General features: G+C 42.6%; 4 protein-coding genes, 1 long non-coding RNA gene and 2 pseudogenes across 8 annotated transcripts; all 7 read right to left on the bottom strand.

The window, feature by feature from the left end:
• Positions 1-3,332: 3,332 nt before the first annotated feature.
• DHH (desert hedgehog signaling molecule) lies at positions 3,333-7,927 on the bottom strand. Its single transcript, XM_061128742.1, has 3 exons — positions 7,259-7,927; positions 4,300-4,561; positions 3,333-4,035 (listed from the first exon to the last, which is right to left on the bottom strand). The coding sequence occupies exons 1-3, from the start codon at positions 7,559-7,561 to the stop codon at positions 3,410-3,412; spliced, it is 1,191 nt and encodes a 396-aa protein (XP_060984725.1). The 5' UTR covers positions 7,562-7,927; the 3' UTR covers positions 3,333-3,409.
• A 1,990-nt stretch (positions 7,928-9,917) lies between these two features.
• LMBR1L (limb development membrane protein 1 like) lies at positions 9,918-22,371 on the bottom strand. 4 transcript variants are annotated; one of them, XM_061128701.1, is made up of 17 exons: positions 21,986-22,370; positions 19,342-19,426; positions 18,295-18,328; positions 17,154-17,293; positions 16,863-16,966; positions 15,964-16,090; positions 15,394-15,462; positions 15,191-15,255; positions 14,772-14,844; positions 14,597-14,680; positions 14,423-14,499; positions 13,426-13,503; positions 13,206-13,279; positions 12,886-12,976; positions 12,691-12,757; positions 10,688-10,849; positions 9,918-10,524 (listed from the first exon to the last, which is right to left on the bottom strand). In XM_061128701.1, the coding sequence occupies exons 1-17, from the start codon at positions 22,055-22,057 to the stop codon at positions 10,457-10,459; spliced, it is 1,470 nt and encodes a 489-aa protein (XP_060984684.1). In that variant the 5' UTR covers positions 22,058-22,370; the 3' UTR covers positions 9,918-10,456. The 4 variants fall into 4 exon arrangements, with proteins under 4 accessions (XP_060984684.1, XP_060984705.1, XP_060984695.1 ...); XM_061128722.1 differs by lacking the exon at positions 21,986-22,370 and adding an exon at positions 17,440-17,650; XM_061128712.1 differs by lacking the exon at positions 15,394-15,462 and having other exon boundaries at positions 21,986-22,371.
• Positions 22,372-34,636: 12,265 nt separating this feature from the next.
• On the bottom strand, positions 34,637-38,191 carry LOC133045981 (tubulin alpha-1B chain). The gene is made up of 4 exons (XM_061128688.1): positions 38,033-38,191; positions 36,424-36,646; positions 36,132-36,280; positions 34,637-35,791 (listed from the first exon to the last, which is right to left on the bottom strand). Exons 1-4 carry the CDS (start codon positions 38,033-38,035, stop codon positions 34,811-34,813), a joined length of 1,356 nt encoding a protein of 451 aa, XP_060984671.1. The 5' UTR covers positions 38,036-38,191; the 3' UTR covers positions 34,637-34,810.
• A 7,530-nt stretch (positions 38,192-45,721) lies between these two features.
• Positions 45,722-46,101, bottom strand: LOC133042942 (10 kDa heat shock protein, mitochondrial-like; annotated as a pseudogene).
• A 17,172-nt stretch (positions 46,102-63,273) lies between these two features.
• LOC133042925 (midkine-like) lies at positions 63,274-63,710 on the bottom strand (annotated as a pseudogene).
• Positions 63,711-69,479: 5,769 nt separating this feature from the next.
• LOC133045945 (tubulin alpha-1A chain) lies at positions 69,480-73,698 on the bottom strand. Its single transcript, XM_061128617.1, has 4 exons — positions 73,563-73,698; positions 71,306-71,528; positions 71,014-71,162; positions 69,480-70,672 (listed from the first exon to the last, which is right to left on the bottom strand). Exons 1-4 carry the CDS (start codon positions 73,563-73,565, stop codon positions 69,692-69,694), a joined length of 1,356 nt encoding a protein of 451 aa, XP_060984600.1. The 5' UTR covers positions 73,566-73,698; the 3' UTR covers positions 69,480-69,691.
• A 35,112-nt stretch (positions 73,699-108,810) lies between these two features.
• On the bottom strand, positions 108,811-112,242 carry LOC133045974 (uncharacterized). Its single transcript, XR_009690383.1, has 3 exons — positions 112,215-112,242; positions 109,504-109,593; positions 108,811-108,993 (listed from the first exon to the last, which is right to left on the bottom strand). It is a non-coding gene; the product is annotated as an uncharacterized LOC133045974 (long non-coding RNA).
• Between the last annotated feature and the right edge of the window lie 30,975 nt (positions 112,243-143,217).

Genomic DNA, 143,217 nt, shown 5'->3' with positions numbered 1-143,217 from the left:
AGGATGATCAACAAAATGCTCTGTAAATTCTCAAAACAAGATTACTTTTAATTATACTTCAGTTCTAAAGCAAACCCACATCTGTCACACAGCACTTTCGGAAGAATGGAATGTTATGAAATCAAAGTAAAGGGGCAACACAACCCCCCAAAAGTCTGGGAACCACTGATAATGCTGATTCTGGTAGAGTGGTATGGAGAGAAGCAGACTGCCTATAGTCAGCAGAGCAGCAAAGGCAGTGAGAAATAGATGCAGAGCATAAAAAACTTGATAGTATCCATTTCACACTGGGCACATACACTGCTATTGTCAACGATCTTGTCAGGGAGGGATCACTAACTCCAGGTCTGCCTGACTTCCAAATCATGCCCTTTCCCTAATCCTCACTGCCTATTTTGTTAATGAGAAGGGGTGTTGCACTTAAAGATGTCCTGTGGCCCAGTTGAATATGCCTTCTAGCCATCTTCATAGAGATGGTGTTCTTTGCTGCTTGAGGTAAGGTAACGGATTTTATTTTAGGAAGCTGGGAGGGCCTCAAGAGGAAAAGAATAAAGAGGAATGAAAGTGGAGGTGCGAGTAGGGGAGGTGAGAGGTGAGCCTCTGACCTGGGAAGTAGTCTACAGGATGTAGTTTAAGGGAAACCAGTTAATTCTCCTTGTCCCCAAATATCTCCTCACCAACACATTAAGGTGCTAAGAATCAGCACCATTATGGCTTTATGGTTTAAAGTCTTATTTTCAGCAGGCCTTTAAAATACATGCACTATGTGAAAAGAGTAGTAAAAACAAGGAACCCATCAACAACATAGAAATTTATAAGTTTAGTCATCACCTGGAGTGACATGACAGGAGGGCATCAGAATCTGATAGAATGAGAAAAGGGCAGGTTTAGAAAGTAGGAAAGGTCCACAGCTTGGAGTGTGTTTCTGAAGTCTCTCTGAAAGGGGAAGGGTGGTGGTAATGGGCACCTGGTGAGGATAGAGGAAAAATGGCTGTGGAAGGATATAAAGGTAAAATTAGTTGTTTTTTTGCCGCTAACATGGGCTGTAGCCTGCCAGGCTCCACTGTCCATGGGATTTCCCAGGCAAGAATACTGGAGTGGGTTGCTATTTCCTTCTCCAGAGGATGTTCCCCACCCAGGGATTGAACTTGCATCTCCTGCTTGGCAGGTGGATTCTTTACTGCTGAGCAAAGGTAAATTTCTGTTTCCAAAAGTTGGTTTTATCAAGCACTACCTGGAACCCTAAGTATGCTTTCACCTCCAAACACTGAACTCAAAGGGGCCCAGGGTGAGGGAGATAAGTAGGCTACTTGGATGCACATGAAAGTCTGGATTATTACAGCCTACAATGTACCTCCAGCTTCCAGGAGCCATGGAGCTAAACCAAGAACGAAGGATGCAAAAGTGTCACTTTCCAAATGAGAGGCAGGTGGGCTCCTCACCAGCCCTTGACACCTGTGGCTCAGCTCTGGCAGCTTAACAGGCCCATCCACCCCCTCTTGCCTCTGGGGAGAAGGCTCTTTTGCACAAATCCATCCACCATCTGCACAGCGTATAGTTCCTCTTTCCTCGGGCCTAGAAGGGAACCGATCCTGAAGGCCACTAGAGGGCAGTGTATAGCAGGGACCCTGCCCTGGAAGAGCTCAGCTGCTACAGGGAAGGGTGGGCTCCTGGTGGTACCACCAACACTTAACCATCCTCCAGGCCCTGACACTCTCCTTCCAGTGCACTGCAGCTCCCTCGGAGCTTCCATTCCTAACTCAGAGGCACCTGCCTGCCTAGATTCCAGGGAAAGCAGAGCTAGCAATAATAGGAGAGGGGAGAGGGGAAAGGGGAAGGAAGCCAGTAGAAACAACAACCAGGACAGCTGATCAGAAAGGGGGCTCAGCTTTTAATTCCCACATTCCCTTGCTTGGAGAGCCTATGTCCCCTCTGCTGCCCTACGTTTGGGCTGAAGTTGCTCTCTGTGCTCAGCCCATCAGGAAGAACAGGTTCCAACCCTCTGTGCAGGTTCTTTCTCTTGATCAAGAATGTATGGAGACTACTAGTTATGAATTAGCTATGGTTTTTCAGGTAGTCATGTACGGATGTGAGAGTTGGACTATAAAGAAAGCTGAGCACCGAAGAATTGATGCTTTTGAACTGTGGAGTTGGAGAAGACTCTTGAGAGTCCCTTGGACAGCAAGGAAATCTAACCAGTCCATCCTAAAGGAAATCAGTCCTGAATATTCATTGGAAGGACTAATGCTGAAGCTGAAACTGTTATACTTTGGGCACCTGATGCGAAGAACTGACTCATTTGAAAAGACCCTGATGCTGGAAAAGATTGAAGGCGGGAGGAGAAGGGGACGACAGAGGCTGAGTTGGTTGGATGGCGTCACCAACTCAATGGACATGAGTTTGAGTAAACTCCGGGAGTTGGTGATGGAGAGGCTGGCGTGCTGCAGTCCATGGGGTTGTAAAGAGTCGGACACGACTGAGCGACTGAACTGAGCTGAGGGATTGCCATGAGTTGTCAGTTGGTCAGTGACCTCCCAGAAAAAAAAAAAAAAAATCAGTCCCATGTAGACACCCCCCCGCCAGCCCCTCACTGCACACACACACCAGAGTAGAATGCAGGTTATGGTGATTCTTGAGCTGGGGAGACTGCAGGCTAACAAATGGGAGCCAGAATTCTTTAAGTATCAGTACCTAAAATGGCTTGAACCTCTTTGGAGCCCCTATGAACAGAGAAAGAATGAGTTTGAGTTGTCGTGTTCTTTGGGTAACCCTGGTCTCTTGAAGAGTCGGGTATGCAGACACGTGGGCAGAATGCTAGTCCTCTCTGGTGGGAAAAAGAACTAGCAGCCTAGAAAAGGGCAGACTCTTCTGGTCTCTGTTGCTGGTCGACTGGGATGCCTCCAGAGAGGAGGAAGCAAGGCAGGACGACCTGCTGGGAAACAAGCGGGGATGGGAAGTAAGGTATGGTTCCCTTTCTCCATACCCCTCCCCCAATCTGGAGGCAAATCACCATCTGAATAGAGATATTTCCCAATTAGTTCCTGGAACCCTTCCTTTTATTAGCCCACTTGTAGGAAAATGTTATGACCGTGCCTCAGCCCCTCATCTTGCCAGGCTGGGCAAGCAGATCATTATATTACAATTTATAAATAGAAAATAAAATAAAATAATCGAGTGGGGCTGAGGCACTGGGGAATAAGAGGAGAAACAGTCCTCGTCAAGGAGTATCCATCATCAACCCCACCTACCTAGGACCCAACCTCACAATTAGAGGTTGCTCCTAAACCATCTCATCCTTTTTCTCCCTCCCCCTCCCCCCCATCAGCATCGTCTGCTGCGCATATCCCCGGATCCCAGCCCGCACGCTCGCGTTTAGGCGGGTGCCACGAGGTTTCTATGCCTGGAACCCTCAGTCCAGCAGCTCCTCAGCCAAGCGATAGAGGAACCGAGAGTACCAATGCATGCCAGTCGGCTGGACGGCCCCGCCCGGAAGCAGCGCCCCCAGCGCGTGCAACAGGCGCAAGGGAGCAAAGGCGCGGTGCGCCCACTGGTGACTCTCCAGAACCGCGTAGCATGAGGCCAGGACATCGTTGACCAGCAGCGTCCCGTGCGCTGTGAGCGGTGCGAAAACGCCCACGGCTTCCTCCCGCGCCACGCGGGCCACGCGCGCCGGCCGAAGGGCGTCCCCGCCCGGCGCCAGCACCGAGTCCCCCGCGCGCAACCGGCGCGCAAACACCGGTGCAAAGTCGCCTGGTGCGGGCGCTGGCCCCCGAGCCGCGAACACCAAGTGCCAGGGCGTGAGCAACAGCTTGCGCGGGGGCCGCTCGGTCTCCACCGCTACGAAAGAGGCCCGGCGCTGCAGGTCCCGGTCCAGGAAGAGCAACACGGGCGTGGGCACCACCCGGCCGGCCGCGTCTGCCGCCAGCACCCAGTCTCCGCGATGCAGTTCCCGCAGCCCCTTCCGCTCGCCGCTCCGCAGGCGCACGGTGGCATTTCCCGGAAAGCAGCCGCCTGCCCTGACCGCCAGGGAGTTATCTGCAAGGAACAATCAGAGAGAGAGGACTGAAGACCAGCGGTTCCAGAATGTTAGTAAAGATTCTGAAGGACGTGGGTCAAGCTCAGGACAGACTTCACCAGTTCAGGAAAAACAGGCGCGTTCCCCCGGATCGGGTCCCAACCGGGCAGAAATGGAAGGATGGTTTAACAATGCCAACCCCTCTTTGGTCTCTCCTAGGGTCGCAACCGGGTTGTGCACCCTCAGTTTCCCGAAGGGACCTCACCACCCACCCCTTACTGTACCGGCTTTGACCGACACGTGGACGTGGTTGCGGGACTCGTAGTAGACCCAGTCGAAGCCGGCTTCCACGGCCAGGCGCGCCAGCAACCCATACTTGTTGCGGTCGCGATCGGATGTGGTGATATCCAAGGCACGTCCTTCGTAATGAAGTGAGTCCTGCGCGTGGTGGCCGTCCTCGTCCCAGCCCTCGGTCACCCGTAGGCGCACTCCGGGCCACATGTTCATCACGGCAATGGCCAGCGCGTTCACCCGCTCCTTACAACGCTGGCGGGGAATAAAGTCAGTCTGCTCAGTACCACGACCACCACCACGGGGGCAAAAGCGACCTGGACGGGAGAGTTGATTCTTGTTTTCCCGACGCCCCCCACCCCACCCCTTCCACTCCCTCCTAGATTTTGAATGCCCCGGGGAAGTGAGAATCTGAATGGGTGTCGTCGTTAATCTACGCCCTTCAGGGCGCCTTTGGCGACCTGCGGAGTCACCCTGAGGTTGAAAGGGAGCGCCCAAACCTAGTTCTTCCCCCTACTTTTAATTTCTGCCCTTCATCCCTAGTTGTTCTGGAACCTCAGTTCAACCTGGCAGAGGGCAAGAGAGCGGGTGGGAGCTTGGTCAAGGAAGGGCTGAGCAGCCTGGCTCCGCGAGAGGAGCCCCTGTTTTAGCCTGGCCCCCGCCCCAAGCCCTGGCTGCCCTCCCTCCTCCTGATTCATCTTTTGTTTCGTTGCCTTCCCTGGCACCGGGCACCGCTTCCTTCCTTCCTTCCTCCTCCTCCTTTCAGCCCCTAGCATTAACCCTTTCGTGGTGCGAGTGCCCCCCACAGAGGTGCCCAAGCGGAGCCGTGCGGGATCTAGGCTGCTGGAAAAAGGGCTGGGGTGGCGGGGGCTGCGCGAAGTACAATGGCCATTCTCCGGGATGACTTAACCGAGCGAGAATCCCGGGCCGAGGCCGGGGACGCGCCGGGAGAAGCGGACTCAGCAGCTCCGTCCACAAAGGCGCTTTTCAGCCGCCCCGGCGCAGGGAGAGGAAAGGGCAGAAAGCCGCGCCCCCCATCCCAGCTCCGGCCCGCCGGGTCCCCTCCCCCAGCGCGGCCAGCCCTCCCAGTTCCAGCTCAGGCTCTGCCAGCCCCGAGAACCCCCCGTCGCTCAGTCTCTTGTTCCAGAGGCCGCGCGGAAAGGCGTGGGAGTAGCACCTGAGACGAACGCGAGCTGCCCTTGCGCGGATCTGGGGGGCCCCCTGCAGGGTGGGAGTGGAGAGGTGGAAAAGCTGCCGCGGCTGGAAGCCTGCTCCGGGGGAGGGAGACCACGGTTATCTCGGCTGCTCCAGCCTGGGAGCCGGAGACCTTGGCGCGCACCACAGCACGGACCTCACGGGAGGAGGCGCAGAGGACCGCTTCCTTTTCTTCTCCCCGCTTGGGTCTCTCCTCGGACTTGGTTTTTTTCCTAACTGGCCAGTGGGACATTCCCCCCTACCCTTCTTTCCCGAGTCTTCTACACCTCCGCAGGGTTGGAGAGGAGGGGAGGGGGAAGACAGGAAAAGTGGTAACTCCTTCCAACTTTTTGTCGTTTTGTCCCCTACGGAGGCCCTGAGGCCTTGACCTGCGGGGGCAGCAGCCCAGTGCAGAGCCAACTCAATGAAGGCCTTTTGCAGCCAGGGTGTAGGAGATAAGCAGGACGGAGGGGGTTCCCGGGCCTGTCAGAAATTCTCCTGGCCCTGTCCCTTGTTCTGCCCCCTCTGCTGCAGGTGGAAGCCAGAGGAAAGGGCTAGGATACTCCATGACCAAGGAGGGCAGGCATTTCCCCTTCCCAATCTCTGGGTAGGTAAGGCTTCAGGGAATTCTTTCTCCCCTGGACAGGTTTTCCTAACAAAGTAACCTGGAAAACTATGGCAGTTAATCAGAGGAAATCCGTCCCCCTCCCACTCCCCCCACCTTCCCACTCCATACACAATTAGGTGGTGTAATGGAAAGTGTATAGGACTTAGAATCGGGAGTCCTGAATTCTAGACTCAGCCATGCCACTAATTAGTTTTAAGACTTTGATTAAATCACTTTTCCTCCTGGGGCCCAGCTCGGAGATGTAAAAATGGGAGGTGGAGGATGGAAGAATGTGACCTCCAAGTTTCCTTCCAGCTCTGACAGTTGAGATCACATGCCAGAGGTGGTGCCTCTCCTCCCACCCTAGGTTGTTGGTTAGGTTCTGGTCTGCAGCAGATGCTCAGTACATACTCGTTGAATTAATTTTAACCCTTTAATTCTAAGGAAGGTCCTTGAGCTAAACTACGTTTGAGGGACACAGGAACCCTTTGGGTCTCAGGTGGGTCCATCTATTCTTCCCATTGGAGATTGCTCTTCGCTCCAGGACAGTCGCTTAGACTCTAGATAGATAGCTTTGCCCCTGTTCTGGGATGCCTCCCCCATACCAAAGACAATTCCTGCCCAGCCCCTCCTCAGGTAGATGGCCCTGATGATCTGACCCTTGGTCACCACTTTCCCAGCCCCTTCAGTCTCTTTGGCCCTTGAGCTTTAACATTACCAGGTCAGGAGCCAGGCTAAGGGTAGAGCTCTGTCTGCTGCCTAGCCAGCTCCTGGCCCCCAGCTCACCCCAGCCCTTCCTGCCTGGCTCGGTAGCTGACCCCCGGTCCACGCCTCAGCCATTTCCCGTCTCGCCTGCCGCCATCCTCCTTTCCCCGCCCTCCCAGTCTCTCCCAGCTTCACTCTCACTAGTCCCTCCTCCCCCTCCCAAGCCCAGCCTCTGCCTGGATCCCTCTTGATCACTAAATCCAGTCAGCAAAGGTGGTTTTGTGTTTTTTTTTTTTTTTGTGGGGGAGGGGTGAGAAGTGGAGGTAGGTCCTTGAGATCAAGGTCTCTATAGATGAAACTCGGCTCAACACCCCTCCCCCCCAGCTGCCAGAGGAGGGCAGAGAAATTGACGTGCCCTCGAGCAGGTGGGGAGAGGCCCTCCTTACCTCGGTCATCAGGCGGTCTGCACCACTGTTCTCCTCATCCTTGAAGATGATGTCGGGGTTGTAGTTAGGCACCAGGTCCCGGAAGCGCTCAGAACCTCTTGTCACCCTCCCCTCAGCCGGCCCACTGGCGCCCAGGGTCCGCTCGGGCACGCTGGGCACAAATTGCTTGTAGAGCAGGGGCACGAGCTGTTTGCGCACGTAGCGGCGCCGGCCGACCGGCCCCCGGCCCGGCCCGCAGCTCTGAGCCGGCAGCGCCAGAAGTGCCAAGCAGCACAGGGGCACCAGACTGGCCGGCAGCGCCATGGATGCAGCGGACTCGGGCCAAAAGGGAACGTTCTTGTCCTTACCAGCTCGCCCGTCACTTGGGCATCTCCCCAAGCACCAGAGACCGCAGCAGGCAGAGCTGCCCCCAGAGTGCCCTAGAGCTCTGTGGCTGTGCGCACCTGGCTGTTGCTAGCTCTGCCTACATACCCTTGGGGGCTCTGGAACCTGCTACTGACGGGCCATCATAGCAGGGAAGGGGGGGTCGTGGGTAAGTGCCAACCCTGCCGGGCTCTGCCGCCTGGCTCCGGCACTGCCAGAACGCCCCGGCTCCGCCTTAAGTGGCCCCTGGCCCCGCCCCCCGCCCTTCTCCCAGGGCCGTCCCGCCCCCTCCCACCAGGGCGGGGGCTCTAGCCGGCCACCACCGCTGGTCCAGTTCATTTCCATCCTGGAAGCCAGGCAGGCACCTGCCTCAGAAATTCTAGCAGCTTTAATCCTTGGCTGCCTGGATAACCATCCTTCTACCTCTAAGCTTATGTGTGACACCAAACCATCCTCCTTTGATACTTGAATTAGATCTTTGCTCTCCCCAAGCCTACCCTGAGAGCCTGTCCCCTGCTACCATCTAGGAGGTATGGGATCCAATTTCTGCCCAAGGCCAATAAAGCCCTTTGGGCACACAACTCCTTTCTCTATATTCTCCCCCACTTCCATCTCTCCTCCTTAGCAGTAACCAGGACTGGAAGGGATGGGTACCAGAGAACCCTTTTCCCTGGTAGCTTTGTAGTCTTCTGCTGGGAGCTTCCTCAGGATCAGGAACAGACCTTCATAGTGATAGTCTGGTTCAGGACTTCAAACTTTTGTCCCCTCTCATACTTGCCAGATACCCAGTTTGTGGATTGGAAACTGCTGGAGGACAGCAGGTACTTAAAGTCATAGTCTCTAACAGGCTGATGATCACTTCCCTCTACCTTCCATCAGGGAATCTTATTAGGGCTTCCCTGGTGGCTCAGATGGTAAAGAATCTGCCTGCAATGCAGGAGACCCAGGTTTGATTCCTGGGTTGGGAAGATCCCCTGAAGAAGGGAATGGCTACCCACTAGAGTATTCTTGCCTGGAGAGTTCCATTGATAGAGGAGTTGGGCAGGCTATATAGTCCATGGGGTGGCAAAGAGTCAGAAATGACTGAGTGACTAACATACACACACACAAGGCATCTCTTTATCTTTTTCCTTCTCCAAACCTTCTGGAGCTCTGCTTCTAGCCATTCAGGTCTTTCCCATGTCAAAGGCTTTGAAGTTGCAACACTTCACCCATTAATCTGCTGTCATTTAGAAGTCTTTCTCTAAGAAGCCTTCCCTAATGTCCTGACACTGGACCTCTGTTTCCTTGAGAATGAGAAATTAACCACCATTCATTGCAGTATGGTATTAAAATTATGTCACCCTTATTAGGGGGCTTCCCAGGTGGCACTAGTGGTAAAGAACCTGCCTGCCAATGCAGGAGACCTAAGAGACGTGGGTTCAACCCCTGGGTCAAGAAGATCCCCTGGAGAAGGGAATGGCACCCACTCCAGTATATTTGCCTGGAGAACCCCATGGACAGAGGAGCCAGGTGGGCTACAGTACATACAGTCACAAAGAGTGACTGAAGCAATTTAGCATGCACGTACATAAACACGCATCCTTACTAGACAAAGCAATTCTTAAATACAAACTTAGCTGAGTGCCTGGCCTATAGTAGGTGTTCAGCGAGTATTTGTGGCAACTACATTCTTTTTTTGTATCCCATACTCACTCAGCTCTATGGCTAGTATTCACAGTAACCTGTATGCCTTAGAAAAAAGCAGCCCTTCTTCAAGTCACTGGCTTGCCATTTGCAAAAAAATAGTTGTAGTAACCATTCACACAGTGACTAAGAGGTGAATGATGCCCCTGGAAGTTGTGCAATGTACAATCTGCATAACCATGAGCAGAACCATTGTCCCTACCCCCAACATAGCAGGAGGGCTTGCAGAATATTCAAGGCACTGATAGCCTCTGGAAAGACAGAGTTAGGTTCTTCTCAGAGGTAGGAATCACAAACCTTTGTCAGGCAGCCCCTTCTTTTACCTCTTCCTATGCTGATGCCCACTTACCCCCAATAACCAAGGCGCCCAAGAAATAAGGCTTAGGTATAAGGAAAAGTCAGGTGACCAGCCAGGTTTTAGCAAGGCCAAGGGAGGAGGAGCTTCCCACTGCCTGATTGTATGGCCTAACACCAGACCCAAGTCCCCAGAGGTCACTGAGAATGCAGATAGAGGAGAGGGAAAGGATGGTGGGAAGGACCCCTCTATTTCCCTCTGTAGACTCAGGACTGGTGAGAGCAAACCTGTTCAAACAGACACAGAGACCGGACCTTTAAAAAAACCAAAGAAAACCCTGGTATCAACTTTATTGCTGACGGTTGTGGCCTCTTCCTCCCTACGCCCGCGTCTCTCCGGCAGTCCACATCCCCTCCAGGGTAGCACAGTGCTTAGGCTCTGCTGGGCCAGAGGCAAGGGAAGACAATCTGCCTCCCAAGTTGGCCACTGGCTCTGACCCTCCCCTGCCCCCACCCCACTTTATTGCACATCAAATCATGTAAACATGGCTACGGGCATGGCCCTGAACAGCAGTGAGGCAGATTGACTGATGTGTAAACAGATTTGAGACCAGGAGCCAGACCCAGCCCCCAGCCCCACCCCATGCTGGGGCCCACAGTTAAATCTGGAGAAGCAAGGGGGCCTGGTCCCAAACTCTGGCTCAGATTATGCAGCAGTGCAGAAGGCTCAGCTTCCCTCTGCCACCCACCCTCTCAGATTCCAGGTCCTGAGGGCCACCCACCCCTGGGCGCCTCTCCAGGCCTGGGCAGCAGATGGCAGTGTCCAGTTTTCTCCCTCCCACCCCCAGCTGGAGGTCACTGGTGCTGGGTCTTCTTAGACACCCGGGGGAAACCAGAGACAGGCAACGGTAGTCTGTCCAGCCCTGGGGAAGAGGCAGGGGGTTAGTCAGAAGTAGGGTTTAGGTCAGTCCTCAGAAGCCACAGAATGGGTGTTGAGTATGCCATCTCCCCTGCTTGGGATGACCACTGTTCCAGACAGTTCCACCTTACAACCACCCCACCAGCCTCACCCTGACTCCCTCTCACCAAAGGCCCGGATCAGCTCTGCCCGCACAGCTGCCGTGAAGGTCTTCACCAGACACAGAGTGGTGAGGCCCGCAAAGGCCGCATTGTAGAGGAACACGATGTAGAAATTGCCCAGCCAGTTGAAGCGTCCAAAGTCACCCAGCAGGTCAAAGCGAGTGAGCCCTGAAGTACAAAGGCCAGGATGGGAGGTAGGCGCCCCAACCCTTCCCTGGCTCAGAGCCGAGCTTTCTGCTGCCTCCTGGTGGCCATATCTCAACACTGCAACTGATAGGTTGGCTTCTACACATTGGTTGTTCCTACCTCCCAACTTGTCTTGGGGACAGTTCAGGGCTGTTGAAGCAAGTGTCAGCTGCTAGGCTTGCTCCAACTTCCCTTCCAGAGTCTGGCATCCTCTCCTGCAGTGTGTATGTGTGTGTGTGTGTGTCTGTCTGTCTGTCTGTGTCTGTCTGTGTCTGTGTGCGTTGGGGTTGGGGGGATCCCCTCTGGCTCCAGGTGTCCCAAGGAGCTCCCTGGGCCTGCTCCTTGATCCTGGGCCAGAAACCTCAAGCTGGTCACCAAGTGTTCTTTTTTAGTAGACAGAGCAGTGTGGTGGCTAAGAAACTGGGCTCTTATTATGGCTGCTTTGGTTCATATCTGAACTCCACCCCATCTGTGATCTGAAGCAACTTACTTAAATGTCTGTGCCTCAGTTTCTTCGACTATAAAGTAGGGAATGAAAGAAAAACCAAGGAGACAAAATAATGGGACTGTGAGAATTAAATGAGACAACACACATGAGGAACCATATGTACCAGGCACTATTCCAACACTTACTGAGCCCCTAATAATAATAATATAATTATCATATATTAAAATTCTTGAGCCCCTCCCCCACTTAAAAAAATATTCCTACGAGCTTCCAACCTAAAAGGAACTAACTGCTGGACCCACAGGCCAAGTATCCTAAATCCCAAGGCATAAGTAGAAATGGTAGAGTAGAGAGAATATAAACTTAAAAACCAAATGGAATTGATTTAAATACTAAATAAGGCTTCCCTGGTGGCTCAGATGGTAAGGAATCTGCCTGCAGTGTAGGAGACCTGGATTCCTGGGTCAAGAAGATCCCCTGGAGAAGGAAATGGCTACACACTGCAGTATTCTTGCCTGGAGAATCCTATGGACAGAGGAGCCTGGCAGGATACAGTCCATAGGGTTGCAGAGAATCGGACATGACTGATAATGTACAACAGATGGATGATGATGGCGGGGGAGGTGGGGAACATATGCAACTCCCCTACTACCTTGGGGTGAACACTTTTACCAGGTAATGCTCAAAAGTGTAACTAGTTTACACCGTAGTAGCAGGGGAGTTGCATGGGCTCCCCATCTCCCCCACCATCATCTAGATCCTAGCTCTGAAGATGGGAGTAGAACTGAGCTTATCATTTGATGCCCAGTATACAGAAAAAGCACTGGACTGCGGCTCAGGACACAGAGGTTCTGGCCTGACTCAGCCTTGCCTCAGGCTAGCTGTGTAACTCTGGGTAAATCAAGTAGCTCTCCTGTTTCTCATCTCTAAAATGAGAATATTGGGACTTCCCTGGTGGTCCAGTGGTTAAGACTCGATACTTCCACTGCAGGGGGCATTAGCTCAATCCCTGGTTGGGGAACTAAGATCCCACATGCCCTATGGGTGCAGCCAAAAGAAAAAAAAAAAAGTTTATCAGATGGTCCCCCAGAGAAAGATTTGGGGGGAAAGTGGTGCTTCTTCACTGAAAAAATGGAAGTAAATAGGAGAGACTGTGGGATGTAGCAAATGGAAAAAATATAAGCTTTGAAGCAACACTACTCTGAAGCCCAGCACAGCACTTTGTAGAGCCTCTGTTACTCCATTTGTATAATGGGGGTAATACCTCCTCATAGGTTTGTTGTGGGAATCAGAGAGAGCAAGAATATAAGGGGTCTGCTTAGTACCAGTAGCTACTCAAAACAACCCAGTTCCCTTACCTCCTTTTGCTACTTACCCAGGGTTCGAGAGAAGACAGGAAGTGCTGAGCTTAGAACCAGGAGACAGACACAGTTCCCAATTATCTGGGTGGGAGTGAGGAAAGGCGAGGTCAGGGTCACAGAGCTGCCAGCACTGAGTGCCCAGGTTTGCCCCCAGGATGCTTCCTCCACGCCCGTCTGGCAGGTTCCCGGCTACCTGCATCATGGCCTACCTGCGTCATGGCCGTGTCATGCCATCTGGGCCGCAGTCCCCGGAAGAGTGGAGAGCTGTAGAAGCCCACGACCGAGGAGACCATCAGGTAACTGCCACTGGGTTAGGGAAGAACTGGCCTACTCCCAAGGATCAACGCCTTGTCTCAAAGGAGATGGCCCTCTCTTCCCCCAGCCCTCCTTTTGAATCAAGTGTTCTTTCTGAACCTTGGGCTGGCCAAGTCTTGCCCGCTTCCCCCTCACTCCCACTGTAGCTCTGCCCAGAGCCCCAGAGGAGATGGGTTTGAAGAAGAGAGGCAATGGCGGGTTTCCAGAAGGATACAAGATAAGGACGACCTGAATGACGGCACCAACGGAGCCCAGCTTGGAGAAGGAGACCTGGCCCAGGGAGGCACCCTGAGGGACAAAGAGGTGTCACCACGCAGCACTCCCCATCGTCATCAATACCACCAGCGCCCGGCCTCCCCTTCTGCCCCCTCACCCAGCCTTGCTCAGGCCCTCCCCAAATGATGTGGTGGGTGGGTGGGAGGGCAGCCCGGTACCTGCATGCCCCGGGGCATGGCAGCCTCGTCAATGAGCAGCTCCAGGATGTGGATGGCCACAATGAGCACAGACAGGCCCTGTGAGAGGCAAGGTCATGGACTCCCACCCCTGTCCCAGCTCACAGATGTATCCAGAGTTGAGAATATTAAGAGCGAACTCTCTGGTCCATCATTTTCGGTTAGCTGTGTGGGACCTCCCGAAGGTTAATGCTAGCAACAGAGTACCTTTGAGAGTATCTTATAGCAGACTTACAGGTACAGATGCAAAAAGCCCAAATAGTTTGTTTGTTTGGGGTGTTTTTGGACGTGTCACACAGCTCATGGGATATTAGTTCCCCCGACCAGGGGTCAAACCCATGCCCGCTTCAGTGGAAGTGCAGAGTCTTAACCACTGGATTGCCAGGGAGGTCCCGTGCATTCGTGCATGCTAAGTCACTTTAGTCATGTCTGACTCTTTGTGACCTTATGGACTGTAGCCCACCAGGCTCCTCTGTCCATGGGGATTCTCCAGGCAAAAATACTGGAGTGGATTGCCATGCCCTCCTCTGGAGATCTTACCAACTCAAGGATTGAACTTGCATCTCTTATGTCTCCTGCATTGGCAGGCGGGTTCTTTACTACTAGCATCACCTGGGAAGCTCCCAGGGAAGTCCCAAAAAGGCAAAATAGAAAAATATACATCTTTCTCCAAACCAATAAGACTTATTTCCAAGTCCACGATGTAGCAAGTTGAGGGGATGGACTGGATTTTAACCTTTATTTTCATCCCAGAGCAAAACTGCATAATGGCTTAGGCCCTGTGTGGCCTTGGGTAAATTCTTTAACTTCCGTTTCTTCATCTACAAAATGGGGACTGATGTGCTTCGCAAAAGTAGGTACTCATTGAGAGGCAGCTACTATTATTGAAGGAGGATTTTGTACCTCCCTCCTCCCTGTGAAGGGCTAAAGTACTCAAGGTGCTACCACTGCCCACCCCCACCAAGTCTGGTGTACCGACCGTCAGCACCAGCAAGCACAGCATGGCCAGGGGGTAGCCCAGGTTCCGCTGCCAGGCTGAAGCCTTCCGCCGCTTCTCTGTGCAGGAATGGGAAAGCAGTTTGCAAGGGCCTGGAATGAGGAGCTTCTCTCCTTGGGGAAAGCCAGGCATCCCATTGCCTACCAACCCACATACCCAGCAAAACCCTCTGTGTCTGCAGAGCCAGGACCTGTCTGTGCAGCAGTTCCATGTCCAGGGGCAGCCAGCAGGAGGTGGGATCTGGGGGCAGAGAAGATGGTGCTGTCCCCCAGTCCCGCCACCCCTGCCCAAACCATGCCCATCATGCCAGCTGGGAAGGACTGTGTCTCACTGCAAATCCTGCGGGTCAAAGCTGCTTCCTCAAAGGCTGAGCAGTGCAGCTGCTCCTCCAGGTCCTCCAGGAGCTATTGGCATAGGGAAAGAGAGGGATGGACTGTCAGAGGCTCCTTGACCACAAGAGCCCAAGAGAACCCTGCTCACCTCAAGGATCCATTGTCCTTTTCCTTCCCTTCCCCTCAGTCACCACCCTGTGACCGGCGACCTTATCCAGTCCCTCCCAACTGTCTTGTGTTCTACTCTGTATGTCTGATGACCAGCTCCAGATGCTAGGGGTCAAGGATACAGGAGCCAGCAAAGGCTGTGGCCCTCTGAAAGGTGTGCACAGAACAAATGGACAGTGGCTTCACTGATGGGCCCCAGCTCTTCAGAAAGCTCCCCCGGCAGGGTCCAAGGACAAGGAGCACTACATACCCGGGGCTTGACCAGAAGCTTCCCAGTGACCGAGAACATGCGGGCGAGACCCAGTGGAGTACACACTGTTGGGGACAGGAGGCAGTCACCCACCAGAGCCTTCTCTCTACCGCCTGCCCTTCCCGCCCCTTCATTCCATCCTCTACTGGGGGTGCTCTGGCCCCGGGACCTTCCCCATCCCCTCCCAGGCTCTGGACACTCACCCAGGAGCAGCAGGACCCCAAGGAAGGAGATGCAGGAGTAGAGGTAGGGGAGATAGTACTCCCAGAAGTCTAAAGATTTAAAAAAAAAAAAAAAGGACTGTCAGCCCATCTCTCTCCCCCTGCTTACTGGGGGCTGAGAGAGTCCAGGCAGGCGCACGAAACCAAAGTCTATAGGGGCGAGGTAAGTCATGAAGATGGGGAAAACTGGCTGGCAGGAGAGGGAGTGGCAGAGACTACAGCAAACTGCAGATCCTCAGCCCTCTCTAAAGGGCACAGCCATTGTTTGGCCCAAGTCACTGGGGCCTAGTGTGGCCAGATCCTCAACCTGCTTACGCACAACCAGAATATCAGTGTGAAATCTCCCAATTTCAACGGACTCATTTTTTTTTTAACTCATTGCATGGGCCCAGTGGAACACTTCCATAGGTTAGATGTGGCCTGAAGCCCATCAGTTTTGAAACTTCAGTCTAAGGGAGAAGGTCCCAACTTTCACTGCCTTAGAAGGATACATTTGTTCTAGACAGAGGAACATGAGCTGGCTGAGGGGTGGGAGGAAGCTGGTCTTCTCACCATAGAGGGACTCCCTGCTGGCCTTGTTGTTGTCCACAATGGCAGAGGCTACCCACACCATGCCCAGCACCAGCAGAGTGAGGAGCATCAGCATCACCACCGTCTCATAGACCCGGGCCAGGACACCCTATGGGAGGAGGCAGTAGGTTTCAGGGGTGGGGAGGGCAGTGTGGGGAAGGAAGGAGACAGGGGAGATGGCAGCCTGGCTTGGGAACCAGAGAGGACTGGATTCAGGAGGCAGTAGAGGTGGTTTCCTTCTTATTCTGTTTAGTTATTCTGTCCTCCTACCCCACAGTCTGGGGCCATTCCCTCTACTGGATATTCATTTGCAATCCCCCTTTCCAGACCCCTTCTCCATCCTTGTCTTGCCCTGGGAAGCTGACCCCTGAGGTCTGTATCACACAAGCTCCTTGCCCTCTTGGGACTTTCCTGGTAGTCCAGCGGTTACAACTCTGCACTTCCACTGCAAGGGGCATGGATTCAATTCCTGGACTGAGAACTAAGATCCCACAAGACACTTAAAAAAAATCAAGCTCTGGTTTTCTGTTCATCTTGCCCAATGGGGAAGGCTGGTAGAAGAGTAGAAGGTAGGAAGACAGAGAGACCAGGGTGTTTTTTCTGTTTCCTTCTACCTTTGGCAACTCTGACACTAGCTCCTCTCTTGGGTGGCCACACCTCTTCAGGTTCAACTATCAGTGGGTTTCAGAAATTATTTCTTCCTTCGGCTCCCTCAGGCCTAGGGATGGTAACGACTTCCTGTTGTCACTAGTGCCTCAAGCTCCTCAGTGCTGACTAAACCTCTGCAAATAGTCTCTTCATTAAAACCTCTTCAGTTGAACCATCTCAGTGGAATTCTGTTTCCGGTCTGCATTGATTGATTGATACATTCCCCAACTCACCTTTCTGGAGCCAGCAAAGCCCTCAGACTCAGTGAAGAAGTATGCAAAGGGCATGAGAAAGATGAGGGACAAGTTGGAGAAGAGAAAAACAAGGTTCCAGAGGCCTAGAGCAAAAAAGGAAAAGCAGAGATGGTCATTAAGGGGGAAGCCCTAACCCACTGAGGACTGACCAAGGGAAGGTGGAAGGGATGGGGTGATCTATGACTGACTAGCCCCACCCAGGCTGTCTGTGTCTGCCTGACCCGATCTGCTCCCTGTCCCCACCCTCAGCTGCAACCAGGATCAACACACCATGGATGAGGGAGCCGTTGAGCCACTGGATGTAGTAGTTCCGAGGCAGTGAGAGCAGCACCTCGTTGCTGATGATAGAGAAGGGCAGGAGCAGGACAGCACCCAGGGCGACTGCCAGGGTGAAGGTGCACAGCTCGAGCCTGGGCAAAGAAGGGTAGTGCCCCTGCTTAGCTCAGACATTCACTTCCCTGGGCCCAAGAAGCCCCATTCATCCCATGGGCACCTGTGACTCCTCCTAGAACCAGCTGGAGCAATGCCAGACCCAGGGAAAGAGTTGGCACTCTACCTGCTTCCTTGTAACCCAGCCTTCACCTCCAGGGAATCCTTGGCACATGAGATGGGCACATCTCAGGAATTCATGGTCACCAGCCATGTCACTTGCCCAGACTGTCCCCAGGAATGCGATCTTCCCGCAATGTCTGTAGGGTGTGCCAGGCATGATGCCAAGATAATGGGCCTGACTGCTCTGCTCACCTCAGGGATGTGGATTTCTGAGCCTGGAGAGAGTAGGGTCAACCCATATGCATAAAGGCACTAAGGCAAAGGGAGACAAGGGGAGTTGAAACCCAGCTTCACGGCCAAGACCTGTACCCGAGATTGCATCACCTCAAAAGAAGGGACACTTATCTAGCTGGTCCATGAGGGATGAGAGTGGGGGTTGCCTTTTAATTTGTTGTCTGTTGAACCAGAGGAGTTATCTCTATATTTTTCTCTATAGGTGCTAGTGGATAATAATAGCCTACAGTTAGGGCCATTCTCTCAGAACCAAGCAAGCCCCACCCTCGGGGGTTCCACCTTCCCCATCCCCTGGCATTTCCATCAGTCTTCATCCCCACCCCACCCCTTCTCCAATGGCTGCTGGGAGGTGGAGCCAAGTTGGAGCTGCTTCCGGGGTGACTCAGGACCCCAGCAGACAGTTCCTGGCCAAGAGGCTCCTTGAAGCTCCCAGCCAAACCAGGGAGACAGGAAGAGCGGCTTTTCCAAGCGTCCCCAGGATGGTGTAAAGCCGGAAGAAGGCAGAAATGGGGCAGAAGCAGAAATCATCTCTTCTGACATTTCACTCTCTCCCTGCTCCCAGGGCCTCACTAGATTCCAGCTTCCAAAGGCTACCGGTGCCAGGTGTTAAGGCAGCAGTACTTACGCAATCTTGTTGACTGTGGCATCTTCTTCATCTACTACAAAAGACAGAGGCATGGGGAAGAGGCAGGTCATCAGTGGGCAGCTCTGGGAACCATCTGTGTTGCATAGCGCCCTTCTGCTCCCTCCCTGTCCCTTGAAGAGGGGCTTGGGCCCACCGAGGCAGAGCTGGACAGGAGGCTCGGGAGAGCTCACACTATGAACCCTACCATCCACTCTGCCCGGGTGGCAGCTTAAAGATCAGTGGTCCCAGGGGGTGAGAGCATGAAATTCCCCCACTTCCCTCCTTCCCTAGATCTTCTCCACCATAGGTTCCTCTTTGTAAGCTGAAAATACAATCAATGACCAGTCTGTGAGCTTGATGACATCAGTGGCTAGGTACAGTGAAGGGAAATGGGGATGGGGGTTGGAAATCACAGAGAAAGTCCCCAGGGGAATCACACTGAGGAGTGGTTGCCTTCTTGGCTTGAGGGCACATGAAGCCATCTGGAGGGGAGGAAAGGTTCAGGCCAGGACTGGAAGATCTGGACAGACTGGAGTTAGGAACTGGGACAAGTGCATCCCCCTCAATCACAGAATGTTGACTGAAAGCCTTAATCTGAATTCTCTGCAAAGAGAAAGGTCACCATCACCAGGTCCTGGGACCCCAGTGGTCAGGGAGGTCCTGGGTGTAGAAGCACTAGAAGAGGACATGACAGAGCTTATGCCCATGATAACATTCACCCTGCAATTGCCCTGTTGAGGTTCACAAAGAGTTTTCACGTTAGCCATCATATTTGGTCCACACAATACCAATGGACTGGGTAGAAATTGTTAGGCTTTTATTTTGTAGAGAATGAAACTGCGGTGATAAAAGTTATATGACTGGTCCTCCTTCTAGACTCTCCACTATACCACCTTGTCCCTGCCTGTGGAGGAAGGGAGGCAGAAGCTCAAGAACAGACACCTCTACTTTCCCAGCAAGCAACACAGCCCTCTTCCCCTGAGGCTGGTGCCATGGCAACAGGAACACTGGCAGAGGGCAGGCAGGAGGGAGGGAAGTCACAGGTACCTGTGGTAAACTCAGCAGGCTTCTTGAAGCGGGTCAGGGCGATGTGGCAGAGGATGTAGAGAGTCGCAAACAGCAGTGTTGAGATCTGCGGCAGAAATGATCAAGATGAGAAGCTCTAATCCCCACACATTTCACAGCCCCAGTGGTCTTTCTGTTAATCATGGGGACACTTTCCCCAAACTAGGCTCCATACATCCAGGGGTTCCATCTTTCTCCCCAGTACTTTCTTCTAATCAAGGCCTCAGTGGCTGACCCATGCACGTGGGAACAGAGCACCATGTCTAACTCTATGAGGGTTTTTTCCCTGGGAGAAAATAGTTTCAGCTGAACCCTGGTTGGTGCATGAGCAGAGAAGACTCCTAGAGATGCACATATCCACACATCTGAAAAAGGCCACAGAACCAGAGGGGATTTCTTCCTAGCACATAAATGGAAAAGCAAGTTTGAGGGGAAGAAGGGGATGTCTTCACTGTGCTGGCACTCTCCACTCCCTCTCCCTCCACTCCCACCTTGATCCAAGCTCCAGGAGAGAATAAGTAGGAATTGTGTTCCTAGACCAACTCAGTGCTTCCACTCTGTTTATTCAGGGACCCTAAAAGATTAGGTCTGCTCTGGGCCAAACCAGAGTCTCTTTCATGCCCATAATAGTAGGCTTTAATTGGGGTTCCACATCTATAAAGCTTCTAGAGCTGGGATCAAAACCTTTAAAAGCTATCAATCCATGGTCCCTACCTAAAGTAATTTCCAGCTCCCAGGGTAGGTCTCTCAGGGTCTGTCCTATGCCCCTGATGACTAGTCCTCCAATGAACAGTTATGGCAGGACTTGACCAGGTTATCCCACACATGCATACATTCCCACCCTACCCTAAGTAAGCTGCTGTTGCCCAGGGGAGGAGGCACTCATCGCCTTCGCTCCACAATCAGGGTCAGAGAATCTTGAGATGTTATTGTGTTTAAACTCGGCCAAGAAGGCAGGATCAGTCTCAAAGGTGCTCCAGTCCCCAAGAGAAGCTGACCCTACAGGGAATCTGCATATAGCTATCTATGCAGAGAGAAGACAGACCCCAGGAGAAACATGGGTCTAGGACAAAATTGTAGTTTTTTTTTTTTTTTTTTTTTTAATTGTAGCTTTTAACAACAGGAAAGTAGAGGAGAATGAGCCACTTAGATTTCAACTCCAAGATTTTTACTGCCTAGTGCTCTGCCCTGGGCATGTGTAATAAGCAGGAATGCGCAAGGGCTCAAAAGGTCAGGCTGGAGTTCCATGCAGGTCCAGCAGAGGCTAGGTGATTCTCTAGAGCAGGGGACTAGAGCCAGGTGGGAGATGTACTAGAAGCCCTCAGGATGCCCTTGACCAGCACTGACATCCTCAGCTAATGGGAATAAAGGATGGGACGACATCCAGGAGGCTGCTTCTCTCTCCAAGATCTCTTCCCTCCCTGTTCTCTAGGAAAGTGGGTCTCTGGCTCTCCACTGCCTCAAGGCCTGGGTACGACTCCACGATATGCCCAACCCTGCCATGTGCAACTCTCCACTAAGAAACGCACAAGGGAAGCTTCCTGAAAGCAGATCTGGAGTTCCCACACATGGACTGATAAACTCCCTACTTTTCAGTCCTCACAGATAAAGGCAGACTTAGTTATGCCTTGGCTCACTTTAGCCCTCCTCCAATCTGAGGCTGCCCAGGACAGACTGGAGCCCAGTCTGAGAAAAATGAAGGACGACCCCTGCACTCACCAACTTCTATTCTTCTAAACCTTTCCCTTTCCCTTTTGTATTTGGGGGTGAGGGCAACCCTGGGGAGCTCGGAGGAAGGAGAGGAGAAGGGAAAGATATGAGAGTTTAGAGCAGATGCAAGAAAGATGCGATCCCCTAAGCTCCCCTGGGTGCCCCTGGCCCAGAAGTGAGGAGTCCCTCGCTGTGTGACAGTTTCAGCTGTTACTCTAGGTGGCAGTGAGCGAGAAAGGAAAGCAGCCAGGAGCCCTCGGTCGCACCGGGGGCAACCCTTCAGAGGAAATCCCTGAATGGCTGCGAAGCTAGGAAACTCGGCTTGCAGGGTCTCTAACAAAACACCAATAAGGGCGAGGAAAAGAAGGGGACACTTTAGTTGTTCTCCATTTCTACACGGTAGAATCCACCCCAGAAAGAGTCGTTTCCTCCAAAGTGAGAAACCCACCAAAGTTCCCTGTTCATGTCCCCTTCATCAAACATCATTTGGGTTTGAGAAGTAGTTGCAAACAAGCCTTTCCCAAGTTAAACCCGTCCCTCTCCGACCATCTGACTTACTTAGATCGGCAGGCTCACCAGATTCCCAGACACTGGAAGACCCGCACTCCGAACACGTGCGCGGGGGAGGGGGCGGACAGAAGGAAGGGCGGGGTGGGGGGAGGGGCGTGTAGAGGGGAGGAACGGAAACCGATCGGCTTTGTTTATCGCGCAGCTACTCAGCTGGAACCGATCTAGGGATTAGCCAGCCCGAGCACTAGTCGGACGAGGGATCTCGGTCGCTCGCCCCTAGACCAAGCAGGGTCTGTCGGCGCTGTGCCCAGGGGGTCTCACTCCGATCCGGACGTCTCCCTCTCCCGGGACACCCGTGCTTCTCCCCAACTTGGTCCTACCCTTCCAGCCCGGGTCCCGGACTCACAATGCACTCGCGGACCCGCTCGTGGAATAGCTGCTCTCGCACGGATAGCACTTCGTAGTCAGCTCCTTCCATACTCTGCTCAGCATGACTGGGGCTGGGGTGTTTCTGGGCCCGGGGAGGACCAGCGGCGATAAAACCGCCGCCGCCAAGCACCCGGACCCAGCGAAGGAGCCTTACCTTGCAGCTTGTGACGGAAACTCGGGGTAATCTGGGGCTCAGATTCTGTCGTCTGAGTGCCCCGCCCTTAAAGGGGCAGGCACCAGCTGGCCTCGTTTTAAAGGGCCCCGGTTCCCCTCTGCTCCCTCCCCTTTAAGGTCAGGCTTTCGGTATAGTTTCAACGCAAACACCCGCCAACAGGCAAGCGAAGGGGAAGCGTAGTCTCGGTTCTATTTTACTAGAGGCCGAGTGACGACACAACGGATGGGCGGGATAATTCCAGGGAGCGGAACTCATTGGCTTCTAGGGAGCTGCCGCTCTTCGCTAGAGGAACGCTGATAGGCTTGCCCCGTGGAAAGAGGCGGGATCTTTGGGGCCTACCGGTGCTCCTTCTAAAACTAAGCAACTGCCTTTTTCACCTCCCTTAGTTGATAAGCGACCAGTGTGACCTTGGCAAAAATGAGCCATTTGAATCAGGCCAGCCAGGTGGGATATGAGAGACCATACGGGTTCTGAAAGGTACCGCTGCTCAGTAACCCAAGATCCATAGTAGCATTTTCTGAAAGTGTTCTTTTTGGGGCGAGGAACCCTCTGCCGCCAAGAAATTTTCATTCGGTCACTTTTGTGGGAGTCCCTATGTGTGCTGGAACAAATACCAAAGAAAACGGAATAGAAAGCTACAGTTTAGAAGTATTCACCTGAAGCTTTGTGAGGAAATGCCCACAGGGGATCATGAGCTGAGTCAGGCATTAACTGACCACCGGCTATGTGCCACTCACTTTCTAGATTTTATCTCATTTTACCTTTACCAGAACAACCCTTCAGGGAAAGGCGTGATTAGCATTTTAGATTTTAGAAAATGGTGAGAGGTTGTCACAAAATTAAGAAATGCAAGTTCGCTTCCTGTGACCTTGATCATGGCTACTGTTTGGGAAGTCCCTAGAGCCTCTCTGGTGGCTCAGACGGTAAAGTGTCTGCCTGCAATGCGGGAGATCCGGGTTTGATCCCTGGGTCGGGAAGATCCGCTGGAGAAGGAAATGGCAACCCACTCCAGTACTCTTGCCTGGAGAATTCCATGGGCTGAGGAGCCTGGTATGGTAAGCTCAATGGGGTCACAAAGAGTCTGCCACAACTGGGTGACTTCACTTTCACTTTCACCTTCATGGACTCAAACCGTTCCTCTCAAATAGAGGGAGCATTACAGAGAAACTTAAAAGAAGGCCTGACTTTTGCAAAGCCCCCAGCTGAAGAATAAGAACACAATTCTAGTGGCCTAGATTGTGTCCCGTTACTATCTGAGCAAGAGTTGGTTCCAGAATGCACAACTGAGTTCTCTTGAAATTTCTGCAGGGCAAGTTACTTTTATCTTTTTTCTATTTCCCCAGTGATTTGCAGTAGAACCTTGGAAATATATACTTGTATATACACACATGGGCTTCCCTGGTGGCTCAGAGGTTAAAGCATCTGCCTACAATGCGGGAGACCGGGATTCGATCCCTGAGTCGGGAAGATTCCCTTGGAGAAGGAAATGGCAACCTACTCTCCAGTATTCTTGCCTGGAGAATCCCATGGACAGAGGAGCCTGGTGGGCTACATACAGTCCATGGGGTCGCAAAGAGTCAGACACAACTGAGCACATATACACAAAACACACATATGAGTGTTGTTACTAATATGTATGTGTGTGTATATATAATATCAATACATATGTGTGTGTGTGTATATACAGCAGCAAGATCATGAATGGCCCTGAAGAGCTGATTTCCCTTTTAGCAACCAAACTTGGAGTGAACAGAATCCAATGGGGAGAGTGGGCAGAGATAGTAAGCAAATACAGCTGGCTGGGTCCTTGGCTTTGTTGCATGGAAGGAGAAGAGAGCACAGAGAAGTGGGTTGGGTCTACTGAGTGACCCTGGCACTTAACTCATCTCAAGCAAAGTACTTTAACAATCTTGTTAAAACACAAATCTGCCCCTACTCAAAATCCCTCAAAAGCAATCAACTTGCGCTTAGAAATTCACCTGCCCTAAAGTAAGAACTGTGGAAAATTCTGAAAGAGATGGGCATACCAGACCATCTGATCTGCCTCTTGAGAAACCTATATGCAGGTCAGGAAGCAACAGTTAGAACTGGACATGGAACAACAGACTGGTTCCAATAGGAAAACGTCGAGGCTATATATTGTCACTCTGCTTATTTAACTTCCATGCAGAGTACATCATGAGAAACGCTGGGCTGGATGAAGCACAAGCTGGAATCAAGATTGCCAGGGGGAAAAAAAAAAAAAGATTGCCGGGAGAAATATCAATAACCTCAGATATGCAGATGATATCACCCTTAATGGCAGAAAGTGAAGAGAAACTAAAAAGCCTCTTGATGAAAGTGAAAGAGGAGAGTGAAAAAATTGGCTTAAAGCTCAACATTCAGAAAACTAAGATCATGGCATCTGGTCCCATCACTTCATGGCAAATAGATGGGGAAAGAGTGGAAACAGTGTCAGACTTTATTTTTTTGGGCTCCAAAATCACTGCAGTTGGTGATTGCAGCCATGAAATTAAAGACGCTTACTCCTTGGAAGGAAAGTTATGACCAACCTAGATAGCCTATTACAAAGCAGAGACATTACTCTGCCAATGAAAGTCCATCTAGTCAAGGCTATGGGTTTTCCAGTGGTCATGTATGGATGTGAGAGTTGGACTGTGAAGAAAGCTGAGCACCGAAAAATTGATGCTTTTGAACTGTGGTGTTGGAGAAGACTCTTGAGAGTCCCTTGGACTGCAAGGAGATCCAACCAGTCCATCCTAAAGGAGATCAGTCCTGGGTGTTCATTGGAAGGACTGATGCTGAAGCTGAAACTCCAATACTTTGGCCACCTCATGCAAAGAGTTGACTCATTGGAAAAGACCCTGATGCTGGGAGGGATTGGGGGCAGGAGGAGAAGGGGATGACAGAGGATGAGATGGTTGGATGGCATCACCGACTCGATGGGCATGAGTTTGAGTAAACTCCAGGAGGTTGTGATGGACAGGGAGGCCTGGCGTGCTGCGATTCATGGGGTCGCAAAGAGTTGGACACGACTGAGCGACTGAACTGAACTGAACTGAACTGAAGTAAGAATACAAAGCCCCGGGGAATTTCCTGGTGGTCCAGTAGTTAGGACATGGCACTTTCACTACCAAGGGCCTGGGTTAAATCCCTGGTCCAGGAACTAAGATTCCACAAGATGCAAGAGGCTGCCAAAAAACAAAACAAACAAACAAAAAAAAAAAAACAAAGCAAAGGAACAAACAGAAAAGCCCTCAGGGGTTACAAAATGGGGACCTCTGGGCTGCAGTAGGCATGCTGTGTTTTGTTTGGCTTATAGAATCTTCAACAAATTTGAACAAATGCGCCTTGTCAGCCCAGTTGTGCATTTGAGTTTGTGACCTGTGAGGAAGCACTTCTCTGCTTCTTCAACTTGGCCTCATCCTCACCCTGACCTTTCCTCAGTTCCTGGTGGACACTGCCAATCTCTTTCCTACCCAGGAAAGAGCTATACTTGCTGTTTCTTCTATCTGGAAGAGTTCTCCCTTCCCCTCCTTCTTCCCAGTCCACTTTTTGTTGGCTCTGGTCTCCAGATTTGAACTTAAATGTTACCCCAGTACCTTATCTAAAGCAATGTAATTCTGTCACTTTATTTATCACATGCATGCTAAGTCACTTCAGTTGTGTCTGTTTGGTTCCTACCCTATGGACTGTAGCCCACCAGGCTCCTCTGTCCGTGGGATTCTCCAGGCAAGAATACTGGAGTGGGTTGCCATGCCCTCCTCCAGGGGATCTTCTCTACCCAGGGATCAAACCTGAGTCTCTTAGGTCTCCTGCACTGGGAGGTGGGTTCTTTATCCACTAGCGCCACTGAGAAGCCCTTTATTTATCACAAGTTGCCATAATTTAATTTGTTTGCATTTGTTTGTTTCCCCCATATAGGCTCCTAAAGGGAAATAACCATATATGTCTTGAATACAGTTACTCTTAAACTCTTATCCCCACGTGTAATTCGTGTAGGCACTCAAATATTGGCAGATGTAGTGAGAAAGATGGCAGACATTGCTGATTATCAGAAGAGCTGAGTTCTGGTTCTAGCATTGTCATCCTGGGTTACACTTGATCTCACTTGCCAAACTAGAAGACCCTTAAGATTGCTTCCAAATTTATGAATCTAATGTTCACTGCCCTTTACAGTTTACACAGTACAGTGACATCACCCAAGTCACAAACTGTTACATGTGATTCTTTTAGCAACTGGCTAACATAAATCTTGCTTAGGGATTTATCATCATCCAGAATATACAACTGAAGTAAATTTTTTTTTTGAAGTAAATTTTTAAGAGGCACAATATCAATAAACAAACTGGAAAGTGCATAGTTTAAGACAAATGAGCTTAGAACTGAGAAAAATAACCTAGAAGACGTCCTTTGAGAAAGTGGTAATCGAATTTATTTGCATTCAGGTCCTTGAGCCCTTGTTTACAAATTTGTTAGAAGCATAATAACTTTCTTTCCATTGCCTATGTTTAGAATTAGCAAAAGCATCTCTGTTTACTGACTTATCACTCAGAACACTATGCAAAAAGACACTACACATTTGCTTCTTAAACTTACCAAATCTCCCTTTGTCCATATCCTATCTTCTTTCAAGGCTCAACCCAACTATCTTTTCTTCCATTTTTTCTTGAAGGGATTTCCACCCTCTCTAGGCTCCCAAAGCAGCACCCAGTTGTATAGTTCAGTGACCAATTAGACATATATGCCCTGTCTTGGAACATTCACTACCTTGAGCTGTTATTTAAATCTTTTGTATTGTTTAACTTTACCTCCATTTGTGTCTTTTCTCATTTCCTCTCTCCTTAGAGGGTTGGAAACCTGTATTTGGCTTCTAATTCACCCCTTTCATTTCAACCCCAGTTCTTAACCCAGTGTAGTTCTCACAATAAACACAATGTTTGTGGATCTGATCTGCCCAGGAGATTAGTTACCTATTCTTAGTAGGGGAGGGGCCAGCTGGACTGTGGAGAGTAAATTTCAGTGTCCTCAGGCAACACTGGGAAGGGAACTAATCCAGACTGAGCCTCCACTAAATGCTAAAGATTAACAGATACTTTACAAAGATTAGTTAATTGGGTGTCACAAGGACCTTACAAAATAGACTTTATTTATTTATTTATAGATGAGGAATCAATTCAAAGAGATTAAGTAACTTGTACAAGGACTTACAATAGTAAGTGGTGTAACTTGGCCTCTCTGGCTCCAAAACCTCCTTTTCCCCCGATATTCTGCAGTTGTCTTTTAGTAAATACATTCCCCCTACTTCTGTACTCCCTTCATTACTATATTGCTTAGATACCTAGGGTAATAGACTGCTAAAGTTTGAACTTCAGTATCCTCAAGAACCTTGGTACCTTCCAGCTTATTTAAAGGGCTCACTGGGGACTTCCCTGGTGATCCAGTGATTAGGAATCCACCTTCCAATGCCGGGATATGGGTTCAATCTCTGATCAGGGAACTAAGATTCCACATGCCACAGTGCAACTAAGTCCTCGAGTCACAACTAGAACCTGCCTGCTCTAGAGCCCAAACGCCACAACTAAGACCCAACACAGCCAAATAACTAAATAAATACAGAAATAAGTATTTAGATGGATAAATAAAATAAAGGGCTCACTGTTCTGCTCCTTCTTGTGGGGCTATCTTTGAGCTTCCAAATGATAAAGACTTATTGCTGAATAGCACTTTGAGAGGAACAGACGGAAGACCCAGGGCCACCAGTCCCAGAGGTGACTGGGGTGGGAGAGGGCAGAGAGGGGCATGAGAAAAAGTTGCTCTTTTTTTTTTTTTTCTCTTTTCTTTAAATGAAAGTTTCAAAAGCTTTTCATTCAGATTATAGGTTATTTTCACTTTCTCATTGCTTATCTACATGTCCTAATTTTCCCACAGAAAACACAGTATTTACAGAAAAATTCCTGTTCACTCTACCATGGACTGAATATGTACCCCTAAAATGCATGTTAAAACTCTAACCCTCAGCATGATGTATTAGAAGGTGGGAACTTTGGGAGGTAATTAAGTTCAGATGAGGTCAAGAAGTACAACCCTCCTGATGGGATTATTATCTTTTTTTTTTTTTTCTTTTTGGTAGCTCTATGCCCTATGCAGAATCCCCCCACCAGGGATGGAACCCATGTCCCCTGCATTGGGAGTGTAGAGTCTTAACTACCATGCACCAGGGACGTCCCAGGATTTATCATCTTTCTAAGAAGAGGAAGGGAATAGTTGTTTTTTCTCTTCTCCACAAGAGGACTCAGCAAAAGATGGCCAGCCATCTGCAAACCAGTTAAGAAGGCACTCTCTTGACCCTGAATCTGCTAGCACCTTGGTCTTGGGTTTATCAGTCTCCAAATCTTTGAGAAATAAACATTTATTGTTTACACTATCACACTATCTGATCTGTGGTATTTTGTTAGACCAATCCAAATTAAGACAGGCTATAAACCTCCTTCCTTATCTCTGGTGGAATTTGGACCAGTTCCTAGGAATAGACCAGCAACTTTGGAATTGCCCTCTTGTCTAGGGTGCTAGGGAGGCCAGAAAACCAGGGGTTCCCATTAGGCACGACCTCTCTGGGTCTGAAAACTTTTATTGTTGTTGGAAAGGGTGAGGGAAAAGGTTTAAAAACATGTTTTGATAGATTCTGTTTCTTTGTCCCTATCTATCTCTGCCCTCTCCAAAAATATTTGAGAGAATAGTCATAAAGATTGGCTTGAGACACCAGGAAAATTTGTGAAATCCTAGTCTCTGGGAATGGAGAACAATCTTAGAAGTCTTGAGTTCTACCTGTTTGTTCTTCATGACATGGATGGCACTATGGTCCATTGTTGGTCCTAGCTAATTGTTACAAAGTGAGCTGTGATGTTTTTATTTTGTGGTTGGTTTTGTTTGCTGTTTAAAATATTTATTTGACTGTGTCAGGACTTAGTTGCAGCATGTGGGATCTTTAGCTGTGGCATGTGGAATCTAGTTCCCTGACCAAGGATCAAACCTGGGTCTCCTGCATTGGGACCATGGAGTCTTAGCCACTGAACACTGCCAGAAACCCCTGCAGTGTTTTTCTTCATTCTTTACTGTTCTTTCTGGGCTCATGCCATTTCTGGACAGCAGCTCTTCATGGGTTTCTCTTGTAATTTAAACATCCTTAGTTCTCCAAGTTGTTTTACCCAGTACGGCATCCCGTTCTACTTGCCCCTGGGAGGAAGCAAGCTCTCTGGTCTGTCCATATCCTTCTTGAGGTGCCCAGAACTGGGTAGCAATTTGCACAGTAGGGTGATCAGTGAAGAGGCTGGTGGGAATGCTCCCTTGCCTGGCTTTCCACACTGTTGTATAGAAGGAGTGCCTAAGGTGACATCAGCCGGTTATGGCAGCTGGGTCACAGCTTGACTCATGGCACATGTGCATGCATTTGATCAACATGAGCCAGTAGAAGTTCCTACATGCCTGTATCATGAGACATTAGAACTGGGCCAGAGAGAGACTGAAAGATCTTATTTATGAAGAATTTTTAGAACAGAACAGCAGCTTTCCCTTCTACCTCCATTTGATGTCACTGTCCACCCTAGAGTGTCTTCCTGAGGCATTTTAGATCTTTGGGCCCAGGGAAAAGAGGAAAGCAGTAGAGGGACAGTTACCTCTAGTTTGAAGAGTTGAAAGTCTAAATCTCTGCTCCAAGATTAATTCTCAGACTATGAAAATATCTAATGGAGAATCTGACCGCATCTGACCTAAACTTCAAGGCCTTGAATAGATGACACTTGGGTTTTTATCATCAAAGGAAGACAGAATGAGTTAACAGGGCAAAGGTGGTAGGATCAATTATGGTTGTAAAAGGTATTATAGGCTGAGAGAAGAGTGTTTGAAGGCCAAAAGTGGGAATGCGGTGATGAGCTTGATCCATCACTGTTGGACACAGTAACACACAGCAGGCTGTCAGTTGGGAGATGAGCTGGTCAGCTGAGGGATGGATGGATGGGGTAGGGTATTCATTTTGGCAGAGAGCAGAAGATGGCACTTGCAACACAATGATATCTGTATCTATATGATGATGCCCACATCATGTTATTAACTTTGTATCAGTATTGAGTTCAGATTGATCAGGCAGCATGCCTCCTCCATTATTACATGTTGACCACAAAGCCATATATTTAAACTCATTCCACACTGGGAAGTACCCTAGAGGCTGGAAATGAAGTCAAGAACTTGGAGTGTGGGGTTTTCTGTGGCTAACTGATTCACAGTGGCTTAGAAGGAGGCTCAGCTGTCTCCAGGAATGGACAAGACAAGAAATGACAAGCCCATGAATGCCAGGTATGCCAGATCAGTCACTTCCTCTTTGTGGTGTATCTTTTAGGCTCAGCTTCAAGGTGACAGGGAGGGCAGAGTTCACAAATCTGAGCTTGACTCTTCTGGGCAGAGAACTCCTTGTCAGTGGTGCCATCTGCAGGGCATTAAGGAATTTGCCAGGAATTTGATGGGATTGGGAGAGGGAAATGGCATCTCTCGCTCTTCCCTCCCTCAAACCTCTTAATCTGAGCATGTCCCTAAATCATAGCCCTGGTCCTCCATAAGGCTAAATGATTCCTGTTTCTTGTGGCCTTTTGGCAGGCAATATTTAAGACATCTGATCCTGCAAGGCAGGACACAGGGCTGTGGTATGACTTCCATTTTTTCCTGCCATTTAAATCTGTCCTCTGTGAAAAACAAAGAAGTGGGCTCCTCCCATTTTAAGGTCAACTCAATGAAGTTAAGAATGCTAAGTTGTGAAGGCACTTCACCTTTAACATTCTTTTAAAAGTGGATAGGTATAGGACTTCTTGGTGGTCCAGTGGTTACCTGCCAATGCGGAGGACACAGGGGTTCAATCCCTGGGCTGGGAGGATTTCGTACACCATGGGGCAACTGCTTCTGTGTGCCTCAACTACTGAACCTTTGCTCTAGAGCCCGTGAGCCACAACTACTGAAGCTCACGTGCCTGGAGTCGGGGCTCCATAACAAGAGAAACCACTGCAACGAGAAACCCACATGCCACAATAAAGAGTAGCCCCCGGTTGTCACAAGTAAGACACAGCACAGCCAAAAATAAATAATTTTTAAAAATAAAATGATGTGTAAAAAAAATTTTTTAAAAAGGTGAGTGGGTGTAAATTGAAGGTGTTGTGGTTAAGGTTAATAATCATGATTACCTGTATTATCATCCTCACCATCTCTAAGTAAACCCTTCTTGTGTTTTATTTATTTCTATTTCTTTTCTAAATAAATGGCTCAGTCTTCCTGGACAGTAGCTCTGGTGTCCTGCTGAGGAGGGCTGTCAAGTCCTGAGGAGCACTGCTTCGCCTGTTTCTTACTTCCCAAGTTCGGACACACAACTATAAACTTACAAGTCCTTTCAGATTTGAGTGCGCTATTTGCCACCCTCAACTCCCAAAAGACACCTGGAGAAAGATAGGATGGAACTCTCTGGTGAAAAAAGGAAATAGGCTCAGAAGATTCAGAGCCCCTGACTAGTAACAGAACAAGAAGTGTCTCAACCAGTCAGTTTCCAAGCCCTCTCTACCCTGAGGTACAATTTCTCAGGACGTGCTAAAAGAGACTTGGCCTGAAAGGAGAGTGAATGCATTTTACAAAACCTTAGAGTTTACTGTTTATATGAAAGAGAACCAATAAAGAATCTGGCCTAAGAGGGAAATAAATAATCATTATTTATTTTTACTTCCATTAAAGCACTGTGTGGGCCATAAACATTACTGTGATTGCTGTTGGGACCGAGATGTAGATAATAAGACCCACAGGCATCCCCTACCTCCACCCCCACCCCCCCACACAAAGGAATGCTTGATGGAATTTCCTGGTTGCCCCAGCATTTCATTATAGCCATTTCCCACCTCCCACCCCTGTGTCCCACACTTAGTATCTCACTTTACCAAAGGTTTTGACTACTAGTACCTACTAGTCATCATCTTGATTTATATGATGATTGGGAACAGAGGGGACAGAAGGAAATACTGAATTTGAGCAGCAACCAAATAACTAGGGTATAAGGGAGATGGGATAGTTTAGGAGGAATGTAAATAGAAGGTGGTTTATAAAGGGCAACCAAATGTGTTAATTGCTCAGTCATGTCCAAATTTGAGACCCCATGAGCCTGCCAGGCTCCTTTGTCCATGGGGATTCTCCAGCTAAGAATGCTGGAGTGGGTTGCCATGCCCTCTTTCAGGGGATCTTCCTAACTCAGGGATCAAACAAACCCAGGTCTCCTGCATTGCTGAAGGATTCTTCACTGTCTGAGCCACCAAAGGATTGCTTAAAAGGCAACCAAAGACACTGAAATTCGAATTGGAACTATAGAAAATGGAAAACTCCTTCTCTCTAAACTACAGGTTTCCTCCCTTTTAAAAGATGAAATATTCCAAGAATACAGGGGAAAAAGGTAATAAAATTGGTATCCTTCTGGGTTTTGTATATAAATCCCAACAACACACGTCTCCTACTGTTGTGGTTTCCTCCCACACTGAATAGGACTGACATGTGTAACCAATAGGATATTATAGAAATGAGAGTGTTAGTTTCAAGATATTGTGGTTTTCAACTTGCCTTGTCCTGGATCACTCTCTCTGGGGAAGACTACCCTCATGTCGTGAAGACACTGAAGCAGTCCTATGGAGAAGTCCCTGTAGTGAAGAGCAAAGGCTACGTGCCAACAACCAGCACTAACTTGCCAGGCATGTGAGTGATCCCCCTTGGAAGTGAATCCTCCAGCTAAAAATCAAGCATTCTAGAGAGGGAGGTAGGAGGGAGGGTCAGGATGGGGAACACAGGTACACCTATGGCTGATTCATGTGAATGTATGGCAAAAACCACCACAATATTGTAAAGTAACTAGCCTCTAATTAAAATTAAAAAAAAAATAAAATCAAGCATTCCGATAACTGCATCCTCAATCAACATCTTTACTGAAACCTTGAGAAATCCTGAGTCAGAACCATTCAGCCAAGGTGCTCCTAAATTCTTGACCCTCAGAAACTGCATGTCATACACATATATTTTTTTAATATGCATATATTAAGCCACATATACATATATTAAGTGTTTTATATACATATTATTAAGTTTTAGGGCAATAGATAATGGCATTGCAAATACCTATGTACCCATCACCCAAACTGTCATAACTCTTTATTACATATCTTTTCTTAAAAATACAAACATCCACACACACCCCCCAAACAAAACATCCTGCTTTATGCCTCAGGACTCAAAAAGCAACATGGCACACCATAGTGTGTGCTCTTCCCCCTAAAAAAATCTGCATTGGCTTGATTTCCCAGGCTCCAGCCTAGCTTCCTCTCTTGTATGTAAAGAGAGCTTTCAAAAGTGTCTTCAGTCAGCTCTAAAGACGGCCTCCCTGCAAGTTCAATAGTAAGGCGAAGTCCTACCTTTATCTGGGCACTAATTCATTAGTGTTCCCATCCGTGCTATATAGGCCTCCATCTGCATTCCCCTGGGGCCTGTGGTTTCTGGCTACATCATGGGTTGCTGCGCTTGGCCTGTAGTGCCTCCCAACAGAGCTCTCTGTCATGTGGGTGGATTTATCAGGAGTTGAGAACTATTAACATTCTCTAGGTTTACAGGATTTACTGACTAGGGAAAGAACTGGCAAAATTTTTCTCACCTCTATCCTCAACTTTTCAGACCTTTATAATCCATGTGCTTCCTGAACTTTTTAAATGTATTTTCTCTAGGCAGAGGATTTAGCCTCTCTTTTATAGTGGGCTTTAGATGTAGCCACACTATGTATTGGGAAGAATGTAAACTATGCCCAGTGCTACAAATTGTAACTTTGTCCTAACCTTTGCAAGTGTTACCATTTCATCCCTTGTAAAGCAGCTGCTCTTCCACAGGTGTTAAGGCTTACTCTTCAATTATTCCATGAGTTTTGTTGGTCAGCAGGAATTCTGATCCTGCAACTTCCCTCCTTCCATCATTACAGGGTAGGAAACAGTTTTTACATCTTTCTGCTCAAATATTCCAACCAAATGTTTACCTGTTCTAAAGTCATTGATTCCGATAGGTTAGCAGGCCTCTTTACACAGCATAGTTGTAGGATATTAAAAACTTTCCCAAACCTAACTTATAATTACCTTATAACCTCAAAAACGAGTACCAAAATCACTATCTGAAATTTGCATCTTTCCAAGGACTCTGAGCTAGATTTCAACAAAATACTGGTTGAAATGATGTTAACAGACCAGTTTCAGAGGACAGCTCTTCTGCTTTACCTTCGAGTACACCTTCCTCCCAGAGATACCTGGAGCAAAATCCTTGATATTACTTCCAGTGGCAGGCTTTTAGGTGTAGGAGTGAAAAGTACTTCTTGGAGAAACCAATTTAGAAGAAGCACAGAACTCTCTCTTTTCTTTCTTAAAATCTTTACTTTTGAGACAGGATGTAAGTGTTACAGACACACATGGAAAAGCAATACATGATCACTGTTGAAAGCGAAGACAATCTCGTCAGAAAGTTTTTATGCCTGTCAGCTATGCTGAAGCTGAGTATGACATGCTGCAGGGCTCAAAGGAATGGTAATTAGTATTCCTCTCCTTCTTCCTCTCCCTCTCCCTCAACAGAATCCACACCAACCTCCTCATAATCCTTCTCAAGGGCAGCCATGTCCTCACGGGCCTCAGAAAACTCTCCTTCCTCCATGCCCTCACCCACGTACCAGTGAACAAAGGCACGCTTGGCATACATCAGGTCAAACTTGTGGTCCAGGCGAGCCCAGGCCTCAGCGATGGCTGTGGTGTTGCTCAGCATGCACACAGCTCGCTGTACTTTGGCCAGGTCTCCACCAGGTACCACAGTGGGAGGCTGGTAATTAATGCCAACCTTGAAGCCAGTGGGGCACCAGTCCACAAACTGGATGCTGCGCTTGGTCTTGATGGTGGCAATGGCAGCATTGACATCTTTGGGAACCACGTCACCACGGTACAACAGGCAGCAGGCCATGTATTTACCATGGCGAGGGTCACATTTCACCATCTGGTTGGCTGGCTCAAAGCAAGCATTGGTGATCTCTGCTACAGAGAGCTGTTCATGGTAGGCTTTCTCAGCAGAGATGACAGGGGCGTATGTGGCCAGAGGGAAATGGATGCGGGGATAGGGCACCAGGTTGGTCTGGAACTCTGTTAGATCCACATTCAGGGCTCCATCAAATCTCAGGGAAGCCGTGATGGAGGACACTATCTGGCTAATAAGGCGGTTAAGATTTGTGTAGGTTGGGCGCTCAATGTCGAGGTTTCTACGACAGATGTCATAGATGGCCTCATTGTCTACCATGAAGGCACAATCAGAGTGCTCCAGGGTGGTGTGGGTGGTGAGGATGGAGTTGTAGGGCTCAACGACAGCTGTGGAAACCTGGGGGGCTGGGTAAATGGAGAACTCCAGCTTGGACTTCTTGCCATAATCGACAGAGAGACGTTCCATCAGCAGGGAGGTGAACCCAGAACCGGTTCCCCCACCAAAGCTGTGGAAAACCAGGAAGCCCTGAAGACCCGTGCACTGGTCAGCCTGTTAAAAAGGAGGAATAGAGAAAACATAGTTATTGCTTTGTGATGTCATCATAGTAAAGATTTTCACTTTTCATATTAATTCCAAAGAATTAGATTGCATTGACAGAAACTTTTGAAATGTAGACCTTCCTTAAATTACTCATTTCTTTATTAAAAATATCTTCATGAATATTTATCAAAAGACATCAAATAGTCCATATTTTAATTGAACTTTTAAAAAACTATAAAGGAATAATTAACCTCACTATTGCATTTCAGTTGTGTTTGAAAAAAAAAAAGCATATTTCAAAATCTCCCTTAGGTTCATCAATTTACTTTATTCTTGAGAATAAACATACCAGTTTCCGAATTCGGTCCAAGACGAGGTCAATGATCTCCTTGCCAATGGTGTAGTGACCTCGGGCATAGTTATTGGCAGCATCTTCTTTGCCTGTGATGAGCTGCTCAGGGTGGAAGAGCTGGCGGTAGGTACCAGTGCGAACCTCATCTGGAAAAGGAAAATGAAGCAGCCACCCATCACTAACAACTCACATAGGTCTGCTCCACCCCAGGGTATCAGTGGGGCCCACAGGACACACCTCCTGTCCCAGACCCCCAGGATTCTCATTGAAGCTACTGAAGCCAACTCACCAATGACTGTGGGTTCCAGGTCTACAAACACTGCCCTGGGCACATGCTTGCCAGCGCCCGTCTCACTGAAGAAGGTGTTGAAGGAGTCGTCTCCTCCCCCAATAGTCTTGTCACTTGGCATCTGGCCATCAGGCTGGATGCCATGTTCCAGGCAGTAGAGCTCCCAGCAGGCATTGCCGATCTGGACACCAGCCTGGCCAACGTGGATGGAGATGCACTCACGCTGTGGGAGAGAGAAAAAAAACGCATTAACACACACACACAAAACCCACAAGACATTTAACAAAAATGCTAAATGTTTACGGAAACCTAATCTTAAATTTCCTTTTAAAATGGAATGCTTTTTAAAAAAATCTAGGGTATATAAAAAAAAAAAAAAAAAAAAATCTAGGGTAGGTGGGCTATACTTCTGATGTACATTGCTTTTAATTTCCTTTCACTGTGTAAATCGGGAAGGCCTCTTTTTAGACCAAGAGCAGAGCTTAGTCATTGCTTCCTCCTTTAAGCATCAAGATAAAGAGGTCATCCATCTAGCGCCCAGGGCCCAGAATGCCATTTTAGAGTAGGTGGCCAGATTTCCGGGCAGCTCCCAGCACAGGAAGCACGTGGCCAGAGCAGTGCAGAGGAAATGCCTGGCCGCAGGGACGAGGGGTGGGGCTCTGCGGCAAAGGATGAATGAGCAATTCAGGGCGCGCGCCCGCGCCCCTCTGCGGTTCGCGGAGTCGCGCAGCTGCAGAAGCTCTTAAAAGCCACGTCTGCAGAAGCTCAGCCATGGCCAACCATCTTCGCTTCGTGCAGGCGGGAAGCTCAGTTCAGTACCTCCATATCTGTCACGACGCAGCAGGGGATTATCGGAAACCCAGATCCGATTTCTATTACCTCAAAACCCCCCACCGCCACCACCTGCTCCCACACGCACTCCTAACGCAGCGGAGGGCAGGAAGAAACAGATGGCCTCTACAGGCTGCTGAGAGTTAGCTGTCCTAAGATATTGGTGCAGTGCAGCACATCGATAAGGAGTCCTTCTCCACATTCACCTTACTCTTTATTTTTTTAACGAGAACCCAGGGTAACAGGAGATAGGCCCTCCAGTCATGGACCTGCAGCGCCCAAGCGCGCATGCGCATACTGCAGTGGCGGGCTCCCGGCCACTCCCAGGCGGGAAGGTAACGGTCGCGCGTGCGCAGTTCCTTCCCGCCTCCGGTTTTCGTGCTGAGGAGGAAGTGAGGGAGGGGAGAGCGCGCGCGCGCGCTCGCTAAAGCCTGGGGAGAATCTAAGGGGCGGGGGGGGATGGGAATGCGCGGGAAAAGACTGCAGGGTCTTGGGGGCGCCTAACCCAGAAGCTAGGACTAAATGAGAGCGCCAACCATGGTGAAGGAGAACCAGTGTCCCGCCATCCTATTCTACAGTCCCAGAAGAAAAGGCGGTGGCGCCCTTCCTCCTGGGCCCCAGCCTTTCTCCATAAATCGAGGTCTATCTACTCTCACCCTCGGCTTCCTCCTCGCTCTTCGCCCTCCTAGTGGACAGCGGTGGGGCCAGCCCTCTCCAGCTAGAAACCCTTGGTGCTCCCCCGGCTCGTTTTCCCTAGCGAAGTCGACGGTCCACTCACCATGGTGGCTACGGGTCAGCAGGCGCAGGCAACAGGAGTAGACACGGGTCCCGGTTACCGTCCCCGACAAGCTAAGAGTCGAGGTAAGTAACGCACTGGAGCGGGGGCGGTGCGGGAGCCACTTAAGTAGCGGTCCGGGGAGGGGCGGGCAGGCAAAGGCGGTGCCAGGGCCGCAGGCCCCTCCTCCGCCCGAGAGCACCCACTAGGCGCCCGGCTCAGCCGCCGCAGAGGCGGGCTCCTGGCCCCGAGCCACCTCCCCGCGCCGGCCGTGCGGGGCGGGGTCCGCCGCGCCTGCGGACCGCGAGCTCCGGTGCTGCAGTCTTTGGCGCATGGCTGCCGGGGCCTGGGCGGGGGTGAGGATGGGGGTGGGGCGCAGGTTTGGAAGAAACCAACTTGGGGATGAGGGCTCGATTGCCGTTATTTTGGGCGAATCCTAAGATTTAAGAAGTCTGCACAGTGTTAAAGATGAAGCACCATGAAATGCAGAAACTTCTGGTCCAGATAGCTCAGCTGATTATTTCCACCTTGTCATCATTTGTCGATGAGTTTTGTTTTTCTCTTCCCAGTTTCTTTAAAATGGCAGTACAGAATGCATTTACCTGATCTTGTGGAGGAGCAAGGTTTAGAAAAAATTGAATAGTTTTACTTGGTTTACTTGTTCTTTAAACTAAAGGCCCCAAATAGTATTTAAGTCATTTAAAGAGTAAGCACCTAAGCACTGAAGAACTGAGCTATTAAAAGGGTAGTGTAGGCCCCATTTTTAGTCGGAAACCAACCAACTTTATGAAACAGCTCTAGGGCCTTTTAGAACGGGAGATTTAAAGACACGTTTCAAATTGGGTAGCCGAATTGAAGAAGTGAGGACAGAAACTTGGGGAGAGAGGAAATTGTTTGATTATCAAAGATGTTAGGAGGTAGAGATTGCTTGGGCTAGAGTTGTTTTTTTGTGTTTTTTTTTCCGGGGGCGCGGCGCGTTGCTGCGGTGGGTCATCCTTGCTGTATATGGGTTTACTTTAGTTGCGGTGATGGGAGGCTTCTCATTGCGGTGGCTTCTCTTGGGGACTGCGGGCTCTAAGGCGTGAGGGCTTTAGTAGTTGTGGCTTTAGGGATCTGGGGAGTTGGGGGACTCAGTAATTACTGGCAATTGGGCTCAGCCACTCTGAGGAATGTGCGATCTTCCCAGACCAGGGATCAAACTCATGTCCCCTGCATTGGCGGACAGTTCTTAACCACTGAATCGCCAGGGAAACCCTAGTTTTGTTAAACTCTTCTTTTTTTAGACATACAATGTAATTGACATACAATGTTACATTACTTTCAAGTGTACAGCATTGTGATTTTACGTTTATATACATTGCCACTCTTAAAACAACCAGTTGTTTAACCAGCAAGATGGATTTATTTAGGAACAGAAGAGAATCACAATTTGGGACAGGCAAGTTTATGGGGAGTCAGGCAAATCCAGAGAACAAAGGAGAGTGCTTTTATTCGCTTTTAGGAGGAAACTGTAGGGGGGACTGTTTGAAGAAAACTTCATGGAGAAGAATGAGAGTTCAAGATTGCTGCCATTTCTCGCTGGCTATAAGTGGTGATTAGAGTGTAGTTGCTGGGGCAGAGTGGGATCTACCTTCCTTTTTTTAAAAGCAGGAGATGAAGTACCTGTGTTAAAATGTCCTCTCTCATACCAGAAGAAAAGTAAGATTCTTATCTTCCTTCTCCCTGCTGGTTATGCAGACTGCAACTGGTGCTACGTGTACTGAGAGTCCTTCCTTCAGGGCTTCCTGACTCCATTTAAAATGAGGTTTCCTTTATTTATGTTCACATTTACCTCTTTTGATCAAGATCTTTCCTCAAAAGCATTGCTGATCAATGCAGATGTAATGTAAAGAAGGCTTAGTATTATTTCTTATTTGAAAGTGCTTCCCATGTAATTTAACATATCAAATAAACCTAATTACTGTAATATCTTTCTTTTTATAAGGAGGGAGAACAGATCCTTTGAGATGCTCCAGAGCCCCTCTGGAAAAATGCCAGTTTAAAAAAAAAAAAAGAAAAATGCCTGTTAGTCTAAGGTCAAAAAATCTTTGTTTAGAATTTGATTTTGGTAATGTTTGTCAAAAATATCAGAAGGTTCAGACACTTAACTAAATAGGATCACAGATAATTATGAAATAATATTTAAATATTCATTTTACCCAAGTATTAAAAAGATTTCAAAAGCAATTATAGAAGATTGCATAGCTGCAAGAAGCTTTAGCTCTTTTACAAATTGATTTTGGCAAGGGATCTTCTACAGCAGTCTGTATTTTTAAGAGTATCTTTTCCCCCTCATAAGTCCAGTTTTAGTACAAATATTGTCTTCTCAAAAACTTATAAAGCTTATCTAGAGAAGAAATGATGCAAGGCAGTTGTTACAGAGTAACTTCAGGTTTATTCTTGGAGGAGAGCATATTTACCTATATTTGTTTGTGAAGTCGCTTCAGTCGTGTCTGACTCTTTGTGACAGTATGGACTTTAGCCCACCACGCTCCTCTGTCCAGGGTATTCTCCAAGCAAGAATACTGGAGTGGGTTGCCATACCTTTCTTCCTCACCCAGGGATCTTCCTGACCCAGGGATGGAACCCTTGTCTCTTACATCTGCATTGGCAGGTGGGTTCTTTACCACTAGAGCCTCCTGGGAAGCCCCATAGGTAAATATGCATTACATTAAATGATTATAAACTCCTACATAATATAGTTAAAATAAGTCATATGCTTTTTGGAAATTACAGTGTAGTTTCATTCTGAAAGGGCTCTGCTATACTGGGAATGATAGAACAGGGAGGGGCAACAGGATTCCCATGTTATTGCTAGAAAGGGTTGCTCTAATATGAGTAGGAAGAATAAAAGTTTGAAAGGTAGTACAACAACTTCTAAACTGATGGCAGATTTACAAATATCTGGGAAGCTACCAGCAGAGTTCATTAGCCTTGCAGATAGTTGTAAGAAATGGAAGATGTTCTTTTAAAGGACTGCTGCTTGGCTGTAAGTCTGAAAAGACAAGGCAACAAAGTGTGAGCCTACCAGAGAGTGACTACAGTCTTGAGTTGTCATCTGCATATGTATAAGGCAGCAAGGGTCGTGGTTCTTGTTTTGGCCTTTTCAACTGGCTACATAGACCCTTTTTGTTGCTTAATTTACTGTGGCATAAGAACAGCAACCTTCAAATGAGTTGGATGATTTCACAGTAAGAAATGAAGTGTATTTGTGGCCCAGCACGTACTTACATATATAAAACCAAATAAGTAACTAAAATAAAAGTGTAATAAGCGGACATGTATTTCCTATTTTTAGTATATGCCATGCATGTATTCTAGTTTGCATTTTATGAAATTATTCTCTTTATAAATAATAAGTATAAATCTATCTATAAATTATAGATAAATTGAAGACACATAGTGTCCATTTGTCTATACAGATAAATATAGATAATATATATATTTTATATTTAAATACATGGTAATCATAATTCACCAATGTCCCAGAATCACAGTCTGAAAAAATAAGGAAATTGCAGTAAATCCTCCCACAGTGGTAGGAGAACACTTTCATGGGCATTCCACTGTTTCTTAGCTTCCAAAGGGGTGCTTGTTGCTTTGCCTTCATTTTCTCAGTATCAGTCCACATAGTTTGTGCAGTTGATTTATGCTTATTACTCTAAATGTTTGACACTTTCTCTTTGGTTAATTTTGTATTCTCAGTTCTTTTTCTGGCCTTTTACTGTTTGTAATCTTTGCTTCCCAGTGAAAACTAGAAACTAGCAGACAATTGTGAACTGTTTATCAATATGAGTATCCTGCAGTAGATTAGCAAACTTACAAACACACTTATAATTTTTATTTATTTATTTGTGGCTGTACTAGGTCTTCTTTGGTGTGTGCAGGCTTTCTCTCTAGTTGCAGTGCAAGAGCTTCTAACTGTGTTAGCTTCTCTTGTTGTGGAGCGCAGGCTCTAGGGCGCATGGGCTTCAGTAGTTGCGGCTTGCAGGCTCTAAAGTGCAAGCTCAGTGGTTAATTGCCTTGTGGCAGGTGACCTGAACTGGGGATCACGTTCTATCCCCTGCATTGGCAGGCAGATTCTTAACCACTTGACACCAGGGATGTCCATATATACATTTGTAAATGCTTCCTCATAATAAAATTTTTCAGTGTGGCATAAAACATTTGTTAATGGACCTAAATATTTTTTGTCTCTGTAAAAATTAAAAAACCAAAAGTAGATACATTTATTTATGTATGCCATTTAATATTTATTTTAGTTGGAAATTATTTAGATGATTTAGATGTTCAATGGAAATCCATTATTTTGTTTAGCTCAGTATAAACTTTTATTTTCATGTAAAATAAGTTGTTTTTAACAGTGATGCTTGGATTAGATGTTAAACAGATAATCATCATCTTAGGTTTTTGTTTTGCCTTTTGCTGTTGACAAATTCTGTAACAGAAATAGCATGAGGAGGAGAAGGGGACGACAGAGGATGAGATGGTTGGATGGCATCACCAACTCGATGGACATGAGTTTGACAGTCTCCGGGAGTTGGTGATGTACAGGGAAGTCTGGCGTGCTGCAGTCCATGGGGTCGCAGAGTTGAACACGGCTGATCAACTGAACTGAACTGAACAAAAGCAGTAAAACATAGACTGTAAAAATTCATAATTCATATTGAATGATTTTCTTATTCTGATTTGGTAAAAACTTTATCAAATCAGAATAAGAAAAAATATATATACATAAATTTTTTTTGCTACTACATGAGGCATTTGGGGTCCTAGGTCCTCAACTAAGGATTGAACCTGTGCTCCCTGCAGTGGAAGCACAGAGTCCCAACCACTGGACCACCAGGGAAGTCCCTCTAATAATTATTCTTGTAGTCATAAACCTTTAAAATGGTTTTCAAGTCAAAATCCAAATTTGTACACATGTCCCAAACAGGGTCATAGGAGACAGGAGTATATTTGAATATTGTCTCACTTTTCTTAAAAGAAGATGGAAAATAATTACCTTGACTGGAAAGATGAGTGTTAGCGAACCATACTGCTGAACTCCGTTTTGCTGTCTGCTCTGGATGAAAGCCATTTGAAAGCAGACACCTCCTCCCTCCTAGCTTTGCAGAACCTTAAAGCGTTCACTGCAGAATATTTCTCCTGCGGGCCCATATGTTTCCCCAGATACCTTTCTAAAATCATTAGCTTTGCTAACCTTTTAATCTGTGAATTCCCCTGCTGTGAATGAGGAAATATATGAATCTTTTTTTTTTTTTTAAGATCTCTGATAATACCTTAGATTTCAGAGAGTAGCAGAGCCCTAAGAGACCTTTAAATATAATCTAGTCTGGTATCTTTATGCCAGAAAAATGTTGAATAATGTTAAGGCGGTTTATATTGCTACCTTTTTAGTATCTGAGAGGAAAGGCTGACTTTTTTTTTTCTTCTTTTTCACTCATACTAAATTTCAGTTCAGTTCTGTCGCACAGTCATATCCAACTCTTTGCAACCCCATGGATTACAGCACGCCAGGCTTCCCTGTCCATCACCAACTCCTGAGCTTGCTCAAACTCATGTCCATCGAGTCGGTGATGCCATCCAACCACCTCAACCTCTGTCATCCCCTTCTCTTCCTGCCTTCAATCTTTCCCAGCATCAGGGTCTTTCCCAATGAGTCAGTTCTTCACATCAGGTAGCCAAATATCAGAACTTCAGCTTTAGCATCAGTCCTTCCAATGAATATTCAGGACTGATCTCCTTTAGGATGGACTGGTTTGATCTCTTTGAAGTCCAAGGCACTCTCAAGAATCTTCTCCAACACCACAGTTCAAAAGCATCAGTTCTTCAGCACTCAGCTTTCTCTATGATCCAACTCTCACATCCATACATGACTCCTGGAAAAACCATAGCTTTGACTAGACAGACCTTTGTTGGCAGAGTAATGTTTCTGCTTTTAATATGCTGTCTAGGTTGGTCATAGCTTTTCTTCCAAGGAGCAAGCGTCTTTTAATTTTATGGTTGCAGTCACCATCTGCAGTGATTTTGGAGCCCCCCAAAATAAAGTCTGTCACTGTTTCCACTGTTTCCCCATCTATTTGCCATGAAGTGATGGGACCAGATGCCATGATCGTAGTTTTCTGAATGCTGAGGTTTTTTTTTTGTTTTTTTTTTTTTAAATTTCTGGCTGTGCTGGATCTTAAATGCAGTGTGCGGGCTTCTCATTATGGTGGCTTCTCTTGTTATGAAGCATGGTAGAGCCCAGGTCAGAGCTGGGCTCAGTAGTTGATGGGCTTAGTTGCTCTGTGGGACGTGGGATCTTCCCGGGCCAGGGATTGAACTTGTGTCCCCTGCATTGGCAGACTGATTCTTATCTGCTTTACCACCACAGAAGTCCCTGAATGTTGAGTTATAAGCCAGCTTTTTCACTCTCCTCTTTCACTTTCATCAAGAGGCTTTTTAGTTCTTCTTCACTTTCTGCCTTAAGGGTGGTGTCATCTGCATATTTGAGGTCATTGATATTTCTGTCAGCAATCTTGATTCCAGCTTGTGCTTCATCCAGCCCAGCATTTAGCGTGATATACTCTGCACTGAAGTTAAACAAGCGAGGTGACAATATACGGCCTTGATTTACTCCTTTCGCAATTTGGAACCAGTCTGTTGTTCCATGTCTGATTCTAACTGTTGCTTCTTGACCTGCATACAGATTTCTCAGGAGGCAGGTAAGGTGGTCTGGTATTCCCATCTCCTGAAGAATTTTCCACAGTCTGTTATGATCCACACAGTCAAAGACTTTGGAGTACATGGCTCTATTTGTTTATATTATATATAGGTATGTATACTTTGTCTATATTTAACAACTAAATAGTAGTTATCTATCACTTTAATATAAGCACAGTATTATCTACTGTCTTAACTTTTTAACTGATTTTGTAGGTCTTTTTGTCAGAGTGTTTCTGGGCCTGTGGCTATTTGGTCTGAGTCTGATATAGTGCTAAAACCCTGTGTTGCTATTTGCGTCTCCTATCTTTGCTACTTAATATCATGGCCATTTGCTACTGTTCTAACAGTCAGTAATGGGTGTTTTTTTTTTTTTTAAAGTCAGTAACGTGTTTGATAGTTCCATATTTGGTTTAGACACAAAACTTTACAAAGTATTTTGTTCATTTTACCAATCCTATAATGAAAGACAAAAATAAATAGAAACAAGTTCTAAGCATCAACTATTTTCAAATACTTGACTTTTTATTCTTTTTGTTACAATGTTATAAATTTATATATGGCATTTTGTGTATTTTTCCCCCCACAGATCAATGTATAGGGGAGAGAAAATTGACTTTGATTTCAGATAGTACTAATTTCAATTCTGACTATCAGTTAATAGTGTTATGACTTTAGACTCATTATTATCTTTCTCAAGTTTCATTTATGAATGGAAATGAGTATTACCTTTGGAGTCATTTTTTCTGTTTGGAGTTGTTGTTGTCTGTTTGTTTTGGAAATGTTTAAATCAGTGCAATAAAACAATTTTAGAGACACTGGATGTCATTAATTTGGATATCATTAGTTTATTATAAAAGGAAAACATGGAAATGATTTACATGAAAAATTTAAAAACTTCCCTGGAATTGGCAGCTTCATGTGATGCCCTTTCAATAGTAATTTATCTCAGTCTACTTATTTTCCAAGAATGTCATCATCTCTAAATAAGAAATAATCCTTACTGTCTAGAACTACTTTAGTGCCTCCATATTCTGGGGGAAGAATTATCTCTAACTTTATCTCCAACTTTCACAGGAGCTGGTTTTCTTTAGAGCCCCATCCAACAACTACTACTGTTGCTTGCAATACTTTTCCTTGAGATTTTCCTGGAAGCATAATGCCTCCTTTGGTTACAGTTTCAGTTGTGCTCATTTCAACTAAAATTGGCCAAAGAGAGGAAGAAATTTTCTAAATCCCCATGATGCCTTCACCAGCCCCCATTGTGAGTAGTACTCTGTGCCTCTGCTGCCAGGAGAGACTTGCAGTTGAAATCGCCTTTTTATCATTCTGTCATGTTCAGTTCCACTAGTAGATTCTATCAGCTTTGCCATCAAAATATGCCCATTACTTTTTATCACATCGCCTGATTTCATAGCATTTATAGAATATGAAATTACCTTGTTTGTATATTTATGTTTAAAATTTCTCCTTAATTAGAATGCAAGCTCCATGTCTGTTTTCGTGGAAATCGATTTTGATTGCTGTCTCTGAAACCACTTTTTTTCTCTTATTTGTTGCCAAGATAACTCCCCTCTTTTTTTTAAGGGTATGCATGTGCTCAATCCCAGGGATTGAGGGAACTCTGTTTCGCTTTGCCAGATGCTTGCTTTCTCAGTCTCCTTCATAACTGGACCCAGTTCTGGCCAAAGCAACATAAAGGGAAGTCTGCTAGGGTGTTTCTGGGAATGACTTTTCTCCCTGATCAAAAAAGATTGCAACTTGAGGAAAGCCCTCTTGTTTCACTCCTATCCCTTCCTTTCTGCTTTTGGAAATGTTCTGTGATGGTATGATGCCAGGAGCCAATTTAAGACCTTGAGGGCCTTAATGTAAACAGAACCAGAGATGTCAACTAGTGCTCTAACACTGTGAGGCTGCTTAGCCAATCATAAAGCCACTTTTCTTCAGATTTGTTACTACATAGTAGGTGCTTAGTATGAAATTTGTTGTTGAAATGTTGAACTTGGTGATTGACTGGACACAGGGTGTGAAGAAAACTGAGAAATGAAGGTTAATTTTCAGGTTCTTGGTTTAAGTAACTGGTTGAATGGTGGTATTTTTCAATGAGATCAGAATCCTGAAGGAAGAAGTGGGTGGGAACTGAAGAAGGGACAGAGGAGAAGTTAACAGGTTAGTGTTTGACACATTTTGAGGTTTAAGTATCTGTGGTACACGTACTTGGAGATATTCATCAGTCAGTCATATATGTAGATATGAAGAGAGGAGAGAGAGATACAGATTTGAAAAGTTTTCAACAGAAAGATGATAAATAAGCCACGAGGATGATTAAGACCAGTCAGGGGAATATGTAGAGCTAGGAGAGTCATGGTCTTTTTTTTCTTTTCTTTAATATTTATTTACTTGACTGTACCGGGCCAAAGAATTTTCTAACTAACTACTGCACAATTGCACTCATCTCACATGCTAGCAAAATAATGCTGAAAATTCTCTAAGTTAGGCTTCAACAGTATGTGAACTGAGAACTTCCAGATGTTCAAGCTGGATTTAGAAAAGGCAGAGGAACCAGAGATCAAATTGCTAGCATCCGTTGGATCATAGAAAAAGTAAGGGAATTCCAGAAAAACATCTGCTTCATTGACTACACTAAAGCCTTTGACTGTGTGGATCACAACAAACTGTGGAAAATTCTTCAGGAGATGGGAATATCAGACCACCTTACCTGCCTCCTGAGAAGTCTGTATGCAGATCAAGAAGCAACAGTTAGAACCCAGACATGGAACAACAGACTGGTTCCAAATTGGGAAAGGAATATGTCAAGGCTGTATATTGTCACCTTGCTGATTTAACTTATATGCAAAGTACATCATGTGAAATGCTGGGCTGGATGAAGCACAAACTGGAATCAAGATTGCTGGGAGAAATATCAATGACCTCAGATATGCAGAGGACACTACCCTTATGGCAGAAAGTGAAGAAGAACTAAAGAGCCTCTTGATGAAAGTGAAAGAGGAGAGTGAAAAAGCTGGCTTAAGACTCAATATTCAAAAAACAAAACTCATGGTATCTGGTCCTATCACTTCATGGCAAATAGATGGGGAAACAATGGAAACAGTGACAGACTTTATTTTGGGGCTCCAAAATCACTGCAGATGGTGACTGCATCCATGAAATTAAAAGACGCTTACTCCTTGGAAGAAAAGCTGTGACCAACCCAAATAGCAGATTAAAATGCAGAGACATTACTTTGCTGACAAAGGTCCGTCTAATCAAGGCTATGGTTTTTCCAGGAGTCATGTATGGATGTGAGAGTTGGACCATAGAGAAAGCTGAGTGCTGAAGAACTGATGCTTTTGAACTGTGGTGTTGGAGAAGATTCTTGAGAGTGCCTTGGACTTCAAAGAGATCAAACCAGTCCATCCTAAAGGAGATCAGTCCTGAATATTCATTGGAAGGACTGATGCTAAAGCTGAAGTTCTGATATTTGGCTACCTGATGTGAAGAACTGACTCATTGGAAAAGACCCTGATGCTGGGAAAGATTGAAGGCAGGAAGAGAAGGGGATGACAGAGGTTGAGGTGGTTGGATGGCATCACCGACTCGATGGACATGAGTTTGAGCAAGCTCAGGAGTTGGTGATGGACAGGGAAGCCTGCCGTGCTACAGTTAATGGGGTCACAAACAGTCGGACACGCCTGAGTGACTGAACTGAATTGGGTCTTAGTTGTGGCACATGAGATCTTTGACCACTGTTGTGGCATGCAGGATCTTTAGTAGTGGCTTTCAAACTTTTAGTTGTGATGTGTGGGATCTAGTTCCCTGACCAGGGATTGAACCTGGACACCCTGCATTGGGAATATAAAGTCTTAGCCATTGGACCAGCAGGGAAGTCCTGAGAGTTGTGGTCTTAATAGAGAACCTAACTTTAGTAGGGAATCTGAAGAATGGTCATATTTGAAGTAGAGAAAAGGGTCCTATAAAAGGAGTCTGGGAAGCAGTGATGAGAGAGGGGTAACTAGGGGACTTTCACAATCCAAGGAGAGAGTTTCAAGACAGAGAAGTGGCAAAATGTCAAATGTTGTAGAGAAGTTAAAGACTGGAAAGTATACATTGTGTGCTTGTAGAAAAGAGCGTGATTTCTGTTTTTATTTATTTATGGGATAATATGGGATAATATATATTGATTTAAATATATAGTGAGAGCATATGATGGCAGGTACTCCTTTTAAGTGTTAGGTAGTTATAATCTGGGCTTTCCACGTGGTTCAGTGGGTAAAAAATCAGCCTGCCAATGCAGGAGGCATAAGAGACACAGGTTAGATCCCTGAGTAAGGAAGATCCCCTGGAAAAAGAAATGGCAACCTACTCCAGTGTTCTTGCCTGGAACATCCCATGGCCAGAGGAGCCTGGCAGGCTACAGTCCAGGGGTAGCCCAGGGGGTCACAAATGGTCAGACACAACTAAGGTGACTGAGCACGAGGCATACAGATAAAACAATGAATAAAATGTCCTTTCTTCATGGAATTTATATTCTAAGAAAGAGATGAAATATGTTAGGTACTAATAGGTACTGTGAAGAAAAGTAAGTCTGGAAAAGAGATTGAAGTTACAGGAGTGTGCTATTTTATTTTATTTTTTTGAGGAGTTCTATTTTAGATAGAGTGATTTGAGAAGACCTCTCTGAGGAAGTAGTTATTTCAACAAAGACCTGGATGAAATAACATAGTGAGCATTTCAAGCAGAGGGAGCGTCAGGTACATAAGCTCTGATGTTAAGCGTGTACATCTTTTTTTAAGCATGGATAAAGTCAATGAGATCAGAGCAGAGTAAGTAAGGAGGAGAGTGTTATGAAATGAGGTCAGAGAAGTAGCCATGTAAATAGTCTAGATCATGTTAGGGTCTTTCATACTAGCTGCAAAAAGACTATGTTTTATTTTAAAAATCATGGGAAGCCATTACATAGCTTTGAGCAAAGATGTGACTTTTTCTGCCTTATCTTAAAAGGCTTATTCTGGTTGTTGTGAGAATTAATTATAGGGGGTTAAGAGTGGAGTAAAAATTAGGAGCTGGAAGGGAATTGCACTAATGCAGATAAAATATTGCTTGGACCAGTGGACCAGTCAGTGGGGGAGGTGGTAGAATGTGGCGGGTTTCTGGATGTATTTTCAAGGTGATGGTGACTCGATTTATTAATGTACTGGCTGAGGGTGAGAAAGAAAGAGAGACACCAATCATAACTCCAAAGGTTTGGGCCTGAGCAACACTGGGGAATACTGAAGGAGGAATAAGTATAGGGAAATGGAAGGAATCAAAAGATCAATTTTGGATGTTAAGTTTGAGATGCAGTATAGAGACAATGATTAGGCAAAAGGCTAAAGTGCAGAGAAGTCACACTGGAGATAAATTTAGGAATCATCAGAATAGAATCTGGATGAGGTCACTGAGGAAGAAAGTGTAGATTAAAAGAGGTCCCAGGACTAAATCCTGGAGCACTCCAGCTTTTAAAGATTAGAAAGAGGATCCAGTAGTTGAAAGTGACTTCTAACGGAGCTGGGATCTCCTCCTGACCTTTGTGCTCCTGGTTCTCAGGTTTTGGATCTAAACAGGAGTCTATATCTTTGGCTCTCCAACCTTTGAACTACATCACCGGCTTTTCTGGATCTCCAGTTTGCAGATGGACAGCAGAGTGAGACTTCTCAGTTTCTGTAACTAATACCTTATAAAATCTGTCTCTCTTTCTCTCTTCAACCTCATTCCCACCTCACCACCAGTTCTGTTTCTCTGGAGAATCCTCACTAAAATACGTACTCATGTGCTCAATCATCTTATTCCTCCCCTCTGTCCACTATTGATAAGCATTTGTATTACTTTGTTGTGAATTCTTTTGATGTTTCTTTATGAAAGTGCGTATTTTACCAAATGATTGATCTGTTTATTCTTATTTCATTCTGTTCTTACATACAAAAGGGTAGTAGCAAACTATTGTGCATGCTGTACTGTACCTTGCTTTATTTTAGAAAAATTTATTTTAATTTTAAGACCTGGCTGCACCAGGTCTTAGTTGCAGCATGCAGGATCTTTAGTTGTCACCTGTTAGATCTAGTTCCTTGACCAAGGATCAAAACCAGGCCACCTGCATTGGGAGCTCAGGGTGTTAGCCACTGGACCACCAGGCAAGTTCCCTCTACTTTGTTTTTTTTCACTCGTCAATATATGCTAGATATCTTTTCCTATCAACACCTGGTGAGTATTCTCATTATTTTTATTTTTCATCTACAGAATATTCTGTTGTCATAGGTGTATTTTGATTTAGTAATATTTTGAAAGCAAGGTCTTTATTTGCAGGAACTAGGTTTTGTTAAGGTTTTGTGTATTTGAAAGAACTAGAGTAGCAGGACTTCATATTTAAAGTTCCTGCCAGGATCCTCGAAAATGTGAAGAATGCATGATGATGAAAAGAATCATTATCTCTCCAAAAAGAAGAAAGAATTCAACCAACAGATAGGAAGTGGTGAATCTAAGGCAGAATGATTAATGTTTACCTGCTTATGGATTCCTGTGATAAGATCTAGCATTCTTATATCTTACTCCACTGGGCCTTGACCCTGGCTGTTGAGGTGAGGGTAGATTAGCTGGTTGAGGAGATGTTCTAAGCAGATAAAATTTGTGTTTCACTTTCTAGGGTATAGCATGGAGAACTGCAAGTCTCTTAAAGAAGTACAACATAGTGCCTGAGCAGGGAAGTAGCCACAGCTGAGGGAAGTGCCTAGGCAGACTAAAAGCAACCTTACAAATTGCTTCCCCATATCCCACCATGATGGGCAAAGCAGCTGAGAGATCCCAAGTACCCAATGGGGTGTGGAAGTTCTGAGATGGTTGGCAATCTGAAAGAGACTTCAAACTGGCGTAAAAAGGCCTTAGACTAGAGGTCAAGGCAGGAACCCAAGATATCAGCACAGGAAGTCTAAAGACAGATGTGCTAAACTACAATTCAGCAAAGGCCAGCAAGGCCAGAACACAGTACAGGGGTCAGATTCCCTTCCTTGAATTTAAGAATAATACCCAAGCCCCTCTAGGAACTTAAATCATTTTAGAGAAAATAAGAGAAAGAGAGGATATAAGAGTTTAAGTCTTGATTTTGACCAAATATTCACTCAAACGAGACTATTCTAAATAGGAAGTAACTGATTTATCTTAAAAGTAGTATTTAAGTTTTTTTCAGTTGGTGGGGGTTTGTGAGATGATAAATTTCAGTTATAGAGAAGGAAAATACAGATGAACAAAAGAAAAAGAAAGAAAGAAAGACTAACGGGTGTTTGGCAGAGATGTGGGAGCATTTTAAAATTTTATGTGGAAAATCAACCAAAAAAGGAGGCAGTTATGTAATTCTGCAGAATAAAAATTTGTGTGAGGAAGGAAGCATGATTATAATGCACTATTTGCTTCAGCAATGAGTAATACTTAAATAATCATAGTAACATAAACACCAGCTTGTTTAAATTGAAATTTTGTCAATGAGATAATAGCCAGGAAGCAAAATGTGACAAGTATAAAAGAACTAAGTTTTCAACCAGAATGGTGAAAGATAAAAAATGTCTAAAAGTGAAAAATCAAGACATTCCAGCATAGGCATATTATTTAGAAATAAACAGGTTAGTTCCAAAGGAAATAGTTAGTTGAATTGGGAGTAATTGCCTCTGGTGAAAAGGTTAGAGGAGGAATGAAGAAGGAAAGCTGTTGTTTTAAAATAATAGTACTTAAAAAATAAAAAAATAAATAAAAAATAAAATAATAGTACTTGATTTGTGGTTTTCATAAATTTTTTAATGAAATATAACATGTATATAACAACCTAAATACAGAAAATGGGGCAGCTTGTAAAAGTATAGCTTGAAAAATTAACCAAAGTGAAAAAAAAAAATTAACCAAAGTGAACAAACCTGTGTAAATTGGAGTTGAGATGAAGAATATTTCATTTTTAAACTATATACATGTATTCTTTGATAAATCTTTAAAGTTAATAGTAGTAAAGAGCTAAGATATCATAGTAAATAGTAGATATCATAGTAAATAGTAAAGAGCTAAGGTACCAGCCAAGTAATGCTCAAAATTCTCCATGGTAGGCTTCAACAGTACGTGAACTGAGAACTTCCAGATGTTCAAGTTGGATTTAGAAAAGGCAAAGGAACCAGAGATCAAATTGCCAGCATCCATTGGATCATAGAAAAAGTAAGGGAATTCCAGAAAAACATCTACTTCTGCTTCATTGACTACACTAAAGCCTTTGACTGTGTGGATCACAACAAACTATGGAAAATTCTTCAGGAGATGGGAATACCAGACCACCTTACCTGCCTCCTGAGAAGTCTGTATGCAGATCAAGAAGCAACAGTTAGAACCCAGACATGGAACAACAGACTGGTTCCAAATTGGGAAAGGAATATGTCAAGGCTGTATATTGTCACCTTGCTGATTTAACTTATATGCAAAGTACATCATGTGAAATGCTGGGCTGGATGAAGCACAAGCTGGAATCAAGATTGCTGGGAGAAATATCAATGACCTCAGATATGCAGAGGACACTACCCTTATGGCAGAAAGTGAAGAAGAACTAAAGAGCCTCTTGATGAAAGTGAAAGAGGAGAGTGAAAAAAGCTGGCTTAAAACTCAATATTCAAAAAACAAAACTCATGGTATCTGGTCCTATCACTTCATGGCAAGTAGATGAAGGAAAAATGGAAACAGTGACAGACTTAATATTTTGGGGCTCCAAAATCCATGAAATTAAAAGACGCTTGCTCCTTGGAAGAAAAGCTATGACCAACCTAGATAGTAGATTAAAAAGCAGAGACATTACTTTCCAACAAATATAAGGTCCATCTAGTCAAAGCTATGGTTTTTCCAGTAGTCATGTATGGATGTGAGAATTGGACTATAAAGAAAGCTGAGCGCCAAAGAATTGATGCTTTTGAACTGTGGTGTTGGAGAAGACTCTTGAGAGTCCCTTGGACTGCAAGGAGATCCAACCAGTGTATCCTAAAGGAAGTCAGTCCTGAATATTCATTGGAAGGACTGGTGCTGAAGCTGAAGCTTCAATACTTTGGCCACCTGATGCGAAGAACTGACTCATTGGAAAAGACCCTGATGCTGGGAAAGATCGAAGGCAACTGGAGAAGGGGACGGCAGAGGATGAGATGGTTGGATGGCGTCACCGACTTGATGGACATGAGTTTGAGCAAGCTCCTGGAGTTGGTGATGGACAGGGAAGCCTGGTGTGCTACAGTGCTTGGGATCACAAAGAGTTAGACATGACTGAGGGACTGAACTGAACTGAGAATAAAGCTAGTAAGATCATCTTACTAGCTTATTTGATTAATGCAGGTATAAATTATAACAAAAATCAGTTTTATATAACTGATATATATAACTGATAATTTCGTTGTAACATAACGAGAATCAGGTATAATGAAGATCAGTTAATGGACATATTTGTGACTCTCCTTTTTAATTCTCTAGATCATATTGTAAAAGTTTTGCTATTATCCCAAGTCTTGAATGGTAAAGATAGACTAGTAGCATAATAGTTTCAAACACACACTTGCAAAATCATTGTCTCTTTTTGTGATCTGTCAAAAAAATTGTTATATCAGAGAAAATCTAAACACAGAGAACAGAACATAGCCAAATTTAATCTTAACTAAGTCCTTCACCTTATCTGGAATAGCCAGATTAAAAAATCTGTAGTTTTCTGAGTAATAAATATTCTTATCCTTCAGTTTTATAACAGAAAGGCAATTTATAGCACAAATGTAGTGCCTACATAAGTGACCTCAAGCCTTGGAAGGATGAAGAAGTTTGCTCTAAAAGAGCACACCCCCTGGAAGTACTTTGTCTCATGATGTCACTGTTCCCCATGTTGTATAAAATAGTCCACCGAGACTTTTATTCCTCCTATATTAGAAAAAAAAATCTGGTAAGATGCCATCTCTGAATATATGCTGTTTGTCTAGTGCATGCCTAGATGACATGTGCACATACATACACGGAATCTTTTGTGATTTTGATTGGAATTGTATTGAATCTGTAGATTGATTTGACAAGACTTCTCTGGTGGCTCAGATGGTAAAGAATTCACCTGCAATGCAGGAGACCTGAGCTCGACCCTGAGTCAGGAAGATCCCCTTGAGAAGGGAATGGCTACCCACTTCAGTATTCTTGCCTGGAGAATTTGATGAATTGAGGAGCGTGGTGGACTGCAGTCTGTGGGCTCTCGAAGATTCAGATACACGACTGAGTGACTAACACTTTCACTTTTCATATAGTATGATGTGACCCTTCTACTCACAGGCTAAGTATATAATTCCATGTATTTAAGTGTGTTTTAGTGTCTTTCAATAAAGTTTTATTAAATATGTCTTGTGTATTTTGTAATATTATCCCTAGGCACTTTTATATGTTTTTTGATACTGTTATGAACAATATCCTTTGTAAAGTTAAAATTTCTAATTTTTTTTGATATATAAAAATGTAGTTGACTTTTATATCCAGTAAGTTATAGTGTTTTTTAAAGTATTGCCATCTGTTCTCTTTTCTCTTCTGGAACTACCATTATTTGCTTATTAGGTCTCCTGGATCTATCCTCTAAGTCTTGTGTTTTCTATCATGATTTCTGTTTATATTTCAGTTCTTTGCTTTGTGATAGTTCTGCTTAATTTTCCAGCCACAATTCAGATCTCAAAAGTAAACATTCTATCCTTTAATTCATCTGCAAGTTGTTTTCTTGAACAACCATAGCTTTTCTTTCTATAAATTCTTTACTTTTACCTGTTCTCATATATCCTTAAAGGTCAGCTCATTACACATTAGGATTTACATTCTTATTTACCCTTTTTATTGCTAAATTTCTTCTTGCATATCTGTGCTTTCATTTAGGATTATTTTTCTTTTGCTTGAAGAATTCCCTTTAGTATTCCTTTAATACAAGTATGCCAAGTGGTGAGTTCTCTTCAGTTTTTGTTTGTCTGAAGATATATTTAATTTTTCTTTTTACTTTATTTTTGAAAGGTATTTTTTATTGAGTTTAGAGTTCTAGCTTGGCACTTATTATCTTACAACACAGTGTGTCATTCCATTATCTTTGACTTTCATCACTATTGAGAAGCCAACTGATAGTCAACTGTTGTTCCTTTGAAGATGTGTCTCACTCCTAACTGCTCCTCTCCATTTTTTAAAGATTTTTTCTTTATCTTTGGTTTCACAACTACATTATGATATACCTAACTATGCTTTTCTTTGTATTTATCCTGCTTGATTTCATAGGATCTCTTATTTGTGACTTTCATTAGTTTTGAGCATTTTTGGCCATTTTTTTCCTTCAAATAATATTCCTATCCCATTGTTTTTTTTCTTGTCTTCTGTATCTCTAGTTGTATCTGTGTTAGTTTTGTTTGTTTTTTGTTTTTAGTGTCTCTTAATGTATTTTATGCTTTTTCCCCTGTATTTTCTTTTCTTTTTTTGTCAGGCCCTGCAGTGTGGCTTGCAGGCTCTTAGTTCCTCAACCAGGGATCGAACTTGGGCCTCCTGCAGTGGAAGCAAGGATTCCTAACCACTGGGCCACCAGGGAGTTCTCATTCTTTTTCTTATTTTAATCTCTTAAGCGTCAGTCTGGTTTTTCTCACCTGCTTCTAATTCACTAATTACCTTTCATTTGTGTGCCACTTCAGTATTCTTGGGCTTCCCTTGTGGCTCAGCTGGTAAAGAATCTGCCTGCAGTGTGGGAAACCTGGGTTTGATCCCTGGATTGGGAAGATCTCCTGGAGAAGGGAAAGGCTACCTATGCCAGTATTCTGGCTTGGACAATTCCATGGACTGTATAGTCCATGGGGTTGCAAAGAGTGGGACAAGACTAAGTGACTTTCACCTTTGTGTGCAGTGTGCTGTTACAAGCCCTGTTGAATTCTTAAATGTGATTATTTTTCAGTTCTAGAATTTCCATTCTATATTTCATACAGTTTCCTCTACTGAATTTGTCTGTCTTGTCATTTAATTTATCAAACCTATTCATGGTGGTTGGCACAGTGGTAAAGAATCTGCCTACCAATGCAGGAGACACAAGAGATTCAGGTTCAATCCCTGGGTCAAGAAGATCTCCTGGAGTAGGAAATGGCAACCCACTCCAGTATTCTTGCCTGGAGAATCCCATGGACAGAGGAGCCTGGCAGGCTACAGTCTATGGGGTCACAAAGAGTTGAACATAACTGACGTGACTTAGCATTCTCACAAAGAGATAATTTGAGGCTGTGGATGGTATAGTCTTCTTCTTGCAAGGGTTTGCTTTTGCCTCTGACTATTTTAATCTAATCAGGGATTTTGTGACGAGAAGTTGAACTTTAGCATTTATAGGAGCTGGTCTCTCCTTTGGTTTAGGCCTTTGAGGGTTTCAACTAAAGGTAAGGAGTGGTTGCCTGGGTGCCTCTATCTTATTAGGTCCTGAACTTTCAGGTTTTTCCCCGAAAGCTCTGTAAGACTATAGGAAGACCAGTTTAGTTTCTCAGCCACTTAGCTACTGCTTTCTGCTCACCTTCTCAACCTCTTGTTACTACTTTGGAATCAGTAATTCCTTAAAAGGAAAAGAAACACTGAATGTTAGGCTTATCTCTTCAAACTCCTTTTCTGTCTGAGATTTTAACCCCTCAAGTCCTTGCTGCCTTGGTCCCGCTTTGATATCTACAAATAGATTGTTTCAATTTTAAATTTTGTTCATGTTTTCCAATTGTTTTTTGCTGTAGAATTGATATGCAAGAAACTGCACCCTTACTGAGAGCAGAACTCCCTACAGAATAACTTTAAAAATAAGACAACTGATGCAAGACAATGATACTCAGAGCCTACCTTAAGTTATTTGCCTTTACATAAACACTGCGTCAAAGTCAGCAAAGTTTAGGTTTTATTTACCTTTGAGATGCCTTGACTTTTAAGGGCAACAAGTGAATTTTTCCTTAAGAATTTCTTCTCTTGTTGGTCTTATTTCTGCCATATTTACTGTTTTCTTTAGTCTTTCCCCCACTACTTCCCTCATAATTCTCAGTCTCTAATTTGACTCAGGCAAGATGTGTCTAAATTGTCCCATTAAATTGTATCTGCAGGTGATAAAATGATGGCTCACTGTCTCCCTTTAGCTCTAGAGAATAAGCCAATCATCAATGAGACTGAGTGAAAACATTCCTTAGCTTGATTTCCCAATACTAAATCTCAAGTAATCTTTTTAGTTTTTATATAGTTGTAATAATAGCTTGATAGTGTATCTTTGTAACAAGCTTTCATTTGACTAACAAGCCTTCAACAATTTCCTATTCTCTAGAAATCTCTAACAATAATAAAAATTATTACATGATCTTGCCCCATCTAGCCAAGGCTAACTGACCCACAGGAGAAATACTAACCCAAACTGGTCCAGTCAAATCCTCCCTATCAGAAATTTGACATATGTGACAATTAAATATAGAGATAGAGTTTTTAGAGCTGCATAATATAATACACAACTTCTACGGTGGGTTCCCCATTGTACCCCTCCTTCTAGGGGTCCTTATGTAATGTCCTTATGTAATGTTTTCCCCTTGACTATAGGCTGGACCTAGTGATTCACTCCTAACAGACTACGGCAAAAGTAATAAGGTGTTGTTTCTGAGATTAGGTTGGAAAAAGACTTTGTGTTCTACTTTGATGGCTCTTTTTTGCTCTCTTTCTCTTTTTTTTCTCTTTTGCTCTCTTGCTCACTTACTCTGAGGGAAGCCAATTGCCATGTTATGCTGCCCTTTGAAGAGGTCCATGTGTCAGGAAACTGCATGCAGGAGGTCTCTAGCCAAGAGGCAGCAAGGAACTGATGCCCTCAAGTGAACAGCTGTCCAAATACTAAACTCTGCCAACAACCATGGAGTGAGCTTGGAAAAGAATCCTCCCTCAGGTGAGTCTTCAAATTAGACTGCAGCCCTGGCCGACAGCATGACTAAAACCTCATGAGAAATCTTTTCTAGTAGAAAATCCTGGCTGTACTCATATTTCTGACACTTACTTCATCTCCTCATCTGCTTGTTGCTCTAGTCTTTCTAGTATGGCATTACAATTGATCAGCTTCTTTGGTTCTTGTTTTCTGTTGTTTGCTTCATCAAAGGTTTCCCCATGAGTTCCAGTATTAACTCATTTGATATGTTCTCTTGTATATTGTCACTGGGCTGTGTCATTCCTTCTGTGATATGCTGTGGCGAGGATTTCTATGAACACCACCCAGAATCCTGGGTTTGTCTTTCATCTGTAGGTCAGACCTTGGAAGTCTTGGCCCTCTCAATATCCTGGACACTTGATGAAATATTTAGCTGTTGTTTTCCTAAATAATGCCTAACACAGGAGCCAGATAGTCTGCCTAGCAAGCCTTGCCTGGATCCCTGATGTATTCTCTTTGAACTCTCTGGGTACCTTGCCTGATCTTTTCAAGTTCCTTTTTCTAGGGTTAGCTTCTCCCCTGGTGGCTCAGTGATAAAGAATCTGCCGGCAATGCCAGAGACCCGGGTTTGGTCCCTGGGTTGGGAAGATCCCCTGGAGAAGGAAATGGCAACCCACTCCAGTATTCTTGCCTGGAGAATCCCTTGGACAGAGGAGCCTGGCAGGCTAAGGTCCGTGGGGTCACAAAGAGTCGGACATGACTGAATGACTAAGCAGCAACAGCAGCAGCTTCTCTTTGCCATATTATCTCGCACCCTTCTGATGCATTATGCCTGTTATTTGATAGGAACTAGTTGTCTACAATATTACCATTCTCCTTCTAACCCTCTTCTCTATCCCATCTCAGTTATTAGATGGAAACCATGCCCTATGTCTCAGTTTTGACCCAGATTCTATCCAGGTAGGTTATAGCTCAGTTTCAGATCACACTCACTTCCCACCGTGGGTACACTAGTTATGATTCCAGTTGAATACATTCAGCTGTTTTATGTATGCAAACATATTTTTACTATACTTTATGATATAAAACTTTGGTTCATTTGGTTTGCTTTTGTTCATTCCTCTGCATATAATTTTTGTGTGTATCATTCCACATGTTCATATGTATGTTTTTTGGTAAGAAGTTTTGAAGAATTTTAAAATAGCCCTTGAACTTGTTTCGGAATATAGGAGGGATGGTCCCATAAATTTTCTCACTTTTCACCTTAGGTTGTCAGTTGCATTAGATTGTAAAGCATATGACCTTTCATTTAATTGCCAAATTCAGTAGTTATCATCTACTAATACAGGACAAAAGATTATAATCTTAAGCACATTTGCTGCTAATATCTATCAAAAACACTGAAAAAAAAATTATCAGGTGTTTCCTAAAGAATATTCACTCTTTCGTTTCTCTAGTGGTTTTAACTATTTTGGAGGATCTAATAAAAACTATGTTTTCTCTCCAAATGTGTGGGTAAGCACTGTTTCAGATATCTATTGCTGTGTAACAAACTACCCCAAAACTTGTTAATTTAAAGTAAAAATCACTTATTATTTCCTATGATTAGCTGAGTTATGGACAGTTCTGTTCCACATGGTATCATCTGGCTAACTCATGTAATAGTTGCATCCAGCTGGGATTTTAGCAGGGGCTGGACTGCCTAGGATGGTCACATTCCCATGTTTGGGATCTTTATGTTTGCTGTTGGATGGGGTGTCCTGTTTTTTTTCCACATGACCTCTCTGAACAAAAACAAGCTGCCAGACTTCTTAAGGGCTTGACCTAGATCTGTCATAGCTTCTCTTCTGTCACATTCTATTAGTCAAAGCAGTCATAAGTCCGACTGAGTTATAAGCGGAGAGGAATAGACTCCACCTTTTTTTTTTTTTAATTTACAACTGTATTCATCAGCTCACTGGGCCCTATGTAACTAATCTTTGATCTTTTTATTTATTTATTTATTTTTGACTGCAGTGGGTCTTCATTGCTTTGCAGAGGCTTTCTCTAGTTGCTGCAGGCAAGGGCTACTCTTTGTTGCTGTGAATGGGCTCTAGGGTGCACAGGCTTCAGTAGTTGCAGCACACAGGCTCAGTAGTTGTGACTTGTGGACTTTAGAGTGAGTGAGCTTAGACTCCACCTCTTGATGGGAGAAATAGCATGTACCAACAGGGATGGGATAAATGGTTAGTGACTATCTTTGGTGACAATCTACTATTAGCATATTCACACAGAATTTTGCATAAAACATCAGGGAGTTCATCAACCCATGAGAACCACCTATGAAGTATCTGTGTTTGTCAGAGTCCTAGGTTAAGTATCTCAGCTTTAAAATATAAACCAAGTATAGTGTATCCCAGAAATGCAGGTTTGGTTTCATATTCAAAAGGCAATGAACCTAGTTCATGGTATTATTAATAGTAAGACAAAAGAAAAAAGCTCACTTGATCATTTCAGTAGATGCATGCAGAAAAAGATTTGACAAAATCCAGTATCCATTTATAAAAAAAAATCATCAGCAGACTAGGAACAGAAAGAAACTTTAATCTGATAAAGGGCATATATGAAAAACTGACAGCTAACATCATGCCTACTATGGTGAGGTACAGTCTATTGAAAAGTATATAATATGACTCAAATGTTTTTTTTTCTTCTTAGATTCTGCTTTATTTGGCAAAATTCAGAAACTAATAGCCAATTCATATTCTCCTATTGTCCTCTCTGAAGAAGGCAGTTCTCCAGAGAGAAAAAGTCTGTGACTTAGGGATCATCTACCATCTTTAGGCTTTACACTCAGTCAAGCCTCCAGATCCAAAGCTCTCAGAGACAATAGAAGAAAGTGAAAGCAAACTTTCATTTCAAAGACAGTGAAGTCTTCCCATCCCTCCTTCTCCGACCCACCACCTTCCACACTCCCAACCTAAATAAAAAGATAATAGAGGACAGTGTATGAGTGTGAAAGATGCTCACACACAGACCTTCTTTTCAGTTAAGGAGCTGCAAAATCCCCCCTCACCCCGCTCCAGAAGGAGGACAATTGGAAACACCACTCAAGGCTTAGTGGCGCAAGATGAGACTGGTAAAAACTCAGGGAGAAAATATTTTAGCTTCAGCCCATTCTCAGGACTCTAGTGAACTTATACTAAAAATAATATAATGCTGGTGGGAGTGAAAACTGACATCATCAAATAGAATCTGGTATCACATTAGAAAAATGAATACTCACCATGATCAAGTGTTTTGTACTGGAAATGCACCAATGACTCAGCATTAGAAAAGCTTTTAGAGTAATTCATTACAATGTGCTGAAAGAGAAAAATCATGTCAGTCTCCAAATATTACTGGAAATACATCTAATAAAATTTAATATCCATTCTGACAAAAATTCTTAACATTGTATAAATAATATAGAAGTTCTTGCATTGAGATATGTCCTTTCCATACATTTGATTTAAAAAAATTATAAGACATGTTATTTCAAGGCCAAGAATAACATCCAATTCAAGACACAGAAAAGGATAAGATGAGCACCATAACCACTATTGTTATTATTTTACTTTTTAATAGGAAGAAATTGTCACATACAGGATAATTGTAAAATTTATATGATGTCTCAAGATAAATATTCTTTTTGCTGTCAATTTTTAAATTTTGATTTTCTCAAGTTTGTTGTAACCTCATAGATTAAATAGCTAGATAAACGTGTTTTAATATTAACAACCCAATTTAAAAGTAAGCAAAGGATTTTGAATAAACATTTCTCCAAAGAAGATATCCAAATAATAAGTACATTAAAAGATACTCAGCATCAGTAATCTTTTGGGAAATGCAAATCAAAGCCAGAATGAAGTACCACCTAACACTCACTAGAATGGCTACTATAAAAAAAGAAAAACAAGGGGAGTTCTCTGGTGGTCTAGTAGTTAGGATTCCATACTTTCACTGCTGTGGCCTGGGTTCAATTCCTGGGGGGAAATAAAAAAACCAAACCAGAAAATAACAAGTGTTGGCAAGGATATATAGAAATTGGAAACTTTATACATTGTTGGTGGGAAAATGGTTTGGTCTCTTTGGAAAATAGTTGGGGATGCCTCAAAAAAAAAAAAATCATACATAGAGTTACCATATATTATGATCCAACAACTCCACTTCTGGGTCTAAAACTAAAAAAACTGAAAGCCAGGGTCTGAAAGAGATGTTTTATACCCATGTTCATGACAGCATTATTCACAATAGCCAAAAGATATTGAAAACCCTAATGTTTCATCACTAGGGAAAGAGAAGTGGGTCCAGGGGAATCAGATCCCTTTGGGGGATGTGCAAGCTGCCCAGAATCCCTTGTCCCTCCCCATTTTGGGCACTTGGGGTGGGTGTGGGTGAGCGAAGGGAAGAAGCAGGGCATGATTTGATAAAGCTTACTAGGAGGCAAAAGGCGCTGATGGGTTACATCTTGGGCCTGTGGAGGGAGGGTGTGGGCCGGAGCTCCCAGTAAATCCAGGGGCTTTTTTGCATCCAGGCCTGGCCGCTAGCCCTTTTCCTTCACTTTCGTGACTTTGGCCTTGGCTTTGGTCTTGGGAGTACAGAACTTGGTCACATGGATGGTCTAATGGCACTTGGCATGGTACTGTGCCTCCTTCAGGGTGGCGGGCTTTAGTGCCTGTGCTCCAATCACATGCCCCGCAAGGTCTCAAACTTGTACTTGCAGTCGGCTCCAAACTCTTCCTTCCTTCTTCCAGTGCATGCAGGCACCTGACACCAGATGCACAGAGTCTGGGCCCGATAGGTGCTCTGGCAGCAACTGACACCACAGTCTTTGCCACTGAGGATGCTGAGCCTCCAGGTCCACTCCATGCACTCGCTCCCTGGGCCTTCCATCTTCACGTTGTCTTTCTTTTTGGCCACCTCTGAGGTGAGCACCAGCAGAGTGAGGAGGGCAAGGAGGAGGAAGCCTGGGCGCTGCATCCTGAGTGGGGAGCATGGGTCACAGTCCCTGCTGGGGGCCGCAGGTGTGGACCTCCCACCCTTTGCCCCAGTTTCCAGACCCAAAGGGTTGGGCTGCTACTGCAGTGGCGTGGATTGGGGTGGGGGCTGCCAGCCTTGGGCAGCCTGTGCTGCCTTGCTGCCAGCCTGGGCGCACAGCGGGAGGAATCTCCCCAGGGGCCACCTGAGCCCGAGCTCAGACTCCCACTCCACTCCCAGATCCCAGGTTGTCAGCAGAGGAGGTGCTCAAGCCCCTGCAGGCTCAGTTGGGTTAGTTTGTTTTTTGTCATTGAGCTGTATGAGCTATTTGTATATTTTGTTCTGAAACTTTTTATCTCTAGATGAATAGAAAAGATCTATATCTTTAAAAGTCAGAGCCTTGAGGATGGGCTATTGTGTCTATTTCAGGATATAGGCAACATTGTTTATTTGCCACATGGAACAGTTTATGGGATCTTAGTTCCCTGACCAGGGTTTGAACCTGTGCCCTCCACAATGAAAGCAGAGTCCTAATCACTGGACAGCCAGGGAATCCCCATGACATTTTTAACTTATAGCAAAAGTAGTAGAATACAAAGGTTAAAGTAAAAGAAACAGGTCCAATATGGTCCAGATTTGTTCTTTTCTATTACAGTGGTTGCCAGAGGCTGGGGGAGGGTGGAGTGGGAATTATTTAATGGGTATGGAATTTTAGTTTTGCAAGATGAAAAGAATTCAAGAGATTGGTTGCATAACTGTGAATGCACTTTACACTACTGAACTGTATACTTAAAAAATGGTTAAGATAGTAAATTTTATTCTATGTGTGTTTTCCCACAATTAAAAATAAAGTAAAACAGAGTTCTCTGGGGGTTCAATCCCTGGTTGGGGAACTAAGAGCCAACAATCCTCATGGCAAAAAAAAAGGAAAATTAATTAAAATAAATAGTATATAAAAATAAACAAAACAAAGTGTTTTAAAGTTATTTAAATTCTAATATTAAAAGTATTTCCTTATAAATTTATAAAATTTATTTTCAATTTATTTATAGCATTGTGGTTTATGTTAAAAGTAGTTTGTAATTGAGAAAATATAAAAGCAAAAGGTTTAAAATCTCCTTGATGGTTTCAAAATGTTTAAAAATGCTGAGTCATCTTCAGTGTGCTCCTGCTAATTAACATCCATTTTTATTGTTCATTTTTTCCCTCTATTTTTGTTGTTCTGTTTCATTTTGGATATTTTTTATTGTTATGTCTTCAATTCATTGACCTTTTCTTCTGTGGTGTTTAATCTACTGTTCAGCTTTTCTTTTTTTTGTCACACTGTAGTATGTGGGATCTTCATTTCCCCACCCCTGCCTCCTACAGTGAAGCTCAGAATCTTAACCATTGGCCCACGAGGTAAGTTCTCTGTTTATCCCATTTACTATTTTTTTTGAAATCTCAGATATATTTTTCATCTCTAGAAGTTTTTTCTGTATCTCTACTTTCTTGAACATATGTCATATAATTGTAATAACTTTTAAGATTTTTGTTTACTAAAACATTAATGAATTATTTAATTTATTTTGGTATATAATACTTTCTAAATAACAATATCAATATTATTAATAGAAATATGATTACTGAGAGCAGGTTTTTTTTTTGGAGTTCCTTTTCTTCCTTAGACTATATACTTACTATGGATATACAATCAAAGTATTTCTTTTTTTCTGGCCACCCCCTGCAGTGTGTGGGATTTTAGGTCCCCCAAACCAGGTATTGAACCCTGGGCCCTTAGCAGTGAGAACATGGAGTTCTAACCACTGAACGACCAGGAAATTCCCAAAATACTATGATTTAAAGTCACTTGAAATAATCCTCCAGTTTATAAATAAGCCACCAACTTTATACTTGGTTAGATTGATTTGTTTCACTTTGCTTTTGATTGGTAGATATTTTTTCCACCTTGATTTAATTCGTTTGTATAATACATAATACAGTTACATGTTTCTACAGTCAAATGATACAACAAATACTTTCAAAGAAGCCTAGCTAGACCATATTCCTTTCCCTTACAGGTAATTAAAAAAATTTATTTTGGTTTATGCTTCCATTGTTTGTTTGTTTAATTGTGGCAAGATATTACAAACATAAAATGTACTATTTTAACTTTAAAAAAAACTGAAATATAGGTGATTTACAATATTATAGAAGTTTTAGGTGTACAATATAGAAATTCAATATTTTTATAGATTATACTTCATTTAAAATTATTACAAAATATTATGTCAACTATGTTGTTTTTGTTGTTCAGTTGCCCAGTCATGTCTGACTCTTTGTGATCCCATGGACTGCAGCATGCCAGGCCTCCCTGTCCCTAACCATCTCTCAGGGTTTGCCCCAGTTCATGTTCATAGCATCTGGTGATGCCATCCAGCCATCTTTTTCTCTGATGCCCTCTTCTCCTTCTGCCTTCAATCTTTCCCAGCATCGGGGACTTTTCCAATGAGTCGTCTGTTCACATCATATGACCAAAATACTGGAGCTTCACCTTCAGCATCAGTCCTTCTAGTGAATGTTCAGGGTTGATCTCCCTTAGGATTGACTAGTTTGATATCCTTGCTGTCCAAGGGACTTTGAGGAGTCCTCTCCAGCACCACAGTTTGAAGTCATCAATTCTTTGGCATTCAACTACACTTCAATAAAAATAAAAGTTATTATGAAATAATGGCTATATTTCTCTGTGCTATACAATATATCCCTGTTGCTTACATTTTAACCTATTTTATTTTATTTTTTTTTTTTTACTTTTAAACATTTTTATTTATTTTTATTTGGCTACACTGGGTCTTAGTTGTGGCAGGTGGGATCTTCAGTCTTCGTTGCAGCATACAGAACCTTTAGTTGAGGCATGCAGACTCTTGGTTGCAGCATGTGGGGTCTAGTTCCCTGATAAGGGATCGAACCTGGGCCCCCTACACTGGGAGCTTGGAGTCTTAGCCACTGGACCACCAGGGAAGTCCTCTGAGGTGTTCTCAAGGGTCCTGGAACATTTTAACCTATTTTAAATGTCCAGTTGAAGTTGTAGCATTAAGTACATTCACACTGTTGTGCAACCATCACCACTATTCATCATTCCAAACAGATGAAACAGTGTATCCTTTAAACAGTAACTTCCCTTTATATGCTCCCCCCATGCCCTGGGAACTCCTATTCTATTTTCTGTCTCTATGAATTTGACCATTCTAGTTACCTCATTAGTGGAATGAGACAATACTTGCTTAAAAAAAAAATATTTTTGGCTGTGCTGGGTTTTCATTGCTGCATGTGGGCTTTCTCTAGTTGTAGTGAGTGGGAGCTGCTCTTCATGTGGCTTCTCATTGCAGTGTCTTCTCTTGTTGCAGATCACCATCTCTAGGCAAGCAGGCTTTAGTAGTTGCAGCTCTCTGGCTCTAGAGCTCGGACTCAGCAGTTGTGGCATACAGGCTTAGTTGCTCTGTGGCATGTGGGATCCTTCAGGGCCCAAACCTGTGTTCCCTGCATTAACAGGTGGATTCTTATTCACTGCGCCACCAGGAAAGTACCAACATTTGTTTTTTTGTGTGTCTGCTTATGCATAATGTCCTCAAAATTCATTCATGTTATAGCATGTGTCAAAATTTCCTTCTCTAAGACTGAATAATATTCCATTGCCTGTATATTATATTTTGTTCATTCATCAATTCATGACTATTAGGGCTGCTTCCACCTTTTGGCTATTGTGAATAACGCTGCTGTGAGCATGGGTGTACAAATATCTGTGTCCCTGCTTTCAATTCCTTTGGGTATTTACCCAGAAATGGAATTTCTGGATCATATGGTAATTCTATTCAATGTTTTTAGTAATTTTTTACATTAATTTTTTAAAGATAAACAAAAAGTATAATGAGCTCATGGATTTTAACAAACTTTGTATGGTTAAATCATTGCAGTCACTATAGTTTTCAATACATTGTATCATCAGTGAGAGTCTCTTCAATTGACTCCTGTGTCTTTTTGGTTTGACTTTGGTCTTTTATATTTTCCCTGCTTTCTGGAATGAGAAAAAAAAATTGAGGCTGAACTTGTGTATTTCGTGCTCCAGGCTTGGAATCAGTCATTTCTCTAAAATGTCCTGGTTCTGATATTTACGATTGAGATTAAGATCATAGGGCTTTTAACTCTATGATTTTTATATTTGTTCCTATTTTATCTTACACTTTACTCTTCCAGCCAATGACCATTGTACATCTACCGTGTATCATATTTTGCTATATGCTGGGACTGTAAATTAAATGCTGACATCTGATCTCCTTTCCATGCTAGTTTTTTATCTGAATGAGCAAATCCTTTTACTTTTGTGCATCAGATCTGTTTCATTAGCTTTAGTTAAAACTGCTGAGCAGAGCTCCCCTCTTGGTTCAGTAGCTAAGACTCTGCACTTGCAATACAGGGGACCCAGTGTTCGATCCCTGATCAGGGAACTAGATCCACATGCTTCAACTATGAATTCGCTAAAGATCCCCCATGCAATTAAAAATCCTGCATCCACAACGAAGATCGGAGATCTCGAGTGTCACAACTAAAACCCACACAGCCAAATAGATAAATATTTTTTAAAAAAAGGGGTGGGAGGGGGGGTTCAGGATGGGGAACACATGTAAATCCATGTATGGCAAAAACCACTACAATATTGTTTAGTAATTAGCCTCCAACTAATAAAAATAAATGAAGAAAAAAAAAAAAAAACCTGCTAAGGAATACTGAATTGACTTTCAAATTAGTTGATCTTATTTCTTAGTTTTATTTCTATTAACTTACACTAAACTGATTATAGTACCACAATACTATTACACCCTCTAGTTTGCAGTGCCAAAGAAAAAAATAGATTAAATAGGTAGTTAATACCAGAAAATCATTTCATCATCACTGGATATTATCCCAGAACAAGGTAACAAGATGGCCCAAGACAACTTGCTATACCTGGATTCTTAGCCTTTCAGTTGGACTGGCAGCTGACCTCTATTGCTGAAGTCCTTAGTCCAAAACTGTTTCTTTCACTGTGTTGGTTGTTGCCTACAATTACACTATGAGTTCTCTTTTGAAGTTATTGGCTCATATTAAAATAAGAAAACCCTTTGAAAGTTAAAGTTCAGATATATAATTAATACATTAGAGTGAATAAGTGTATCAGGCTTTTCCAATGTGATATTCAGCTGAAAATAAGTTTGGAGAGAAGAAAGTAAAGAACTAGGTCTGGTATAGTAAGAAACTGCTTGGAGAGAGCAGACATCTTTTTAGAACCCAGGGCAGAGGAAGCATGATGGCACTAGACACTTGCCAAGGTGAGGCCCATGAAAATAGGCTTATAAGCCCTCATGATGCATTTGGAATAGTCACCATTTTATCTGTTTAGTTGCATGAGACTCAGCAACCAGATTTTAGTTGTGCATTAGATATAAATTCTCAAAGAACCAGGAATTTAACTATTATAATGGTGTCAAAATTTAAGAGTAGCATGGATGTTATCTAATGGTATTTTTTACTTTTTTAAAAAACCAATTTTTAAAGTTGAAGTACAGTTGATTTACATCTAATGATAATTTTTAGATATGTATATTTTGTTTTATAATATACTAGGACAATTTAAAATTAAAAACCAAGTTGCTGTGTAGAATATGTATAAACCACAGTCAATAGTTATTCTTTCTTCTCAGTGTACTGAATAGATGAAAATTTCTAGACACCTGAATAGAAAACACAAGACTGAGCTCATTTAAGACAGGGAATACTTTATTCAAACCCATCAGAGAAATGGATAGCTTGGGTCTGTAACAAAGCATCATGTTTTAAAGCATAGGTCAGTAATTGTATATGAGTGTATACACTGCTACATACAAATTAACTGATCAGACCACAACTTTTCAATGTTTGAAACAGAATAAGCTTCCCTGTAAAAGCAGCACCTTTGTGACGTTTTAACTTTAGTATTCCTCTCCTTCTTCCTCTCCCTCTCCCTCAACAGAATCCACACCAACCTCCTCATAATCCTTCTCAAGGGCAGCCATGTCCTCACGGGCCTCAGAAAACTCTCCTTCCTCCATGCCCTCACCCACGTACCAGTGAACAAAGGCACGCTTGGCATACATCAGGTCAAACTTGTGGTCCAGGCGAGCCCAGGCCTCAGCGATGGCTGTGGTGTTGCTCAGCATGCACACAGCTCGCTGTACTTTGGCCAGGTCTCCACCAGGTACCACAGTGGGAGGCTGGTAATTAATGCCAACCTTGAAGCCAGTGGGGCACCAGTCCACAAACTGGATGGTACGCTTGGTCTTGATGGTGGCAATGGCAGCATTGACATCTTTGGGAACCACGTCACCACGGTACAACAGGCAGCAGGCCATGTATTTACCATGGCGAGGGTCACATTTCACCATCTGGTTGGCTGGCTCAAAGCAAGCATTGGTGATCTCTGCTACAGAGAGCTGTTCATGGTAGGCTTTCTCAGCAGAGATGACAGGGGCATATGTGGCCAGAGGGAAATGGATGCGGGGATAGGGCACCAGGTTGGTCTGGAACTCTGTCAGATCCACATTCAGGGCTCCATCAAATCTCAGGGAAGCAGTGATGGAGGACACAATTTGACCTATCAACCTATTCAGGTTAGTATATGTTGGGCGCTCAATGTCGAGGTTTCTACGACAGATGTCATAGATGGCCTCATTGTCTACCATGAAGGCACAATCAGAGTGCTCCAGGGTGGTGTGGGTGGTGAGGATGGAGTTGTAGGGCTCAACGACAGCTGTGGAAACCTGGGGGGCTGGGTAAATGGAGAACTCCAGCTTGGACTTCTTGCCATAATCGACAGAGAGACGTTCCATCAGCAGGGAGGTGAACCCAGAACCGGTTCCCCCACCAAAGCTGTGGAAAACCAGGAAGCCCTGAAGACCCGTGCACTGGTCAGCCTGTTAAAAAGGAGGAATAGAGAAAACATAGTTATTGCTTTGTGATGTCATCATAGTAAAGATTTTCACTTTTCATATTAATTCCAAAGAATTAGACTGCATTGACAGAAACTTTTGAAATGTAGACCTTCCTTAAATTACTCATTTCTTTATTAAAAATATCTTCATGAATATTTATCAAAAGACATCAAATAGTCCATATTTTAATTGAACTTTTAAAAAACTATAAAGGAATAATTAACCTCACTATTGCATTTCAGTTGTGTTTGAAAAAAAAAAAAGCATATTTCAAAATCTCCCTTAGGTTCATCAATTTACTTTATTCTTGAGAATAAACATACCAGTTTCCGAATTCGGTCCAAGACGAGGTCAATGATCTCCTTGCCAATGGTGTAGTGACCTCGGGCATAGTTATTGGCAGCATCTTCTTTGCCTGTGATGAGCTGCTCAGGGTGGAAGAGCTGGCGGTAGGTACCAGTGCGAACCTCATCTGGAAAAGGAAAATGAAGCAGCCACCCATCACTAACAACTCACATAGGTCTGCTCCACCCCAGGGTATCAGTGGGGCCCACAGGACACACCTCCTGTCCCAGACCCCCAGGATTCTCATTGAAGCTACTGAAGCCAACTCACCAATGACTGTGGGTTCCAGGTCTACAAACACTGCCCTGGGCACATGCTTGCCAGCGCCCGTCTCACTGAAGAAGGTGTTGAAGGAGTCGTCTCCTCCCCCAATAGTCTTGTCACTTGGCATCTGGCCATCAGGCTGGATGCCATGTTCCAGGCAGTAGAGCTCCCAGCAGGCATTGCCGATCTGGACACCAGCCTGGCCAACGTGGATGGAGATGCACTCACGCTGTGGGAAGGAAAAGAAAAAAATTGTAAAATTAGTTATATTAGCATTTTCAATTTTCAGTAAATTTCCAAAACTATTTCTAGTAATATACAAGTATTCTTTGAATTTATTTGAGGTCGTCATATCCATAACATAATAGAAACAGTTAAAAAGCACCTGCTACAAATGCTGCAGATGGGTGTGGTCTGAATAATAAGGCTGCACTGTTAAGCACATGGTGCAAGCCGACTGTTCCAACAGCCATACTTGAAAAGAAGATTTTTCATATTTAAAAAAGTCAAGCACAAAATTTTTGTAAAATGAAGTAAATTCAGTCACTAGTTAATTGGAATCATTATTATTGCCTCCTTCACCTTTAAAGATGAACATTTCTTCTGATAGGACTTGGTATTTCAATATGGACATCTGTACTGCAGCTGAGGCTAGAAGCCACACCCTTCTGCAGTCTATCTGCAGAATCCATCAGTATTAGGGGGTTAGAAGCTAAACAAGGACTGTCCCCTGCATTGCTGCATTTGCTGTGCCTGGTGCCAGCCTGTACTGTCTGCTACATTATTTAACAGAGCAAGCTCTATTTCCAGCATCTGCCTACATGATCTCATTGTGCTATCTGCCAGCTTTCCTCTTCTGACCCAGCCTGGGACCATATGCCTAAATTGAAATGAATTAATGAAGATGCACTAGAACAAAAGACAGCTGCACAAGAGTATAAGTCTTCTTTGTCTGCAGCATTTTCATTATTTAAAAGTTTTCCCAGAATCTTCTCCACTGCAAAAAACTGAAAAATTATTAGTATCTTTAACACAACAGTTCCTAAACTAGAAATAAATAGAACATGAAAAGCTACCAAGCTTAAAGCCCAGTGAAAGAATAATGAAATATTTATATAAAACTACAAAATAATGTTTTCATTCTGAAATTTCGTACCCACCACAGAATATTCATACTCATTACATTCAGTAGAGAGTGTCCCCTCGGTAGCCTTTACGGTTACAGCTTCCTTTGTCTGTCCATTGTCTAGTCACTGACAAATGGGGGGCGGGAGGCGGGGGCGGGGAAGGGCGTTTCCCTGGGTCCTCCGCATTAGAGCACCCTGGCTCACAAAATCGGCTTTTTCTCTCGCTAAACGTGCGACCAAGACAGACACACAGGAGTCAGCCAGGGCGGGGCGGCCCCAGACCAGACATTAAAGGGATTGTCATGTGAACTGTGACTTTGCTCCTCAAGGGGAAAAAAAAAAAGTAATCTAACTTTTGACAGTGAATGAAAAACCTTTTACCACCTACGGTTCTGCAAAGATGAAAGGCTAGTTAAAAGTCTTTCTGACAGAGGAGGCTTAGTGAAGACGAACCCCGCCCAGCGGCTCCAAGGCCAAAGCAGCAGAAACAAACAACTCCGCCCCTGCGCCGCCTCGACGCCGGCCGCCACAGAAACTAACCATTTTCCCTGTTAATACATGGGTGTCTTTCTAAAACGCCAACGAACTGGCGAGGGATCCTTTTTTAATACTAACCTCAGGCTCCGCTTTGTCCCTTTCCTTCTCTCCCCGAGTCTTCTTCCCAGCTACACCCACCGACCCCCGTCTTTTCGACCGACGACTCCCCTCCCTGTCCCCGGGGAACAACCCGAGGAAGGGCCTCTCGGAGTCACACGACTATCGTGCGCACACGGGCGCCGAGCAGGCGACGCCAAGACCGCCCTGCCTGCCCCAGCCCTTTTATTGACCGACAGATGGGCTGCTGCACGCGGCTGCCAGGGGCTCGGATAACAAAACCTCCCTAGGCGCCGCCTTTGTTCCCCCTCACGGCTCAGCCGCGCCCTGGACGCAGTCGTGGCGGGGCTCCTGCACCCCGCACTGCGGCGGCGGCCGGGCTCAAGGATCCCGGGCAGACAAAGCTAAACCTCGCAAATAAAGCGTAAAGCTACTCTTACCCAAACGAGTGGTAAAGGACAAAGGCTTTAAGATTTTCCAAGGAGACCCTGGGGAGGCTGACCCCACCCAGGGTCACGAAGAGCCGGAGGAGACACTCTTACCATAGTTGCTGTTTTGCGGCTGCCGAGCAGATGGCGGAGAGAAGAGGTTGTTACTTCTTACAGCGCGACTCTTAGGCGGTCGATGTAAGAGAACCTGCGGCACATGGGCGTCTGCGGCTCCCTATATACAACTCGGTCACCATGGGGATGGGCTGGGGCCTTTTCCTGTTGGTCCAGACCCCTCAATCTGCCCAGACGAGCCACGACAGAAGAGTGGTGATTGGTGCAAGCGACATGGGATGAGGTAATCTCTCCCCCACCCCTTTTCCCCTAGCATCCATAGACTGCTTGCATCCTTCAGACAAAGAGACCGAGCAAAAACAGTCAGCCGAGCATCCATTACGGGGTGGGGTTGGGAAGGGGTGAGGGGAGGGAGGGAAAGAGAACTGGAGTTGGGTGATTTTATACTGTTTGAATCTCACACTGCAGTTAAAATCTATGTAAGGTTTTCCCCCCAACATTTAATCGCAGAATTTGAGATGAAATATTTTAATGGAAAATTACTTTCTGCTTCTCCCTCAAAGTGTTCTAAACCCACATTCGGTGAAGATTCAGCATCTCAAATGCTTTAAAAATAAAATAGAAGAGAAGATGGGAATGATGCTTAAAATGACTTGGGTAAATGTGTGTTTTTTTTTTTTAATTAAAAAATTATTCAATAACCATCCAAAATGGTTTCTCAGGTTCAAGTAATTTTTTTTCAGACCTGCTTTTGCCACCCTCTCCCTCATAGCTAAACAAAAACAGTAGATGAAAATAACAATCATACTAAATATGGAAGCACACAAGTAGTTCTAACGTGAAGATAATTCAGATCTAATGAACATACTAACTCTACTAGAAATATTCCAGAAGTCTATGTTAATGTATTTTATGTATTGTATTGTTCCTTAAAATGAATCATCTTTTCTAATATAGAATTGAGAAAATACAAGGAGAGAGAATTGAGTTTAGAAGCTAGTACTACCTGTGCATTCAGTTACATTCTGCATTGTTCTCTCTTCTGGAAAGAAAAATTATTGGGACACAACATTAGAAAGGAAGAGAGTTGTATAGTGTAAAAAAGAAGACCATTTTGTAATATCGTCTCCTCCCATAGACAGCTGTGTAGATGTCAGCTCAATAACTGCATTTTTTTTTTAATGTAAATCTTATGTGAATTCAGTGAATTCTCCTCCTTGTAAGATTGAGCTTCCAACTGTGGGAATTGTAGCCAGCCTCATACAGCTGCTATTCAGTCAGACTTTGGTGGTTGCTCAACTGCCTCTTGGGACAAAAGGCTTTGCTTAAGGAAGTGGACTGCAGTAACATTCTTTTGCTATTCAGAAAGCTTCCATTATCAACAAGGATGTACAATGCAGAATATGACTCTGGACTGGGTACCATTTGACGTTGCTAATGAAATTTCAGAGGTAAAGAGGTTTGTTATGGCCACCGAAGTTGAAAATATGTATTTTGGCAGATAATTTTTCCTTTTGGCTTTTAGCAAGAGATTTTCAGGGTCTGCAGCACCATTTATAGTGCTCTGCAGAATCCATTCATTCCTGCTGGGCTGGCAGGCAGGGCTTGGGCGTGGGAGGGAGGGACTTGAGACAGCTGCTGCAGGTTGTGGTGTGACAGTGGCAGCCATGGATTTTTCTAGCCTGCCAGCCCCAGCTCTGCTTTACTTGTTCAAATTTGCTGCAGTAGTGTTCTCTAGAAAAAAACAAGACCCGACACAAGTAATTTTATCTATTTCTTGCATATTTTATAGGAAAAATAGTCTTTATTATCTTATCTTTATATATCCCTTTTGCAAATAGAAGTATATTTCAGTAAAGACATAGGATTAAGGATGACTTGAAGTTTTCTTCTGAACCCAGAGATACACTTAACAAAAATAGGAATTAAATGTCATAGGGAAGTGTAAGGATTAATAAGTAGCTCATTGAAAATACTTCTTTCAAAAATTTAGTAATGAAATAAATCACACACTTTTGGACCATGATACAGTATAAAAATCTCCTTTTTTGGAATGAGAGACACCATTTTGAATTTAATTTTCTTTATAATGTGAAAGAAATATGTCATTTCCCCAACAGCCTCCGTTCTTTATGCAATTTACAGAGGATTCAATAAAAGAGGGGTGGGTTCATGCAATTGATTCTTTGTAATTCTATCTCAGAACCATTCATGAAATGTGGCTTTTTTTTTCCCTCCCCTTGGCCATAAGTAACAGTAAGATCTAGGTCAGAAAGCAAATATATGAACACCGTTAATCTTAAATATATAAATGGAAAAGGAGGGAAAATAATAATCTATTATTTTTGTTCCTCATTATCTGGCTTAATAGCATGCAAACTATAGGAAACAGAAAACATTTTTTTTACTAGATCATTTTTTTATATTTACTGTTGACTTTTTAACTTACATCAGCATGCATGTATAAATATTCTACTAATGTATTATTTCTTGTTGACAGTAAAATTAGCATAAAACATTTTTCTTTCATAGTATTTGTGGAATTTAAATTATTTATTTGATGGTCTGTATCTCTCCTCCATTACAATGTGAATCCGAGTCCTTGACAAATTGCCTAGCTTATGGTAGACATTATTATACATGTTTGTTGAATTAAATGAACGATTTCTTTCTGTGCATATTTTAGTTAACTTTTCATGGTCAGTAGTTTAGAGGTATTTAATAAAGAATTTTCCTTTTTTATTCAATAAGCATTTACTCGCTGTCTACAATAAGCCTTGGACCATCCTATATAGCGTAGAGAATTCAGAGGTAGTAGAAAGGTCTTTTCTCTAGATTCTTCCAATTAAAGACATAAAACAAGTGCATGTATATAAGTTTAAGAATGGCATGTGTTTCTGTGTGTGTATGGGGAGGAGCCTTGTAGAATTCATTGAATGGCCCCAAATATCATAACTTCTGTAGGAAACAAGGGAGTTATTTATCACTTCTTTTTCCTACTTTTTTTTTCTTTTCTACTTCTTCACCTCCTATTTAACCCTAAATACATTTCAGTCTGGATTCTGCTCCCACCACTCCTTGAAACCAAATGCCCTCTCTGTTGCTAAATTCATTGGGCACTTTTGGGTTCTTGTTGACCTGTGATAAGCTTTGTCACAGTTGACTGTTATCTGTTTCTTGAAACACTTTCTGTGCCTTTGGCTTCAAAATTCTCTATTTTCCGGGTTTCCCTCCTACATTTTTTTGTTTCTTCTCAGTTTCTGATTCTTCTTCTTCTTTTAATCTTTAAATATTGGAGCTCCTCAAGGTTTGCTCCTAGACTTTTTCCTCATTTTATTCTGTGGATCCTACTCTGGTGGATGGTAAGTGCGTTCATTCCCAAGACTGCAGATCCTTTCTGTGTGCCGATGGCTTCTTGACATCTCCTTTTAGATCCAGAGCTTATAGTAAACTTCCAGTCTCTGGCTGGGTTTCTCACATATATCCCAAATTGAACTAGTTATCGTCTCACAAATATGTACCTCCTACAAATTTCTCTTGCTCAGTAAATAAAGAAGCATCTGGTTTCTCAAATCAGAAACAGTGATTACTCTTGACATCTTCCCCTCCTTTTCTGAACACCATAGAATAAGTTAAATCCTGGTAAGTCTATCTCCTAGATATCTCTCAAATATTATTCTTTTCTCTGCATCTCTATTGCCTCCACTCTAGTAAGTATATCATCTCTTGCCCAGACAACCTCAGTGCCCTTCTAGGTTTCCCCTACACTCACTCCTACTGCTGTCTAGTTCAGTCTCCACACAACAGCTAGAGTGGTCTTATTGTAATACATATCACTGATAAGGTCACGTGTACAGTTGTGTATGTTAACATACTATAACTATGTAGTATTTTAACAGTACAAACTCATGAGTTCATAAACATATCCCTACAGAGCAAAAGAAAAATTAAAAAAGATAAAAGTCAACTAAAAATAATCTGTTATCTTTGCACCATTGGAGATAATGAGGGCACCAACTCCATTCTCCATACATTGGCATGTAGTCAAAGAATTGAGCATTTGTCTTGCATTGCCAGTATTTCAAGGTAACCAGATGATCCTCATTAACTAGAGAAAATCATTCTTTATAGAGTGATGCCAGCTTGTAAATATAGAAGTAATAATAGAGTAATCACCCTTTACATCCTCTAGCAAAATAATTTGATCGGGAAAAGAGTATCAGTGGATGAAAAATAAAATATTGATGGGGAATGTGGGGAATGTTTTAAAAGAAGCATAGGCTGTTGCCATCTGAACTCCTTAGTCAATCACAGCATTACTAACAGTGAGACAGTCACACCTCGTGAACCCAAGATGTGATCCCATAGGAAGTACACAGCATCACTGGTGAAGCCATCTATCAGAAACAATTGTGCTGAATCTAATTAAGCTTTTAGAGCCCACTTCCGTTTATAGGAAATATAGGAGCTAGAGGAACAAGTCAGATGATAACCCAAGAAGGAAAACATAGACAACTGCAGAGTATAGGATATTCTACAGGACAGATTATCTTGTTTTTGCAACAAGTCAATGATGGAATGGGTGGAATGGGTGGAAAAGGTGGGGAAGGGGGACAGCTCTAGATTAGAAGAGTTTTTGGAGACTTAACTACTACATATAACAACAGATGTTGTTTGGATCCTGATTCAAATAAACCAAATGTAAAACATGATGGAGATAACCAGGGAAATTTGAATATGGGCTAGTTATTATATAATAGCAACAAATTATTATTAATTTTATTAAGTGTGATAATGGTAGTATGATTATGCAAGAAAATTTCTATAACTTTTAGAGATGCATGCAGAAGAGTAGTAGGTTAAATGAATAAGGTCTAAGATTTGCTTTAAATACTTCAGCAAAGAAAAAGGGGAAACATGGTAGATAAAAGATTGTAGCAAAAATCTTGATAGTTACTGAATTTTAATAATGGGTATAAGGAGTTCATTACATTTTTCTCTACTTTTGCATATGTTTGAAAATTTCTTAAATGATTTCTAAAGGATATATAAAAAGAGGAAATTATGAATGCTGAAAACAAATTTTATCTATAGAATTTATTCTGTACTGCCTTGAATGGAAAGTTACAGAAATTTCAGAGAGGAAAAAGTCTTTATATTATGATCTATGGTTTATCATGGAAACCTTTTTTTGGAATAGTGGCTTTTAACTGAATGGGATAGGAGTAGAGTGAGTACTTAAATAATATTTAAGGAAAATAATATTAGCAAAGACATAATATGATGATGATGTGGTACCTGTATAAGGGAGGGCAAAGAAATTTACTCGATTAGGGCATGCAAGAGAATTGTGGGTGATGTGTTATATAGGGAGAGTGGAGTTAGTTAATGAAGCATTTTGAACCCCAGTCTGAAGAAGGAGTTTGGGCTGAGTTCACACACATAGACAACATGAAGCTTTCGTATTCTCATAGAAAGGAATGAAGGGAAGGGAACAGTCTTTCTGTAAAATTAATCTGACAGGTTAGTGGAGTAGGGAAAGAGATTGCAGATAAGCGGACCAATAAGAAGGTTATTGTAATAACCTAAGCAGAATGTGTCAAACCATTGTAATCATCATGGGAATGGGTAGAAAGGTATAATAGAAGAGACCACCCAAAGGATGAATCCCAGTGGTGATTGATTGGACATGAGGTAGAAAGGAAAGAGTCAACATTAACCCTTGAAGTTTTCAGCTTGGAGAAGTAAGAGAATGAAAAGGTAGTTGTGCTCTTTACAGAAATAGGGAAGTTGAAAAGAAATGCATGTTTAAGCAGGAAATGCATTTGTGTGTGTTTTTAAAATATTTATCTATTTTATTTTGGTTGAGCCAAGTCTTAGTTGTGTAATGCAGGATCTTGTAGTTGCAGCATGTGGAATCTAGTTCCCTGAGCAGGGATCAAACCTGGGTCCTCTGCTTTGGGAGCACAGAGTCTTAGCCTCTGGGCCACCAGGGATGTCCCTGTGTATGTGTTTTGAGGAGGGTGTTGAGGATGCGTGCGTGCTGAGTCACTTCAGTTGTGTCTGACTCTTTGCGACCCCATGGACTGTAGACTGCCAGACTCCTTTGTCCATGGGATTTTCCAGGCAAGAATACTGGAATGGGTTGCCATGCTCTCCTCAAGGGGATCTTCCCGACCCAGGGATTGAACTCACCTCTCCTGAGTCTTCTGTATTGCAAGTGGATTCTTTACTGCTGAGTCACTGCGGAAGCCCATTGAGGGCAGGACCCATCAGTCAATGTGATCTTACAAGTTGAATGTTACACTGTTTGAGATGGTAGGTGAATCAAGTGAAGAAGTCATAGAGGCCACAGGGAATCTGCAGTTGGCACTGCTCAGAGAAGGGTCAGCATTAGAGGGGTGACAGTGTATGTTTGGAACCTAATGACAACAGTATTATGTGCCAGTAGTATGGTATAAGAGTAGAATTTTCCAAGTGTAACCCAGAATTTCAAGTTATGCTGCTAAACAGGCAACACAGTTCAGGTACAGTTATGTTCACCAGGTGAAAAGACTTCCTTTTTTATTCTTTTATTTGAGAACTTTTTATTGAAGAATAACATACATACATAAATATTCATCAACCAATGTACAGTTTGATGAATCTTTGCAAACTTATTATTTACTTAGTGTAACCACTATGTAGATCAAGTAACGGAACTACCTAGGAGGCCTCCTTCTTATTCCCCTACCCTGAAACTATCTACTATTAGTAATTCCTACTGACTTAGCACAATAGATTTCATTTGCTTGTTTTCCAAGTTTGTATATGTGGAATATACTCTTTTATATGTGGGTTCTTTTATTCAATATTATGTTTGTGAAATTTACTTGGTGAAAGTGTTAGTCGCTCAGTCATGTCCGAGTCTGCGACCCCATGGTCTGTCCATGGAATTCTCCAGGCAAGAATACTGCAGTGGGTTGCCATTCCCTTCTCCAGGGGATCTTCCCAACTCAAGGATCAAACACAGGTCTCCTGCATTACAGGCAGATTCTTTACATTTTTCTCCTTTCTATGTAATACCCCATTGTATGATTATACTGTAATTTACTCATGTATTTCCCAATGTTAATGAATATCTGCTTAGTTTCCAATTTTTTTGCTAATACAAATGGCATTGCTATTAGCATTCTTGTACACATGTTTGGGTGATTATATTTACAAATTTCTGCTGCTGTATACCTAGGAATGGAATTGTAGGGTGATAATATATGTTCACTTTAGTAGAAAAATGCTAATTTTTCCAGAATGGTTGTGATTATGTACATTCCCACCAGCGTATGGGAGAGTTATTCCTCATCCTCTTTCACTGTAGTCATTCAGTGAGAGTTTATCATGTATCTATCACATAATGGATTGGAAGCATTTGAGATGAAAGACAAGGAGACTAATTTGTACTTCATACCGTAAAGAATCTGCCTGCAATGCAGGAGATCCCAGTTTGATCCCTTGGTTGGGAAGATCCCCTGGAGGAGGGTATGGCAACCCACTCCTGTATGCTTGCCTGGAGAATCCCATGGACAGAGGAGCCTGGCGGGCTGCAGCCCGTAGGGTCACAAAGAGTCGGACATGACTGAGCGACTAACACTTTCACTTGCAGTCATCCAGGCTTTAGGCTGAAAGCCATGGGGATAGAAGGAACGATCTGCATTGCAAGAAAAGTGTACGGGTGGGCGATATTTTAGAGGTTGACTTACCAGATTTGGGAATAGACTTAATAAATTAAAAACAAGAAAGGACTTTGAGAGAAAGAAGTGTCAGAAAAGGAAACACTGATGCAGTGGCCATGAAGAAGAAAAAAGCTGAAGACATTGATATTACAAAAACAAAGGAAGGACCACATCAGGATAGAGTGTTGAGTAACATCAAATACTGTAGAGGGGTTGTTAATAAGGATAGTAAAGTGTTCATTGGATTTGGCTACCAGGAAATGAGTATATAGCAAGGGCTTGATATGAAAGACAAAACGTGTTTTCTGGCCCAGAGTTCAAGGTCCCAAGGATGGAAACTACGTTGAGTGCTGTGAGAGAGGTCAGTGCAGGAGCTTTCAGACACAAAGAAGTGTGTCCCATTTCCCCACTTCATCCCGCTGTGGTGTGCCCTGTCTCACACCAGGTCATCACTGCCTCTGCAGCCTTTGTGAAATGAAAATACCTGTCACCTCATGCTGCCTCCCTCATGCAGGTTTAAAGAATTTTTTTTTCTATTTTATTATTTTTGGCTGTGCTGAATCTTCTTTGTGATGTGTAGAGTTTTCATTTCGGAGGCTTCCTTGTTGCAGAGCACAGGCTCTAGATGCTCAGGCTTCAGAAGTTGTGATACATTTGCTCAGTAGTTGTGGCACATGGGCTTAGTTGCCCCATGACATGTGGGATCTTCGCAGACCAGGGACAGAACCCGTGTCCCTTGAATTGGCAGGCAGATTCTTAAACTACTGTACCACCAGGGAAGTCCCCCTCAGGCATATTTGATTGTAAATGGATGAATTCAAACAAGTAAATTTCCCTTAAATTCTACAACAAAAATACACCTCAAATTTTAATTTAAGCAAGGAGATGAACATGATTATGCTGACATGTTGAATTTACATTTATCTTTATTTTCAGGTTCAGCACTGATCAATGTATTGAGTGAATTGACTCTTGCTAAGTATGGCCTTTAAGGAATATCTACTGTATCCCCCTTGGCCAGATCTTAATGTTAAAAGTTTAGGTAAGAATATGACCCCACGTCTGAATTCAGAATTTTATTTAAAGCTTAACATTCACGTTTTCAACCTCTTGTCAACAAATGCACTGTTACTAAATAATAGTTTTTTTCTGGATAACAATGGTAAGAATTATCTGTGGTGATTCTGATAACTGAGTTTCATCTATTTTGGGGAGGACATTTGTGTGTATAGCAGAGATAAATAAATATTAATGAATTTCTGTTCCAGAAGTAAAACTTGTAACATAATAGCATAATAAGTACATGTACTCTATAATATGAAAAATATACCTCTGGTATTGTAATGCTATGCTTTGAGGTCACTCACTGATGTTCATTTATTTGCTGAACCACTCTTTTAAACATAATATTTATGTACTGAGATACAAATTTTAATTTGTAATTTTGCTGTGGTACATTGAAGAGGTGGTTTCCCCACATCTACTGATGAAATCTGACATTTGGAAAAAGGGACAAAACTTGGAAGAGGCTCAAAGGCATCCTGAGAAGAGAAGGAGAAGGAAGTATAAAAGACAGTGGATAATCTCAGTTTTCCATGAAACACAATTTATAATTTAGTTGCATTTCATTAACCCCAATTACATATGCTCACAAGAATGCACATTGAACTGCCTCAGACTTGCCCCTCCTTTCACTCAAAGCAGATGGAAATTAGGTGGCAGACTGGGAACGTTGCCATGGTGTACTGGCTTCAGGGATTTAATAGCAATCAAAAGAAGCTCCAGGGTCCCTTCCCCCAGTCATCCAAGTGTGTGTTTCTCTTTTCCTCTCAAGTCCTTGTCTTAATTAACTCCATATAATGGATAAATCAGGATGAGATTGATTTACTAGTGAGAAAAAATTTTTACTGCCTCCGTAAGTGTTTATAGATGCATTGATATTGTTAGGAGTAAAATACTGATGAATTATAACTGGTTCATTTTTATGTAGAGCTAGCCACACACAAAGTAAGAATTTATTTTTTTGGTATTAAAAAATAAGTTTTATTTTTTAAGTAATATTTTTTAAGTATTGTACAATATGCCCCTAACTTTGAGATTTATTTTTCTTATTTGTTTTTATCTCCCTGGATAACATGCAGGCATCTCAAATTCAATATATCTAAATGAAATTAATTATTTTTCTCCATTATCCTCCTCAATATTCTATACTCTCAATTGTTCCGTATTCTCAATATCAGTTCATTGTCACCATCCTTCCAGTTGATCAAATTAGTTTAAAATAATAATAACCTCATGTAATATCTACTATGTGTCAGGCTCTGTCCTTAGCACTTTATATATGTTATTAACTGATTTAAGTTAATCCCAACTAATCACTAAATTCTGTCAATTATATTTCAAAACTGTCTTAATATTTGCAGAATGAAGAATGACTAATTAAAACCTTGACCAATTTTCTTAGCCAAGGGGCCTAGTTCAAAGGGAGGATGTGGCAGAATATTTAGGAGTTGGCCTTTGAATTTTCCTCTTTAAGCATTACATGTATAAATCCAGGAACAAGAATAGTAGAAGCTAACCCTTTGTAACATATGGAAATCATCCACTGCATCAGTGTTTCCTGAGGTCCTGAAGTAACTAGGGTGCTAGTTCCTGAACTGAAGAATCTGATGCAGTAGGTCTAATTCAGTAAATAATAACCTCTTATAATTAATAATTTACCATTTGAAACTAAAGATTTTTAATGCTTTATGGTAGTGTGGATCAGTATTTCTAAATTTTGATAGCTCCTAGATAAATTGACAGAGAATTACTCTTCAGATAGTTGTAATCCTGAAAAACACAATCCTCAAAGATGTCCAGCTGAAAAAGGTTTTGGGAAACATTTCCCCATCTTCCTTTAGATTTAAAAATCAATTATACATGTGCAGAAGAGAGGAAAAGCTGCCTTTTTCTTCCTCTGCTCAGCGTGAAAGATCATTTCTCCATTCCCCTTAAACACTGATTATGCATGTGTTGAAGAGAAAGGATTAGAAAATGCTGCAGGTTTGGGTTTTTTTTTTTCATCTGCTTATAAGAACAGCAATCTTTTACTCTTGTATACAAATTATAAGATGTAGAGATATACTCAAGATATCATGGCCTTAAATAAGACCCTCCTCATGGTAAAAGTATCTCTGAATTTTGTATATTTTAGTAAATGAGCCCAGGATTAATATTTTTAAAATTATTTCAGTATTTTTAGGTATGTAAAAGAGACTTCACTCTCACCCTTCATGTTACTAAGCAACGTATTATACAGTTGCTAGGAGACAGACTGGCAAGCTTCAGGATAGTTCAGTTTTCCCTTATCACCTTGCAAACCACATGATTATACCCTAGAGAGTTTTATAGCCTTAGAGAAAAGAAAGAAAAGTTAATGGCCCATGGAAAGGATGGAAAAAGAGATCAGGATGAAGGAACAGAATAAAGAAAACAGCAAGGTATTTGAGAAGAGTATGTGAACTTGGCTGAGGAAGGCTATTATGCAATTTCCTTGAATGAGTCATGAAAAAACCTTAAATTGCTCATATTCTTTGTCCTTCTATCTTTTCTAAAAACAAATGAGACAGTAAACTTGGAGAAGAAGATCTTTCAAATATTATTCCTGAATATTTTCAGAAGGGTGCATATCCATTGTAACTCTTACAGAAGACTGACAGTTACAAACACATTAAACAAGTCATACATTATTTAAAATTCCAAAGTCCGATATACAACACCATTTCCTTCCATTTCTCCCTCAAAATAGTGAGAAAAAAAAGTATAATACTGAGAGGGAGATTATAATATAAATGTTCTTGGACAAACTTAGAAACAAGATGATCATTTAGGCTCCTGGGCAGTATGTATTTCTGTACAGAATTAAACAGATCTAATATAAAGAGGGGAAAGAAGAAGCTATCGTGCTCTACCTTGAGGACTCTGTTGTATCTGAAATAAGAAACCAGGCTCTAGGTTTCATTGTGCGCATGTGAAAGGTTGAGTCTTTGTGTCTCTGTGGTATTTACTGTTGCTGGCAACCAGGAAGCTCCCTAGTGATTGTTGCTAGGCCCTCAGTGCCTCTGTTTGCCTGAAACCTCAATCAATGCCAGAAAGACCAGAGATAGAAATCATTGCACAGATTCCAGTGCCTGCTGTCCCCGGTGATCCTGCTGCAAACAGTCCATCTTCTGTTCAGTGAAAATCAGTATAAAATGGAGACCTCACACAAAGAATTCATCCTCAGCTTCCTCTTCATGACTGCTAGTGCTCTCGCTGCAGAACACTAAAGCACACTGGGGGATGGTTTAATTAAGATAAGTTTATATTCTGGTGTCACTAGCTTTGACTAAATATGTAATGAAGAGACTGGGACAGGGAATGCAGACAAGAATGATTTTGATAGATTTAGATGACTTCCTGCTCTGAGGTAGGATGGTCCCTTTAATGTTTGCTGACAGCATGACACCGTAGTGCCCACAGAAGCCATGGTACAAATGATGGCACCGTTCTAAATCGAAATCTGGAAGATTCTGATAAATATCCATGCCAGCTATATTCAGTATCTTGTAAGAATATGTGTGTGTGTGTGTATCTGAATCACTTTGCTATACACCTGAAACATTGTAAATCAACTATACTTTAATTGAAACAAAAAAAGATCCATGTCAGCATCATCCCCAAAATAACTGACATCTTCTCTTGAAATTAACCATCAGCTCTTAGCTGAATCTCACAGTCAATACATCCGACTTACTCAAGGCATCCTGTACAGATGCAGGCTTTAAATTTTCTTTCCCGTGCAGCTCCTGCCCAGTCATAGACAGTTTTAGCTCTGAATTTACCTGGAAACAATTATAAATCTGGGGTGAGATTTATTATGATGCTAAGACATAATATCTGCTTAAATAGTATAGTATCTACTACATCATGCATCTAGCTTCCAAAAGTAGGATTGAGATTTATTTACTTTTGTTAATAGTACTAATTTTTGAGCACCTAATCAAGGCTAAGTACTTTATATGTATTATCTAATTTAATCCTTAAAGTAGTTCTAGGAGGTAGGAACAGTTATATTCCCTTTTTTCCTCAGTTGAGGAAAAGTTAAGAAGTTCAGAAAAGTTAAATAATATGTTCAAGGCCTCTCACAGCTAATAAATGGCAACATGATCATTCACACCGGGACCTATTCTGCTCCAGTGTTTGGCTCTGAACTACTGTTCTATATTTTCATTTAATAACGAATGCTTTTTTTATGAGAATAAATTGTGGTGGTTCAGTCGACAAAGAATTCGCCTGCAATGTGGTCGACCTGGGTTTGATCCCTGGGTCAGGAAGATCCCCTGGAGAAGGGCGTGGCAACCCACTCCAGTATTGTGGCCTGGAGAATCCCATGGACAGAGGAGCCTGGTGGGCTGCAGTCCTTGGGGTCGCAAAGAGTCAGACACGACTGAGCGACTAAGCAGAGCACAGCTCATCATTGTGTCAGGGTGAAGGATGTAGGCTCTGGAATTCTTCCGTCCCCTTGTAGGGTAGTTGAAACTCAAATGTCTGCTCCCTGTGTGGTTGGCTTTGTCGTAATGGTTCTTCCAGGACAGTCTTCCAGAACCCTGAACTTCTCCATCCTTGCATTTCCCCAAATCTAGGTTATTCAATATGTAATAACACCGAGTGGGATCTTTAGATGAATGGTTCAGATTGAGCTCTGCAGTCCTAGTCCAGTCAAGCTGGCAGTTCTTTTTCAGTGTGAGGCAGACTTGCCCCTACAGCCTTCCTGCATTCATCTGATCGCCTATTCTCATTTCCTTATCTAATAAGGACAGGAGATCATTTTTAGGGGCTGTTTGGTCTGAATTCTAATTTTGAAAAGAAAACTTTTCAAAAGAACAATCTGGAGAGCTGTAGCATTTTACATTATTCAAAGAGTGGTTCAGTGTCTTGGAGTCACATTGTCTCAAAATCTTCATTCCAGAATAAATCTTTCCTTTCTCTTTGCATGACTAAGGAGTCCATTGATTTGATACTTCAAAGCAAAGAAACATTTGATGATTAAAAAGTATTTTATCTAAAAAACCTTTCATTCTTCCATATGCAAAAAATCATGAAACAGTTACATGCAGTGTCTGCTTGTAAAGGCTCATGAGAACTGACTGTTCCCCCAGTTCTGTATTCAGTGATTCACATTGGTAGCTTGAAATTGGTCATAAGGGAAGCATTTATACCATGGAAATTGGCCAGCGCTACAAATCAGGACTTTTTTCCCTCTCGGAGAGCTAGTTGTTAGACATTTACTAGAAAACCACGAAGAGAGAACTTCTCAAAGAGCAGTGCATCAGCTGTTTAACTTCAGTGAAACCTAGCAATCCTTGTGTTACTGGCATTATGTCGCTGGACTTCCCTTATATTGTATAAATGAAGTCCTCCCCCCAGTGATGTGCACAGTACAGGTTTTAAATGAGGGCCTGCAGCTTGTGCCCTTCAATCACAATACTTGATAGAGGAAATTCCATGACAGTCTAGTGGTGAGGACTCCCGCTTTCACCGCCATGGCTGAGTTCAGTCCCTAAGATCCCACAAGCTGTGCAGTGTGGCCAAAAAAAGAAAAGGGCTTCCCTGGTGGTCCTGTGGTTAGAAATCCACCTGCCAATGCAAGGGACGCAGATTCAATCTCTGCTCTGGGAAGATTCTGAGATGATTGCCCAAAGAGTCTTTATTGAAATCTATAAATGACAGGCATAGTCTATAGATGATTGGCCTATGTGTGAGAAGCCTATGACCTGACTTAAAATGGTACGTGTTAGAAACATGGAATTTTAAAATCCTGATTGCCATTACTAAATGATATGAGAAAATTTATAATAATGGCTAACATTTCTTAATTTATTACTCTGTGCCAGATTCTGTTCTAGATGCTTTTTGTATTAACTCATTTATTCCTCTTTATAACTCTCACAGAGAGGTAGTATAAGCATGCCTGCCCATTTTACAGATGACAGAACTGAGACACAAAATATTTATAAGTTGCTGAAAGTCACCAAGTAAATATTACAGCCAGAGTTCAAACCCAAGAAGTCTGAGTTCTAATCCTTTATAAGCCTTCTGGTATGTTTTTTATGTTAGATATAGATCAAGATTAACATTTAGGTTTAAAAGAATGTATGGAATATACTAGTTCAGTGTTTTCAACCTTTGATCATCAATCCATTGTAAAAAATACATTTTGCATTCATATTATATATCCAAAATAGAATATGCTTGCTATGCATAATATCATCTATTATTTTCTACCTAAAATTCTATTCTACTTCACTTTTTGAATGCTGGTCACAATTCACTAAATTGATTTCTTGACTTACTAATGAATAGTAAACCTACTCTTTGAAATTCACTGTACCAGAATTTTGTATATGTGGGTCCATGCCAGGGCTCAGTTTACTACTGGTATCTTATTTTAAAATGGGATCTACAATCTGCCCTCTTAGCGCAGTAGGCAGCGCGTCAGTCTCATAAAATGGGATCTACAGTATTCTTATTCCCTTTCCAGTTACCTTATGGTCTAGTATTAATAGCAAAGTCACTTGAAGATGAACACATGATTTTAAAAGATCCAAGAGGTAATAAAATCTAAATGAGGCTGATGGCAGTGAAAGTGGAGAAGATGAATCTGACATGAGAGATTTAGAGGCAGATTTTCAGGATGTGATAACTGATGGGACTTGAGTGTCTAGTGTCCCTCCCCAAATAATACAACATCCCAAGTGTATCATCATGTCCTCAGTGTTCTGGCTGGGCAGAGAGATGAGGCAATAGCCTGACTCAGTGGCCCATCAAGTTTCCAGGCAAGCAGAGCTTAGGAAGTCACATTCTAAAGCTGAATTGCTAAATCCAAATGGGCAAAACAAGAGGGGAGGCAAGACATGGGGGAAACAAGATGGAGACCCAGAAGAACCCCTGCCAGCAGAAATTCTAATTATCTGAGATGATGACAAAAAAGTGAATCTTGAGGAAAAAGCAAGCAGTTGATTCCTATCTGTGGTCTGAGTGTTTCCTGAGAGTTTAGGTAAAGGAGAGGGTGGTAACAGGCACAATATATGCTGGACACTATCCGGGACTTAAAGAGTAATACATGGTTTTACTTCTTTAGGAGTTCAAAGTCTAGTGCAGCATCTTATAAAGGAGCATCATTAAGGAAAAGCTTTTACTTTTTCACCATCCTACAATGCCAGGAGTGATGACTTTGTGTAGAGCTTTATAATTTACAGAGAGCTTTCTCGTGTTATCTCATTTAATTCATTCAACAACCATGTGAGATAGATATTCTTATTATACACACATATTCATTTTATACACATAAGAAGGCAGAAACTTGGGTCTTGAGCTTAAGTATATCTAAATTTAAGTTTCATTCTCTTTCTACTAATTCAGAACTATTTATCAACAATAAACTACAATCATTAAGTGAAACTTACCTGATAAACTTTCTTACCATAGAATATGTGTTGGGAAGAGAGCATGGTTGCTAGGAGATTCTATGATAAAAATAAATGTCTGGGATTTCCCTGGTGGTCCAGTGGCTGAGACCCTGCCCTCCCAATGCAGGGGGGGCCCGGGTTTGATCCCTGGTAGGGGAACTTGATCCCACATGCTGAAACTAAAGATCCCACATTCTGCAACTGTAAGATCCCACAACTGCAAGACCCAGTGCAGCCAAATAAATAAATATTTTTTAAAAATATCTGATACTACATCACACACATTAAGATGGCTCTGATAAAAAACACAGATAATAACAAGTGTCATTGAGGATGTGGAGGAATTGGAACCTCACACATTGCCTGTGGGATTATAAAATGATGCAGCCATATAGGAAAACAATTTTTCAGTTTCTCAAGATACTAAACGCAGAGTTAGCATATGACTCAGCAATTCTAATCCTAGCTATATATCCAAGAGAAGAGAAAACATATGGCCACACAAAAGCTAGTTTACGAATGTTCATAACAGCTTTATTTGTAATAGTCAAAAAGTGGGAACAATCCAAATGTTAATCCACTGATGAATGAGTAAATTGTGGTATATCCTCACAATGGAATGTTATTCAACAGTAAAAAGGAATGAAGTTCTTATACATACTACAACATAGATGAACTTTGAAAGCATTATGCTAAGTGAAAGAAACCAGACATAAAGAGCCACATTTTGTGTGATTTCATTTATATAAAATGTCCAGGATGGACAAATCCATCCATACCTAAAGCAGGTTGATAGCTGCCTGGGGCTGGTAGGGAGAAGGGGGTATGGGAAAGGGTTGGGGTAATGGAGAGTGACTTTTAATGAATACAGAATTTCTTTGTGGGGTGATAAAAATAATCTAAAGTTGATTTGGCAATGGTTGCACAACTCTATGAATATACTTAAAATTGTTAAATTGTGCACTTTAAGTGGGTGAATTGTATGGGTTAGATATAATTGAATGGGTTAATTATGTATAAAGTTAAAAAAAGTTATAACCATGAAAAAAACTATTTCCTGGTTCTGTTTACTGAATAGGTCTAGAAATAATTATATACCAGTAGCAAAGAGCTCCCTTAGCACCAAGATTGTAAGTTTTGACAAACTATTCCCAAAACATTTAGGAGGTCAGAGAATCCTAGAATAGAATGTGATGAAAGAATCTAGCTGTTTTATGACAAACATGTGAACCAACCTCTCTGAAAAGGATCGGGAGAAAAAGTGCTGACCTCAGTAACTTTGGAAATGGGTGGAGTCTGTATGAATAAAAGTGAAAGGAATTGTACGTAATAAGTACTATAGTCAATAAAGATGCTTCCCTCAAGGGTACAGATTAACAATTCTGAAACCAATATACATCCATACTGGAACTGAGCAATCAAGTAAATGGATGGAGGATGGTGAGAGTCAGATTTCTTTCTTAGTGTTGGAGTTGGAAGTTACAGAAAAGCAAGAAGAAGCTAAATGATCCATGTGATAATGGATTAGAGTTGGGGACATCAGTGTGAACCCATTTTTAGCTTGATATAGATATAATGGTTATATATAGAAATATTAATAAATATGTCCATGTGTATATATATCCATACATGTATTTTCTTTCTCTGTCAGCTGAGAGCGCCTAGAAGCAATGACACACCCCAATAGCAGCAAGCACTCCTATCTTGTATTTCTAATAACATTCTCCAGTAAAAGGAACCAGAGCTCTTTAGAGAAATGGCTGATTCTAACACTAGGGCAAGAAATATACAAGATGATCCTAGTGCCAGAAAGTAATGAAGTGTTCAAGAAACCTGCAATGGTAGAATTATATCAAAGGGACACAGGTGCCAACTGAAAGAGCTCAATGCCCCAAACTGGATCAACTTGAGCACAAATAAATAAAGTTATATTGGATTAAAAATCAAGATATAAAATCAATATCTATGAATACATAGTGCTATAAATAAATAAATAATTGAATGAATGAATGGAGGCGTATAAACAAAGTTGTCATGCAGAAGAATTCCAATTTATATAGATACTCCCCCTTTAAGGAGAAGGAACATACCTTATTCCTTAAGTGTGGGTTGTGCATAATAACTTCCAAAGAGGGAGGAGAGGAGTAACTTTACAGTGGGAAAAACCTGACAAGTATTACCTCAGCCTGGTGATCAAGGTTAACGTCACTGGTGATAAATCATGTAGATAGCATGAACCTCTGATAGGATGTGGTGAGAACTGTATTTTACCTCTGTGATCTTCCTCCCCAAGCCACACAGTCCCAGGGCAATTATGAGGAAAACATCAGACAAACCCCAGTTGTTGGACAGTCTGTAAAATATCTGACCAGAATTCCTCAGAACTGTTAAGGTCATCACAAAGAAAGTCTGAGAAGCTGACTGAGTCAAAAAAACCAGCCAAGAAAAGCCTGAGGAGACTTGTTGACTAAATGTAGTGTGGTATTATCGATGGGATCCTGGAACAAAAAAAAAGATTACTTAAAAGCTAAGGAAATCTGAGTAAAGTGTGGGTTTCAGTTAACAATAACGCAGCAGAACTTCCCTGATGGCTCAGTGGTAAATGGGTTCGATTCCTGATCTGGGACGATCCCACATGCCTTAGAGCGTGTAAGACCATGCATCGCAACTGTTGAGCCTGTGCTCTAGGACCCAGGAGCTGCAACTACTGAAGTGCACACATCTGTGACCTGTGCTCCGCAACAAGAGAAGCCACCACAATGAGAAGCCTGCGCACCGGAACTAGAGAGTAGCCCCCACCCACAGCAACTAGAGAAAAGTCACATGGCAATGAAGACCCAGCGCAGCTATGAATAAATAATAGCTATAAGTAAATAAATAATATGTAAAATTATTTTTTAAAAATGCAGCAGTATTGGTTCATTAATTGTGACAAATATGCCACACTAATAATGCTAATAATGAGGGAAACTGTATGGTGTATATGAGATTTTTCTTTGTATTATCTCCACAATTTTTCTTTAATCTATAACTATGCCACAACAAAAAGTTTGTTTAAAAAAACCAATTTCCCACTAAAAAGAAGCAGAGCTTTTTGGAGAAATGGCTAATTCCTGGTCTGAGGAATAAAATGTACAGTAAAAGCCTGAAACATCTTGTTATTCTAGAAAACAAGTAAGTTCTCAAAAAAATCAGTTGGATTATGTCAAAAGGACATAGGAAGCTGGCACAAAGAGAAACTGGACACCATAAGCATTCACAAGAACATTTACAGCAATTGATGGAAAGCACTTATCATATTTTTAAAATCATGATCTCATAAGAGATTTTACAGAGAGAAAGTGAAAAACATTCTTAGATATTCTGAAAATTGGCAATATAAAGTTACAGAAAGAATTAAGCTTTATCCTATGTTTTCCATATGGACTGTTTCAGGCAATCAAATGGCACTTCTTTACTCTTTGCTAATATGATCCTTGAACCTGGATCTAAGCAAGCTTTAGAGCTAACTTAAAATTACAGGAAATATGGAGGATAGAGGAACAAGTTAAGTGAACCATTAAGAAGCAAATAAATAAGAATGGCTCACACTCTTTTAATTATTCAACAAGACAATTGCATGGAGATTAAAGGGAAAAGGAAGGACTTTAGATTCAAAGAAATGTGACATAACCAAAATAATGTGTTCCCCTAATATAGATTCTAATTAAAATAAGCTTATTATAAAATTGAATTTTTAAAGATAATTAGGAAAATCTTCATATGGACCAAAGAATTGTTACTAGTTTATTTGGTATGAAAATGGCATTGAAGTTATATAAGAAAATGTTCATATTTGTTAGAGATGGATATTGAAGTTGTAAGGATGAAATGATATGAAGTCTACTTCAAAATAATGAATCAAAAAAGAGAAAGGGATAGATGAAGCAAGTGTTGCAAAATCTTGATAATCGAAGTATCTAGATAATGGGTTGTTTTTGTTGTTTAGTTGTTAAACTGTGTCCAACTCTTTGTGATCCCATGGACTTAGCCAGCCAGGCTCTTCTGTCTATGAGGTTTTCTGGGCAAGAATACTGGAGTGGGTTGCTATTTCCTTCTCTAGGGAATCTTCCCAACCCAGGGATCAAACCTGCCTCTCCTGAACTGGCAGGCAGGTTCTTTTATCACTGAGCCACCAGGGAATATATAGCTGTTAATTATACTCTTCTGTCTATTTGGAATATGTTTGAAAATAATCATTAACCCTTTTGAAGAGCAAGTTGCAAAAGACATACATCATATTCCATTTTTGCAGCCAGTGTGGTGGGCTCTATGATACACTGCCCAGATCTCCCTTTACTGAGGACATGTTGCCCTGGCTGATGCCCTCAGCTGTCAGCCCCTTCAGAGACCGCCTCAGCTGTAGAGAGCTGCCTTGACCAGAGTCATACCACTTTTTGAGGTGACAAGTTCCAGTGACTGACTGATGTGGCAGTATAAAGCCCTGGCCCTCTCAGCCCAACTTGGTACAACCCTGAAGGATCATTCTAACTCCAGAGAACCCTGTGGTATTGGCAGTTGTGGGGTCTGCATGATGACATGACATCCCTCTACCCATCCTGTCTGTTTCCTTTCTCCCGCTTCTCCAGATGGTGAGCCCAAGGACAAGTCTCAATAAACACTGTGCATTAACTGTTTACAAAACTCAAGACATGGAAGCAACCTCAATGTCCATAGACAGAGGAATGGATGCAATGTAGTATATATGATGGAATACTGCTGCTGCTGCTGCTGCTGCTAAGTCACTTCAGTCGTGTCCGACTCTGTGTGATCCCATAGACGGCAGCCCACCAGGCTCCCCCGTCCCTGGGATTCTCCAGGGAAGAACACTGGAGTGGGTTGCCATTTCCTTCTCCAATGTGTGAAAGTAAAAAGTGAAAGTGAAGTCGCTCAGTCGTGTTCGACTCTTAGCGACCCCATGGACCACAGCCTACCAGGCTCCTCCATCCATGGGATTTTCCAGGCAAGAGTACTGGAGTGGGGTGCCATTGCCTTCTCCGGTATGATGGAATACTACACAGCCATAAAAAAGAATGCAGTGATGCCATTTGCAGCAACAAGGATGGACCTAGAGATTATCATACTAAGTGAAGTAAATCAGAAAGACAAAGACAAATACCATATGATATCACTTATATGTTATCGAGGGGAACCTAACATATGGCACAAATGGACATAGTTATGAAACAGAAACATACTCAGACATAGGAAAGAGACTTACAGTTGCCAAAGGGAGAGAAGAAGTGGGAGAGGGATGGACTGGGAGTTTGGGATTAGCAGGTGCAAGCTATTATATTAATATATAGAATAGATAAACAACAGGTCCTACTGTACATAATACAGGGAACTGTATTCAATATCCAGTAATAAAGCATAATGGAAAAGAATATGAAAAAGAATATGTGTGATAACTGAATCACTTTTCTGGACAGTAAGAACTGACGCAACATTGTTAATCAACTATATATCAATAGAATAAATTTAAAAACACAACACAGGGCTTCCCAGGTGGCTCAGTGGTAAAGGATCCTCCTGCCAGCGCAGGAGACTCTGGTTCGAGCCCTAGTTTCGGACAATCCCACATGCCGTGGAATAACTAAGCCCATGTGCCACAATATTGAGCCTGTGCCCTCGGGCCCATGTTCCACTACACAAGAGTAGCCCCTGCTCACCACAACTAGAGAAGAACCCTCACAGCAATGAAGACCCAGCACAGATCAAAATAAATAAATAAAATTATTTTAAAATAAATAAATAAAAATAAGAAAAAGCACTGTGCATGCTAAATGCCATCTCAGAGTCTGCTTCCCTGGGAATCCTATTTGTGACAGTCTGATGGGTTGGACTGTACTGCTGCTGCTGCTAAGTCGCTTCAGTCGTGTCTGACTCTGTGCGACCCCATGGACTGCAGCCACCTGCAGGCACCTACCAGGCACCTCTGTCCATGGGATTTTCCAGGCAAGAGTACTGGAATGGGTTGCCATTGCCTTCTCCGGGTTGGATTGTATCCCACTCTAAAATTCATATGTTGAGGTCCTAACCTCCAGTAGCTCAGAAGGTGATCTTTCTTAGAGATAGGGTCTCTGAGGAGGGTTAAAGCGAGGTCATTAGGGTGGGCCCTCATCCCCTGGGATTCTTATGAAAAGGGGAAACTTGGACATATCTGAATTGTGGGAACATGTGCAAAGTTCTCTTGCAGAGTTTGGCATTACAAGAGAAGGAAGTATGGGGACTTCCCTGGAGGTCCAGCAGTTAAGATTCCGTGCTTTCACTGCTGGGGACACAGATTCAGTCCCTGGCTGGGAAGTTGGGGAACTAAGATCCTGCATGTCTCACAGCACAGCCAAAAAAAAGAAAAAAAGACAATAATAACAAGAGAAGGAAGTATGGGCAAACACAGAAATCTGTTTCCTTTTATAAGGACCGAAGTATGCATAGGAGATTTTCCTTTGGTAACATTCACTTCTAGTCCTTCTGGGCGTCGTTAATGGCCAGTGGAACACAACATGGGCGGAAAACCCTGCTTCCATTGACAATGCTTCAGGAAACAGGTTGCTCATATGAACAATGGTGAATCACCTGAAACGACTCATTTGTGTAAATTTGAGAAGAGATTCAGAAGATTTCTTTAATTCCAAAATGTTGACTTGCAGTGGAAAACAATGTGCTTGACCTCATTCTCCATCTTGCCAGAAAATAGGATTAATGTTTACCTCAGAACAAGAATACGAGGCTTAATATTTCAGAGGAGGTTTTTGATGAGTGGTATTTAAGAAATTCAACCTGTTTGAGCTGCAACTGAGGTCACCTGTTTTCTTGTTTAGCTAAACAGGAATTCTATTTTGTTCTTCCTTTATTACCGGCCTGGGTGCCTGGTACTCCCCCAGAGGCCAACAGTCCTGGCCCTCTCACCTTCTGAGGGTGATAATGAGGCTTCCTGAAGCCATAGCCAGGCAGGTCACTGCCCCTCTGCCCCTTGCGTGGTTGCCAGTGGAGGGTATGCCTTTCCTGTTCTGGGGTCCTGAGCCCTTTTTCCACAAGGAACACTTTCCATACCCAGAAGGGTCACTTTGGGCTGAGCAGCTTCAAAAAGGCAATTAACATTAAGTGGGAAAGCAGTCTCAAAACTTTGGCAGCCAGCGGACTGCAGCTCAAATCACACATCTAAACACTGGGAGTAGGGAACAATGAAAAGGAACAATTGCTTAGCGGACATTGAAAACCTATTTTCCTAAAGCGACAATCATGTCTCTCTCTTTCAACCCCAAGATAAAGGACACGGTTGAAGCCCTTCTCAGAAAGCAGGTGGGATTGAGGAGATTTATTTGTGACTTACTGGAAGCACAAACAGAAGCTTTTATTGTTGATAGCTAGGCTGGGTGGCTGCCAGGAGACACATCCCAGAGGAGCTGGGTTGCCAAGTCCTGACACACAAAGAGAGCTGACCTAGTCCTTTTTTTATGCTGACTGCCTACTCAGAAATTATATCAGAGAACGGTATTGAAAGACCCAGTGATTTAAGACAATTATGGAGACTTTAGAGCAATCCTAGTTCTAAGGGACCATTTAAAGGGCAGTGGTGAAGCAGTATAATCATTAGCTTTATGTGCAACCACTGTTCAGTTTCTGTAGGGAAACTGCCCTGAGACAGCTCTACATGGCCAGACATTCAGTACCATCATCTTCCTCCTCCTTGGAAACTACAGATTTAAGTTCAAACTTTCAGCAAATGCTTCCTAGAAACCTCCAGGGGAAAGCATTGTTAATAACCAGTAATTACAGGCTAGGGAATATTTTTCAGATTCTGAAATGTAATTCAGAGGGAGAAAGGGACAGTGTGTACATGCTGGGATGTTTGGGAAAGAAGAAAGAGAGCAGGGGAGGGGAGAGAGAAAGATCAAGTTTTTAGGTGAAGAGTAAAAGCAGAGATGTTACTTTGCCAACAAAGGTCCGTCTAGTCAAGGCTATGGTTTTTCCAGTAATCATGTATGGATGTGAGAGTTGGACTATAAGGAAAGCTAAGCGCTGAGGAATTGATGCTTTTGAACTGTGGTGTTGGAGAAGACTCTTGAGAGTCCCTTGGACAGCAAGGAAATCCAACCAGTCCATCCTAAAGGAGATCAGTCCTGGGTGTTCATTGGAAGGACTGATGTTGAAGCTGAAACTCCAATACTTTGGCCACCTGATAGGAAGAGCTGACTCATCTGAAAAGACCCTGATGTTGGGAAAGATTGAAGGCAGGAGGAGAAGGGGACGACAGAAGATGAGATGGTTGGATGGCATCACCGACTCAATGGACATGAGTTTGGGTAAACTCCAAGAGTTGGTGATGGACAGGGAGGCCTAGCGTGCCGCGGTTCATGGGGTCGCAAAGAGTCGGACACGACTGAGTGATTGAACTGAACTGAACTGAACTGAATCTACAACATGGGCTTCCCTGCTGGCTCAGAAGTAAAGAATCGGCCTGCCAATGCAGCAGAAATGGGTCTGCCAATGCAGATCCCTGGGTCAGGAAGATCCCCTGGAGGGGAAATCTTGTGTGGGAAATCCCATGGACAGAGGAGCCTGGCGGGCTACAGTCCATGGGGTCACAAAAGAGTTGGACAGGACTTAGTGACTAAACAACAGCAAATCTACAATGTGGAGGAAGACATAGGTCTTCTTAGACACAACAGAATCCTAAGATGGTGGGGCTAGAAAGAGCTCTAGAGATGATTTTCCTGTCCCTCACTAGTCATTTTACTAATGACGAAAAGTGGAGTGACCTGTCAAAAGAGGCAGTGCCAAGTGGTGGCACAACAGGGCTGGAAGCCAGGTGCTGACTCTTGTCACGAAATGCTAACTTCCCATCCATCTGTGTTTGATTCCCACCTTGCTTGACAGCTCTGGCCCCTCATCCATCAGAGGTTTTGGACAAAGGGAACAGTTAGCAGGTGGGATTCTGACTCAGTACAATTACCCTTCAGCTTCTGTCTTATATCATCTCATCCTAAAACAAGTAAATCAGTTCTGTTTTTCCACCAGCTCTTATTTTCTTAATATTTCATTTGGAAAATATGACACTTAAGTATAAAAGAAGAAGAATAGCCCTAAAAGATCTTTCTACAAAGCAATTCACATTCTGTGATCTTTTATTATGGTATGGATCCACACATATCCCACACTTGTAGTATCATCTGCTGCAGTCTCATGTCCCCTCCCCCACCTACAATAAGTTTGTTCTTTATAGTAACCTGAGCCCCAAGGATTTTACCAGGATGCAGTCCAGGGATTACAAAGGACTTAAGGTATTGGCTCTTCCAGATAAACTGATTGAAACCATTTAATTTGTAGTATACTGGGGGAGGGGCATGCATGGTAATGGGTATAATATAAAACATAATAATAGTGTTTGTCTAGAGCTCAGCCTTGGGTCTTTAATTACCTTCTTCTCACCTTTATTATCATCTTGTAGTCTACTAGACATACTGTCGCCTCAACTACCAACAGGCCAATATAGTAATTTATGTTTATTTCTTTGAGGTACACACTGTCAAAAACAAGAATGACACAAATGGGGACTATTTAGTTTGGATTCTTAACAGATGGCTGGTACCTAGCACCCAGAATCCTCCAGGCATCTGAGTTTTATCTTGTCATCCAATGCTTATTCCGTATTTCCTTATAGAGGAAGGGAGGTAATAATCCTCTTGCTTTCCTCACCTGGTCTCCAGGACCTAGGTGAGGGCATATATGGGGAAATGATGAGATATTCTTCAAAGCTGGGGAAGTAAAATTGTCCACATAAATGTTTTAAAATGATTAATGTCTGTATAAATACACCCTTTTGCCTCAACACAAGAATTTCTCATTCTTTCGGGTATCTAAAAGAAATGTATGGGACTTCACTGGCGGTCCAGTGGTTAAGACACCATGCTTCCACTGCAGGGGGTCCAACTTTGATCCCTGACCAGGGAACTGAGATTTCACATGTCACATGGTCAAAAAAATAAAAGACAATTAAAAAAAGAAATTTACATGTGACCAACTAAGTCAATAAAAATTAATTTTTAGGCATCTACTCAGTGGCTTCCCAGGTGGCTCAGTAGTAAAGAATCTGCCTGCCAATGAAGATCCCCTGGAGAAGGAAATGCAGCCCACTCCAGTATTCTTGCCTGGGAAACCCCTTGGACAGAGGGGTCTGGCGGGCTACCATCTATGGAGTTGCAAAGAGTTGGACACGACTGAGCATGCACTCAGTGATGCGGTGACTCAGTGTTCAGCGATACACCTAGTAGTATGGAGGTTAATAGTAATAGCTGATGTTTACTGAGTTCTTACAGCATGCCCAGCATCAGCTGAGCATTAGCACGTGAGCTGCCTCATTTGCCCTTATAGCCACTCCTATGAGATAGGTCCCGTTACCATGTCCACCTTAAACATTAGATCTAAGGCACAGAGAAGGTAGTCATTTGCCCAACATCATACAGCTGGCAAGTGGGACAGCCAGGATTTGAGCATAGTTTGATTCCAGAATTTATGATCTTAAGGAACTTTACATCATGATTCCCACCTTCAGTAAATTTATAGTCTAGTTGGGTGAAACCTGTCTAACACACATTAAAATGACTGTAAATTATGTTAGATGCATGTATATAATCAAGTGCTAAATTAGATGCTATCAACTGTGGATACTTCAGAAGTTTAGGAGGCACAGGGAGCCATGGATCAGGCAGGCAAGGTTTCTTGGAGCTGATCCTTGAATTGTCTCTGAAATGTGCACAGAGAAAAGACCACCCCAGGCAAGAAGGAGGCAAAAGAGCTGGAAGCAAGAGTGAGCAAGACCCGTGCAGGAGGAGGAAGCACTCAGCCTGCCCACAGCTCTGTGGGGCTGAAGGGAGGGGCTGGACTGGCTATGAAGTCCTTTAAAGCAGAGCAGAGTTTAGGCTTGTGCAGCAGCAGGAAGGGAGTCATTAAAGGCCCTGGATCCATAAAGCAATACTGGGCTATCCCATTAGAAAAGGAATGTTTAAGGAAGATATGCTTGGCAGGATATAGAAGACCCCTCTTATTAAAATCCACCAATTAAAGATTGACATACAGCTTAGAAAAATATGTATGAAATTACTCTAAATTGTTACCAATTCTTATTCTCAAATTCACAGTTTATTCTGTATAATCTTTATGATTTATTTTTATCCTTATTTCACATGAGCAAGTTCTACCAATTTGATCTCTACAATACTTTTCAAAGCTGTCCATTTCTCTATACTTCCTTGCCATTACTTTAGTTTGGCTACCATCCTAAGGGAAAAGGGAGCCATCAGAGAAGCCTTTCTGGAAGAGATGACATTTTTCCAGAGTTCTGAATATTTAGTAAGAATTAGCTAGGTGTGAAGGGAGGAGGTAGGAATGGGGATGGGATTGAGAAGGTGGGAACAAGATGGAGGGGGAGAGGGGGGATAGCATAATGGGCAAAAGAAAGAAAAAAAGTTAACAGACATAGAATTTAGTGCTAGACCGGAGGTGATGCAATAAGAAAAATCAAAGGTTGTGTTAACTTAGTGACGGGTATCACTAGTGGGTGGTGAGGGCCCAGATTTCAGGCTGGAAGGCTGATGACCTTGTTATGTGTATCTAAACATTTGATCAAGATGTCACTTCTTAAGACTTCCGTGGTGGTCCAGTGGTTAAGAGTCCACCTGCTAATGCAAGGGACACAGGTTCATTCTCTGGTCTGGGAAGATCCCACATGCTATGGGGCAACTAAGCCCAGATGCTACAACTACTAAAGCCCGTGTGACCCAGAGCACATGCTCCACAACAAGAGAAGCCACTGCAATGAGAAGCCCATGCACCGAAACTAGAGAGTAGCCCCTGCTCCCCAAAACTAGAGAGAAAGTCTGCACGTAGCACAAAGACCCAGGACAGCCAAAAATAAGTAAATAAATAAATTTCTTTTTAAAAGTCACCTCTTACACCCTAGAAGACAGACAGCCTCCAGTGTGGGGGATACAAAGGGCCCTTGAAGAGATGACGTATGAGCCAGGCCTTGAACACACAATTTGGCCTTCTCAGTGGAGGGAACAATCTTGGCAAAGGCACCATGTCTGGTGGCAAGAAGAGCAAGGATCCTAAATGCCAGACTAAGCTCTGGGAAGATTAATCTCTTTGAGGGTATGGGTGCTGAGAAATAGACCTCAGTAGGGATAAACTAAACTAAAGGATAAGATCCATTTGGAAACTATGTATTGTTTTAGAGATATGTTGAAAAATAAATTAAGTAAAAAATTTAAATTATCTTTCAGAATCCAGTGAGAAGTTAGTGCAAGATTTTTTTTAAAAACAGTCTTATTGGGATATAATTCATATACCATACAATTCATATTTTGAAAGTGTACAATTCAGTGGTTTTTTAATATATTCACAGAGTTACACAAACATTGCCACAATTAATTTTAGAACACTTTTCATCACCTCCCAAAGAAGCTCATTTCTACCTTTTCTGCCAGCTCCTAGTAATTTATTAGTTTATTCCTATCAGTGTGGGGTTGTTTACTTTGGACATTTCATATAAAAGGATTCAGAGAATATGTGATCTTTTGTGACTGACTTCTTTTATAAATGCTAGATCTTGCAACTTCATGATTTGTCATTAAATAACCAATGGTTATACATTTTCAATTGTGTTAGGAAGTAATAATAGTAAATATTCAGAAAACAGTCAGTGGGGCAGGACAGTAGTGTAAGGATAAAGACTCTAGGCCAGGAATCAGGAGGTTTGAGTTCTTGTCTTGTTTCTGCTCTTAACCAGGTATGTGATCGCGAGCAACGCAGCACCTCTCTGGGCCCCAGGTCACCATCTGTAAGATAAGAGGAATGGGATTAGAACAGCCATTCTTAACCTTTAACATACAGTAAAATTGCATGTGAAGCTTTTTGGAAAAAAAAGCAATCCTGGGATCTCACCCCAAGATATTTCAGAAGCTTCTAAGGTGAGTTTGTTGCTTGACAGGCGTTAGGTATTTCAGGGCTTACATGTTCTTTAGGTTTCCTTCTAGATCTGACATCCTATGAGGTAAATTTATTTACCAGTGCATTTTGCCTAGACTCATACCTGTGGCTTTTGGTGAAGTCCCACTGTCTGTGGTTAGTAATTACATCAAATGTGAGGTCCTTGTGATGATGCTCTGGATACAGCAGTTGCTGGTGGCAGTGGTCCTGGGTGCCTGACTTGAACTCATTGTGAGTCATAGAAATAACCAATAGCAATTTGCCTTCCCAAATACTTCCCTCTCGGTAGAGGACAGAAATAACTGAAAATAAGGAACAAGCTATGTGAGTAAACAGCATACGTATGGTGTATTCCTAAGCACTGAAATCTGTGACTGTGTGTGTGAGAGAGAGAGACAGAGAGAGAGAGGCAGATGGAGAAAGAATGCTTGATGTTTTAAAAGCCCATTTCCCTCTAGACAGCTGGTCAAATTCCTATCTTGTGAGGCTACTTTAAACAAGATGGGAAGAGATACTGAACACTTTTAGGGGAAGTCTTGAGTTCCGTACTTTCTGTTTCAAGAAAAATGTAGACATTTGACCTTCTCCTTGAGTATTAGCAGTTCGTCACTCCCATTCCTTTTTATCTCTCTTCAGCTGCCAAACTCCTTCTTAAAGCGGGAGAAGGCGAAGCTAAAATTATAAGCCTGGCCTCCACTTAAGAAAAAATAAGAGAAAGAAACCTCACAAATGTAAATGAATTAACACTCACTGTTACCTAATATGCAATGTTCAAAACAGCAGGGAGAGTTGCTTGCTTCCTACTTTAGTTTAGTTACAAAATCAGTCTTCAGTGCATGGTTTTGTGGCCATCTTATGCGTGTGTGTGCTAAGTCACTTCAGTCATGTCTGACTCTTTGTGACCCCATGGATGGTAGCCCGCAAGTCTCCTCTGTCCATAGAATTCTCCAGGCAAGAATACTGGAGTGGGTTGCCATGCCCTCTCCTCCTCAAAGCTTCCTTTTACTAGGTATGAAATCATTTTATTCCATAAATCTTATAACATTTTGGCTTTTGAGTTTACTTTATCTAATGATTTTCATGTCTTATTTCCCTTCATCCCACTTATCTTTATGCACAATTTTCTGCTGTATAGTTTTTCACATTTTAGTATCTCTGAAATCAGGAAGCACCTCACAACCAGTGGTATCTGAAGTTCAGTGAAATATGGTAAGTTTTTTTTTTTTGGTAAGCTCTTTTTGAGTGAGCTTTTTTACCTCCTACCATCCACTGAATGAGGTTATTCCTTCCAACCAAATTTAGTTCTAATTCATAAATTTCACAACAGTGAAAGTGAAAGTTGCTCAGTCCATGGAATTCTCCAGGCCAGAATACTGAAGTGGGTAGCCTTTCCCTTCTCCAGGGGATCTTCCCAACCCAGGGATCGAATCCAGGTCTCCCTCATTGCAGGTGGATTCTTTACCAGCTGAGCCACAAGGGAAGCCCAAGAATACTGGAGCGGGTAGCTTATCCCTTCTCCAGTGGATCTTCTAACCTAGGAATTGAACCGGGGTCTCCTGCATTGCAGGCGGATTCTTTACCAACTGAACTATCAGGGAAGCCCTTAAATCTCATAAAAGTCTTACATTATTTTTGTGAAACTATTTGACACTAATATAATTCCAATAGCACTCTGACATATATATTCATAAGAAGTGACACATAAGAAAAAAAAAAGAAAAAAAAAAAAAGAAAAAAGAAGTGACACATAAGTCTACCTTATTTTAATGACTATATAATATTCTATTCTCGGAATATAATTTTGTTAGCTAGTCCCTATTGATACTGCAAATAATGTTCAGATAGACATGCTTTGTATACTTACCTAGTTATTTCCCTAGGATGCATTTCTAAAAGCAGAGAATGATTACCTGTATTACGGGTACAATGCAGCAAGCTTTCCTCTCCCTATGTTTTCATGTGATAACTGGGCTGCAAACCGTTATTTCCAGTCTAATGATGATCTTTTCCTTTCTCTTATTCATTTTTTTTTTAGTGGAGTAAAACATACAGCATAAAGTTAACTATTTTAACCATCTTTCTGTGCGCAGTTCAGTGGCGTTAAGTGTATTCACATGGGTGCGAATATATCACGGTTATCCATCTCCAGAAGGATGATCAAATCGCACTGTAGAAGTAAGTAATTGCTGCTCCTCACAACTTATTTATCTATGAAACACACATTTGTTGAATAGTCTCATTTGTCAAGTAGTATATTTGTTACCCATAAATGTTATATTAGTGAAGGTGGTTTTGTTGCAAATGACAGAAAACCCAACACAAACTGACAAGCAACAGTTTTCTTTCCAAACATAGCTGAATTCAATTCTGTTTCCATCACCAAGATTTTGTTTCTCTCTCTTTTTCTCTTGGTTGTCTTCTCTCCAACCAGTGCCTTTATTTTCAAACAGATTTATCTCTTGTGGTATGAGGATGACTGTAGCCCTGTGCCCTACTGACCATGTGCGGAAGAAAGAGGGAGAGAAAGAAAAGAATTCCTCTTCTGGTAACTGGAGAAAGTATACTGGAAAGAGACTTTAGGGTAAAGAAAACTGAATGAAATGGTTAGGGGGGAATTATAAATAGTTCAGTATCCCAAAACTAACATCTGTGGAATGCTACTATATGCTAGACATTTCTCAGCCCTTTTCCTATAATATTTCATGTAATTAATATATTCAGAGAATATCAAATAACCTAGCATCCTAGAAGGAAGGTGCATGAGAAGAAAAACAAAACATAACAAAAACAAGCAAACAAACACCAAAAGATCGGCCTGATAAAAACAGGTTGGAATCAGATTATGGAAGGGCTTTCAATATCTGTAGTATACCTAATTCAGTAGGTATTAGGAGCTAATGAAAATTTTAGGGCAAGGGTTTGACCTGACCAGAGCTATACTTTATAAACATTTTCCAGATTCAATACCTCCAAGATGTCAGAGAGCAGAAAGAATTATATATGGACAGCTGTTGAAGAGGTTGCTAAAGTACGCCAGCTAGAGGTCAAGAGTCCCCTTCTGCCCCCGTGACTCTCAGACACTTGCTGATCTTCTTGTAAACGCTCTTCCTAATGCCGTCTAAAATCTTTGCTTTATTGGACCAACCCTACATTCTTAATCTCTACAGAATATACCGTTCTCTTCCTTGCCTTACTAAAATTTGGTTTTTTGTTTTGTTTTGTTTTCTTCTCTCAAGAATTCACTTCTACTGACCCCCTTGAGCAGAGGTAATTGATCATCCCACTGGACTAGAACTAATCCACTTAAAAACCATTTTTAGCCACCTCCCGCTTCCTTTGAGGACCATCCAACCCTCCCCTTCATCTTCCAGGCTTCACTTATTCTTCCCTCTTCGAACTGTACTCTACTGAATGTTTTTTGGCAATTATCATTTAGATGCTAAATCCAACGGGTTTCATGTTTTAACTTGGGACATTTGATTCTATTGACCCATTGTTTCTTCACAGATTCTCCAGAAATTATTTCTTCCTGTTTCTCCTTATATGTCTCCGGCCATTCTCTCAATCTCTTGTGCAAATTCTTCCTATCCCCACTTCTTAAATGTAAGTATGCCTTGGGCTTCTTCCTCCGCCATCTTCCCTTCTCACCTGCCATGCTCCTTCAATGCTTTGAATCATCACCCAAGTGCTGGTGAGCTGACAGCTCACAAATCCATACCATCAGCCCCAGGTGCTCTCCTGAGTTTTAAAAATCTGTGTGTCCAATTGCCTACTATGCAGCGCTGAGTTGATGTTTCACTGAAAGTCCAATTCTGCATCCCTGAAAGAGTAAACTCTTTCCTATCTCCCCACCCACCCAAGCAAAAAACTGGAAGTCACTTCAGTTCTTCTGTTTCACTAACCACTTATAATCAGTCACTGAGTACTGTTCATTCTGCCTGTTTAGTATCTCTCATAGCTTTCTCTCCATTCTCATTATAATTTCTTTAATTTAGCATCTCATTGTTTATTTGCCAAGTTGTGTCCAACTCTTTTGTGACCCCATGGATGGTAGCCTGCCAACCTCCTCTGTCCGTGGGATTTTCCAGGCAAGTATACTGGAGTGGGTTGCCATTTCCTTCTCCAGGGGATCTTCCCAACCCAGAGATCAAACCCACATCTCCTGCATTGGCAGGTGGGTTCTTTACCACTGGGCCACCTGGGAAGCCTTACCATCTCATGATCCTTTACCAAAATGTTAGCTTTTTATTTTGAAGATTGTCAGATATACATGGAGTGTAATAAAACCCTACATATTCATCATCTGAGCTGAATAATTATTAACTTTCTGCCATAGCTACTTCATCTATTATTTCTACCGTGTTTTAGAGCAAATCCAGACATCATGATATTTCACTCATAAACATTTCAGTATGCTGTTGTATTACATTACCACAGTAGCATTTTCACACCTAACCAAGTTAACAAGAATGCCTTAATATTATCTAATACTATGTTTTTCTTCCAGATTTTCTGTTTGCAGCTGGCCTGTTTGAATCAAGATCCAGACAAGGTCCACACACTGCATGTAGTTGAAGCCTCTTGGAAAGTAAAACAGTTCCCCTTCTTTGATCCTTCCCATTGAAATCTTTTTTAAATTAATTAATTAATTTTTTGACCACAGCTTGTGGTTTGCAGGATCTTAGTCTCTCCACCAGAAATTGAACCTGGGCCCCCTTCAGTGGGAGTGTGGAGTCTTAACCATTGGACCACCAGGGAATTCTCCCTCCTGGCTCTTTAAAGAGATTGAATTAGCTGTCTTGTTTCACCTAAATTTTTGCATTGTCTCTCTGCCTTGGGTCTTGCTTCTTCCCACCTCTTCCTTTTCTATCTTCTACACTGCTGTCAGAGCCATCTTTCAAAACTGCAGTTTGGATCATGTTACTCCCCTGTTTGAAACTCTTCAAAGGTCCCCATGAGCTGCCACAATAAAATCTAAACTTCTTCATTTGTCATATAATGTTTTCACTGATCTCTACCTAAATTTCCAGTTTAGTGCGATGCTTCCTCATACTAAGCAGACCAAAAAAATCCCGCCCCCCTCCCCCCACCCGACCCCCCGCCCCACCAAGCACCAGACTTACTCTCTATCTGAATGCCGTGCACTAGCCTCACTTCCACTTGGAAAATAACCTTCATTTCCCAAAGCTCAGCTCAAGTATTACCTCTTCTATGGCATTTTTCTGATTCCTTAAACCCCCACCAAGGCAAACTGACCATCTCCTCCTTCCATACAGGTTCCCACCGTGCTCCACTGCACCTAAGCAATTTACACTTCTGGTTCTTTCTAAAGCTCCTTGAGGCTGGGTCCTACTCATTGTAGTAGTCTTATCAGCTTTCAGGGGATTACCAAACCATGGGCTTTTATTAAAAGGTTGTAAGTGAATGAATGATAAATGAAGGGATTTACATTTCAACCTAGAAACACTAGATTTGTTCCAAGAAGAAATTCCTGATGGTCTCTACTGCGCACAGTTCTTGAGGCTGTAGGCACAGCCAGGCTGAGGTCAGAGACAGGCCCACTCTTATTTGAGAGCAGGGCCCCAGACCTCAGCCTATTGAGTGTCATCCTGGGCCACTGTGAAAGGCATGTGGCATTGGGTGACTCAGGTTCTATTACAAGACCACTGGGTTGGTTCTTAGTAAAGGGAAGCATTTCTGAAAACATAGTGCTTGGGTGAGGGGAATTCCTTCCTTGGAGAAAGAAAGTTGCTTTCCTGGCCAATAAAGCTTATTATCAAGCATAGGCTAAACTAGGAAAAGGCCTGTTAGTGACAAAGCTGATTAGCAAGCTGTTGTTCAGCACCATGTGTTTAAATCCTGTGAACTAATTTCATAACACTACGCCTGTCGCCTCCTTCTTTCAGCCTGTGTTTTTCAAGTCTTCCAAACAAAGATACTAGACTAGATGATCTCTAAGATTCTTTCCAGTCCTAAAATTTTATTATCTAATTCTTATATAATACCAGTGTAACATGATATGATAAAGGTTCAAGAATTATTGATGGCATTTTACAGATACGGAAACTGGAGGCAGGGGGCAAGGGATTTGCTTCAGAAGAATGGATGCAGGACACAGTGCCAGGGCCTGAATCCTTCTAGAGCTCTGTCCTATGAAGCAATGAGTATTTGCTGCTCTTGGGTAGAACTGCCGTGTCTTTCCCTTTAGTAAGCTGGTCTGTTTTCCCCCCAGGCCTGCAGGAGGAAACAAAAAAAAGAGTATTAATATGAAAGATATAAATTAAATATTAGTGTACACTTATTCCACTCACACAGCCTATGAGGCTTTGAATCTCACAGTGTTGAAAGTAAGAAAAGTCAGTGGTGCTGAGACTGCCAGGGGCCAAGCAAGAAGGAGGCTAGAGAAGGAGAAGAGATTTGAGCGGCTGGGGATGCCTTTCTGTGTCTGTAGACTGGGAATGGGGGTGGGGAGCTGATTCCAAGGGCATAAAGACAAGGTTGGCCTCCTCTCTTCCTCTCTGTTCTTGGCAATAGCCAGTCTAGCTAGAAAGAGCAATCTGTCAAGTCTAATTAGAGGAGAAGAAAGTGAACAATGAGCGCCCACCTCTAAAATGACAGCCCAGTTTAATGGTGTGGAGGAGCTTGGGAGGGAGGCGTGCTTTGTCTGCCTGGAACTGGTTCCTTTAAATATGAATCCCTTCTGAACTCAAACTGCAAAACAACTTAAACTGGATTCTTACTTACTTCACTAGAAATCTTCAGGTCCCTGCGCCTTTTAACACAGGCACATCCAGCAAAAGCAGATGAGAACCTGGCTCTGTTTCAAAGGTGAGGCTGTAATTGAAAATAGATCATGCGGTATGGACATGGTGCTGCTGTCTGTAGGCAACTGATATTTATTAATGTGTTCGTTTCTCTTTTGTGCTTAATTATATTGGTGATAATATTTCTCTTATTATTTTTGCAATCCTTTTTATTATAAGGTTTATAATTGGCTACTCAAATTTCAGAACAGCCTGAAATTTCAGTAGGACCACAAATAAGCACATTTTAAGATGCAAAAAAAAAAAAAGTGTAATGCATTTTTGGCTTATATTTTAAATGGCCTCTCTGGATATTTTAGTTTTTGTATCAAAAGTAAGGTTTTATAAGAAAACAATATATTTTATAGATGGAGTCAAACAGATATATTCCTTAAAATAAATATATGAATATGGGTTATTTAAGCTTAAAAACTACACATGTGCATAACTATAGCTTCAAGTAATGGAGGCCTATTATTAGCAACTGTTATCTGAAGACTAATGGTTTGTTAATTTAACTCTGCCTCATTGTGGGGCATTCAAACATCTAAAGGTACATAAAATAATCATTATCCGAAGTGGAGGAGAGAGAATGGGAAGAAAAGATGCAAAAACACATTTATAAATGTCAGTCTGCATGATTTTGCTGTTCTTTCCTGAGCATTATTTCATTTACTCCTCAAAGCACCCTCTGAAGTATGTTACTATTATCTTGATAGATAAGGAAACTAGGGCCCTGAGAAATTAGCCCAAGGTTACAGAGAAATGCAGAGTCAGGCCTTGTACCCAGTCATCTGGCTCCAAGCCTAGTGTCCTTCGCAGCCATGTAGTTCTGGTAGAGTCAGGAAACATTACATTAAAAAAACCATACAATTGATAATGATAATGCCAGCTCGGGGAATCTCTTTGAATCTATCAGTCTCTTATGGATGTGAATGAGGCAGTGGATTTTAGTTTGTGTATTTGTATCATTTACTTTTTGTTGCTAATCTTTCATTTTCTAACAGCATTACTTGTTTCTTTTCTGTCCTTTTTTTTTTTCCTCTTACATACACATTATTTGAATAAATTATCTAATAAAAAGATAACAAAGAAGTCTGCCAATACTATGCACCTCAGCCTGGACCCAATTGTCTCTCTGGATAAACCTATTATCAATTTGAGGTGTAACTAATTGTTTTCTATGTGTGTTTGCATAGATGTGTGTATATTCATATTATATGGTTTCATATCTTTCTAAAACATAAATGGTACCATTGTTGTACTTTTTATTCTGCAGCTTGCTCTCCTTTCTTTCTTTTTCTAATTTACTATGCCTTGTGGAGATCTTTTCTTAGCCACATATTTAAATCTAATTCATTCTTTTTGTTACATCACATAGCATTTCCTTTTACTGTTTCCTCTCTACTTTGCCTCAGCTTTTGAAATGGCTTATTCCATGTGAGTCAACATTTAATTGTATCTGCATTTAAGGGACAAGTAGAGACAAGCATAAGCTTTATGGCTCATTGGAGTGTTAGTAAGAAAGGAAAGAAACATAAGAACTCGTACCAACACTCTCAGCTGAGGTGAGATGCTTAGGGCAAGGACAGTGTTATCAGATTTGTTGCCTCTCAGCTAAGAAGTTTAGCATTTACTTTTTAAAAAATCAGCCCGTTCTCCAGAGATATACTCCTTATATATGAGACAGTAGTAACATACTTGACAGTGCTGTGGGGATTAAATGAGATAACATATAGGAAAGAACATCAAACTCATGCAAACTGAAATGTGTACGTTATGAACTGTGTTTACTTGCTTTCTTCCCTCTCTCCCTCCCACTTCAGATATTATGTTGTGAGGCAACCCCTCAAAGAGGTAGTAAATGGAACTAGAAGTATCCCTGTTAGATATTCTGGAGCAGGAACCTCAAAGCACGTACCTTGGAGATGGATCTCTCTCTGGATTCAAGTCCCTGATGTGACTCTCTATTAGTTGTGTGACTTGAATAATATCTTGTCATATGTAAAATAACGATAGTAATAATAGTAAACTGAGCCTGTAGGGTTGTGGTGAGGTTGAAATGAGATAATTTGTGTGAAGCATTTACACAGTTTCTGGTATAGCAAAGTCAGCTGCTATGGTCATTATCAGAGAAGCTGCAATATCCCCATTTTCATTTTCTGTCCTCAAAGTATCACTATCCATTTTCTTCAGATGTGACAAAAAAGGCAGGCCTAATCTCAGGATTACAGCACAGCCTACACACACACACACACACACACACACACACACACACACACACATATATATATTTTAAGATAGAATTCCCTGAGCACCTACTGTCTAATACCTTCTGGACACTGTGCAAAACATAAAGGAAGTGCAAGCAAGACATGGCTCTTGCCTTCAAAGTGCTTATTAGTTGTTAAATTGAAATGCCTTAATGTATGAGGTTAACACTGGAAAGAACTTTGAACCTGTCAGATGAAAGGCATTCTGCAATATACTCTCTGGGTAACAGGTAATAACCTAAACACAGGGTAGTATTATGACTATACATGCCCAGTGCTATTTTATCCAATTTTTCTGTTAATTACAAAGGTATATATAATCCTTTAACACCTGCTCATTCGTTTCTTGTCTAGCTTCAGAATCATTTTAGAAGCTTACCTGTAGAACTTGAGCCAACAGATCACGTACTTACACTGGGCTGGTTCCCTGGCTGGAGGTTGTTCTCACTTCCTCTTTAACCTGCTGGAAAGAACGAGGTTCCCCAGGAGCTGGTAGAGAGCTGCTTTCCACAGGGCCCAAGGATTGAATACAAATGTGCAGATATTCTGTTACTCTGGACAGAATACCTGATATTTAGTGAGCACTTAAAATCCCCCCAAAATGGAATTGTCTTAAAGAGCCTGAGGATGCCACTTGAAGGGACTGAAGGTACTTTATTTTGGGGGGTAAATTCCAAGGAAATGAACCTACAGCATTTCCAAAATATTAGCCTAGTCCTCAGCCCATTAAGGTTTCTCTGACCACCAGAGTCCATTTTCTGTTGCGTGGGCAAATGCATTCAAGCAGACCCAAACAGAAATTCCAACTGGATATGAAAGGCCACCTCAGCTGTCAAGCACGGAAGCCATGTGCAGCTTTGGTTTAAGAATCCGTCCAGGGAGCAGATGCTCTGAGTGCCTGGGGTGTGGCAGGCCTATTCCTGATACAAGGACAAACATCCTTTCTCTTAATTCCACACGTAAGTCAGGCACAGACAATACTAAATGTTTTTATCTCTAAAGGAGCTATATTAAATCATTCTTATGAAAAAAAAAATCACTTGTAGTATAAAAACATGTGACTTCTCAGAGAGCCCTTATTTCTTAGCAGACAAAGGAATATGCTCATTAAATTATACCTCTGAGGAAGAGATTCTTAAGAACAGAGTGCACGACATCTATTATTAGGTTAAGAAGGACTCAAAGCACTGTCTCTATTACCCCTTTCTGAAGATGACCTTTTTATTATATTTTTATTTGATAAGGAGAGGTACCTTTTTGAAATTTTTGCCTAGAAACCCAGAATAAAACTTATAGCGTGTTAGAATTGTAATGAGTTTGCCCCTGCATTTTACAGTCAGAGTTCAGGGCTCTAAAAAATATGCTATCCAAATTTTTATTGGGAATTAACTTCCTTTGCCTTCCTCTGAGAGATGAAAGCAGCTGGTTATGAGACTTGAGAGAGAGCCTATTTTCCAAGGAAGAACAAAGAGAAAGCGGGCACCCCTCCCCCTCGGAAAAGCCACTTTGCTTTGTCTGAGCCGACTCCCTCTGAGGACTGTGGCAGGAGAGGCTCAGAGCTGTGTCCCTGCCGATTAGTTTAATAACACTCGGTTCAGCAGTCCTGGGGATGTGGGGAGGTGTGTGCTTGCCTGCACAGTATTAATGTTATCAGCGCCCTGTTCCTGTATCGTCTCCCCGAAGGACACTTTTGTAAGACTGAGGGAGACATCGCCTCCTTTACTTCTATTTCTCTGCTGATAAACAAATGTCAGGCATGTCTTGGATCCTGTCCCCGACTCAGTCAAGTTATTACATATCCATCACTCTTCTTTGTACTCCAGACACTGTGCTCTCAGTGTTCATTTGGTCAGATCCAGATTGTGAAGGCTACAGCAGTCATAAACAGGACTTGGGAGCCCAACTTTCCTTCTGGACCCCCATGAAGCTTCTCTTCCAGTCAGGTTCCTAATTTCTGGTGCTCCTGCTCAAAAGAGAGGGCCTGCTTTGAACCAGAGCCTATAATAAATGCCTACAGCTATGCCTTGATGGGAGATGGAAATTTTCATGTCAAGAGAACAGCGACCTGATAGACTGCATGACTAATCTAAATGAAATTGTCCACCTATGGGTCTTCACTCCTTAAAAGAAGACAAAGGGTGTGGGGGGTGTGTGTGTGTGTGTGTGTGTGTACAACTCTTAGGCTTAATGCACTGAATCTCTGCAAATAGAAGAGAGGAGAAGGTTATTAGCACATCATTTGGGCAATGTGAAGGACAGGGCTCTGTAGGGGAAAGCATCAGCTTAATGAAGGGCAACCTAAAACTCTATACAGCGTAAAAGGAGGGAGGCTGCGCTTTGGCATCATCTTGCAGGTTAACAGTTCCCAACAATCGCGCTGGGTCAGGAGCAGAAACGCAACATTCATCTTCTTTCCACGGGCTTCAGCCATAGGGGGAGAAAGGTGGTACCACACGTCTCTCCCAGTGGATGACGATGACGTATTCTAGGCCGATGACTGCGGAGGCTCCTGTCAAATGAGTGAAGAGAAAAAGGAAGTGGGGAGAGGAGGAGGGACTCCAGAAATGAAGCTGCAACAACCCTGGAATAAAAATGAGGGGCCATAATAAGAAATGATACGCACAATCACCTTGAAATTCAACCTTCTGCCCGTTTTTTTCCAATTTGCTTCTGATCACCTCTTTTATTATTTTGTAAATAAAGCAGGATGGGATAAATGAAAGAGAGCCCCTATAGGGTTCTATTTTTCACTCTCCTTTGTAGATTGTTTTAAATAACAATTATACCATAATAATCAAATCCACCATTTTTAGCTTTAGGAAGTGTTAACAACGGTGAAGGTCTTTGAAACACTGTATTCTCAAACCACAACTGGCCTCTAAGATTTCTTCTCTACAGAAAGACTTATCTGGTTGTGCCCATTACTTTCAATTTTGTTGGGGAAGGGGCATAACGTGCAGCATCTTGACTGTAAATGTCTGTGGGGAGTAACTGTCCAGGGAGCTACGCCGCAGCCTCTGGCAAGATCCGAGCTTTTCCTCTTTCGACCAGCAGGCGGCGCTGTTTTCCACGGCCACCGCCCCGCCCGCCTCTAAGGTCACTTCCGCTGCGGCCCAGCGAGGCTCTCCCCTGCCACGCCTTGTTGGTCTTTTTAGGCCAACTTTCTTCACCTAGCATACCCTGCTAGCGTTTCTGAACCACAGTGCTCTTGCGACAGTTTATGCTACTTGAAAACTTCCTTCCTGAATCATTTGTGAAAGTGGAAATTCTTAAGAAAACGAAACAACCCCCCACCACCACCCCGTATTTGGGATTGCGTCATCGCAGATTTTTTTTTCAAATGCACTTCAATTTAAGTTAAATAAAAAAAGCTTCTGACTCAACAAAGAAGGCAATATATGTTGAAACTCAGAATGCTTTAAAAAACAAATTCCCCTTCCTGTTTATTCCAGACGCTTCTGCGGGTTTAGAGAGCGGGTCGCGAAAATTCAGCTGCGGCGCCATCTGCTGGAAGCGCCGCGACGCTGCAAGGAGCTTGCCGGCGAAGGAGGAGACAGGTTGCAGGTGAACGTCCGGCCCTTTGCCCAGAGAAGGCTCTGACACCAAGGTAACATTCAAATGCAGTCCGCTTGTCTAAAAAGAGACCAAATTGACCCTGCAAGAAAATGGCCTCAGTTTTGAGGAGCCCTCCGGCCTAAATGAACTGGCATATGGTCTATGGGTGTTAGGAAAACCTGGGGCTTCAGAGGAAGAGGAGGCTTAATTCATTTCATTACCCAGCCCCCAGCCCTGGCATGTTCTCAGGTGCAGCGCTCAGAATTAAAACCGTATTTTCCATCAGTGAACATAAGGAGTTACAAGGTGCAGAAGTCACAATGTATTTATTCTGTTGAATGGAAGGAACGGATTTTGCTGAATGGAAGGAATTTTAAAAGATGAAGAGGGTGACAGAAATTAAATTAATCTGGGAGTGGGGATGTGTTAGAATGTGGCCTTGGCCATGGTGTGATACAAGGTCACTAAGACCCACTACCATTTTCCAAACTCTTAAGTCAGTTCTGATTTACTTGATGATTTTTCTATTTAGGAGACTGCAGGCTCTTTCCACACCAGGATCTAAACCTATTTGCAAACACATTTATATACATACTCCAAAACAAACCTCAATTTACCATTGCTGGGAACTTTGTTAAAGGTCACAATCAGAAAACTCCTGGGGAACTGGAAGAAAACAAGATTTAGAGCAGAAATACAATTGGCCCACCCATCTGGAAAAATAGGGTGTCACTGATAGGAAACATTTGTAATAGGAAAATGTTATCAAACATAGTCCTCACCCTCCAGAACTTGATAATAACATTCTAACAAAAATGAGTTTTTGTTTTCTGGGATGAGCTCATAATGGGTTTCCTGAAAAAGATGAAGTAGCTTTACCAACAATATAAACCTGTTGGAACCTAACTGGTGATGTAGTTCTTGGGGTCCATGTCATGTCACTTTTGTATACAGTCAGTGTTTTATAGAGACATCCTTTGGTGCTTGTATATCTAAGCCCTCATGTATGAGACCTACCTGATTCTACTGCCATAGTGAATAGTGTCACAGAGAAAATGTTAACCGTCCAATGGATGCTGGAAGAAAATAAACTAGGAAATCAGGATGAGAAATAAAATGACAATCCACTGTGGTGATGTAAGAAAGGACTGTATCAGAGAAGAGTCAGTATATTTTCTATTTTGAATGAGCAAAGAGTTATTGGGTGTCAAATTGTCACCAGTAGAGGAATTATTTAATGGCTGATGCCGCATCTGTTAGACCTCGCTTCTACTACGGTATTTGTTGAGGAGAGTCTTTCATAGAAATAAACGACTTATAACATATCAGTAGAGTGAGTGGTGACATGCTGTGGAATTGAGCGTCTCTTGGTGAAGGTACTTTTACGGTCTCTGGCTTGGAACAGTGCAGGAGGGGAGCAGAGGTGGAACACGGAGACCCAGACATGGTCTCATGGTCTCTCCCTTTTGCATGGCACAAAGCAGTCCCTAGAAACTGAATTTTTCGCTTCTATGGTGTTTCTTCTTTCATTAACTTGTTTGTTTAGAGGGTGCCTGCACCCTCAGAACAGAGCCACATATACAAACTACCCTGGCCTTCCTCACAGATGTCTCAAGAGTATTCATTGGGTGCTATTTCTGGTGAACCCAATATAAAAAGTCTACCCATTCTCCCAGCAGTTGAGCTTGGGATTCAAATATTTCGTGTTTGGAAGAAAACACACACACACACACAAGGGAAATTTTTTTCTAGAGATGACCTCTCCCTTGACTTTCAGCCTGTTCTAAATTGAGCTTTTGAGAGAAATGTGATCCTTCTTTCAAAAACATGAAACAGATTGAGTTTAGTAGAAGTTTCTATCTGGACCTAAGGGTTAGGTAAGTGTGTCTCTCGTGGAGAAAATCCTGACTTCACAGAGGACTTGCCTTAACAATGTCAGTTCAGCTCACTGCTGTTCTCTCAGCACCACAGTCGTCTTCTCCTCCCTCCCTGCAAAATGTCAGGCCAACTCCTGCTCATCAGTGGGCCTCGTCCTTCTGGCTACTTCTCCAAGATTTCCTTGACTTCCCCAGGTGAAGGGAGGGTGCCCCTGCTGAGTGCCCTTCAGCTTGTGGTTCCCCATCATAGCTCCGTCACAGCATATTGTCATTGCTTATCTGTTTCCCATAACAGACTCTTCAATCCTGTCAAGACAGGGTTAAGGCGATTATTATGTTTATTTTGCATCCTCAGGGCCTAATTAGTGCTTCAGATCAAGCAGATAATTAGATAGGAATTCAGCATACAGTGATGACAAGAAAGGGTGTTTCTGATGGAGGGACTAACGTGAACACACAGAGGTATAGACGTGGAAGAATGGCCTGCAGCCTGAGTGTGGTTTGGCCAAAGCCTGAAGCCCCTAGCTCCATTTTTTAATTAAAGGCAATGGCTAAGAGGAGATTAGGTGGGAAGGAGTCTGAGGTGGCTACGAATATTGTGACGGTTTGTTTAAGGCAGTGGTCATCAGAAGTTGAAATAGGTGCGAATGATGACATTTCTGGGGTATTGTCTGTCAGATAAGTACTGTACGTGTATTTTCATTAACAAGGTAGAGTCACAGAACTAGCCCATTTCCCTTATGAAAAATACCACTATGTTGGCAAAACCGGTCTACATGATCAAACTAGGCAGTTAAGTAGGCTTATTTTCTATTAGGAAAAGTTAGCCTGCATGTAAAATAATTTTTTTTGGTAATTGTTTATTTTTGGCTGTGCTGGGTCTTTGCTGCCGTGAGGGCTTTCTCTAGTTGTGGCGAGCAGAGGCTACTCTCTAGTTGCGGAGCGCTGGCTTCTCATTGCAGTGGTTTCTCTTGTTGCTGAGCACAGGCTCTAGGGTGTGTGGGCTTCAATATTTGCAGCACGTGGGCTCAGTAGTTGGGCTCCTGGGCTCTGGAGCACAGGCTCAGGAGTTGTGGTCACGGGCTTAGTTGCCGTTTGGCATATGGGATCTGCCCGGATCAGGGATCGAACCAGTGTCTCCTGCATTGGTGAATAGATTCTTTACCACTGAGCCACCTGGGAAGCCCCTAGCTCTGTTTTTAAATTAAGAACACTATATCACTTTAAGGTCTTCCAGCACCTCACTTGTGACTTCTTATTCTAAGACAGTCACTGTCCAGGGCACAGAGGGTTGCTGGGAATCTGTTCAGGGGATGAAATAAGGCGCTGCCCTTTTTGACATTTCTTACTGGGATCTCAGGAGACTCTGCCTCGGGCATAGTACATTCTCAAATCATTCCTTCCTTTGGTAACAAATCAGAGTTCAGGGTGGCTGAGGAGTGCCTTTCCCTTGTGAAGGGTCAGAACAGTTGGAAAGAGGAGGCTGGAAAAAGAGAAGGCAGCTGCATGTCAGCCGTGCCCCGACAGATCACTTCCAGGAGAGGACACGTTTGGTAGCTCAGAATCTGGAAATGGAGCCTCTTATACTATCTATGCTGTGTACCCTAAGGGTGCCTAGATCCCAACTTGAAGGCTGTGTTTCTGTTTTCATTGTTGTTGTTCTTTTAATTATTTATTTGGCTATGCTGGGTCTTAGTTGCAGCACGTGGGATCTTCCTTGAAGCATGCCCTATCCTGCAGCATGTGGGTGTGCTCTTAATTCCCTTACCAGGAATAGATGGAAGCTGGGCCTCCTGCATTGGGAGCATAGGCTCTTAACCACTGGACCACCGGGGAAGTCCCTGAAGATTATGGTTTAAAAAAAAAACCTGGATTTTATCCTACAGAACAGTGGTCTCCAGAGTGGAGTATATAAAAGGTACAGAAAGGAAATATTACAAATTCTGATTATACTTGTTAAATGTCATCCTCTTAAACTCTCTATATTGGTAGATGTTTATGATTTGTATAAAATAGAAGCATAATAGTGTATAAATAAATTAGGTGTGTGTGTGTATCAGAGGATGTGCAAACATTAGTCTGCTGATAGGCACATGCAATTAAAAAGCCTGTGGACTACTTTTAGGGACAGTGAAGAGTCACTGAAAGTTTCCAAGTGAGGGAGTGAAAATGAGCCCCATTGTTGCCTGCATCTGAGAATGAGGAGCAGTGCCCGGCCTGCAGGGAGACACGTGAAGGTACTCCCTCCTTCAGAGCTGGCAGCCTGGCTGACAGGTTCAAAAGCAAGTAACAGCAGTGAGTGCTTGGCTAAGCATGGGGGGACAAAAAGGAATCAATGTAAAAGAATGCGGAGGGGCTTCTCTGGTGGCTCAGTGGTAAAGAGCCTACCTGCTAATGCGGGAGACTCAGATTCGATCCCTGACTTGGGAAGATTCCACATGCCTCGGAGCAGCTAAGCCTATGTGTCACAACTACTGAGCCCACGCGCCCCAGAGCCCATGCTCTGCAACTAGAGAAGCCTCCACAGTAGGAAACCTGAGCACCGTAACTAGAGTAGCCCCTGCTCTCCCCAGCTAGAGGAAGGCTCTCACAGCAACAAAGACACAGCATGGCCAAAAATAATAAATACATAATTTTAAAAAAATAAAAGAATGTTGAGAGAGCAGTTGTTTTTTTATTGTTTTTAAACATGTATTTCCTACAGAAAGAGCTGAATTTTCAGTAAAGCCCTAAGACGGTGATAGTCTCACCTTGCTATTTTATACGTTTCAAATTCCAAGCATTCTGTTTCGTTGTTCCTTTTTCTCCGTTTTTAACCACCAAATTCATGTTTTATTTCTGATTGCGGGGACCATACTCTTCCGTTCTTAGAAAGTGAAAAAAAGTGAAAGTTAGTTGCACAGTCATGTCCGACTCTTTGTGATCCCATGAACTGTAACCTGCCACGCTCCTCTGTTCATGGACTTCTCCAGGCAAGAATACTGGAGTGGGTTGCTGTTTCCTTCTCCGGGGATCTTCCCGACCCAGGGATCAAACCCTGGTCTCCTCCATTGCAGGCAGATTCTTTGCCAACTGAGCCACTAGGGAAGCCTTGCCACACTATTTTCATTTCAAATTCCAAGCATTCTATTTAGTCTTTCGTTTTTCTCCATCTTGAACCACCAAATTTATGTTTTATTTCTGATTGGTTTGGGGATCATGCTCTTCAGTTCTTAGAAGAAATACCTAAAAGCTGAGAGTTTGTGATTAAGAAGGGTTATCTATTATATTGGTCTTTCAGAAGATGTCAACATAATGGTTAATATGTCCAGGGAAAAAGGAAGTTAGGGGAGTAACTTTAGTACCTTCTTCATATTTAGAAATTCTACTGTGATCAGAAGTTCCCAGAGGGAGAGGCATTTTAAAAAGTTCCCAAAGAACATCATAATAAGGCATAATGATACCTTAACAGTTGTGTATAATAGATGCATTCTCAAAGGATTTTCATGGTATTATCCTTGCATTCTCACTAGTTATGTCTCTTTTGAGTGTGAAGGTGATAAAAGAGGTCCAGAAGCGTCCCAGGCTCCATCTGAATGGAAGCTTAGACTTCCTGAAAAACAAAAACACTGTTGGAAAAGAATCCTGGAACGTTCGTCCAGATGCTTACTTCGATCCCTCCCTACTCACAGTAACACCATAGGTTTTTTTTTTTTTTTAATATTGATTTTATTGCATCATTTTACTGATTAGAATGCCAGATATAGTGGATATAAATATGAAAAGAATCAAATTTTTACAAATAATACTTTGCTGCTACACTATTGAATAATTAGTGGAGGTTGCAATTATAGTACAGCTTTAAATAACATTCTCATAATGGATTTAACACCGTGAACCAACCAGGGCCTAAGGTTTAAAGTTCTGCAAAGAGAAATCTGGGACAGTGTGAAAACTCAGAAAGTTCATCCTTCAGCTACGTGCTTCTTTTAACCGTAAATCCAGCGACAGAAACATTCACAAAACTTGCAGTGACCCCTGATGAGAAATCTTTTAAGAAACAGGCAAAATAATAATATGGAAACTTGGGTTAGTTTTCCAGGTAGACTCGTTCCATCCCATCCCTGTCTAGTCCTATCCTTCCTACCTGAGAACTCTGTACCTGAAGTGCATTATTATATATCCATAGGCGTTGTTTTAGCCATTTAACAGAAGAAAAAAACAAGACTTGGGCAAGATAAATATACTTGCCAGTACACAATTGCTAGGTGGCAGACTTAGAATTCAGCTGATGTCTGTTTTACTCAAAGCCTGTTTGACTGCCTTGGGAGGCACTTGGTAATTTTTGATGGAGGAGTCTGAATAGTGTGGTAGAGTAGAAGACAGATAACACAGGGTTTGGTCACTCATTATTCAAATATTTATTGAAGAGGGTGGGACTCCTAGGTGTGGTAGAGTGAGGAGGTGGGCAAATCAACTCTCCCAAAAAGCAACTACAAAGTTGGAAAAAATTGATGAGGACAACCATTTTAGGACCTTGAAAATCGACCAAAGGCATAGAATAATATGAGAAGTGTTTGTGTTTGAACAATTGCTGAAATGTAGTAATAACAGTGGGAATCTGTGACACGCTTGCTTGAGGATGCTCCCATTTTCCAGCCCTGCCGCCAGCCTAGTCACCATGGAGATTTTGCCAGAGTCAGAGGGCTAACTTAATATGGAGCAGGAGAGGACCAATGGTTCTACTAACTCAAGATTGTAGTTGTGGTTGGGGGAAGAGTATTCCTGGCTGAGGTATGTACATTTGCAGCTGAGAACAGAGGACCTAAGATAGCCACATACTCCTGGCTGACCTCGAGGATTTGTACATGGAGGAGCTATGAAAGGGCCCAAAGGAAAGTAAAAGTAAAAACTCAAATAGGATTGAAAACAGCCTGAACTTTAAATGTGCTCCCCTGCCCACACCCGTTACCAGAGGACAGAAGCCAATTTCTGTCCGAACACTAGCTAACCATTAGGCCACTTAGACACAGGGATGACTGCTAGGAAGCCAGACTTGAAAAGTAAAAACAAGAGAAAATAAGCTGAGTAGAGATGCCAGTAGCCGTACCTTTCAAAGGGGACAGATTTGATTGGTTTAACTAAAGCAAGTTACTAAACACAAACACAGAAGATAGCCTGGAGGGAGAAAAAATTGGAATCCAGAGTTGTTGCAGTACAATATTTAAAAATCTAGCTTTCAAATAAAATATGCAAAGAGGTAGGAAAGTATGACCCATTCTGAGGAAAAGCAAAAATCAGTAGAAACTCTCTCTGAATGTCCCCAGAAGTTGGATTTAGCAGGCAAAGATATCAAAGCAGTTATGTTCAAAGAACTAAAAGAAATTGTGTTTAAAGAATCAAAAGAAAGTAGGACAGTGATATTAATAAATGAAGGTACTCAATAAGAAAACACATTATTTAAAATTTTTTAAATGACTAAAAATGTAGAAATAAGCAATACTTGAAAAATTTTCCAGGAGTAGAAATAAGCAATACTTGAAAAATTCACTAGGAGGGCTGAAAAGCAGATTCAAGATAGCAGAGAAAAAGAAGCAGTGAAATTTGAAGAGAAAGCAACAGAAATTATCTACTGAAGAACAGGAAGCATGAGAATGGAACAAAAGTGAATGGAGCCTCAGACACTTGTGGGACAACAGATCAACATACGTGTAATGGAAGAGGAAAGAAAAGGTTAGAAAAAAAATTTGAAAAAATAATGTCTGAAAACTTGTCAAATTTGATTGAAAACATTAATCTACACAGGCATGTATCTCAACCAACCCAACTAGGATAACTACAGAGATCCATACCTAAACACAGTATGCAAACTGTTAAAAACAAACAACAAAAAATCTTTAAGGCATCAAAGGAAAACCACCATCATGTACAATGGAACATCAGTGTCATTACTAATTTCTCATCTGAAACAATGAAGGCTGGAAGGCAGTAGAATGGAATATTCAAAGTGTGAAAGACAAAACTATCTACCAAGAATTTTTTTTCAACCAGGACTTTTATATCCCACAAAGCTTCATTCAAAAATGAAAGAGAAATTAAGATATACCCAGATAAGCAATTTTGAGGAACCTGCCCTCAAGAAGTGCTAAAAGGAGTTCTTCAGGCTGACAGGAAAGGATATCAGATGGTATTAATAACTCAAATCCAAAGGAAGAAATGAATAAATAAAAATTTTTAAAAAGAAGAAATGAAGAGCACTGGAAATGGTTTAATATAAAGGATTATATAGTGCTATAGCTCTGTACTCAATATTTTATAATATCCTATAAGGGAAAAGAATCTGAAAAAGAATATATATGTATATTTCTGAATGAGTTTGCTGTCTACCTGAAACTAACGCAATGCTGTGAATCAATTATACTTGAATGAAAAAAAGACAATATAAATATATATTTCTTGTTTCTTCACAAAACGTCTTTTAAAAATATGAAATTGTATGAAGCAATAATTATAACACTATACTGATGAGTCATAACATGTGAAATAATATAATACCTAATAACATATTGGGTAGTATAGATGTAACTATATGATAAATAATATTAAGTGTTAATATGAAGATATATTTGAGATATTAGTATATATTAAAGCACAAAGGAAGGTGTGGGTAGAGTTATATTGGACCAAAGTTTCTGTATTTTCCTGAAATTAAGTTACTATTAATCTGCAATAGATAGTAGTGAGTTAAGATGTATTTTATAATCTGTAGAGTAACCATTAAGAAAATAATTTTAAAATATATGGTAAAACTACATAAGACTTAAATGGCACATTAAAAATATTTATTTAACACAAAAGTGGCACTGGTTCAGGGTGGCTATAGTGGAGATAATGAAAAGTGAAAATGCAGTGGATGTGTTTCAAGGTAGAGCTAATGGGATTTGCTGACATCCTGATGGGAGTGATAGTGAGAGAGTCAGTGATGACTCCACAGTTTTGGGCCCAGGTGACAGGAAGAATGACATTGCAATTAATTGAGATGGGAAAGGGAGGAGCATGTTTAGGCAGAAAGATTAAGAATTTAGGTTTAAGAATCTATTAGATATCTAAGCAGAGAATTCCATGGGCAGTTGGATATATGGGTCTGCAATTCTGGAAAGCATTCTAACTTGGTGACTTATGTATCTATCGGACTTCCCTGGTGGCTCAGGCAGTAAAGCGTCTGCTTACGATGTGGGAGCAACCCGTTCCAGTATTCTTGCGTGGAAAATTGAGTGGATGGAGGAGCCTTGTAGGCTACAGTCCATGGGGTCGCAAAGAGTCGGAAATGACTGAGCGATTAAACTTTGAAGTATCTATAGGTGTACAGTTCAGTTCAGTTACTCAGTTGTGTCCGACTCTTTGCAACCCCATGGACTGCAGCACGCCAGGCTTCCCTGTCCATCACCAACTCCCAGAACTTGCTCAAACTCATATCCATCGAGTCGGTGATGCCATCCAACCATCTCAGCCTCTGTCGTCCCCTTCACTTCCTGCCTCCTATCTCCCAGCATCAGGTCTTTTCCAGTGAGTCAGTTCTTTGCATCAGGTAGCCAAAGTATTGGAGTTTCAGCTTCAGCATCAGTCTTTCCAGTGAATATTCAGGACTGATCTGCTTTCGGATTGACTGGCTTGATCTCCTTGCAGTCCAGCAGACTCTCAAAAGTCTTCTCCAACAGCACAGTTCAAAAGCATCAATTCTTCAACACTCAGCTTGCTTTATAGTCCAACTCTCACATCCATAAATGACTACTGGAAAAACCATAGCTTTGACTGGACAGACCTTTGTTGGCAAAATAATGTCTCTGCTTTTTAATATGCTGTCTAGGTTGGTCATAGCTTTTCTTCCAAGGAGCAAGTGTTTTTTTTTTTTTGGAGCAAGCATCTTTAATTTCATGGCTGCAGTCACCATCTGCAGTGATTTTTATCACAGACAGAAAATAAAGTCTGTTACTGTTTCCATTGTTTCCCCATCTATTTGCCATGAAGTGATTGGACCGGATGCCGTGATCTTAGTTTTTTGAATGTTGAGTTTTAAGCCAGCTTTTTCACTCTCCTCTTTCACTTTTATCAAGAGCTCTTCAGTTCCTTTTCACTTTCTGCCATAAGGGTGGTGTCATCTGTATATCTGAGGCTATTGATATTTCTCCCAGCAATCTTGATTCCAGCTTGTGCTTTATCCAGCCTGGCATTTCACATGATGTACTCTGCATGTAAGTTAAATAAACAGGGTAACAATATACAGCCTTGACATACTTCTTTCCCAATTTGGAATCAGTCTGTTGTTCCTTGTCCAGTTCTAACTGTTGCTTCTTGACCTGCCTACAGATTTCTCAAGAGGCAGGTAAGGTGGTCTGGTATTCCAGTCTCTTGAAGAATCTAACACAGTTTGTTATGATCCACGCAGTCAAAGGCTTTGGCATAGTCAATAAAGCAGAAGTAGATGTTTTTCTGGAACTCTCTTGCCTTTTTGATGACCCAACGGATGTAGGCAATTTGAGCTCTGGTTCCTCTGCCTTTTCTAAATCCAGCTTGAACATCTGGAAGTTCTCAGTTCACATACTGTTGAAGCCTGGCTTGGAGAATTTTGAGCATTACTTTGCTAGTGTGTGAGATGAGTGCAATTGTGTGGTAGTTTGAACATTCTTTGGCATTGCCTTTCTTTGGGATTGGAATGAAAACTGACCTTTTCCAGTCCTGTGGCCACTCCTGAGTTTTCCAAATTTGCTGGCATATTGAGTGCAGCACTTGAACAGGATCATCATTTAGGATTTGAAATTGCTCGCCATATTTGTAGTGCTTCCCAAGGCCTGCTTGACTTCACACTCCAGGATGTCTGGGTCTAGGTGAGTGATCACACCATCGTGGTTATCCGGGTCATTAAGACCTTATTGTTTAGTTCTTCTGTGAATTCTTGCCACCACTTCTTAGTCTGTTCTGCTGCTTTTAGGTCCTTACCATTTCTTCCTTTATCGTGCCCATTCTTGCCTGAAATGTTCCCTTGATCTCTCCAGTTTTCTTGAAGAGATCTCTAGTCTTTCCCATTGTATTGCTTTCCTCTACATTTTTTCATTGTTCATGTAAGAAGGCCTTCTTATCTCTCCTTGCTATTCTCTGGAACTCTGAATTCAGTTGGGTATATCTTTGCCTTTCGTACACAAGTGGAAATATTGACCTTTAATAAGAGCGTGGACAGTTTATTGTCAGAAGCTAGAAGACAGGCAGGAGTGTGTGGGACAATCACAAATAGGTAAAGGGTTAAGAAGAATTATCCCAAATTTTGAAATTGTGCTAACAGGATTACTGGGTATCTTTTTAGTGAAGAGCTGGGCTCTGTCCAGCAGGCCCTCTGGGGATTGTCTCATTTTCTAAGGGCAGCCACCTTTGCTTGACTTTCTACTTATTACTGATTAGGATTTTTTTTTAAAGGTATATTTATTTATTTTTGGCTGAGCTAGGTCTTCGTTGCAGTGCATGGGCTTTCTCTAGTTGTGGCAGGCGGGGGCTCCTTTTTGTTGTGTAAAGACTTCTCACTGGGATGACTTCATTTGTTTCGGAGCACAGGCTCTAAGCGGGTTGGCTTCAGTAGTTGTGGTGCATGGGCTTGGTTGCCCTGCAGCTTGTAGGGTCTTCCTGTATCAGGAATCAAACTCGTGTCCCCTGCATTGGCAGGAGGATTCTTATCCTCTGGACTACCAGGGAAGTCCTGATTAGGATATTTAACAGTCCTGTTTCTTATAGAAAACTTACAGTGACGCACGTAGTGTTCATCCGAGAGAAATACAAATGGTGTTGGCCCTATGGAAAAGATAGCCTCACAGGTTATGATTTTTTTTTGTTTTCTCTTGAAGGGCATTAGTCAGTTTTGTTTCTACTTAGCAGTCTTATTCTAACATTTTTAAGGTACCTTTCCTGATGAAATATAACAACTCCTGTTCCTTAAATGCTCTTTGCACCAACTTTATCATTTTACTGGTTCCTTAGTCAGTAAATCTTGAGCTCATGTTTAATTCTATATTTATATGTTGTGATTTTAACTTTTTAAAATCTATTTATTTATTTATTTGGCTGGGTCAGGTCTTAGTTGCAGCAAGCAGAATCTAGTTTCCCAACCAGGGACTGAACCCAAGCCCATGCACCAGGAGCTTAGAGTCTTAGTCATTGGACTACTAGGAAGTCCCATGATTTTAACTTTTTGAAAATTATGTTTTAGCAAGGAAAGCATAACATTGGGAGCTTGTGGAGAGCCTCTTCTGATTGCTTCTATTTTCCCAGTGAATAAAGTTGCAAAGTTATGAACTGAGAGTGAGAATGGGAAGAACTTTGGAGGGTTTGAGGATCCAGAAGAAGACGTTAAAAAAAATGTTTAGGAGAATGGGAACGTGAAGGGACTTAGGGAAATACAGTATTACTGCTAAGCAGTGGAAGGCCCCCTGGAGGTTAGTGATCATGAATTTTAAGTGGATCTGTCAGCCTGCCATAGCCATACCTGTAGGCAGGGGGTAGGTAGAGATTTAATTAGCTTTGAAGTTTTGCTAAGTGAACACGACAAAGAAAATGGAATTAGGGAGTTGCAGATGTAAGCAAGAGTGTAAGATTATAGTGATAGACTGTGCAAGGAGAGGTGTGAGGACATACAAGGGTAAAGGACAGTGAAATGGTGGCAAGATTGGCGTCTCTCAGTCTCCTTAAAGGGAAGGATTGTTGGGATTGGTTTTTTCTTGCTGGAAAGGTGGAGATGGTGATTGGATGGTGGGATGCTTAAAATGGAAAATTTGACCCCACTGGGGTCAGTGGGGTGGGGATACTTATTAAAGCTAAGAAGTAAATGGGCGGATGGAAAAACCCACAAATTTGAATAAAAGGGAAGAGATATAGGATAGTAACTCAAACTATTTGGTTTGGGAGTAATTTGTGTTAACAAAGAGAATTAAGGGTCAAGCAAAGGGGTTAATTAATAAAGCAAGTTCCCAGAGGCTGTCAGCAGGAATATAAACTAGGATCCAAGTGGGTGGGATTAGTATTAATAAAATTGGAGGGGACCTTAGTGAGAAAAGTGGGAGGATAATACATGGAACAAGAAAGACAAAACAGTTGTGGAGGATGGGATGAAAGCTATTGGAGCTCAGATTGAATCCTTTAATCCTATCACTACATTAGGAATCTAGGTTATCTGCTGGGAGTGAGCAGGTAAATGAAGATTAGGAGCTTGAAGGATACAGAAGCAATGGGGAGCACCTCTTTCCTTGGGAAAGGAGGAGTAAAAAATGGATAAGAGTCATACAGTGGTGAGGGGTGAAGACTGAGAGAATGATAGATTAGCTTAACTTCCTGTGTCTCTGTAAACGTGGAAAGCACAATGAGCTACTTCTATGGGTTGATTTATATAATGTAGCAGGTTACAAAATTGATCACATAGAAACAATGGTACTTTAAATCATTCTTGAGCTCCAGATACAGACCCCCTTACTTACTAAATCTACTTGTTTGTTCTGATGGTGTCCAAAACTCTCTACTGGAAGGCCAAAAGCAATCTAGCTTCAGCCTCTTATAAAAATAAATAAGTAAACAGAAGTAACCCTGACCCCCATGCCTCTGGTATTTCCTATTACTATTGCCCACCTAGGCTCCAGAGACAGGAAATTCAGAGCCTTTTCCTATTCCTCACTCTCCAATCCAATTAGAAACTAATTTCTACAAATTCTACATTATAAATGCCTCTAAGAATTTGATGCTCCTATTGGGATTAATTATAAACTGTTGTGAAATAACAGTCATATTTTGTGTCAAGACAAGAAAAATCTAAACATAAAAAAATTCTTGCTGCCTGTTGTCCTCCCCTCCCACTGTACATTGTGTCTCTACATCATGATTGACTAAACCTCCCGCATCAGCAGGAATACCTGCTCAACCATAAAGAGAAACCTCCTAGCATCAACAAGACAACTCCTTAAAAGATAACACTCTTTCTTGAGCTTGTAAAGGGTCACATGACCTACCACAATGACACCTAGATCTCGATCATGTAAACTGTCAGTAATACTTCATTTAGTGTACAGCCCTCTGTCTCAAGAAACTTACATGTGGTGCCTTGACTTCTGATGGACAGAAGAGTTGTCAGAGCTTTCTGAGTTGTGCTTTCTGGGTTATGACCCTCAAATTTGGCTCAAATAAAATTTTCCATTCCTTTCTTAGATTGATTGACTAATTTTTCATTGACACTGTCCAGAATCTTAGGTTTGCATATGCCAAATTGGGACATAAGGGAATGAGGCAGACTGGTTGTGCTCTAACTCAAGCATAGAGGAAACTAGCTCTCTCAGATTAAGTTCCTTGGATGGCTAAAGTGTAATGGGCTTACAGTCTCCAGTTCCAATTTGTACAGGAGCACAATATGTGGTCTCAATACATGGGGCCTTGGCACTTCCCTGGTGGTCTAGCAGCTAACACACTTAAGTTCCCAATGCAGGGAGCCTGGGTTCAATCCCTGGTCCGGGAACTAGATCCCATGTGCCACAACTAAAAATCCTGCATGCTGCCACTAAGACCTGGTGCAGCCAAAATAAATAAATATTAAAGAAAGAAAGAAAAGAAACAGCAATATACACTTAAAAAAATTACTTGAAATGTGTCAATACTTGAAATGTCTTAAAATGGATATCTAGTCTAGACTTCTTTCCTCAAGACGGTTTTGAGTCTCAGTATCCTTTTCTGCCACTGGACTGTTGTCAAGCTCTCCTAGTTCTACCGAGGCTAGATTCCCTAATGTAGAAACTTGAGGATTTGTGTTGCAAGTCCTGGTCCCTTTCCACCCTAGGATTCTTATGCATATTGATTCATTGCCTCCTTAAGTTCTCGACTTGATGTCTGATTGGCATCTCATCCTCACCGTGTTCAAAGCAAACCATGAGCTTCCTGTTCCTTACCACCCTTAGACCTGCTCCTTCCAAACTGTTCCTCATCTTAGTATCAACTCCACTTTTCCAGTTGTTCAGACCCCAACCCTTGGGGTCACTCTTAAAGTTTTACAATTTTATTTTATGTGTTTATTTTTGGCTGCACTGGGTCTTTGTTGGTGCATGGGCTTTCTCTAGTTGCAGTGAGCAGGGGCTACTCTCTAGTTGCAGTGTATGGGCTTCTCATTGCGGTGGCTTCCCTTGTTGCAGAGCAGGGGCTCTGGGGCCTGTAGGCTCCCCAGTTGTGACTTCAGGGCGCTAGAGCATGGGCTCAGTGGTTGTGGCACATGGACTTAGTTGCCTGTGGCATGTGGGGTCTTCCCAGGTCAGGGATCAAACCCGTGTTCCCTGCAGTGCAAGGAGGATGCTTAACCGTTGGACCACCGGGGAAGCCCCGGTTAGGGGCGTTATTCTTGAATGTTTTCTCACAACCCACATCCAGTCCATCAGAAACTCCTAACCAGAATCGGGCAACATCTCATCATCTCCTTTGCTGCTGCCCTGCGTTCCGGCTCAGATTATTACAGTAGCCGCTTAATTGGTTACCTGCTTCCATTCTTACCTCCCTAGAGTCTATTCTAAGCATAGAGGCCTGAGTGACCCTGTTAAAACCAAAGTCTAATTATATCATGACGTTGGGCCAATGACTTCCAACCTCATGCAGAGAAAAAGCCAAATTCCTTATGGTAGCCTCTAAGGACCTACACAATCGAGACTTCACTCTGTCTCTGACCTTTTCTGCTGCTTTTTCCCTCATTCTCACTCTAGCCATTTCCTCTGCCTGGAACGTTCTTCCCCCAGAGAGTCACATGGCTCAGCTCTTCCTTCAAGTCAGAGAGGCCTTCGTGCCACATTAGCTGAAACAGCACTCATTACTCTCTAGCATCCTCACTAGATTTCGTTTTTCTTCCTACATCTCTTCTCTTACCCAACTGCAGTCTGATCTCCTCAGAGGCTTTGTCTTCTCCTTAATTCCTAGTGCAGTGCTTAGTACACACTAGGGGCCAGATAAATATATGTTGTGTAAAACAAAGAATAATGTAATTTTGCATTTCTAGAAAATCTTTATGTTTTCAGGGCACTATGTAAAGTAACTAAATTGTATAAGGAAACTTAGAAGCTATGTTTTATTTTACAGATGATGAAACTAAGATCCATTCAGTAAGTTGTGCTAGAACTAGAATCTAGATCTCCCAACCCTCAATCCAGGGATCTACTTATTCAGAGATCTGTTTTAGATCAGTTATTATCCTCATACTGCCAATGGGGAAAATCAGATGCAATACAGGAAGGGACCTTACCAAGGTCATGTTATCTATTCACACTAGAAACCAGAATTCTAGTTCCTAGTAGTGATAATGGCTTTGAGAGTTTACGTTCTTGTTGCTGAGGAGTCAATAAAGTTGTTACTTCAATAAGTTGTTTTTCTAATCTTTGCCTCCCCAACCTGCCAGCATCTTTCACTTTGCGTTTTACTCTGTCTTTGTCTATAGAGGTCAGAATGATTCTGTTGCTGTCTCAGTCAGTTCAGTCACTCAGTTGTGTCCAACTCTTTGCGACCCCATGGACTGCAGCACGCCAGGCTTCCCTGTCCATCACCAACTCCTGGAGCTTACTCAAATTCATGTCCATCAAGTCGGTGATGCCATCCAACCATCTCATCCTCTGTCTTTCCCTTCTCCTGCCTTCAATCTTTCCCAGCATCAGGGTCTTTTCAAATGAGTCAGTTCTTCACATCAGGTGACCAAAGTATTGGTTTCAACATCAGTCCTTCCAATGAACATTCAGGACTGATCTCCTTTAGGATGGACTGGTTTGATCTCCTTGCAATCCAAGGGACTCTCAGAAGTCTTGTTCATCACCACATTTCAAAAGCATCAAGTCTTCGGCATTCAGCTTTCTTTATAGTCCAACTCTCACATCCGTACATGACTCCTGGAAAAACCATAGCTTTGACTAGACAGACCTTTGTTGGCAAAGTAATGTCTCTGCTTTTTAATATGCTGTCTAGGTTGGTCATAGCTTTTCTTCCAAGGAGCAAGTGTCTTTTAATTTCATGGCTGCAGTCACCATCTGCAGTGATTTTATCACAGACAGAAAATAAAGTCCGTCACTGTTTCCATTGTTTCCCCATCTATTTGCCATAAAGTGATGGGACCGGATGCCATGATCTTAGTCTTCTGAATGTGGAGTTTTAAGCCAGCTTTTTCACTCTCCTTTTCCACTTTTATCAAAAGGCTCTTTAGTTCTTCTTTGCTTTCTTCCATAGGGTGGTGTTATCTGCATATCTGAGGTTATTGATATTTCTCCCAGCAATCTGATTCCAGCTTGTGCTTCATCCAGCCCAGCGTTTCACATGATGTACTCTGCGTAGAAGTTAAACAAGCAGGGTGACAATATGTAGCTTTGATGTACTCCTTTCCCTATTTGGAAACAGTCTTTTGTTCCATGTCCAGTTCTAACTGTTGCTTCTTGACCTGCATACAGATTTCTCAGGAGGCAGGTAAGGTGATCTGGTATTCCCGTCTCTTTAAGAATTTTCCAGTTTGTTGTGATCCACATAGTCAAAGGCTTTGGCATAGTCAATAAAGCAGAAGTAGACGTTTTTCTGGAAGAAAAACTTTGTGGAACTACTTTTCAGAAGTAGATGTTTTGCTTTTTCAGTGATCCAGTGGATGTTGGCATTTTGATCTCTGGTTCCTCTGCCTTTTCTAAATCCAGCTTGACCATCTGGAAGCTCTCAGTTCACATACTGTTGAAGCCTGGCTTGGAGAATTTTGAGCATTACTTTGCTGGTGTAAGAGAGGAGTGCAATTGTGTGGTAGTTTGAATATTCTTTGGCATTGCCCTTCTTTGGGATTGGAATGAAAACTGACCTTTTCCAGTCCTGTGGCCACTCCTGAGTTTTCCAAATCTGCTGGCATAATGAGTGCAGCACTTTCACAGCATCATCTTTTAGGATTTGAAATAGCTCAACTGGAATTCCATCACCTGCACTAGCTTTGTTCATAGTGATGCTTCCTAAGGTCCACTTGACTTTGCATTCTAGGATGTCTGGGTCTAGGTTAGTGATCACACCATTGTGGTTATCTGGGTCATGAGGATCTTTTTTGTATAGTTCTTCTGTGTATTCTTACCACCTCTTCTTAATATCTTCTCTTCTGTTAAGTCCCTACCATTTCTGTCCTTTATTATGCCCATCTTTGCATGAAATGTTCCCTTGGTATCTCTAATTTTCTTGAAGAGATCTCTAGTCTTTCCCATTATATTGTTTTCCTGTTATTGTTGCTGTCTAAGCATTAGTAAATAACCACTACTTTCAACCTAGACAGCATATTAAAAAGCTTTAGAGACATTACTTTGCCAACAAAGGTCCATCTAGTCAAAGCTATGGTTTTTCCAGTAATCATGTATGGATGTGAGAGTTGGACTATAAAGAAAGCTGAGCACTGAAGAATTGATGCTTTTGACCTGTGGTGTTGGAGAAGACACTTGAGAGTCCCTTGGACTGCAAGGAGATCCAACCAGTCCATCCTAAAGGAAACCAGTCCTGAATATTCATTGGAAGGACTGATGCTGAAGCCGAAACTCCAATACTTTGGCCACCTGATGTGAAGAACTGACTTATTTGAAAAGACCCTGATGCTGGGAAAGATTGAAGGTGGGAGGAGAAGGGGACGACAGAGAATGAGATGGCTGGATGGCATCTCCAACTCAATGGACATGAGTTTGAGTAAACTCCAGGAGTTGGTGATGGACAGGGAGGCCTGGCAAGCTGCAGTCCCTGGGGTTGCAAAGAGTCGGACGTGACTGAGCGACTAAACTGAACTTTTCCTTGTACTTGGACTTCATCTTCTCTGACTTCCTTAACCATGTGCTTGGGCTTCCCGGGTGGCACCAGTGGTAGAGAACCCGCCTGCCAGTGCAGGAGACAGAAGAGACATGGGTTCAATCCCTGGGTCAGGAAGAACCCTTGGAGGAGGATGTGGCAACCCATTCTAGTATTCTTGACTGGAGAATCCCATGGACAGAGGAGTCTATGTCCTACAGTCCTTGGGTCACAAAGAATCAGACATGACTGAAGCGACTTAGCACGCACGCAACAATGTACTTGGGGTTAGGCTGTGGCTTTGTTCAGTCTGCTGTAACAAAATCCCATAAACAGGGTGGCTTATTAACAACAGAAATTTATTTCTCACAGTCTGGAGGCTGGAAGTCCAAGTTCAGGGTGCCAGCGTAGTCAAATTCCAGTGCAGACCCTCTTCCCAGTTGTAGACTGCCATTTTATCCTTGTATCCTCAAATGGCAAGAGTGCTCTTTAGGTCCCTTTTATAAGGGCACTAATTCCATTTATGAGAGCTCCACCTCACGACCTAATTATTTCCCCTTAGCCCCGCTTCCAAATACCGTTACGGTGAAGGTCAGGATTTCAACGTATGAATTAGGTCGGGGTCGGTTGGGGGATAGGGGTGGGGGACAGAATACATTCATTCCATTGCAGGCTCCCTGGGCCCTGATCAGAGGCCATGAAACCCCTCAATTTAATTAAGCAAACCAGCATCAAGGAAACAGGTTTCATAGCTTGTTAGGTGACCTACACTCCAGGTTATTTTTTTTTCCTCTTTGAAATAACTGTAGTTTGTTTACTATCAGTTGTTTCAGGCACAATAAAGGGAAAGAGCAGCCTGAATGTAAAATTTGTTTCTTTGTTTTGAACACAAAGAATTTCCTCCTTCTCTTTTTCTTTTTCCCACAGTGTGTGAACCTGGCTCTGTCCCTTGGGTTCAGTACAAATAAACGGAGCTGCTGAGGGAACAGGGTAAGCAAGCTGATTTTTGTAGTTACAGGCTGTTCCACATAACCCATTTACAAGGTCAGTAGGGACCACAGCTTACCAAAGCAAAGAGGTATGTAATTTTAAATGAGGAACTCTTGATCGATCAGAAACAAGAAAAGACCTTCCAGGGTTCCTAAATGGTTTATATTCCTGACTGTAATGCAACAAAAAATTGCTGGAGGGTAAGGAAAAAGGAAGACAGACTAGAGGATCAGAATATTAAAGTGCCATAAAAATAGAGTGCTGAGTACGGCCCTGTCTGTTAGAACTCTGGACCAGCCTCTTTCCTTCATTGTGTTCTTATAACTGAATGGGATCATTACAGGTTTGGATGATTTGGAGAAATAAACATGTAATTAAAGTTGTAGATATAAAATGGTTTCATATGGATGTTTTTTAGAGAGAAGAACAGTGGTTAAGAAATGAGAGCCTTAAAACCAGCCTCCTGAGGAAAGGGCTGAGGATCCCAGAGAGGAAGGCTGGACTGCAGGCAGCATGGGCCAGCATGTGCCTTTAGATAAGTTCCTTCAACCTATGAGCCTCAATTTTCTCTTCTGTAAAGTGGAGGTAACAGTAGTTGCTACCTCATAACCTCATAGACTTATTGTGACAGGTAAACAAGTGAAGGTGTGTAAACTCCTCATCCAGAGGGTGGAAGCTGAGTGGTGACACCGGTCCTGGAGGTGGGATGCTGGGGCGGAGTGTGGCTAAACAGGAGTTGGGGACTTTTATAATCCAAGAAATAAAACGATTGGAAAAGATGTTGATTGGGATTGGAGGGGCTAAGAGGTAGTAACCCTTTCGTAATTCCGAAAGCTGAAATTGGGAGGAGAAGCCAAGCTGGGCCTCTGGGCTTTGGCTGGCAATGAGGAGAGCAGTGAATCAAGCTCTGAGACCAAAAAAAAAAAAAAAAAATGAGTCTTTTTTTTTTTTTTTAATATCAGAGCTCTAAAGAACTAAGAGAAATGTCCCGATTTGGACTAGAGTGGAAGTAGGGGCAATGGAAAATGTTTTAACAACCAGCTGAGAGTGGAGATGAGAGCCTAATTTGTAGCATTCACCAATTTCCATGATGTAAATACATCCATCATTGCTGGTTTCAAGCTGCCAATGTGATGTCTAACTGGCTCACCAAATTCCTAAAAATCTAAATTGTTGGCTCTAGTAGGCTCTCTCACACACCAGTGAGTAGGAGGATTAGTATTACAAAAGAATCATATGGGGTTCAGATTAGGGAGCAGTCCACTGAGTTGAAGTGGGAGAAACAGATCCTGGAGAAGGCTTTCAGCCAAATTTAATTATGGGCTTCCCTGGTGGCTCAGATGGTAAAGAATCTGCCTGCAATGAAGGAGACCTGGGTTTGAGCCCTGGGTTAGGAAGATTTCCCTGGAGAAAGGAATGACAACCCACTCCAATATTCTTGCCTGGAGAATTCCCAGGCGGGGGCGGGGGGTGGGGGTAGCCTGGGGGGCCTGGTATGCGGTAGCACATGGAGTCTCACACTTTCACTTCACTTTTTCACCTGAGTAACATGAAACTCTTTTACCTCTAAATTTCCCAACTGTGTACAGTTTATGCAGTGGTACTCCCTTGAATTGAGGTACTACAGGACTAATTAGGTAGGAAAAAACAAGTACTTGGTGTACTTGAACACGGTCGGCTCTGGGTCCTGGGAGGAGGTAAAAAGATATCAGGAAAGTGAAAGAGGAAAGATTATCCTAAGATTCGCAGTCTCTGAGTAAACCCCCCAGCATCTCAGCTGCTGGCAAGAAGGTACAGTCAAAAGGAAAGAAGTTTCTCAGGGGCCTTTCTACTTTGGGCTGCCAGGGGCTTTTTAGGTACATGAATAAATAAAATTATTAAATAAACATTGCTATAAATAGAAAAGTTCCAGACTCCAGGATATAGTCTACTTACTGGAATAATAATGTAGATGATTGGAGAATGTGAATAGTTCTTTTTAATTTTCTGCAAGAGTATACTCCCTGTCTATCCTGAAGGGACAGAGGAGGAGAATCAAGGAAACGGTTATTAATTACAGGAAAGATCAGAAAAAGCTTAAGGTAAGAAGGATTGGCTCTGGGATATAAAGTGGGAATACAGGAGAAACACAACCTACTTAGTTGCTTCATTTGGTCACTGTGAGGAAATGACCCCCAAATACAATATTTTTAGGGATTATAAGGCAGGTTCGAAAAAGCCATGTGATGTCTCAGTGGAAATAAAATGTGGAATTTCAGAGATGAAAGCCAGTCTTCTGTGGTAGTCTCACAGAATGGAGCTTGCATTTCACATAAAGTCCCAATGGAAGAGAAGGCCAAAACCCTGCTCCAGTCATGAGGGAGGAGAAATTCAAAATAGTGTATAAGTAAGTTACGAAGGTTGTAAATATTTGCAGAGAAAGAACAGTAAGTGAAAGTTAAAGGATCTGAGGATTATTTTTCCCATATTATCTAGAAGATAATAGGCTCTTCTCTATTTACAAGGCGTAAAGAGAAGGGGGAAAAATGCTTCAAAATACATACATTTTATTATTATTTTATGCAGAGGGCTCTCATGCCCCCTGCATTGGGAGCACAGAGTCTAACCATTGGAGGGCCAGAGAAGTCCCAAGATTTTAAAAATGCTTATCATAAAGAAGGTGGTTGAACATAACTGCGAGGAGTCTTAGCTGTCCTTTGGAGGTCTTGAAAGTAGGACAAATTCTCTTTTTGGTATTATATTAGCCTTGCCTTAAGAAAAATTCAACAAATGACTTTCCTTGTGAACTAGAGCCAGTAGCAGACTAATATAGGGACAAGAAGTAAAAGAGGCAACTGCCATTTTAGGCATTTGTTCTGGGTTCCACCTCTTGTGGTTCAGAGTAAATTATTTCAAGTCTCAAGACCTTATTTCCCACAGTTCCAAATAAATATCCTTGTTAAAAACTTATTTTTGAAAACTTTTCCAAGCACTGTTGAGTTCAGTTCAGTTCAGTCTCTCAGTCATGTCCGACTCTTTGTGACCCCATGGACTGCAGCTTGCCAGGCCTCTCTGTCCATCGCTAACTCCCATCTCATCCTCTGTCGTCCCCTTCTCCTCCCGCCTTCAGTCTTTCCCAGCATCAGGATCGTTTCAAATGAGTTAGTTCTTCACATCAGGTGGCCAAAGTATTGGAGTTTCAGCTTCAGCATCAGTCTTTCCAATGAATATTCAGGACTGATTTCCTTTAGGATGGACTGGTTGGATCTCCTTGCAGTCCAAGGGACTCTCAAGAGTCTTCTCCAACACCACAGTTCAAAAGCATCAATTCTTCGGTGCTCTGGACATGGAACCGGACATAGAACAACAGACTGGTTCCAAATAGGAAAAGGAGTACGTCAAGACTGTATATTGTCACTCTGCTTATTTAGCTTATATGCAGAGTACATCATGAGAAACGCTGGGCTGGATGAAGAACAAGCTGGAATCAAGATTGCTAGGAGAAGTATCAATAACCTCAGATATGTAGATGACACCACCCTTATGGCAGAAAGTGAAGAACTAAAGAGCCTCTTGATGAAAGTGAAAGAGGAGAGTGAAAAAGTTGATTTAAAACTCAACATTCAGAAAACTAAGATCATGGCATCCCATCACTTCAAGGCAAATAGATAGAGAAACAATGGAAACAGTGACAGACTTTATTTTCTTGGGCTCCAAAATCACTGCAGATAGTGACTACAGTCATGAAATTAAAAGATGCTTCTCCTTGGAAGAAAAACTATGAACCTAGACAGCGTATTAAAAAGCAGAGACATTACTTTGCCAACAAAGTTCCATCTAGTCAAAGCTATGGTTTTTCTAGTAGTTATGTATGGATGTGAGAGTTGAACTATAAAGAAAATTGAGTGCCAAAGGCACAATTGGAATAGGAAATATTTTGTTCTAAATTGCTATATCCCTATACATTATTTGTAACAAAATATCCCTATACATTATTTGTAACATGTAATTTGTAACTGGACAGAAATAAGTTCTTCAATATTACTGGTAGCCTAGCAGAGAAAACAGACTGAAAAACCCAAGGTTTGGTTTTATCTGGATTCACTTCTCTTTACTATATGTGGATCCTATATATGGTGACATAAAGCCCAAGCTTCCCTGAGCTGGAGTAGGTATTCAGCACTTCTTTTCCTAAAGCATTGTAAGACTCCAACAAAAGTCCCATATATAAGAATGTATCTAATGTACTGGTGATTCTAAGAAGACCCTGACTGAAGCATGTTTTTAACTTTGCTCATTTTTGTACAACTCACATGTACAGCAGAAGTCTCAAGTGAGAGTATTTCAGAATATTAGGCCTGGAAGAGGCCTTAGAGCTGACCCTGTCCATGCCCTTCATATTGCACACACACAGTCTGGGGTCCAAGGAGGAGGAGGAGGACCTCTCCAAAGTTATAGTGCCAAAAATGGCAGAGCTCTGGCACTCTGTTAATAACTCAATATGTTTGTGATCAATTCTGAAAACTGTCAGCTAGAAAGTAAGCCTTTCCTCACTCAGTAATTTTTAGACCCATAAAGACCTGTTTACATAAAAGGTTAAAATTTTAACTGTCCATGCAGGAAAAAGATTCCCCACCCCTCCAAAAATGAAATCCAGCAGGGGGGGGCAGAAAACTTAAATATGGATCCCAACTTAAATATGGATGATTAAAATGATTTTCAAATGCAAGAAGATGCATCTTCATCTCTGAATTTGTCTACCACCACCACCACCCTGGTGGTGCTTTACTAGGTATAAGTACTCTGTATTGTGTATCTCATTTAGAACCTACAACAGTGTATCAACCTGCAAGTTTTACATTATCCCTATTTTATAAGGGAGGTAATTCAGATATTAAGAAATTTGCTGAAGCAAAATTTGCTAGAAATTTGAAATTTTCTAGAAAGCAAAATATGCCAGAGTCCGAAACAAGGTAATCAGGACTATAAAGCCCTTAAAGATAGTGTGATTCCTCAGGGGCAGTCTGCTTGAATGTGAGGAGGAAGGGAGTTAGAGAAAGAAAGAGTATTTTGTTAATGAACCATATGAAAATAGAATCTAAAAATAAAATGACTATTAGTATTTTTTTTTAACTTTTTATTTTGTATTGGGGTATAGCCAGTTACGGAGGAGCCTGGTAGGCTACAGTTGATGGGGTCACAAAGAGTCGGACACGACTGAGCGACTTCACTTCACTTCACTTCATAGCCAGTTAACAAACAATGTTCTGATAGTTTCAGGTGAGCAGGGAAGGGATTCAGCCCTACATACACATGTATCCATTCTCCCCCATACTAAATGCCTATTATTTTTCAATCACCACACTGAACTATTTCCATCCAGGTTAGTAGTGACTCTGTGTGGCTAAATCCTTGGTCATTTTTGAGTTCTCATCTTGTTTGGCCTATGACATAGGCATATGACACTGCTGATCATTCCTTCCTTGGTTTCCAGGACTTCACACTCCCAGGTTTCCTCCTAACTCAGTGACTGTTCCTTCTCAGTGTCCTTCATGGGATCTGCCTCCTCTCCCAGGGCTCAATCCTTGGTCCTCTTCTCTCCTGTTTCTATACTCATTTCCTTAGTGATCTTGCCCCATGTCATGCCTTTACGATGGCACTTATATGTATATCTCTACCCAGATCTCTCTCCCTTGAGATCCACACTCATATCTAGCTATGTCCTGAGCATCTCCACCTCTACATGGACATCTCAACTTCTGGATTTAACATCACCAAAGACAAACCCCTGATAACATCCCATTCCAAGCCTGCCCCATTCCCAACATTTTGAATCTGTTGATGGCAAAATCTTCTCTTACTCATTCAGGCTAAAAATCCTGGAAAAATGCTTGGCTTTTCTTCCCCCTCATATGTGAGCCTCCAGGAAATAATTTCTTCCCTATCTTCAGAATGTAACCAACTGTAACCACTTTCTGCCACTTCCTCTACTACCACTCTGGTCTGAGTTTCCATTATCTTTCAAAGGGTTCTGCAGTAAGTTATCATCCTGCTTCTCCCTACTTCTCCTATAGTTTGTTCTCAACACAACACCAGAGGGATCTTAAAAAAAAGGTAGTCAGGCCATGTCACCACTGTTTTGCACCCTATAATGGCTCCCCGTGTCAGTGTTAAAACCACGGGACCTTTTTTTTTCTTGGTTTGTTACTTTATGTACTGAATAGCAAAATCAATCAGCCACGCGTATGCGTATATCCCTCCCTTTTGGACTTCCTTCTCATTAGGGTCACCACAGTGCATTAAATAGAGTTCCCGTGCTATACAGTATGTTCTCATTGGTTACCTATTTTATTCATAGTATCAATAGCGTATATATGTCAATCCCAGTCTCCCAGTTCCGCTCATCCTGCCCCCTTTTCCCTTTGGTATGCATGTATTTGTTCTCTATGTCTCTGTCTCTATTTCTGCTTTGCAAATAAGATCATCTATGCCATTTTTCTAGATTCTACATTCTCTTCCGTTCAGTCGCTCAGTTGTGTCTGACTCTTTACAGCCCCATGGACTGCAGCATGCCCAGCTTCCGTGTTCTTTGCTATCTTCCTGAGTTTGCTCAAACTCATGTCCATTGAGTGGATGATACGATCCAACCATCTCATCCTCTGTCGTCCCCTTTGCCTCCTGCCTTCAATCTTTCCCAGCATCAGGGTCTTTTCCAGTGAGTCAGTTCTTCACATCAGGTGGCCAAAGTATTGGAGCTTCAGTTTCAGCATTAGTCCTTCCAATGAATATTTAGGACTGATTTCCTTCAGGATTGACTGATTTGATCTCCTTGCAGTCCAAGAGTCTCTCAAGAGTCTTCTCCAACACTACAGTTCAAAAGCATCAATTCTTTGGTGCTCAGCTTTCTCTATTGGTCCAACTCTCACATCCGTACATGACTCCTGGAAAAACCATAGCTTTGGCTAGATGGACCTTTGTTGGCAAAGTAACGTCTCTGCTTTTTAATATGCTATCTAGGTTGGTCATAGCTTTTCTTCCAAGGAGCAAGTGTCTTTTAATTTCATGGCTGCAGTCACCATCTGCAGTGATTTTGGAGCCCAAGAAAATAAAATCTGTCACTGTTTCCATTGTTTCCCCATCTATTTGCCATGAAGTGGTGGGACTGGATGCCATGATCCTTGTTGGTTTTTTTTTTTTTTTGATCCTTGTTTTTTAAATGTTGAGTTTTAAGCCAGCTTTTTCACTCTCCTCATATGTGTGTTACTATACAATCCCTGGTGGCTCAGATGGCAAAGCGTCTGCCTACAATGTGGGAGACCTGGGTTTGATCCCTGGGTCAGGAAGATCCCCTGGGAAAGGAAATGGCAACCCACTCCAGTACTCTTGCCTGGAAAATCCCGTGGACAGAGGATCCTGATGGGCTACAGTCCATGAGGTTGCGAAGAGTCAGACATGACTGAAGGACTTCACTTTCACTTTATACAATGTTTTTATTTCTCTTTCACTTACTTCACTCTCTATGGCACTCTCTATAGAACCCCAGGGCTTTGTAGTAGCTTATATGAAGCCACAAGATCTGGCTTCCATTGCCTCTCCAGCCCTCACCTCCTACTGTTCATCTCTTCCAGTCAAGCTTTCTGCCTGCTCTCCTTCCAGGATCACTAAACCCTCACCTTTGCCTGGGGGGCGTCGGCTGCAGCTTCTCAGTGTTCTGGGCCCACTTTTCTCCCGGGGTCCTGACTAGCCCCTCAGGACCGTCAGCTCTGTTCACATCTCACTTAACATTAAGGCTCACCTTGACCTTCTTGCTTACATTGCAACCTCCTCCCACACTCTCCCCTCCCAGCACCCTCATTCCACTTTGCTCTGTTTTTCTATAGTTTACTTATGTTCATTGCTTATCTTTCTTCCCCATCCTGCTCTAGAACATTCACTCCATGACACAGAGACCTGTTTTGTTCACATACTTATTTCCAAGCACCTAGAAACTCTGCTGAATATATATTTGTGGAATACATTTAAAAATGGGAAAGCACTACTAATTAAGACTAAAATATCTAACAACAAACTAAAGTGCTAGTTATTCCAAATTTCAGAATACCTTGCTACACAATAGGTGCTCAATAAGCATTTGATGAATGAAGGAGTTATATACTGTAATTTGAAAAGGAATCTCTG

Source organism: Dama dama, chromosome 3 (genome assembly GCF_033118175.1).
Source record: "Dama dama isolate Ldn47 chromosome 3, ASM3311817v1, whole genome shotgun sequence".
NCBI classification, from domain to species: domain Eukaryota; kingdom Metazoa; phylum Chordata; class Mammalia; order Artiodactyla; family Cervidae; genus Dama; species Dama dama.
This window is presented reverse-complemented; position numbering and strand designations above follow the sequence as displayed.

What these genes read in the sequence shown, in the direction of transcription:
- LOC133045945 (XM_061128617.1), bottom strand. An exon ending in CCTGGAACCCACAGTCATTG is followed by an intron (nt 71,163 to 71,305) that starts GTGAGTTGGCTT and finishes TTCCTTTTCCAG; the next exon opens with ATGAGGTTCGCACTGGTACC. An exon ending in TGGACCGAATTCGGAAACTG is followed by an intron (nt 70,673 to 71,013) that starts GTATGTTTATTC and finishes CCTTTTTAACAG; the next exon opens with GCTGACCAGTGCACGGGTCT.
- DHH (XM_061128742.1), bottom strand. Translation starts at nt 7,561, where the DNA reads ATGGCGCTGCCGGCCAGTCTGGTGCCCCTGTGCTGCTTGGCACTTCTG. An exon ending in CAGACCGCCTGATGACCGAG is followed by an intron (nt 4,562 to 7,258) that starts GTAAGGAGGGCC and finishes ATTCCCCGCCAG; the next exon opens with CGTTGTAAGGAGCGGGTGAA. An exon ending in CCACGTGTCGGTCAAAGCCG is followed by an intron (nt 4,036 to 4,299) that starts GTACAGTAAGGG and finishes TGTTCCTTGCAG; the next exon opens with ATAACTCCCTGGCGGTCAGG.
- LMBR1L (XM_061128701.1), bottom strand. Translation starts at nt 22,057, where the DNA reads ATGGAAGGAGCTGACTACGAAGTGCTATCCGTGCGAGAGCAGCTATTC. An exon ending in CAGCAGGGAGTCCCTCTATG is followed by an intron (nt 15,463 to 15,963) that starts GTGAGAAGACCA and finishes TTAAATCTTTAG; the next exon opens with ACTTCTGGGAGTACTATCTC. An exon ending in GACACAGAGGGTTTTGCTGG is followed by an intron (nt 14,500 to 14,596) that starts GTATGTGGGTTG and finishes ATTCCTGCACAG; the next exon opens with AGAAGCGGCGGAAGGCTTCA.
- LOC133045981 (XM_061128688.1), bottom strand. An exon ending in CCTGGAACCCACAGTCATTG is followed by an intron (nt 36,281 to 36,423) that starts GTGAGTTGGCTT and finishes TTCCTTTTCCAG; the next exon opens with ATGAGGTTCGCACTGGTACC. An exon ending in TGGACCGAATTCGGAAACTG is followed by an intron (nt 35,792 to 36,131) that starts GTATGTTTATTC and finishes CCTTTTTAACAG; the next exon opens with GCTGACCAGTGCACGGGTCT.